This window comes from Nomascus leucogenys, chromosome 4 (assembly GCF_006542625.1).
Source record: "Nomascus leucogenys isolate Asia chromosome 4, Asia_NLE_v1, whole genome shotgun sequence".
In the NCBI taxonomy this organism is placed as follows: domain Eukaryota; kingdom Metazoa; phylum Chordata; class Mammalia; order Primates; family Hylobatidae; genus Nomascus; species Nomascus leucogenys.
The window spans coordinates 9,966,830-10,070,374 of NC_044384.1; the positions used below are offsets into that span (position 1 = coordinate 9,966,830).

The 103,545-nt window shown below is 40.0% G+C and overlaps 1 protein-coding gene across 2 annotated transcripts; it reads left to right on the forward strand.

Moving 5' to 3' along the window:
* Positions 1-6,936: 6,936 nt before the first annotated feature.
* On the forward strand, positions 6,937-99,528 carry CD226 (CD226 molecule). Of its 2 annotated transcripts, XM_003264329.3 has the most exons (7): positions 6,937-7,109; positions 16,373-16,444; positions 16,738-17,073; positions 66,527-66,868; positions 89,302-89,404; positions 94,760-94,814; positions 98,051-99,528. In XM_003264329.3, the coding sequence occupies exons 2-7, from the start codon at positions 16,399-16,401 to the stop codon at positions 98,174-98,176; spliced, it is 1,008 nt and encodes a 335-aa protein (XP_003264377.1). In that variant the 5' UTR covers positions 6,937-7,109; positions 16,373-16,398; the 3' UTR covers positions 98,177-99,528. The 2 variants fall into 2 exon arrangements, with proteins under 2 accessions (XP_003264377.1, XP_012361722.1); XM_012506268.2 differs by lacking the exons at positions 16,373-16,444; positions 16,738-17,073 and having other exon boundaries at positions 6,937-7,105.
* The last annotated feature ends 4,017 nt before the right edge of the window (positions 99,529-103,545 follow it).

Here is a 103,545-nt window from a genome sequence, read left to right on the forward strand (position 1 = left end):
AATTTATCCATTTATTCTAGATTTTCTAGTTTATTTGCGTAGAGATGTTTATAGTATTCTCTGATGGTAGTTTGTATTTCTGTGAGATCAGTGGTGATATCCCCTTTATCATTTTTTATTGCGTCTATTTGATTCTTCTCTCTTTTCTTTTTTATTAGTCTTGCTAGCCATCTATCAATTTTGTTGATCTTTTCAAAAAACCAGCTCCTGGATTCATTGATTTTTTGAAGGGTTTTTTGTGTCTCTGTCTCCTTCAGTTCTCTCCGCTCTTTAAATTCTAAGAACAAAACTGCAAAATAAGAGTTAAGATCATAGCCAGGCAGCAGTTGTTTTGTGAACTCTTACTATATGCTGGGCACTGCTCTTGGCACTGGGGATACAGCTAGGGTGATCAGCTGTCTGGGTTTGCCTGGGGATGTCCCAGAGTCAGCACTTCAAAGTCTTGAGTCCTGGGAAACTATCTGTCACCAGGCAAACACCGACAGTTGGTCGGTTTGCTACAGTGGTTAACAAGGCAGTCTTCACATCAAGGAACATATGTTCAAGTTGGAGGGTCCAGAGATGCACATAAAATACAAACATAAGACAAAGGGCACAACTTTACATGGAGTGTGCCAGCAGGTTAGAAAGAATTTATTTATTTGTATATTGGTTCATCTGTTTATTTTATAAAATGAGCTGTCTTCTTCTCTCTCCAGTGGATGAAAGAGCTGGTTCCCTCAGCACACTGTTTGGTTTTCGGAACTACTGTTGACGGCCTCAAGCAGGTGTCAGTAAGGGTGAATAAATGCCCTTGCCTGGGGTAAGGCTATGGAAGGACCTTTTCTGGCTGATGCAGCCTGCCCTTCCTGAATCCGTGTAGTCTTTGGGGCCAAGGAGGCAACTTTTCAAATAGGCCACATGTCCTAGGAAGAGGAGGGTGAGACTCTGGCCCTGCTCCCTTTCAGAGCCAGAATTGTTAGATGCTTTCTGATGGCTGAGGGCAATCCTTACTGAGGTGTGGGTAGAAGACATACCCCAGCCCCTCAAGTGAGCTGGCCATGAGGGAAGGTGGGCTGGACCCAGGGAGTCCTGGTCCCTGCTATATCAGGGATGACCCACTGTCCTGGATTTCCCGGATCTGAGGGGTTTCCTTCAAACCCACAGCCCCCTTGGTGGCTCTTAGGGTGACCATAGAGTTTGTCACCCAAATCAAGACACTTTGGAGAGTGAAATGCAAGGTTGTTAATAAATACAACAAGGTGTATATTGGACTGGATTCAGGGAGCCTGAGAGATGTGATCTTAACCACATTAGATAACATTGTACCAGATTCAGATTCCAGGGAGGTGCAGCCCAATGTGTGGCTGAGGCTGGAGACCCTCCCTCATTCAGGCACCTTGCTAAAGTGTGAGTTTTGGGGACAGTGACTGTTCTGTAGATGCTAACTAAGCAGTTCAGATAGAAGCTACATTGTCCAATTGCAGACGAAAATGTTCTCAGTAAAAAAATTCTAGAAAGAATATATCTTAATTTAAGCAATATGGGGTTTCTGCCATTTTGGAAAATGAAATTTTCTTTAAATAATCTGAGATACAGCAGTATTGAGAGTTCAGGAGGCAAAACAACCTTTTTGACACTGAGAGTGTCAAAAGACCCTCAGTGGACCCCGACAAGAGTGAAGCCCACTGGGCCACGGGTAACATGAGGTGGAGGCTGCCCTCCTGGACAATCAGCCGTGGCCTAGCTGGGATCTGTGCTGCCATCAATGCCCTGAGGACTGGAGGTCCCACAGCTAGCCAGGCATGGAACAGGATTTGAACCCAAGTCTCTCTGCAAAGCTCACACTCTTTTAATTACAGGATGGCAACTCTCACCCACTTTACTAAGTAGCCATAATGCATGTGCAATGTTATCAAATAGTTGCAGCAGAAAGGGATGTGGAATGCAGAGGAGAAAGGCATGAGCTTTGTCAGGGGACTGGGACTGGGGGAAAGAGATAGTGGGTATCTGCAAGTCCCTGTTCATCCATATAGCTGTGCTGCTGGCTGCTGCTTCCTGGTGTCATTTAGAAAAATTCCCAAAGAAGAACTTAGCACTTACCCGGGCCTGATACTTGAGGTCTGGAGTCCTTAAGACGTGTGTGTAAGTACTTATTTCCTTGAAACCTTGGGACCCTCAAGAGAGGGGGACTAAAAACAGCAGAGGAAGAAAAGAACAGTGGCCAAGGGAGTCGTGGGTGAAGTTTGCTGTGCCCTTGGCAATGCTAAAACCAGGTAAGAACCAGGGTGTGGATTTCTGCTCCAGAGAGCACTTTTCACAGCAGTTCATCCATTGCTTACTTTTATGGGGATATGTGTGTTGCAAGAGGTCTTCAATGATTGATTGTGCAAACATATAACATTTCCACAATATACTAAGTGAAGACCTTTTTGCAGAATGCCATCAATAAGTGCCTCATGAATAGCTGTTCATAGCCTGACCTGATTAATAATGTAAAAGAGTATAAAATTCCAGGTAACTAAAAAAAATATTTTTGATGCATTCTCAAAATTGAGTCTTGCCATAGAGGAGCATAGGACATACCTCCATTTATTCAAGACTTCTTTTATTTCCTTTGATAAATTAGCAAATTTCTTTGTTTAAATCCTACAAATTCTTGAGGTACATTCATATATATTCACACAGGCACACATTTATACCTACATATACATACACATGTGTGAATTTTGCTGTTGTTTTGGATAGGATATACAATAAAGCTACTGAGTCTTATAAAATTATTTTGCTAGGCAGCTTATTAAATTCTTTTCTGTTTTATTTGACCATGTTCTCTAGGTGGATCACCTACAAATCCTACATTTTAAATAATTTTCAAGGTTTACAGCTCCTATTCCTTTTTAAAATCTATTACATTTAGTTAAAACCTCCAGAATATGTTAAATATTGACAGTGATTGTGGCCATCCTTGTCTTATTTCAAAATTGAATTGAGATTTTTCTAGTGTCTCACTATCAAGGTTGCTGTTAGTTTCTCATAAATTTTCTTTATCATGCTGATGAAATTGTAAAATTGCTATGAGTCTTTCCCAGGAAAGGATATTTAAAATTATCAAGTGTCTGGCCAGGCACAGTGGCTCATGCCTGTAATTCCAGCACTTTGGGAGGCTGAGGCAGGCAGATCACCTGAGGTCAGGAATTCAAAACCAGCCTGGCCAACAAGGTGAAACCCTGTTTCTACTAAAATTACAAAAATTAGCCATGCGTGTTGCTGCATGCCTGTAATCCCAGCTACTTGGTAGGCTGAGGCAGGAGAATCACTTGAACCCAGGTAGTGAAGGTTGAAGTGAGCCAAGATTGTGTCACTGCACTCCAGCCTGGGCAACAGAGCAAGACTCCATCTCAACAACAACAAAAAATTGTCAAGTATCTTTTTGGCATTTACTGGTTGTGTTCATCATAATTGCCTTTTGTTGCTGCAGGAAACTGAGATATTTGTTCTGCAGTAGCTCCTGCTTTCTATGTTCAGTTCATTGCTTCCTTGTGGTCTCGTAGCGTCCTTTAACTCAGTCTTTTATTGTCTGTATTTTGTTTGTTTTCTTTTGCTTTTCTTTTCTTTTCTTTTTTTTTTTTTTAAAGATGGAGTCTTGCTCTGTCACCCAGGTTGGAGTGCAGTGGCGCAATCTTGGCTCACTACAACCACTGCCTGCCAGGTTCAAGTGATTCTCATTCCTCAGCCTCCCAAGTAGCTGGGATTACAGATGTGCACCACCACAACCAGCTAATTTTTGTATTTTTAGTAGAGACGGGGTTTCACCATATTTGCCAGGCTGGTCTCGAACTTCAGGTGATCTGCCTGCCTCAGCCTCCCAAAGTGCTGGGATTACAGGTGTGAACCACTGTGCCCAGCCATTGTCTGTATTTTCTGTGCACTGCTGGTTACTTCTAGAGGCTTGGCTGCATTCAGGCTCAGCTACTCGGGGAAGAGGACTTCCTAGGTGGCGCTGCTTTCTTCCTGCTGCATCTTGTCGGGAGCCCCCCCTCATGCCTGGCTGTGCCATATTTAGCGAGATTACAGCTGATCCAAGGGCTCAGGTATTGTCAATCAGCAGCACCTTTCATTATAAGCTTCCCCATTAACCTTCCACCTCATGGTTTTAGCGTCTATTAACAATTGTCTCCATCTATTATTTTAATAGGGGTTGCAAAATGGTGACTTGAAAAATAACTATGATTGTTTTTTCCACTTAGTAGCTGAATTTTTCTATAAAGAGAACCTCGGGTCACCTTGAATTATAATTTGTACAGGAAAGGCAGGGCAAATGCTTGATTCTTTCTTTCCTTACCCTTTGTTAGAACAGCAAGTTAGTGCCTTGGTGACCTTAGAAAAAAAAGAGGAAGGAGGTAGCTGATGCGATGCTGCACCTAGGGATGTGATGACTTTTGCTGTTTCCTGCTTCTGTCAACAACTGGTAAGGTTAAAGAGTATTTTTGCTTTAAATTGCTCAAAAAGCCTTTTGTAAGGGTCATGAAAAAATGTTGGAGAAAGGGCTCTTGTTGGTCTCTGAGTGGTAATCTTCATTCTGTCTCACTACTTTCCCTCTTTACGTCCATTTGTTCTGCTGGTTAGAACATTTAGGACATCTGTTCTCTGGAGATTTAGGGCAATTTAATTTGTCTCAGGTTATTTTTATTGTTTGTTTTGTAATTTATTATCGATCATGTGATATTTCAACATTTCCCCTATTTGCTGAGTAAAATTCTGTAGTTCCATGTTGGGGGAACAATGTTGCATCCTTTGGGCCAAGACCTTGGGATGCCTGTGTCTCTTTGGAAATGATTCAAAGCTAAGTCTTGGGTTCTTTGTATTTATTACAAGATTTCGAGAGCCTCCAAGAAGAAGCTAAATAAACCAGAGACGATAAACCTCTACAGAGAAACAACAAAAGATATCTCCATTGTGCCTCCCTTAAAAATAGCAATAGCTAAATAATAAAAATAAAAAACAAAATAGCAGTAGCTTTATTATGGGTGATAAGAAGGAGAAGGATGTGTGTGTGTGTGTGTGTGTGTGTGTGTGTATATTTGCCTGTGAACACTGAATTAGGGAGTGACAATGAAAAAGTAATTTGAGAAAACCCCCTAGCCTGTATCAATCTGGATTTTGTGAGTCAGGGAGTAAGCAAAAGATATTTTCAAGCCAGGTCCCTGTAGGTATGAGCAGCAGCTACTGTCATGATAGATAGTATTTGCATTCACCCTATTGTGAACCAGGTGGGTAGACGGTGACTGTTTCAGCCGACGTGTGAGGTTCACTTCAGGGCCCACTGAATAATTCTGAGGAGGGAGTTTTGACTCAAAAGAAAACTTGCCTTTGGGTCTGTCCTGCAAAAGTCAGTGGGTGTTTTGGGTCAAGGCTGTTTTTGTCTTTTTCCTTGAGAAAATCGAAAGTTGAGGCAAAAAAGCAGCCCCAACGATGGTGGATTGGTAACAAGATGGAACTGGGATTGTGATTGCAATATGGAAACCTTACAGCTGGAAGTCATTGCATGATTGCATGGCTTTGTCCTCATTCCACAAGTGCTGACTGAGCACTTGGCATGGGCAAGGGTCCTGTGCAAGGATCTGATAGAGCAGGGATGAGACTTTACCTGGGCCTGGAAGTGCCTATCAGGCTCTAGTAAAAAATGCAGCGAGTGAATAGGCATCATAATAGGATGTGGTAAGTTTCAGTGAGGACATACTTGGGGTTCTCAGGAAACTCACAGGACAGATGTGGGCCCCAAGGAGAGTATCTTATATGATACATTTGAGCTGAGACCTGCTGGATGGGAGAGGGATAAGAGAAGGTGAGGAAACTCCACGTGCAAAGGCCCTGCCCCATCAGAGCATTGTCCTCAAATTACACAATGTAAGGTGGATGAGCAATAAAGGCTAGGAGTGAGCAGAAGAATTATAAGACATAACACTGGGAAAATGGCAGCTATCAATGACACAGGCCTTGCAAGTCAGTAAGCCATTTGGATATTCTCTTGAGGACAGTGAGGCATTGAAGGAAATGATGAGAGTCAGGCAGGTGTTTGAGAAGGCTACTCTGGCTACCTCTGGCCCACAATAAGGCTCAGTAAACACTTGTGTCATGAGAGGCAGTATTGCACTTTCTTCTCCCTTGCTTTCCTATATGCAGTGGTCCAGCAGAAGAGACCAGTCCTGTACCTGTGATGCATAATTGAATGTGCAGGGTAGGGCAGCCCCATGAGTGCCTTCTCACCTGTCAAACGCGGTCCTTCCTTCCTAGTCTTTCTATGAATTTTACACACTAAAGCCTCAGCCACAATCCTTCATGGTGGTTTAACCAGCAGGGAACCTCCATAACCTAATAAATCAAAGGAACCAATAAAACTAACTTTGCCATGGCCTGGTGCAGCAAAAAAACCAGTGTTTCTAAGAGACAAAAGCTGCTAAACATGCAGAGTTAGTTCTCAGGAAACACCGACTTGTGTACTTTTTCTGTTGGAGAATGGGAGGCAAAGAAAAAAAAAAGAGTATCTAGAAAGTAAGACGGAAACATACTTAGATATGGGCAGAGATAAGGAAGCGTCTTGACTTAAAGAGACAGCTGAATCTAATGTGCTTTGATTGGCAGGAAAAAAATGGAAGAAAAGGCAAAGAAACAAACTCTGATTTCGGCGGGGAGTGTAGTTTCTATTTAGAGCTAGAACAAAGAAGTGCGTCCTTTTAAATTGTAGATTATTTGGGGGAAAAGAGGGACAGAACTTTATCTGAGTTTGGAATGAGTCTGAGTAGCTGCAATAGTAAAGTTGCTTCCAGAAGCAGGTAAACTTGACTTCAAAAAACCCTGCTTCATGAAATATTAGTGATTCACTTCAGTTGCTATCTGAAGAAGTTCTGGTAGAGAGAAGAGCACTGGCAGAGTCAGCTCCCGAGTGGGCTGAAAGCTCCCCTCAGCTCTTGCAGTGCTAATTAAGGGAGGGAGCAGCAGGGAGCTTGCAGTGACCAAGAGGGGGTTGAGGCTAAGAGGCCGTGATAAACAGGATACGATAAAAGCCCTTAACCAAGACACAGATGGGAAGAAGCGTTAGGGCGAGGAGCACTCACATCTCAAGGTTAGTAACCTTCTCAGAAAAAAGACTGGTTGTGTCTGAGCTCAACTTTTTAAATTAATTGTGTGTGAAAGGGTGGGGGCTGCCAGTGAAACCATGGCAAGTTGATGCAGCAGGAAAACAGAGTTGCCGGAAAAAGCTGGAGTAAGTTAAGTACTCGGTGTTCTGTGAACTGTTAGTTTAATGAGGGGGTGCAGTTTGTAGCAAAAGGGTGCCAGTTAAATACTTTTTCTCAGTCTGTCTCTAGAATTGTATTTATAATAGATCTGATCGTAAAGTTCTTGAGAATAAGAAAACCGAGCTAATTTTACCGGCATCTGGTCTATCAAGCTAAATCTTCTCTCCAGCAAGACTGAACAAGGATGAACTTAAATAATAGATGTCCATGATCCAAAGATTTATTATCCTACTCAAGGGTTGGGAAACTTTTTCTGTAAAGGGCCAGATAGTTAATATTTACAGCTTTGTGGGCCATGTGGTGTCTGTCAGTTGTGACCTAACACCTCTTGTTTCCAGCATTGCAGCACAAAAACAGTGGTGGATGGTATGTAACCAAATGAGCATAGCTGTCTCCAACCAAACTGTTTATGGAAATCAGATAGTGGGCTGCATTCAGTCCTCAGGCCATAGTTTCAGAACCCTGTCTTAGAGGATCCCTGCTGAACCCCAACTGGAGTCTCTGCGTTGACTAGAAGTGGGGTTCTACTGGTCACTCAGCAGTAGCCTCACCCCTGGGGACATGTGTATGACTTGCCGAGGTTCTAAGGGTATCATGGTCTAGAGGAGACCATGTGGCCCACGTTGGAAAGATTCTCTTAATGAGATTATTTGAGGAAGGGAGCAGAAACCCAGACTATTGTGTTCCTGTGGAAATCTTTTTTTTTTTTTTTTGAGACGGAGTCTCGCTCCTTCACCCAGGCTGGAGTGCAGTGGCGTGATCTCGGCTCACTGCAAGCTCCGCCTCCCGGGTTCACGCCACTCTCCTGCCTCAGCCTCCCGAGTAGCTGGGACTACAGGTGCCCGCCACCACACCCGGCTAATTTTTTGTATTTTTAGTAGAGACGGGGTTTCACCGTGTTAGCCAGGATGGTCTTGATCTCCTGACCTCATGATCCGCCCGCCTCGGCCTCCCAAAGTGCTGGGATTACAGGCGTGAGCCACCGCGCCCGGCCTCCTGTGGAAATCTTGCTGGAAGCATGAGCCTCTCAGAAGCTGGGGCATCCCAGCAGAAGGCAGCCAAACCCTTCCATCTGAGAAAGAGCGGAGGGAGCAAACGACCTCACACTATAATCTTCCCAGCCCCAGTCACTTGTTCTGAGTTTAGCTAGATTTTCTGTTTGCAGTCCTCTGCTTTCCAGCATGTGAATAGTTTTCCAAGCAAGTGTCGAGAGACATCAGAGCAGATTCTCCATCACACACATCAGGTGTTTTTGCATAAACCGGGGAAGGTGGGGTCATTGAGTAGACACTAGGAGACTCCTCCCAATGCTCAGAAACCATGGAGACATCCGGGGAAGCAGGACATATTGTAGGTAGCAGAAGCAACGAAACTGAGGTGACAGGGAAGGTTCTGCCTGCGTGGACAGCCTAGGGGAAGAAGAACAGTGTGGCTGAAGAGTGTTCCCCGTCCCCATCCCCCCAGGCCACCTAGGAGTCTGCATTCAGAGGCAAGCTTGTGAGATGAATTCGTGCTCATGTGGTTAGCTGAGACATTTTTAATAGTCGAGAAATCCAGTAATATTTTGATTAATGACTTCCTTGAGGACAAAGCTCTTTTATACAGACAGCTCTATTAGAAAAAAAACCTCAAGCCAAAATCCCTTCATAAATCATGCAAAAAATGGCTGCTGACACAACAAAAATAGCTCAAGCACCGTCTCTATTTGTCTTTGGTTAGATGTTGATAAATAGGGCTCATCTCTAGCAAAGTCGTAACAGCTGGACTTTGTCTTCAGCTGCAAGTCTTTCTGCCCCTTTCATTCCAATCCGTGACCTCTAGGACCCTCGATTCCAGGGTGCAAATACACTTAAGTTCTCTTCATCTCTTGACTAGTTGGCTCTGGATGCCTTGGGAATAAGGAATTCCTACAAGTTATTACCAGTTAGTACCCCTTTTCCAATCCTCCTCCCATGCACCTCATTTCTTCATCCTGGGTGAGGAAGTTCACCTTGGGCCTGATCATAGAAGCCACCGAGAGTGGATGATGCTACGTTTCATCTCATTTCCTTTAGGATTTGAGGCAGCACAGTGTTGCAGATGCCTGCCTGGCCCTCGGCCCTTCTACCTCTCTACCTGCATCTCTACCCCACTTTACCCAACCCTGACCCCTCCCTCAGAAAATATATATGTTTTGGCATTTGTTTAATAAGCACATAATTTTTAAAAATATCTTAAATCATTTATCTGACAACCTCGACTATCATGATCTTTTGCATTATTTATTTCCAGCTGTTATCACAAAATTGTGACACAGAGCATGTCCGTGGACTCTATGCTTAGACTGTACTATGCTAATGTACTGTATTCTTAGAATGTACTTGGCATCTTTGGACTGGGGTGGTTGGGGGATCAACTGAAATCAATTAATATGTGGCCAACAGCAAGATGGGGTGGCCTCATTCATTGGTAAGACCTGGGGTGAATATGGACTCATACTATTCACTAGTAATAATTTTTAAAAATTGAGGTGAAATTCACATAACATTGTTCACCTAAGATTTATTCAACACAAGATTAAACTTTTTTTTTTTTTGGAACGGAATCTTTCTCTGTTGACCTGGCTGGAGTGCAGTGGCACAATCTCAGCTCACTGCAACCTCCACCTGCCAGGTTCAAGCGATTCTCCTGTCAGCCTCCCAAGTAGCTGGGATTACAGTTGCGCACCACCACGCACAGCTAATTTTTGTATTTTTAGTAGAGTTGGGGTTTCACCATGTTGGCCAGGCTGGTTTTGAACTCCTGACCTCAAGCGATCCACCTGCCTTGGCCTTCCAAAGTACTGGGATTACAGGTGTGAGCCACTACACCGGGTCAAGATTAAACATTTTAAAGTATACAGTTCGGTGGTATTTAGTACATCCACAATGTTCTGCGATGACCGCTTTTATCAGATTCCAAAACATTTTCATCATTTTAAAGAAAACCCCATACCTTAAACAGTCACTCCCTATTCCTTCCTTCCAACAGTCAGTCAATTGGCAAATCACCAATCTGTTTTCCATCTCCATGGATTTAACTATCTGGATATTTCATATAAATGGATTTTTACAAAACGTGGCCTTTTGTTTCTGCATTCTTTGACTTAGCATAATATTGTCAAGGCTTGTTCATGCTGTAGCATGCATTAGCCCTTCATTCCTTTTTATGGCTGAGTAATATTCCATTGTATGGATTTGATCACAATTTGTTCATTCATTCATTCACCTGTTGCCAGACGTTTGGATCGTTACCACCTTCTGGCTTTTGTGACTAATGCTGCTATAAACATTGGTCTACAAGGATTGGTTTGAGTATATTCTTCTGAGTATATACCTAGGAGTAAAACTTCTGAGTCATATAGTAATCCTGTTGAACGTTTTGAAGAATCTCTAAACTGTTCTTCACAGCAGCTGCATCATTTTACATTTCTTTACAATGCTTGTGCAACAGTACACAAGGGTTCAAATTTCTCCACATTTTCCCTAACATATTTATTTTTCTCTTTTTGATTATAGCCATCCTAGTAGATATAAAGTGAGTTCTCATTGTGGTTCTTATTTGTGTTTCCTTATTGACTGATAATGTTGAGCATCTTTTGGAGAAAAATGTCTATTCAAGTACTTTGCCCATTTGAAAATTGGGTTGTTTCTTTTATGTTAAAGTGTGAGAGTTCCTTATATATTATGGATATTAGAGCATACTCAGATTATTTGCAAATATTTGCTTGCATTCTGTAGGGTGACTTTTCACTTTCTCAAAAATGTCCTTTGATGCACAAAAGTTTTTAATTTTAGTAAGTCGAATTTATTTTTTTCTTTTGTTGCCCATAGGTTTGATGTCATATCTAAGAATCCGTTGCCAACTTCCAGGTCTTAAAAATTTACCCCTGTGCTTATTCTAAGATTTCTACAGTCTGAGGTCTTATATTTAGGTCAACCCATTTTGAGTTAGTTTTTGTGTTTCACGGGAGGTAGGGATCCAATTTCATGCTTTTGCATGTGGCTAGCCAGTTGTCCCAGGACCATTTTTTGAAGAAGCTATTCTTTCCCCATTCAGCAGGGTTGGCACCTTGTTGAATATCAATTGTTCATAGAGGTATGGGCTTATTTTATTTGTATAAATTCAAGGGGTACAAGGGCAGTTTTGTATAAGGGCAGTTTTATTATGTAGTGGTGAAGTCTGGACTTTTAATATAACCATCACCTGAATAATATATGTTGTACACATTAATTTCTATCCCTCACCCCTTTCTACTCTCCCATTCTTCCAAGTCTCCAGTGTCCATTATTGCACACTATATGTCCATGGGTACACATTATTTTGCTCCCGTTTATAAGTGAGAACGTGGTATTTGAGTTTCTGTGTCTGAATTGTTTCATTTAATATAATGGCTTCCCAGTCTATCTATGTTGCTACAAAAGACATGATTTCATTCTTTTTATGGCTGTGTAGTATTCCATTGTGTATATATACCACAGTTTCTTTATCTAATCCTTCATTGATGGGCACTTAGGTTGATTCCATATCTTGGTTATTGTGAATAGTGCTGCAATAAACGTATAACGGCAGGTATATTTTTAATATAATGATTTCTTTTCCTTTGGGTAGATACCCTGTAGTGAGACTGCTGGATCTAATGGTAATTCTATTTTTAGTTCTTTGGGGAATCGCCATACTATCTTCCATAGATGTTGTACTAATTTACCTTCCCATGAACAGTGTATAAATGTTCTCTTTTCTCCACATCCTATCTAACATCTGTTTTGACCATCATTTCAATTTCCTTGGTCTATTTGTCTATGGATATGCCAATACCTACACTGTTTTGATTACTGTAGCTGTGTACTACAGTTTTGAAATGGGAAATGTTAGTCTTTCAGCTTTTTCTTCTTTTTCAATACCATTTTGGCTATTCAAGACCCCTTGCAATTCTATGTAATATGTTCAGACTCCAGAGTTGGTGGATTCAGTAGCTCAGTAATGCCATCTGAGCCCCACATTCATTCTGTCTCTCTCTACCACCCTGTTTGTCCTCAGGCTGATTTCCTTCAATATGGCTGCCTATGGTAACCAGGACAGCATTCTTGTTCATGCATAATCAGAGGAGATAAAGATAGAAACAGGGATGGAGAGAAGATAAATTGTTCACATCCCGTGCTGTTTTTCTGGCATGGAATGTGAATAACTTCCTTCACTCTGATGGGCCAACTCAGGCCATAGTTGGCTTCTCTGACCCCTCAAATCAATCATAGTTTTCAGGCTGGTCATGGTGGATCACGCCTGTACTCCCAACACTTTAGGAGGCCACCATGTACAAGTGCAGAATTACATGAGTCCAGAAGCTCCAAGCAAGCCTTGGCAAGACCCTGTCTCCACAAAAAATAATTTTAAAAAATTAGCTAAGTGTGGTGGCTCATGCCTATAGTCCCAGCTACCCAGGAGGCTGAAGTGGGAGGGTCACTTGAGACCAGGAGTTTGAGATCAGCCTGGGCAACATAGCAAGTCCCCACCTCTACACACACACACACACACATGCACGCACACACCCACGCACACACACACAAAATCATAGTTTTCAGTAGAATAGCTTCGATTTGTCATAATATCTCTGTGGCGTGTGGAAAGGGGTGGATACTCAAACTCAGGCACAATACTGCTAGGAGTGAGGAAAGTGAAATGGGTGATGGTCAGTTATCTTTCTAATAATTTAAATCTGATCATATTATTCTGGTGCTTAACAATCTCCAATTGCTCTTAGAATTGTACCAGGAAGTATATAAGGCAAATGTACTCCCACCCCACTCATCTCTACGTCTTTCTGTTTCCATCTTTCCTCAATGGATTCAGCTACAATGATTGAAAAACTTCCACAAAGTCTCTGACTTTGTGCACCTGCTCTCCTATTCACCTGGACTGCTCGTCCTCGCACCTGGCCACACCCTGCATGTGGCCATAGCCTCTTGCTTCTGCAGATTCCAGAACACACTTCACTGCCTGAGAGCCTTTCCTGACCACCAACCTGACACAGCCTCTGCTTGGCTGCAGCCCCAGCCATTCTCTCCCATGCCTGTGTGTGTTGCTTCCTTTTCATAACGTGACATGCACTTCATAACTGTGCATTTATTTGTATGTTCGTCTGATGTCTGTCTTTCCAACTAGACTGGGGGAATGAAAAAGTTTTTCTGTGAAAGAGCAGGTGGTATGTTAGACTTTGGCCATACACTGTCTGTTTTGAGATCACGCCAGATGCTGTATATGTGTGTGTGTGTGTGTGAGAGAGATAGAGTGTGTGAGTGTGCAAATCGTGTGAGCATGTGTAAACGCATGCATGTGTGCATTGCGTGTGAGTGTATGCATGTACGAGTGTTTGCGAGTATATGTGCAGATGCATGTGATTATGTGAGATTGTGTGTGCATATGTGAGCATGTGTGAGAACATGTATAAGTGCATGCGTGTGTGAGTGTGTGCATGTGTGTGAGTGCATATATGTGAGTGTGTTTGAGAGTATGTGAGCACCTGCATGTGATTGTGTGTGAGATAGTGAGTGTGTGAGAAAGTGTGAATGTGTGCACATGTGAGTGTGAGAGCATGTGTAAGTGCATGCGCATGTGTGTGGATGTGTGTTTGAGAGTATGCATGCACATGCATGTGATTGTGTGAGATTGTGTGTGAGACAGTGTGCCTATGTGAGTGTGATAACATGTATAAGTGCATGAGTGTGAGTGTGCGTGGATGTATGTGTGCACATGCATGTGATTATGTGTCTGAGACAGTGTGTGATCGTGTGTGTGGGTGCATGTGTATGTGCGTGCATGTTGTGTGTGTGTGTTAGAGCATGTGCGAGTGCATGTGTGTGTGAGTGCATGCATGTTTGGGAGACAGCATGTGTGGGTTCATGCATTTGAGCGTGGGAGTGTGTCAGTGTGTGCATGTATCCATGTGTGTGTTTGTGTGTGAAGGGACACAGGTCTGAGGCAGAAGATATGAGTGCAGGAGGGGTACTCAGGAGGACCCTGTCCTGAGGACCTCAGGAATTCTCTGGACTTGGTTTAGCCCGGGATTTGTAGTTTCATTTTTGCTGGTGCCTGTCAGGAGAAGATCTTGTCATTAGGACATAATAGATGCAATTAATTTTTCCAACTCTGATGGAAGTCTTCCATGTCCTTGCCACTCCAGTTTGTTCTGTGCAGTGACCAAGATTATCTTTCCAAAATGCGAAGTTGTGTGCACCGCTTCCTCCATCAGCGCCTCGGCGGCTCCGTGTTCCTGTCAGGGATGTGTTAACGTCACAGGCGTTACTGAGAGCCCGCTTTGCCTGAGGAATTGTGCTGGGTGCTGGAGTTACAGAAGTTAGCATGACACCACGGTTTCTGATTGCTACGTTTCAGTTCCTTTGTGTGTGTCATTCAGGTCACTTTTCAATCCAGACTCAGTCTCATTTTCGGTCACTTCTCCACCCACTAGACTGTAGTCACACCATTTCCTGAAACACCCGCATTGTCACGTCTCTGTCTTTCTCCCACTTTTTCCTTTGGGAAAAAAAAAAACCTTTTCCACAATCTATTAGAATGATTTGTTCTCTCTCTGGCTTTCATAAAACTTAGCAAATGACTTGTATAGAGATGATCATGTTTTGCTATAATAAATTGCTTTTAAAATTGATATGACCCGCTATATTATGCATAACCTGAGAGCAGAGCTGTGTCCTCTTATGATTGTATTTCCAAGGGACTAAGCAGAGGACCCGGCATAGCTCAGTAAAATTTGGAGGAATTGTTGGATTGACTTATTTACAAAACAGAGGTAACAGATACCTCTTTTGACTACATCACAAAACAACTAGAGGCACAAATAATATCATAGATGTGAAAGCTTTTAGAAAATATAATGCCATATAAACACAAGGTGACACCATGCTTGATTATATGTACACATTACAATTTCGTTCTGATTATCGTTACATTGTTGATTTTATGTTCCCTGAGAAAGTTCCCACATTAGATACTCACGCTGAGTGGTCGACACTTGCTTATACACTTTGAGACTGAGTCACAAAGTTCAGGGTTGGCATTAGATAAAATTGTCTTCAGTGGTTTCTGCTCCTACTTTTCCCAAGTTTTACTCATCTTCTATTTTGACACTCTTACCAGGGTCAAATGCATTTATACAATTCCTCTTTTTATAGGGGTATACTTTTTATAATGACATGCTGATATGTTCCTAACAAGTTCTTAAGAATTGGAACTTGTATTTTATAAGAGAAAGAAGAGAGCAATGATGAACCTGAAAAATGAATCCTGTTTTGATATTGTACTATAATTATGTAAGATATGACCCCTGGCAGAACCTGGGGGCAGGGACCTCTCTGTACTCTCTTTGTGACTTCTTGTGACTCTATAATTATTTCAAAATCTAAAGTTAAATCTCTCATAATGGTAGATCTGCATATGCCCTGGGCCACCATACTTTTGTATCTGATGGGCTTTTGATCTGTTTTTTGGTCCTCACCAAAGCAAATGCCTGAGATCAGCAAGGAGGAGGAGGTGAAAGGAAGGCCACAGGATGGGTTGTCAGCGCTGGGCGTAGGCTCCCTCCACCCACTTCAGCCTCTGCCTCATCTTATGCTCTCAGTGAGGACTTCTCTGCTCCATGCATGCACCACCTTTCACTTATTATTTATATTTTTACATCTTTATTTTAGTTTCTGCCTCCTCCCCATAGAATGTAAGTTCTATCATGACAATATAGATATATATTTTTTGTATTATTGCATCCTCATTGCCTACAGCAGAGTTAGGCACAGAGAATGCATGCAGCACATGTTTGTTGAATGAGTGACTCCTTGTAGAAAATGAAAGCCTGAAAATAAGCCGACTGGTTCCCCGAGAGAGAAGTAACTCCAATCTGCCCATCCTCATACGAGAGCAAACCTGTCTTTTAAGCTAAGGCCTTTTTCCTGTGTTCACACTTTAGAAAAAGAAGACACGACTGATAACATCTGAGAGGAAGGAAACTGCATTGTGCCGGGGATCTGCATGTCACATATAAAAAGCAATTTTTTTTTTAATAGACCAGCCTTTCAAATAGTTTCCAGAGATGGATTATCCTACTTTACTTTTGGCTCTTCTTCATGTTTACAGAGGTAAAGATGATCTTTATATCTTCATTTAAAATTTTTGCTCCTGTTTTTGTTCATACAGTATGGCATATTCAGAATTTACAATGCTCTTTAGTTGGCTAGGATAATTTCTCACTTGTTCAGAAAAACCGAAAGTTACATTTTCCAATTATCAGCAGGACACCTTTTTAGACGAAGGCAGAAACTGTCAGCCTTTACTGTGATCTCGGTGCACTAGGTCTTCAAAAGCTTAAGATATGGATTTGGTGTTTCCGTCATCAAGGCTAACAGAATTAATGTGATGTTGTATATTTCAGCTCTATGTGAAGAGGTGCTTTGGCATACATCAGTTCCCTTTGCCAAGAACATGTCTCTAGAATGTGTGTATCCATCAATGGGCATCTTAACACAGGTGGAGTGGTTCAAGATCGGGACCGAGAAGGATTCCATAGCCATTTTCAGCCCTACTCATGGCATGGTCATAAGGAAGCCCTATGCTGAGAGGGTTTACTTTTTGAATTCAACGATGGCTTCCAACAACATGACTCTTTTCTTTCGGAATGCCTCTGAAGATGATGTTGGCTACTATTCCTGCTCTCTTTACACTTACCCACAGGGAACTTGGCAGAAGGTGATACAGGTGGTTCAGTCAGGTAAGGGCAAGTTTTTTTTTTTTTTAATTCGTTTTTATCCACCTACAACATTTGTTTCTATAAAGCCCAAGTAGAAGCTATAGAATGTCTTCTCATATTTCTGTGGCATTCTCCAATTCCATTTCTAGATGCTTTGTTGCTACTGCTTTGAAGGAGCAATCTTGGGAGTCTGTTTCATTTTTCTGACTGTGCTGTTGTGTCCGAGTAGAAGTGCCTTTCAAATTTGAATGTAGCAGGAGAAAGCACAGGTTTTATGTTGTCTTAATGGTAACCTGAGCCTTGATTAAACTGATGTTGGCAACACATGGGTTCCGGATCCTTTCAGGGCTTTATCACAGTGACACAGCACCGTTCCCTTCTGCTGGACACTCAGCACCCACATCAACCCCTGGGTGTTCAAGGTTCTTCCTACAGTACCAAATCTAAGTTTGTTTCTTTTCTTTTCTTTTCTTTTCTTTTCTTTTCTTTTCTTTTCTTCTTTTCTTTTCTTTTCTTTTCTTTTCTTTTCTTTTTCTTTTTCTTTTTCTTTTTCTTTTTCTTTTCTTTTCTTTCTTTTTTCCTTTTTCTTTCTTTCTTTCTTTTCTTTCTTTTTCTCTCTTTCTTTCCTTTCTTTCTTTTCTTTCTTTCTTTCTCTCTCTCTCTCTCTTTCTTTCTTCCTTCTTTCTTTCTTTCTTTCCCTCCCTCTTTCCCTCCCTCCCTCCCTCCCTCACTCCCTTCCTTCCTTCTTCTTTTTTTTTTTTTTTTTTTGACATAGTCTCACTTTGCCACCCAGGCTGGAGTACAGTAGCATGATCTTGGCTCACTGCAACCTCCAGCTCCTGGGCTCAAGCAATTCTCCTACCTCAGCCCCGCAAGTAGCTGGGACTACAGGTGTGCACCATCACGTGATATGGTTTGGCTGTGTCCCCACCCAAATCTCATCTTGAATTCCCATGTGTTGTGGGAGGAACCTGGTGGGAGGTAATTGAATCATGGGGGCAAGTCTTTCCCATGCTGTCCTCATGATAGTGCATAAGTCTCACAAGATCTGATGGTTTAAAAAAAGAGGAGTTCCCCTGCACAAGCTCTCTCTGTTTGCCTGCTGCCATCCGTGTAAGACATGACTTGCTCTGCTTGCCTTCCACCTTGATTGCGAGGCTTCCCCAGACATGTGGTGCTGTAAGTCCAATTAAACCTCTTTCTTTTGTAAGTTGCCCAGTCTTGGGAATATGTTCATCAGCAGCGTGAAAACGGACTAATACACCATGCCAGGCCAATTGTTGTATTTTTTTGTAGAGATGAGGTTTCAACATGTTGCCCAGGCTGGTCTTGGACCCCTGAGTTCAAGTGATCCAACTGCCTTGGCCTCCCAAAGTGCCAGGATTACTGGCATGAACCACCAAGCTTGGCCCTGGCTCTATCTTTCACCTCATCCAGGTTTAGCTAGAGAGGACACTTTCTTCATAAATTGTGAGCTGTGGTGTCAGAAAGAACCCAATGATCCCTTGGAGTGTTTTTTGCTTTATCTACCAGAGATTGTGGTTTTGTCTTTCTAGTGATGACTACATGAACTGGTTGTAGTATATTGGAAACACTTGGGTTTATAGTCATCGCTTTCCATCAACCTGGTGTTAGTTGCTGGATCCCTCTGAATCTCAGGTTCTTGAAGAAGAAATTGGGTTGGTAGTACCATTCTACTTGTTGAATGGCTGAGGGACGATATATTTAAAGAACTTGGCCCGTGGTAGTCAGAGAATGAGACATCTTATTATTATTTCCTATGCTTGTGATCCAAAAGGACTAATAATGAAATTTTCAGATATTAGTGACAATCTAAAGAAGGGAATATTTTTGGAGATGTGTGTTTCTTGTGTGGTGTCTCTCAAATTATACTCATGGCTGTACAGAGAAGAACATTTTATGACATCTGACATAATAGTGCTTTATTTTTAAGGGATCTATGCTCTAAAAGAACAATTACAGAATTATATGAGGAATATCAAATGGTCAGGAGATAAGAAACATCTTCATATATTTAGTTTTCCCTTTCTCTTTAGGTGTAGCTAGGGTGAAGACTAATTTTGTGTATATAGCTGAGGCTTATAGAGTGTCAAATTGCAATGTTTCTTTAGTTAAATGTTTATTTATTAAAGACTCCATTTCACCATACAAGTCCTCATTTGCTGTTGTATGTAGACACCTGTTAAATCCTGCTTGGAAGTTTTTACTGTGTAGTTCACTTTAAATCAGTCAGGCAGGCGAAGCAGAAGATTGGCAAAGCTTTTAACATAGAGTGAGCCATTGGAAACAAGGCCTGAGCCACCAAAGCTAGAACAGGATGCACTCCCCACTGCTGCCTTGTGTGGTGCGCCTTTAAAGTTTGGGTTCCAAATTAGCTGTTTTGGTTTCTGTCACAGGACAACCAACTGAAAACAGCTTGACCTTTCAGGACAGAGGATGGAGCTAACTTGTAGAGAACTAAATGATGGTTGTTATGCAAAGGTAGGATTTTTAACATCACATATGAACGGTCTTAGGAATACTTCCTGTTGGTTTCATCCAGATTTGTCGTTACTGCTAGTTTTTGAGGTTAGGAAAAGAGAGCTCTCCCCTTCATGGGGCTTAAAAAAATACAATGTGGAGATTTTCAGTCAGTTATCAGTCAGAGGAAGGAATACCAGCTGTCCATCTAGTTTGAATTCTTCATGATGGTATCCTTAGCCATGATCCATTGCTCTTGTTTTGATCATTTATATTTTAAAGATCAGATTGATGCAATGGGCTAGTGAGGGCATTCTACCCTATTTTGAGAGTTTGAGAGCTTCACTTTTTTAAACTAAGAATGATAGTGAGTTTAAAAAAATATTAGTTGTATTTCAAAATTAACCTTAGGTGTGCTTAAAATTTTCTTATGTACTTTAGTAACAACATACTGGGATTGCAAATATTGTACTTTTGTATACTGTAAAGGGGGAGTTGAAAATACATTAAATATTAAAAAAATCAGACTTAGAATCTAGAAATCCTAGTTTGTATAATAGATTGTAAGAACTTCAGGAGGATGAAGGAGTTGGGCCCTATGCTCTGTAAATATGTTGATTTTTGCTATTTATTGATAGCTTATTATTTGCGGAATTTTACATAGTCTGGATCTTCATAGACTTCCTCCTTGAATCTCCTGTGTGCACTTGAACGTTTGTATTGCCTGATTTTACAGGTGATGACATTGAAGTGCAGTGAGGTCTAGTGGTCTTTCCAAGGCCCTAAGTTTCACATATGTCCCAGCAGATAAAGTTGTAAATTGATGTAACTGTCAGCCTGGGGAACATGGGAACCCACCAGGGCCCTTGAAGAAGGAGACCTTGGCCATTGTACCTCCTATCAATGCTCTCCCCCTCCAGCTCTCAGCCTAGAGTTTAAGAGCAAACGAGACGTCTTATTCTGAATAAATGGTACTACTAATACAAAGTTATTTGAAAATATGTGTTATTTCCAGAACAGGCATTTCTTCATTAGCAATTGTTTTAGAGACTCTGATGGTAAGAATAAATGCATTTGTTTTCACCTAGTTTGTGAGAAAATATGCAGAGATGACTTGGGGGACAACATTTTCAAGGTAGCCCCTTCTAGCAGAGTTTATGAGATCATGGAGAAAACTACTGTCACTTACGTGTCTCTGGCTTTATTAGTCAGTTAAAGCAAATATAGTTGCATTTACAGAAATACCCCCAAAATGAGTGACCCACTCAGAATGCTCTGCCACCTAGTGTTTACAGGGTACCTGCTCTGTAGGCCGCAAGTGTCATTTCATTTAATCTTTATGAAGAACCATAGGGAGGTAATGTGTTCCCGTGATACAACAGAAGACACTGAGGTTCAGGGTGGTAGACTCACTTGTCCAAGGTTGTCGAGCTGCCAAGTGACAGCACCAGAGTGACCACAGTTGATTTTTCTGAAGAGCCAGAGACCTTAACTCCAGCAGAATGAACCAGGGAGGGCCATGGTAGAGAAAAGTCGTGCTGGACCTTGAAGAATTGGAAGGAATATTTTAATTACAGAAGCCGGGGTCTGGGGAAGAGAGAAGACAGAGAGGGAATGGTGTCCTGGGGGTATTGATGGCTTAAAGAAGGGCACAGTGGAGGTGTAAAGTTCATACAGGAGGCAGATCTTGGCCCTCTCTGACTAGGGCACTGGGTTTGGATAAGATGTTGTTCTCACCCTGGGCTCTGAGGCCCTCTACACCCACAGAGGTGGCCTGAGAGGCAGCCTCCCAGGAAAGGAAGACACTGTGAGAGTGAGACTCTCTCCCTGCCTGCACCAGCAAAGGGGCTCAGCTTATGATACTTTAGAGTCTCAGGAAAAGCTTTAATATAGTAGATTCTGTGCTTGAAAAAGGAGTTGCAGCTCACCAGGGCAGCAGAATGTCAGAAATAAACCTGAAAAGTTATTGATGTGCCTAATGGAATTTTGACTTCCGTTGTAATGCAGACCAGGGGACATCTCTGAATAGTTTTTAGAGAGAGGCGCAAAATAAAACCAGATTTTTCTTTCACCACCTGAAAGATTACACTAGCTGCAGCCTTGTAGGAGAGTAAGAGTTTGCAGGCAAGGGAAGCAAATAGGCATCTATAGATTGGAACCCTTACATACCGCTAGCAGGAGGATTAATTGGTATCTCTATTATTTTAGTCAGGCTTCTCCAGAGAAAGAGAACCAATGTGTATATACATGGAGATTTATTATAAGAAATTGGCTCACATGATGTATTAGTCTATTCTCACACTGCTATGAAGAAATACTTAAGACTGGGTAATTTATAAGGGAAAGAGGTTTAATTGACTCACAGTTCAGTATGGCTTGGGAGGCCTCAGGAAACGTACAGTCATGGTGAAAAGGGAAGCAAACATGTCCTTCTTCACATGGCAGCAGGAAGGAGAAGTGCAGAGTGACGTGGGGGAAAAGCCCTTTATGAAACCATCAGATTTTGTGAGAATTCACTCACTGTCACCAGAACAGCATGAGGGTAACTGGCCCCATGATTCAACTACCTCCCACCACGTGCCTCTCACAATACCTGGGGATTATGGGAACTACAATTCAAGATGAGATTTGGGTGGGGAAACAGCCAAACTATATCATTTTGCCCCTGGCCCCTCCGAAATCTCACGCCCTCACATTTCAAAATACAACCATACCCTTTCAACAGTCCCCCAAAGTCTTAACTCTTTCCAGCATTAACTGAAAGTCCACAGTCCAAAGTCTCATCTGAGACAAGGCAAGTACCTTCCGCCTATGAGCCTGTAAAATCAAAAGCAAGTTAGTTACTTCCTAGATACAAGGGGGGGTACAGGCATTGGGTAAATACACCAATTCCAAATGAGAGAAATTGGCCAAAACAAAGGGGCTACTAGCCCCATGCAAGTCTGAAATCTTGTAGGGCAATCATTAAAACTTCAAGTTCCAAAATGATCTCCTTTGACTCTGTGTCCCATATCCTGGGCATGCTGATGCAGGAGGGGGGCACACATGGTCTTGGGCAGCTCCACCCCTCTGGCTATGCAGGGTACAGCCTCCCCTCTTGGCTGCTTTCACAGGCTGGTGTTGAGTGTCTGTGGCTTCTCCAGGTGCATGATGCAAGCTGTCTGTGGATCAGATTCAGATTGTGGGGTCTGAAGGATGGTGGCCCTCTTCTCACAGCTCTACTAGGCAGTGTCCCAGTGGGGATTCTGTGTGGGGGCTCCAACCCCACATTTCCTTGCTGCAGTGCCCTAGCAGAGGTCTTCCATGAGGGCTCTGCCCTTGCAGCAACTTCTGAATGAATACCCAGGTGTTTCTGTACATTTTCTGAAATCTAGGCAGAGATTCCCAAACCACAGTTCTTGACTTCTGTGCACCCGCAGGCCCAACACCACGTGTAAGCTGTCGAGGCTTGGGGCTTGCACCCTCTGAAGCAACAGCCTGAGCTGTATGTTGGCCCCTTTTAGCCATGGCTGGGACATAGGGCACCATATGCACTCCTGAGGCTGCATAGAGCAGGGTTTCTTAGGCTTGGCCCAGGAAATCGCTTTTCCCTTCTAGGCCTCTGGGCCTATGATGAAAGGGGCTGCCATGAAGGTCTCTGACATGTCTTGGAGACATTTTCCCCATTGTCTTGGTGATTTACATTTGGCTCCTCATTACTTATGCAAATTTCTGCAGCTGGCTGGAATTTCTTCCCAGAAAATGTTTTTCTTTTCTGTCGCATCATCAGGCTGCAAATTTTCCAAATTTTTTATGCTCTGCTTCCTCTTGAATGCTTTGCCCCTTAGAAGTTTCTTCTGCCAGATACCCTAAATTATCTCTCTCAAGTTCAAAGTTCCACAGATCTCTGGGGCAGAGGCAAAATGCCACCAAATTCTTTGCATAGCAACAGTGACCTTTACTCCAGTTCCCAACAAGTTCCTCATCTCCATCTGAGACCACCTCAGCCTGGACTTCATTGTTTATATCACTATCAGCATTTTGGTCAATGTCATTCAACAAGTTTCTAGGAAGTTCCCGAATTTCCCACATTTTCCTGTCTTCTTCTGAGGCCTCAAAACTGTTCCAACCCTTACCTGTTACCCAGTTCCAAAGTTGCTTTCACACTTGTGGATATCTTTACAGCAACCCTCCACTCTCTGCTGTACTCATTTACTGTATTACTCAATTTTCATGCTGCTAATAAAGACATACCTGAGACAGGGTAATTTATAAAGGAAAGAGGTTTAATTGATTCACAGTTCAGTATGGGTGGGGAGGCCTCAGGAAACTTACAATCATGGTGGAAGGGGAAGCAAATATGTCCTTCACATGGCAGCAGGGAGAAGAAGAATGAGTGCCCAGAGCAGGGGGAAGCCCCTTATAAAACCATCAGATCTCATGAGAACTAACTCACTATCATGAGAACAGGATGGGGAAAACCACCCCCATGATTCAATTATCTCCACCTGGTCTCTCTCAGGACACGTGAGGGTTATGGGAACTACAACTCAAGATGAGATTTGGGTGGGCACATGGCCAAATTATATCATATGATTATGGAGACTGATAAGCTCAAATTTGCAGTGTGGGCTTGCAGGCTGCAGACCCAGGAGAGCTGATGGTACAGATGAAGCCCAGGTCATCTGCTGCAGAATCCCTCTTGCTTGGGGAGGCTGGTCTTTTTGTTGAATTAAGCTCACCTACATTATGGAGGCAAACTGCTTATTCAAAATTCACCAATTTAAATGTTAATCTCATCCCAAAACACCCTTCAAATTGACATGTAAAATTAACCATCATACCCTGTTTTGGAAAATGATATGGCATTAGCTAGTTAAAAACCCCAAATCCTGTGATCCAATAATTCTACTCTGTTTGGTATCCAAGAGTTCTCTCACTATAGGGAAAATTCCTGACTATTTATAGCAACAGTGATTGCAATAGCAAAAAATTGGTAACAACCCAAATACCCATCAACAGTAGAACAGAAAAGCACACTGATCTATTCACACATTAGGATACTCTACATCACTAAAATGAGTGAATTATCACTTTGCTCACCGACATGGATGAAGCTCATGAACTTTGTGTTGAAAGAGCAAGTTACAAAAAAAAAATAGGTAAACTAGGGTTCCTTTTCTTTAAAGGTTTTAGAAATATGCATAATTAAACAATGTTATTTATAGATACAAACGTGATAAAACTATGAAGAAAAGCAAAGTTCAGAAATGTGGTAGGTGGGGGATAGAATAGAATCAGGAAGGGCTGAAAGGGTCTTTAAGGCTCATAGTCGGGGTGTTTTCTTTATACAGGTGTTTTATTTCCCATTTGTCTCAAAATGTTTTAGAAGATTTCTTTCAAATCTACTGATTTCTTTTTCTTTTTTGAGATGGAGTCTCACTCTGTTGGCCAGGCTGGAGTGCAGTGGCATGATCTCGGCTCATTGCAACCTCTGCCTCCTGGGTTCAAGTGGTTCTCCTGCCTCAGCCTCCTGAGTAGCTGGGATTACAGGCCTGCATCACCACACCCAGCAAATTTTTGTATTTTTGTAGAGACGGGGGTTTTGCCATGTTGGCCAGGCTGATCTCAAACTCCTGACCTCAGGTAATCCACCCCACCTCAGCCTCCCAAAGTGCTGGGATTACAGGCATAGGCCACCTCGCCTGGCCAAATCTACTGATTTCTGGTGGTGAAAAGAGATGCAATTGCAATTTTTGAGCAGTTCAGAGGTCTAAGGTAAGGATGAAATCTTCATTCTGATATGGCCTAGGGGTCAGATAGAGGTAAGTTTCAGCAATGGTTTCAAATTTTTATGATCCAAGGACTAAAAAATGATGATTTTAGTGAAAAAGATATGAAATTAAGAGACCAACTTGGCTAGCAAGAGTGGAAATAAGTCTGTTTCAGGTGTATTAAATTGACCTTTGACCAGCTGACAATTGAAATTATGGAACAACAAACCAGGATTGAAAATATCCAATTTGAAGTTATTTGAATGATCATCCTGCACATGTGAACAAGAGGGTTAACTAAGAAAGTACCAGTGGATGGGGGCAGGAGTCTAAGATCATAGCTTGTGGCTTGGAGGATGGTCACATTGTAGTGTGTTAAAGAAGGTGTTCATGTTAAAGAATGTAGAGGGCATAGAGAAAAGAGGGGGAGAGTCATGGGAGGGAGAGGAAAGCGAACAGGCGAATTATTGATGTGAGAGCAGAAGACACATAGAACTCACATTTATAGTAGAGGGTTAGATTTTCTTGCTCCACACATGCAGGTACTTTGTATTGGCTGTATCGTATGTTTGCTGACTCTGTGATCTCCCATATTCCAGTCCATTTATCTCAAACTGGGCACAGAGATGTTCCTCACTGTTTCTCTTTAAGAGTCTCATTCTCTCCCAGGTTGGGTGAGGCTCCTTATATGCCATCCATGCTCATTCTTAGAAGGCTCTTATCTCTACACCCTTCAAGGCCAAGTGTTCTCTGTCCAGGTTCCCAGCAGCTGACATAGCAGCCAAAGTTTTCATTCATTCTTGTGTATATCTGCTGGTTAGTGGCACTAAAGAGATTCCTTTAATATTAAGGGCTCCAGAATTGATGGCAGTTCTGAGGAATCCTATGAAGAAAGGGATTCTAAAGATCATGCTGGCCTATATATTAGTTGAGGCCAGCATGGCCAGCATTTTTCTAATGCTGGGGTATAATCTCAGCCTTTAAATTTGATTTAAAGCTGGGGAGAGGGAAGTGTCTCAAATTTGGCTTTTATAAATGGGTGTGCTGATTTCAGGAGCTGAACCCACTTATCCATTAATTCACTCATCAAGTCTTTCCTGAGAATCTACAATGTGCAATGTAATGTTCAGTGGTGTGGAAGATAGAAAGACATGGATCTTAGCTCTAAATAGGATGCAGAATATTGGGAGAGAGAAAAGTTGTATATCACAAATTATTATTTGAGGCAAAAAAATAAGTCGAATTGTAGTCTAGAGGATATAATTTATTTTACCTAGGAAATTCAGGGCAGAGTCCCTGAAAAAGTGGAATTTGAACTTCACCTTGAAAGAGGCAACTCAGAAAAATCTGGATGTAGAGATTAGTAGGCACTATTCCAGGAGAATTGCTTTAGAAAATTATCTAGAAAATAGACAGCTCTGGCTCCAGTGTAACCTACTTTGGAAGATAATTTTCATTGTTCAAAAAGACTCCAACAACAAAACAACAAAAACCTCTAAAATTGAACCAACACGTAGAATTGATCAACAAATTAATGCAAATTATTCCAGTTTACAATTCTTGGCTTGGTTGACATGTTGAATTGCTGCTTTGAAAGGCAAGGGAAGCCAGATGCACTATGCAATTGTATTTTACAACCCATCTTAAGGTACTTGCACACTTTCATTTCGGCTTTTGTTTTGCCTATCCCAAATTCAGAAGGAAGGAAGAAAACTTATGAAAACGACACTATCTATCTATTAATGGCAGGTGAAAGTGATGGAGGAGGAGACTTGGTCTGAAAGGCTATTGCCTGTCAAAGGAAATTTCAAACAAGGTTAAGAAGGCCACAGAGAAAGAGTCTTTCTTATTCTCCTGTTATAAGGGTCACCAATTCCTGCTAGCTTCTTTAGTCCTTGTGTTGACTTTTTTCAGTTTTGTCTATCGTATGTATCTCTATCACTTTTAATTTTCTTAAGTAAGATGGAGAAATAAGAAAAAAAAGTTGTTTCAAATCAACTGATTAGAGGATGAAGCCATAAGCTCTCTCTTCAGGCCCATTCTGGCGAGCTTAGAAAATAAGTAATAAAGGTTTTAAATATCCATGTGTGTGTGTATGCATGCACACACGCAAGACTAAAAAATGTTACATTTTAGCAGTTTTTCATTTAAAGAAAAAAAATACTAAATGGTACCTATAAGGAATCCACAAGGGATGAAACAGAAACATTTTAAAGGCTTAAAAATCTCACTCTGTAATGAAATAAAATAGTATATAAAGAAGGCAGATGATAAAAAACATTTTAAGACTCACAGAAAGCAAGGTTTTGGTCACTGCACTTCTCAAGGGTGAAGTAAATGGGAAACTGAAAGTGGATGGTTACCAGAACGTGTGCCAAGGTTGTTTATATAGACAGGCTTTCCCTGTGCTAAGCCCAGCAAAGAGCAGGTGCAAGAACACATGTCACTGTGGGAATCAACCCTCAGGCTTTCAGGTAAAGCTCTGTAATCAAAAATCAAAAAAAGAAAGTTTAAAAACTCTCTAAAGCAAGGTAATACTAAATTTATATACACAATTGAATTCAGTAATCGAATGGCTGATACAGTGGAATTCGCGTACAGGCACGGGTACAGGCTTGGGTTTTTGGGGAGTGATATTTTCTGTCTGTCTCGATGCCTGCGTTTCTTTCTACCTCCTTCACCTCCTTTATGCCCCGTGAGATACCCCAGTCTTTGACACTTCAACGCTGTAGCAAAATCCAGAGGAAACTTTTACTTTGGGCTTGTTGTCAAATGCACTCAGGCAAGCCAGAGCAGGGAGTGGAATTGGCTGCCATCTTTGTGTGTAGCCATTTTGTTTATTTATACTACCTATGTAGACTTGAAACTGTACCCTTCTTATTGTAGATATTTATATTTTCAAGATGATTGTAGAGTAGGGGTATGCTTGGCTGAATTGATAGAGAATGGGCTACAGCTGAAGCTTTGGACGGTGATTCTCCTGTGACCCCAGAACATTCTGTGAGTATAGCTGGAAACTACACAGTTCTTGGTTTTTCCTCCTTCAACTCTCAGTGATCAAGACAACTCACACCTTTACCACAATAGCTCTTTACCCAGCACTGAAAGCGGCTGCCAACCACAACGTGAGGAATACATTTCCTCTTCAGAATGGGTGTTGGTGGTGTGTGGGTGCCAGTGCAGCGTGGGGACTGTGGCCTCACACATGAGTAAGAGCTGGTGTCCTAGAGCCTTCAATGCCTGTCAAATAACTGTGGAACATGTTCAGCCCACACACGTTGAGACTCCTCCTCAGACCATCTCGGCTTCTGTGATCTTTTAAAAAATTCCTCACTTCAAAGGTTGAGAGCTACAGATAGTGGGCATTGTTCTCTAGCACTTGCTCTGGGAAACTTCCTTATAGGATTAGCGAGTAGGTGTGAGTGACCTTCAAAAAGGCCTTATGGGAATTTACCCATGAACAGATCATATTATTAACTGAAAGTAAGATTATAAATTGCATTTTATAAAATAAAAAATGTGAGATTTGAGATACTCAAAAGCAAACAAAAAGAAAATAACAACTGAAGAAAGTCCGAAAGCTCCTGGCTGGTAAAGCTCTCAGTTTTTACTGATGCTTGGAGTTCCTCTGTGGCTTTCTCTTTGAGTTAATCCTGTCCTGTGATGGTTTAGGTAGCATCGATAAAAAGATCTGGTTTCTAAGTTATGGTTTTTGTTGCTGGTTTTTGTTTTTGTTTGGTTTTATAGGGAGAGGAGGTTGCAGGCAGAATGGCTTTTTCTTTCCTTGGAGAAAACGGTAGGAGACTATTTCTGAAGACATTTAAGACTTTGAAACTGTTAAGAATTTCAAGACCATCAAGTCAATCCTTCAGGGATCAGTGTGAAATTATTCCCTCAGGCAACATCTCTTCTACTTACTCCTGAGCAGTTTTAATTAAATAACTCAGTTGATGGGGCTTCTGGCACTTCCCTTGAGAGATTATTCACAATCCAATAACTCTCAATGTGAGAAAATTTTTCCTGACTTCAGCTATTTAACCAAATCACACTTTAAAAAAAGTCTTCTTTGTAATCTGCCTCAAGAGAAAGAGCCATGTTTCGTAGAATTCTGATATAAGAAGACTTCCAAGGATGGAGGTGTAATACACAATATTCATACCTACTAGTGTTGTAAATAGCTATGTGCATCATATCTGCACACATTGATGACCGTGGCCAAACAGAATAAAATCTGGGCATTAATTCTGGGAGCATTTACGTGCACCATTTAATGAGCAGAATCCTAAGAAACTTAACATTCTCATTTTAGCAGACAGGCTCTTAAGAACATATTTGTTCCAATTCTTGGCCAGCTACATCAAATTCTGTATGGTACCAATACTGATATTTCCAGAATTGCTTAGGGAAGGGGTGTGTGTGTGTGTGTGTGTGTGTGTATGTATGTGTATCCTGTGTGGACAGGATCATTTCCTTCATGCTATATAAAGAACCCGAGACTATAGCAAATTTTAGGTCATTTACCTAATTCATTTCACTAATAGGATACATTTATTTCTCTTTGCAAACTGGAAGCTCTAGTTGAATGTATACCTTTTTCATCTGAGAAACAGCCAAATAATTCAATTGTTGTATTGGTAATGTTAGTATATGTCCCCAAAAGAGACCCTTTGTAAAGTCCCATTAACTCCTGACATCAGATTTCTCAAAATATCTCTTTATTATCTTTTAAGAAACATAGTTGCTCATTTAAGTGAAATAAAGAATACTTAACATAGGGCTTGTAACTTCTTCCTTTTATTCTCTTTAAATCCTATAAATGTTTCTGGAAAGAACAAACATTTAATAAGATGAAAATATTTTCGACTACTCGCATTGTGTTTCTTTGTGCTGACACAATGTTTGAATTTTCATTCTTAACATGGTCTGATTATTCTGTTTTCAGTGAAAATAGCAGAATTGAACCAAAGGGAAAATGGCTAAACCTTGTTACTCAAATGACACAGAGGTATTTGAATCTGCTTTATTGGATGAAGGATGATAACAGTAATTTAAAAATCCGTGTAAATCTTATCTAAATCTGTTGAATAGATATTATTGCTTGCTGTGAGGAAAAGAAAGAATGTATGCCTATATGCCATGTAAACGTATGGGCCAAGTGACTGTAATGCAAGGTGGAATTTGGAAAGTAGCTTAAAGCAAGGTTTGGGGAGTTGGGAGGTGACAGAGGTTACTTCCGGTTTGGAGAAACCATGGCCTGGAAATCTAGGTGTAATTTGACTGAATGGAGACAAGGGCTGGCAGGAAGAGGGAGGAAGTTCAAACAGGAAAGTGCATCACAAGAAACATCACATACCAGGGAGATGCTCTTTGTGTTTGAGGCACATGAAAAACAAATTTGGCCAGAGGCTTAGGGGAAGGTCGGAGGGTGGAAGGTCCAGATTTTGGACTTCATTTGGTTTTTAGTAAAGTTTTCAAATAGTGAAAGTCTCGTGTTGGCTATGATTGGGAGCCATGACCCTACCAACAGCATGGAGGATGATGTGGAGGTAGGAAGGCAGAAAGATAGGAGGCACGAAAGCAGGCAAGAAAGTGGGAGGCCTGTGGCCCTGCAGTGAGGGAGGATACTGCCCCCACGGTGCAGGCCACCAGAGCAGTCTTTCCAAATTACACACCAGGAAAGCTCCCCTGCTGCAAGTTTCTCCTTCCCAATTCCCCCCTCTTTAATTCTACAAATGTTTATTGAATGTCTGTCATATGCTGGGCCTGTGTGAGATTGGAGGCACACTGGAGAAATGTCTCAGTCCCTCATCTGAAGCTCAAGGCTCTGTGTGACTTGATGCTTGCATTGTTTGGGTGCAGAGGACGGGAATTGGTGGAGGTAGGAGTGGGTCGTGACAGTGTATGTGTGTGCATGTGGGAAGGAGGGTTGTGGAGTGAGGGAAGGGGTCATTCAAGGAGCTTCAGAGATCAGAAGACACTAGAGCTTACTCATGAGGGAAGATAACGGATTGAAGAGTGGTCATGCTGTTAGCTGGATGGCATTCCTGCTGGAGGGAAATCATGCTAATGGCGCAGAAGCAAAATGAGGCTGGTGTGCCTGGGAATTGCAGGATGGATCATAAAGCCTGAGTGAAAGCTAATTGAAGTGGGTAGTGGTGCCAGGTGGTAAACTTGGAGAGGTGGATAGTGGTGATAAAGAAATTTGATGTGTGATCAGCAGGAGCTCCAGATTTTTGCTTAGAAGAGGGGGCATTCAGAACACTTGATTTGGAACTGCATGTTCACAGCAAACCCACGTGCTTACTTAGATGCATTTTCTTTGCAGTGGGCTGGGAGTAGGAGCTTTACTTCCCTCTAATTACATTGTTGTGTCATGTCACAAGTGTACACTATTCTAAGATATTTTGACTTTAGGTTTTAGGCAAGGGATTCCGATTAGTCTGCAGTTAGAAAGAGCACTCAGACAGGGTTTAGAAGAGAGATTGGAAGTAAGAGAGAATAGAGGAAAGACAAGTCAAGAGAATTGTGTCCCCAAGTTTATTTGGTGAAGTCGCAACTGTTAATATCTCAGAAGGTGACTATTTGGAAATGAGGTTTTTAAAGAGGTAATTAAGTTAAAATGAGGTCATTAGGGCGGGATCTAATCCAATATGACTGGTTTCCAAATAAGAAGAGGAGATTAGGACACAGAGGGTCATCTGGAAACCAAGGAGAGAGGCCTCAAAAGGAATCAACCCTGCTGGCACCTGAATTTTGGGTTTCTAGCCTGCAGAATTGCGATAAAATAAGTTTCTGTTGTTTAAGCCATCCAGTCTGTGGTACTTTATTATGGCAGCCCTAGCAAACTAATGCAAAGGTGATGGGAATAAGTCAGACGAGAGATGAAAAAGAATTAAACGAAGGCAGCTTAAGTGGGGATAAAGCAGATGGGGCACATTCAGGATGAATTTTCTTCCGAGTGTGTTCTTCATTATTCTGATTTCTTCCCCTCTTGAAGATTCAGGACTTACATTTTAAAAAACTATTACAACTGCCAGAGCTTTGGCTCAGAAATTGCTGGAACACTGCTCCCCACCTACTTGCTTTGTCGAAGTTTCACTCATGGTTCTGTCTGTCTCTCTACCTTAATTTGTGTTTTGCAGTGCACACACCTCCATCTTTCCCAGAATTGGAACACTTAGTTATTTTGTAATCGATGTCTGATACTGTAATATTAAAGCAGTTCTATCTCTATTGTCTGTTTTTTTTTTCTTCTTTACTCAGTTTTTTTTCCTTCCTGTCATTGCTTTATTTTCTTGTGTTTGTGGTTATGTTTCACTGTGTGCTGCTCACAGTCCTTGATAAAGCCTTCTGGGGATTCTCTGACGTCTAGAATGAAGGGACCTTCGTTCTCAGAGGAGTCGAAACCTGGATTACTTTCAGCCTGAGCTTTACGGAGCACCTGTGCTATGGGAATTTAGGCTCTAAATCCACATGAGGACTGACTCGTGCTTAGAACTACTCCAGGATTTTCTTTCTTTCCCTTACTCACCTGGGGGTGCAGGTGAGGACATGCTTATTTCCAGGTCATTGTTACCATGAGGGAATATCCCTTAGAGGTCTTGACAAGAGGAAGGTCTTCTTTTTAATTCTCACTTCAGGTAGGTCCTGGGTTTTGACATCTATTTCTTTTGTGTTGTATGAGGTTCAAAAATCAGAGTTCACGTTTGCTTAGACTGGCAGGTGTGCTCAGGGCAGAAGTGGCTTCCACGTCCCTATGTCTCTAGTTTTTCACTTCTATCTGGATTTTTCCGGTGGTCCCTGTGTTCTCAGAGATTTGATGCTTTAAGATTTGAAAAATTAATGCTGCATATTTAGTTGTTTTTAATAGGAAGTTTGGTGATAATCATGGAGCTTGATATTTCACGGGAAATAGAAATATTCCTATTTCTAAAACATACATTTGCTCCTTTCACAAATCTGTCCTGCTCCCAGTCTTTCTCATTTGAGTCAATATTCCCACATCTTAAAAACATAGAAGTCATCTTTTATGCTTTGTTTTGCCTCATTTTTCACATCTAAGTGCCTAGACTTGCAAAATAGACACCTCATATCCATTTATCTCAAACTAGATTGCAACAGCCTTCATTCAAAGCACTCATCTTTTACCTCTTTGTATTTTTTAAAACCTATTTGTCATCTAGATGGTTTTACCTGAAAGTCTGATCTGAATAAATGTAGCCCATCATCTTCCCAGAAATGATGTATCAAATACCCCAGTTTTTGGACTCTTCTCCAGTCCCAGTAGGATTTTGTTTCTAGTTGCCTGCGCTCATGGTGCAGAGGAGAGATGCCAGACCTCCTTCATTCTCGATCACCTCCAGAGATAACATGCAGCCTGTGGAATTTCCATATTTCTGGGAATGAGCTCAGACAATAGGCTAGAGAGAGATGGAAAGAGAGAGAAATTGAGAAATGACAGATTTCATAATATATTCGATGTTGGGTGTGAAATAGAAAAGGGATTCAAGAGTGGCACCAGGTTTTACTTGGGATCCTGAGTAGATGGTGCTGTCATTGACTGCATCAGGGAGAAGGAGATGAGAAGCTCTGGAGTGGCGTCGAATGGTTTAGGTTTAGACATCCAAGTGAAGCTCTCTAGTAGGCAGGAGTATTTTTCAATCAGAACCCAAGAGAGCTTGGGTTGGAGATGCAAATGTGGTAAAGTCACGGGTGTGTACGAGTGTGCACAGAGAGCTTTGGCTAGTCTTCCTTCACATTCATAACAATTGAATGTTTATTATGTGGCAGCCCTGGGCAGGGCTCTAAAGTCTTTACATGGATTATTTCATTTAATCCTCACACTGTCGCTATGAGGGAGATAGTATTATTAATACATAATTTAAAAAGCGAAATTAAAAAAGTGAGGATAGACTATGGAGCATATACGGAGAAAAAGGACCTAGCACATGAGAGTGACTTGATAAAATGATGTTACAAGTACATGAAGAAATCAAGATGGAAGGGATGTTACTAGATCCAGGGTGTCCTCACGATCCACACCAGAGTTTGCAAACAAGTGGCCTGTAACACCCATTTCATTTGACCAACACATTTTCGGAAGATCAGAAACACTCATATACACATCTGGATGGACTATTAATACCGCCGTAAGTTTTCTGCTTGGTAGCATTTTCTAGGCTGGGTAGCAGCAACCTTTTTGTAAATAATATATTCCTGAGTCACCCACAATCCCCAGTCTTCCCTATTGTAATACCTTTGGCCCTGGTCATTTCCATGATCTTCCTGGACCCTCTGGGAATTTGTCTTTGCAGCCCTCACCAATGTGGTTAATCTTGATTCTTAAAAGTGCTGTTCAAGGTCTTCTAAGGCTTGGTCCCTGCATACCTTCCAAAGTCACCTTTGCGTGCCTTTTTTTCAGCCAAACATGGTTAAGTGCAAATTCCCTAGGCATCCTCTGCATTTCTGAATTGTGGATGTTTTTGCTTGTGCCTTTTCTTTGCCTTACTCTTTCACTCTGTATACTACAGACTGAATATCCCAAATCCAAAAATCTGAAATCTGAAATGCTCCAAAATCCAAAACTCTTTGAATGCCAGCATGATGCTCAAAGGAAATGCTCATTGGAGCATTTTAAATTTCAGATTTTTGGATTTGGGATGTTCAGCTGGTATGATGTAAATATTCCAAAATCCGAAATAACCCCAAATCTGAATCACTTATGGTCCCAAGTATTTTGGATAAGGGATACTCAACCTGTACTCATCCTTCAGCTAAGGAAACATTGTCCCACCCCTAAAACGGGAATCCATGTTTCCTGCATTCTCCTGGATGTTGTTTGTGGCCACCTTGTTATTGAAGGTATTTTATTTTCCGTGCATTCCATCTAGTGATTACCATTCCCATCTCCCTCACTGCCTTCTGTCCTGAATGAGGGCAGGCCACATCCCATTTCCCTCTTTATTAGCCCAATAATGTTGGGAACAGAGCTTTGCCCTTAGGAGACATGCTCAATAAAACAGCAAAAGAGTTGGGGTGAAGTGGGGGGAGTGATAGGAAATCATCAGCACCAATTGCTGATCTGTACATAGGAAAGGTATCAATTCCATATGTAATAAAGTAGAATAGAACAGCTGCCTATGAGTACTTTCCAGGAAGTGAAAAGTATTCCCCTGGGTGGTAACAAAGGTTTATAGCTCATCATATGTGAAGCATGGTTTGAAGTGTATTTGGATGTGAATTTGTCTTTCTAAATGGTTTGAAACTTATCTACCGCTTTTCTGCATATTTCATAGTTTAATGATATTCTTCAGCAATTCACCCACTAGTTTGTTATTTTACCACTCAGAATGGTTTAGTGTCGTTTGCAAGTTTTTGATAGGGATATTTATTAGCACATTATTTGTAAACATATTATGTGAACTTAATAACAGCATTATTCACAACAGCTAAAAAGAAGCAACCCAAATGTCTACGGAGGAATAAATGGACAAACAAAATGCAGAATATCTACAGTGTATATCTATTATGTACATATGTATATAAAATGTATGCAACATGCAGAATATATACAATGGAATATTCTTCATTCTTGAAAATGAAGAATATTTGAACACATGCTGCAACATGGATGAACCCTGAGGACATTATTCCAAATGAACAAAGCCAGTCACAAGACAACACATACTTTATGATTCCACTTATATCGGGTATACAGAGTAGTCAAATTCATTGATTCAGAAAGTGGAATGGTGGTTGTCGGGGGTGGGGGATGGGAGAACAGGGAGTTGTTTAATGGGTAGTGTTTTGATTCTGCAAGATAAAAAGAGTTCTGAAAATTGGGTTTCCAGCAACGTGAATATACTTAATGCTACTGAACTGTACATTTTAAAAGGGCTAAGATGGTAAATTGTGTGTGTGTGTGTGTGTGTGTGTGTGTGTGTGTGTGTGTGTGTATAGTGTCTTAGTCTGTTCAGGCTGCTGTAACAAAATACCTTAGATGGGTAATTTATAAATAATTGAGTTGTACTTCTCACCATTCTAGAGGCTAGGAAGTCCGAGACCAAAGCACGAGCAAATTTACTGTCTAGTGAGGGGTTGCTCTTTGCTTCCAAGACGGTGCCTTCTTGCTGCATCCTCATGTGGTGGAAGGGGCAAAGCAGCTCCCTTCAACATCTTTCTGAAGGGCACTAATCACATTCATGAAGGCAGAGTTCTCAAGACTTAATGATGTCCCCAAAAGCACTATCTCTTAATACCACCACAATGGGGATTAGGTTTCAATATGAATTTGAGAAACACATTCAGATCATAGCAGTGAGCTTAGTTCCAGGGTTATTTCATGGGAAATTGCATTGTTAACAATTCTTTATTTAGGTAAATTCCTGCTATCTCTTGTTTTGGTTCTTGTCTTCATTACATGAAAACAAAAAACGATTTGTTGACACAGAACTTTGAGTTCTGTCCTTCTCCTAACTCATCCGGTGACATTTGAAAAGTCTCTTTGTTTTTCTGAGCTTCAGTTTATTCATGTATAGAAAGTATCATAATATGTACCTGAGGAGAGGCATGAGAGCTAATGAGATAATATACAAAGATCCTGTATAGTACTTGGCACATGGAAGTTGCTTATCACGTGGTGGTTCCATTGAATTCCCTTTCCATGTTCCCTGAAGAATTAGATATCTTATTGAGTCTGAAACTTCAACTCATTTCAACTAACACATATTTAGCTGTTACCACTTGCTAGGCATTCCATCAGGAACTGGAAATATTAGGATGAATGAGATATTATAGCTCCTGACCTCCTCCCTATCATATGTAAGTAGACATTACATGATGGTATGAAATAATGCTCTCATGGGGATAATGCCATGAAGGGGACTCTCAGAGTCCTTAAGATGACTGTTGTCATTCCTCATTGTTCAACTTGGATGGAAAGCACATCTGACAACTAAAGAAGTAGGAGTTAGCCAAAGAAAGGGCAGGGTGTCCTCTGCAGTAGGAACAGCAAGTGCAAAGGTCCAGAGAATAAAGACAAAGCGGGAGATGTAAGAGGATGGAAAAGCAGCCCGTCATCCTGAAACATAATGTATGAGGTGGGAATGGGATAGATACAAGCAGAGAGGTGGGCAAGGAGCTGATGCCAAGAGGTTCTTTGTTGTTGTTGTTTTGAGATGGAGCCTGGCTCTGTCGCCCAGTCTGGAGTGCAGTGGCGCGATCTTGGCTCACTGTGACCTCCACCTCCCAGGTCCAGTGATTCTCCTTCCTCAGCCTCCCGAGTAGCTGGGATTGCAGTTGTGCGCCCCCACACCTGACTACTTTTTGTATTTTTGGTAGAGATGGGGTATCACCATATTGGCCAGGCTGGTCTCGAACTCCTGACCTCAGGTGGTCTGCCCGCCTCGGCCTCCCAAAGTGCTGGGATTACAGGCAGGATCCACTGTTTCCAGCCTGCTAAGTGATTCTATGTGCTGTGGTGAGAAGTGCATACTCACCACAAGGGGACTGAGAGTTTATTGAAGGGTTTTAATGTCTTGAGAGAGAGATCGGATTGATGGTATCGTGGACAGTCGTTCATATGGGAGCAAGACTGGATTGAAGGAGGCTGGGCAGGAGTCTATTTTAGTAATATAGTAGGGATGGAGCAGAATAGGGCAATTCGGATAGAGAGTGTAGGGTCCATGTTTGAGAGATGTTTAAAAGGTAGAGTTGACAGGATCCAGCGACTGATTGGATGAGTGAGAAAGGGAAGAGGTGTTAAGAAGGATACCCAGTTTCTGAACAGGGGAGAGTAAAAAGGAGCCAGTTTGGAGAGGGGAATATGGTTTTAGAATATCTGTGAATAGAAAGTGGAAAAAAAAAACCTTGAAAATCTAAATGAGTTTTTTCTTTTGTTTCTCCTTTGACATGCGATTTATCTACTCAGGAAATTCTAGCAGGTGAATTTGCATTCTTTTTCTTTGCAGAGATCATTCTGCATTTCTGATCCTAGTTTGTATTTGGTTATGCACCAAGTACTTGTCCCAGCACATTCTCCCAGTTTTCTAGACATAGCAGTGAGACTCTCTGGTTTTAATTTCATGACCTACCTAGAGTTCCCCTTTTGGATGGCACCCATTGAAAACACACTCATTCTGAAGCATGGTGGCCATTTGCAAATATCGGAAGTGCATTTTGTCCAACAGGTTGTCTTGTAGCACCTGCAAAGCAAGCTGAGTGGAGGATTTTTATTCCTGGTGAGAACATTTTGTTCAGTTCATGAGTTAGGTCAAAGGCTTATTTATTTAAAGTAATATATGTTGCCTATCTGTTCTAATGGAAAATTCAGGAATTCTCTAATCACTTTTTCCAAAAAGATGAAACTGAATAATCCCTTTAGTGTCCTTGCTACTCTGTTTTTATTCACTGAAAAACTTTTGTTGTGTATGTTGTTTGCAAATGCCATGCAGTTTCTCTCCCTCTCTTTCTCTTTTTGATGTGCTGAAAAACTTTTCAACATTTACTTTGGAGTCTTCTGTGAGATAGTTTTCAAACACTCTTCCGGCCTCGCTACTTATTTGTACCTCTGGGCTTTGCAATTCTCCCCAGTTCGAATGATTTTTTTTTTGGCAATACCTTCATCCTACTGTTGCCCTTTGACTTTGTCAGTTCAGCCATAAGGGGTTTTATTTGAAGCACTTGGCCCTTTAGATCTGTTGGCATATATTTTCCCTGGACTTTCAAAAACATTTTTTTTTTTGTAAGTCTAGGGGTTTCTTTGGGATTTTTACCTTTTCAACTATACTTTTATTTTTTTAACCAGAATATTTGCATTCTATTGTAGTTTTCATTTGTAATTATGCAAAAATTTCTAATGAACTTTTGACTTTGCCTTTCTAGTCAGAATCACCTTTTGTCATTTGAACATGACAGATGATTCAAAGTGCATATTGTATGTATCTATTTCATTCCACAATGCAATATAAATTTCCATATATTTTTATTCCTATAAATTCAGGAGCCAGTTATGTGCAATACAAATGTAGTGTGTCTATAGCTTTTTCAGAGGTGGAATTCAAGATACGATGCAGATGATGGAAGTAGTCCGTCAGTCCTTCCTAATTTAATTTTTCCATCTGTCTCATTTTGCATAATATTTTCTTCTATGATGTTGGCTCAGTGGTCTATGGTATAATTCAAGAAGCTCGTTTCTCCCTTGTAAAGTTTTGAGGTTTCTGTTGGCAGTTGCTATTTAGATATGAGTTTTGTGGAAGCCATCCTCGATAAATGGTGTTGCATCTGTTTTTATTTTGAAGTCTGAGGGCACAATACTCCATTGATTTTTATTGATTAACCTTTTTCCATCCTAAATCAGATATGTCACTGCTATCGAGGTTGTCACTTTCTTGCAAGTTTCCCATTAATCCTCTTAATTTTTTTAGGCCTCTGGGATTTCTGGAGATAAAGTTATGAATTTCCATTGGTCAGTTCTCAGATAAAGAAGGTGATAGAGGCTTCACTAGAGAACAACAAATGTTTTTAAAAAGGCCCAGAACTGATGGGGTAAGGCAGGGATAAAAAGAGAACATTTTCGCAGCTGGTGTTGAGGAGGGGGCAGGATTCTAATCAGAGAGAACTTCAGCCCTGCATTGATCCCACTCCTGGCCCCCAATTCTTATCTTCCTGCAACGTGACACTTGCCCTCCAACATTATGATGCCATGTTTTGCTATTTTGTTATCAGATTTTCTTTCTTTCTTTCTTCCTTTTTTTGACTTTTTTGAGACAGAGTCTCACTGTTGCCCAGCCTGGAGTGTAGTGGCACAATCTCAGCTCACTACAACCTCTGCCTCTTGGGTTCAAGCCATTCTCCTGCCTCAGCCTCCTGAGTAGCTGGGATTACAGGTGCCCACCACCATGCCTGGATAATTTTTGTAATTTTAGTAGAGATGGGGGTTTCACCATGTTGGCCAGGCTGGTCTCGAACTCCTGACCTTAGGTGATCTGCCTGCCTTGGTCTCCCAAAGTGCTGGGATTATAAGGCATGAGCTGCCAGGCCTGGCCACTTATGAGATTTTCTTTTCAAAACTGCCCTCATGCCAGTGTTTATCAGCTCTCACTACTTGAAAGCTGTATGAGGGTGGAATTGAGTATACTGCGAAGGGCCCCATTCCCAGGGGTTCATTTTCAGCACTGTGCATCATCACAATGGCCTTGTCTGTTTCTTGACTAGATAAGATTTGTGGAGAGATGAGTCCTCATTTCTCAATTGTTCAGCATTTCCATAATTGTTCCATTTACAGAAGTCTGTTTTTAGTGTAAAACATTGTACAAAGCCGGCCACAGTGGCTCACGCCTGTAATCACAGAATTTTGGGAAACTGAGGCAGGAGGATTGCTTGAGCCTAGGAGTTTGAAACCAGCCTGGGTAACATAGTGAGACTGTCTCGATTGAAAATAAAAGATTATCCAGTTGGGGTGGTATGCACCTGTGGTCCCAGCTACTTGGGAGGCTGAGGCAGGAGGACTGCCTGTGCCTAGGTGGTTGAAGCTGCGGTGAGCTATGATCACACCACTGGACTCCAGGCTGGGTATCAGAGAGAGACCCTATCTCAAAAAACAAACAAAAATTATAGACATTCAACAAATACTCAAGGCCTTACTTCTTGACAATGAAATCATTTGCCTTCCTTGTATTAGGCCTATATTAATATTTTTAAAATAATATTTATGCTTTTTAGGTAGAACAAATAAAAACATTTGCAATACATTTGCCACATTTCTGATGCTGTTAGAAAAACCTCCTGCATGTTTATTTTTCCAGCCTTTTGTACACCTTAGTGCTCCATTTAGTAAGTGTAACTAGTCCTTTATCATGGGGATTTCTTATGCTTGATGTGACTGGTAATAACGAGGTCCCTAAAACAGTGAAGATTCTTGGTACTTCCTCAAGTGGAGTTTTCCAAAGACAAAAATGGGAGCTTGTTTTTAATTTCTACCAAAAGAAACAAAGAAAAATTCAAATTAAAAAAAAACCCCTAAAACCCCCAAACAAAGCCCAAACTAAATCAAAACAAAAAACCCGGAGGAAAGAAGTCAGCAGAGTAATAAGACTAAGAATAAAGAATAACATGGAGGCAAATTATGCCAAAGAGCATTGGATAAAACTTGGAGTGTGTAGATTTGCATCTTTCCCTTTGACTTACAGTTACTTAAATTGACTAACAAGGAGACAAGTGATTTAAGGTAATATTCAAAAGATAAGGCCAATCTACGAAGGGCCTCATGAGTCTTCCTACAAGGCAGGTGTGATGTTCTGCCTTGTGGCTCGGCCTGGAGGGAGGACAGCCATCTTATTAAAGAGATTGGGTAGGGAGGTTAAAAGATGTGGTGCCCTCTTATATGACTAAGAAGTCATTCCTTCTGTGGAGATGCTTACAATCCAGTGGCCCAATAAGATGTGTGGTGGCACATGTCCGTTGTCCCAGCTACTTAGGAGACTGAGGTGGGAGGATGGTTTGAACCCGAAAGGTCGGGGCTGCAGTGACCCATGATTTCTCATGGCAATAGAGTGAGACCTTGTCCTTAAAAAAAAAAAAAAAAAGAGAGTGGCAACAAAAGTAGATGAAAGCAAGAGGGTAACTCATATTTCTTATAGTAACTGACTCTTTTTTGAAAGAATTGCATGTAAAAAATCCTCATTTGGTGTTTGGTACTGTTCAGTAAATCACATCTCTTGGTACTAGTATTAACTTCTCGCAGAGATGGCCAGAGTGCAGATATAATAGGATGAAAACTGCACCCTCAAAGCTGATGAAGCTCCTCAGAGGATCCCATGTGAGGAGGCCTTCAGGGTTTGAGGATCTCAGCAGACAGAACAGCCTGCACAAGGGCATGGAGGCGTGGACAAGAGAGGTGAACACATGAGGGCCTGGAGTGGTGGTGATTAATGGTGGTGATTGTGGGGCATGGACAAATGTCATGAGAGGTGAGGGCAGAGAGAAAGAGGCTTAGAGAGAGATTATACTTGCATGAGTCTAAGAATCTCCAAGTATTGAAACTGTGGTTTGCAAGCAGAGAGCTCCATGATCAGATTTACATTTGGGAAGAATTGCCCTCCCAGAGGAAAGATTGGGTATAAGTCTTCATTGCCTCGGCGTGAAAAACTGAGCAATTGCATCCTGTGACGGCAGTGATCTGCAGATGGGAAAAAGACAAACACACAGGGCTGAGTTGTGCTGCATAAGCGAGATGACTTTTTTATATAAAGGACTCCAGAATTAATAGTTCGTAGTTATCAGTTTAGGGACCATGTTGTGCTAGATGATATACATCTACTATTTGGGTACATAATGAGTCTTTAGTTTTGTTCTGTTAAGAAACTCAGTCAAATTTCTATGTTCAAATACTGACTCTCCCTTCGCTAGCCATAACCCTTGTTACAATATCTTTAAGATGAGAGTCATAATAACAGTGCCTCAAATGTAAGGTGAGATTCAATAAACATCCCCTGCAAAGTGTTTATCACACATCATGCCTCATTATAAATACTTAGTATATATTAAATTTATTATTGTGATTAATTGGCCAAAAAAAAACATAAAGAAGAATGAAGCAAAGTTGTTTTTCTTTCAAGGAGTAATTATAAGTACTACTGGGTATAAAGAAAAATACAGAGGAACAAATTTTCATGTAAGTAAAAAGGAGAAGTGTCAAGTTTTCTTATATAAAAATGAAGAAATGAATGCATTGGTGAGGCAATAAGTGATTCTATATTATAAACTCCATGGAGCATTGTTTTTATCTTGTATATAAATGGACATTTCAAGGCAGTAGGGGATGGATTTTCTATGGAAAATTCCTGTTTCATAATGTGAAGAACAAAGTGAACTCTAGTCTTTTTATCAAAGCAAATGGAAGTAGAGAAGTAAATTCATTTGTAATATCTTCCCCAGGAAAGCAAAACAGTTTTAAAAATATCTTCAGTTTTTCCTGTTTCCATTTTTGGGTTTGAGCCTGTGTAGAGAGTGACAACAAGGCCAGGCGTGGTGGCTCACTCCTGTAATCCCAGCACTTTGGGAGGCTGAGGCAGGCGGATCCCTTGATCCTAGAGTTCGAGACCAGCCTGGGCAACTTGGCAAAACCCTGTTGCTACAAAAAAATATAAAAATTAGCTGAGTGTGGTGGCACATGTCTCTTGTCCCAGCTACTTAGGAGGCTGAGGTGGGACGATGGTTTGATCCTGAAAGGTCGGTACTTCAGTGACCTGTGATTGCTCATGGGCAATAGAGTGAGACCTTGTCTTTGAAAAAAAAAAAAAAAAAAAAAAGTGACAACAAAAGTAGATGAAAGTAAGAGGATACCTCATGTTTCTTATAGTAACTGACTCTTTTTTGAAAGAACTTCATTTAAAAAATCCTCATTCGGTGTTTGGTACTGTTCAGTAAATCACATCTCTTGGTACTAGTATTTATGACTCAGTCATGATAAACAGTTTGCCTTGTCAGACTTAATAACCCTGTTCTGCGTTGTTCAGCGAAATAAGATGAAACTCTGCTTTGCCTGGTGCCATTTACTTCACAGACAGATAATATGTTTTTTCTCTTCAGCATTTATTTACTCTTAAAATTTAGGTAATCTCCTTGCCTTCAGTTCTTTCGGAAAGTAGAGTTATTAACTTTCTTTTCATACTAGACATTGTTTGAAGCGTTTTATCTACTTCCTGGATGATCCTTTAAATATTATGGTGAAAATGAAATGGTTTGTCTTATGTGATAATTTCCTTGGTTCAAGACTTCTTTTGACAATATTTTAGATATTTTTTTGTAGCTATGTAAAAGGTCAGTTTTTTCCTCCCTATGTTTGAAAAAAGCTCCCTGACAGCGTTTCTGGAATGTTTAAATTGCCTGGGTTTCTCTGTTATTTTTCTTCAATTTGAGCATAATGGAAAGAGGCCACAACCAGTTCTTGGTTATCCTTGAGAAACGAAGTGGCAAATTAGCTGAGATAATACCCAATACTCATTGGACGCAGTGCTTGAAGCCTCAACTGTCCGAACATTTTCTGTTTAAAGTGTTAACCTTTTTCTCAGTTTGACATTTCTTTCCTTTTGGCTCTTTTTTCTTCATTTGGCTGCCAGGTCCTCTGGCAGTGACATTGTTTCCTAAATACTTCTTCATCTTTCCATTTCTAGGCCTTGGGAGGGCCCATGACCCCCTGCCTCCTCTGATTGCATCCCACATCCGTATCAGTGCAGCAACAATCTCAGCCCTTCCTGAAGTATCACTAGCCTGCCCCACACATTCAGTCCACGAAATTATACAGATGTGTATTGGGCAACAGTCCAGGCCTTCCACTTTCCATCTGTATTTTCCATGACCCCCCTGTTTGCACAGGGGTGTCTGTAAGTGCCCTGGATGCCTGCTGATGGCTGTAGCTCTGCTCCAAGTCAAGACATTGCTATATTGCTCTGGATCTGGCTCCTTTCCTGCTGTGCCCCCGCACAGAGCTCACAGTGCATTTTACATTGTAATCATCTGTTTAGTTTTAGGGCTTCCTTATTAGTTCCTAAGCCCTGTGAGGACCGAGACCATGCCTGAGATATTATCCACTCTATCCCTAATAGCTGCTTTTTAATTAATTTTTTGAGACAGAGTCCCACTCTGTCACCCAAGCTGGAGTGCAATGGCACAATCTCGGCTCACTGCAACCTCCACCTGCCAAGTTCAAGTGATTCTTCTGCCTCAGCCTCCCAAGTAACTGGGATTACAGGTGCCTGCCACCACACCTGGCTGATTTTATTTTTGTATTTTTAGTAGAGATGGGGTTTCACGATGTTGGCCAGGCTGGTCTTGAACTCCTGACCTCAGGTGATCCACCTGCCTCGGCCTCCCAAAATGCTGGGATTACAGGCATGAGCCACTGTGCCTGGCCCTCATAGCTTCTTTATTCCTTCTCGTGTACTAGGCCCTTACCAAATATTTTTGAACTGAATTTGTAATTGAAGTAAGTGACTCTTTTTGTAAGCTCTTTCAGGGATGTGATAGGTCTTGTCCCATCAACATTGCCTCACACATTTCTTACAATAGACCTTTAGGAGTAGATTTGTTTAATTGAGATGAACTCACCTCCATGTTGAAGACTAAATTGGCTGTGCCCTTCTCCTTGCTTGGTGTGGCTGGTGAGGCACAAATTTCATCTAATATGGTCTTGGGTAGGCAGGTTCAGTGGGCAGCTGGCTTGTTTTCAAGGTTTTAGAGCCAGGGGCTCTTGGTAATTATAAAGCTCTTTTGCTCCTCTTTGGAGTGAATTCAAACCACTAATTTTCCTTCACTATAACTTCCCTCTGTGATCTCAAAGCATAATCAACAATGGATTAAGTATTAGACAGGAGACTCAGTCTTTGATCCTTTTCAATGGCTCCCCCCTTGTTCAAGAAGCTGTATGAAGAGTTAAAGATATATTTATACACATAACTCAGGTCATACCTGAAGTTCTCAATGATAGAAGAAAGCACCCATTTGGAAAAGTAAACTCAAACTAACAACACTAACAACGAAACTAAACTAACAGTGCTAACACACTAAAATCAGGTAGGAGAACATATAAATTCCTGTGCTTTATTTTTAAAAAAGTCAACAGCTGCACAAGAGGCGAATCTTAGGAGCAGCACTGTAAATGAAGAGGTGCATATAGGCTAAAATATGAGCATAAAGTGCATGTGTTGGCGGGGGGGCGTGTAACCTACCTTGAGGAGGAGGAGCAACCCAGGAAAGCTCAATGGAAGTGGCAGAAAGCAGGAGAAGGAGGGAAGGAAAGATGGTGCTGGGGGAGAGAGCGGCCCGGTCCAGCGTTCAGACGTGAGATGGAGTGTATGTGGTGAGTTGGAGGATCTGAGAATGAGCTCAGGGGCACGGTGAGTGCTGGACCAGAGCTGACCCTTGGAGAAACCATGACTGCTTCTATTAGGCCTTAGAATATGTGCTGAGAAGTTTGAATTTTATCCTGGAGGCTTTGGGGATACATAGAATTTTAAGCTAGGGACTAACAGGGCCAGATCTGTTTTACAAAGATTACTCTGGCTGTACTATGTAATGTATACAGAGAATTATGACAAGGCCCTTGTCATCACCACCTGGGAAGAGGTGATGATAAGAACCTGTTCAAGTGGGAAAGCAGAGAAGTAGGCAGATGTAAGCCTATTAAGGAGGAGGAAGTGACAGGATTTGGGTGTGAGTGAAATGGGAGGGGTGCACAAAGGAAGGAGTGAAGCTTGGCTTCAAATCTTGATAGCAGGTCATGTGGGGAGATGGTATTAACCAAGATAGAGATTGTCAGAAGGATACCATGTCACAAAGGTTCAGAATTCATATGCAGAAAGTTATGCTGCTCTCTCAACCTCCCTTAAAGCAAACTTGATGAGCATATAATGAGTGCCCATTGGGTGCTCATATTGAGTATAAGAATCTTGTACGTTCCCTTATGTACAAAATATATAAAAAGGACTGTTCATGCCCCTAGTAGGTTGATACTCTAGTGGATGAACCATATATTCAGTATGAAAGATAAAGCTAAGATTTCTAGTCCAATGACTCATTAAAAAATATTGTGTGGTTTGATGCTTGTCTAAACATCAGGAAAACAAATATACTTTTTGTATTACTTTATGAATCAAACACATCATTTTTTCTTGTTGAGATGATAAATGTTTTGAGTCATGGCTTTCTGGAGGATATTTTATTCAGTACAGATTAGTCTGACAGCCTATATTTTACCTTTTATTTTTTAAGATGTATTTCACTTTCAGCATCCGAACTATATTTTGAGAGAGGAAATAGAGGGATGGTTAGATGGTCAATGTCATACTAAATTATTCCTTAGGGCTAGAGCATTCTTAAATTCTATTACTTAAAATTGGTTTTGTCTTGTTACTCTTACATGATTTTATAAGTAACCACACACCAAATTAATCTTTTCCTGAAATACACATTGAAGTTTTTAGTTTTGTTTGTGGTATATTACAGATAAATCACAAATCAGTATCTGTGTGGTTATCTCTGGTTGCTGAAATCATCAGTGATTTATTTATTTGCATCACTTATATGTCTAATTTAAACCTGTGAGTAAATTATTTTTGCTGTAAAATGCAATTGAATCTATTGACAGGCAAAAAATATGCTTTGTTCTCTTAACTGTTATTCTACAGTAATATACCTCCGAAATGAAATAGCATAACTGCAATAGACCTCACATTAGGGTATATCTGTAATCACTACCACTGGCTCTGGCATATCCTGTGATTTGATTCTGATCCCCAAATTTTATGGCTTTTTTGTTTTGTTTTGCTTTTAAAAGACAAACCTATAAATGTGAAAAATGTAATTCCAAGATAATGGAGTTAGGAAGCCATTACTGAAGGCAATTCTAGAGGAAAATTGAGAGTGTAAAAAGATAACTTTAAAATATTTAAAATTATGGAGGTGGAAATTAAATTGCAGACTTTGGAGGAAAGTGTGTACTATGCAGGGGAAATGGAAATCATCCCCAACTTAGAGAAAGAGTGTGTAGTGAGATAAAAGAGCCAAGGAGAATGGCAAACACTAAGCTTAAATATTTCAAAGTAACTATTTCAATTAGTTTCTGCATTTAAAAAACGGCACGTAGCAGTAGGACATATACCAATTCATAGGAGGCATATTTATCTAAGTTCTTTCTGACCTAGCTTCCAGTGGTATATTTGAGAACTAACTGTAATCTGGAAAAGAATTGTTTGTTTTCTCCATTTCATCTTTGCTTCCAGTGTTTACAATTTTAATGGGGCTGTTAGATGAATTCTGGCAAATGGAGAACCATGGCATGATAAAAAGTACCTGGGGACCTTTGGCTAGTTACATTAACATTGAATTCATTTATTAGACTAAAAATACATCATATGGACTCTTTGATCATTTGCTAAAGTGAATATGCATTTCTGTATATTTTTACTTATTCTGCTACTAATAAAGCAAATAGCAATGATTATCAACCCTGTCAGATCCAATATTCTCTTTTGTAATAAATACTTTATAAGTCTCTTCAACCATTTTGAAATCATATTCTTAGATCATGAAAACTACACACATAATTTCACAAGAATAAATATATGCTCTAAATGTAATATAAGGAAGAAATTACATGAAACTAAGTTACAATAAGATAGTATGTATTTAATATATAAAAGTCTAGGTGCTATTGTGTGAGAGGGATAAAATGAAATGGTGAAATGTGTTCACCTCCGTTTAGAATCACCGTGAACTATGACTAGAAGATGTGATTACCCTGAATGGCATTGTCAATCATTAATGATACTGTTTCCAAAATGAACAACTCTGGTAAAGCTCTAATACTTCAAAGTAAAATCTTCCCTCACTTTAAACTGAACAAGAGTAGAATTTCTAGAAAATCAGAGTATGCTAAGATAGTAAAAAAATATTTTTTGGATGTTTTCTTGTGCCAATTTACTTTCAGGCGAGTCAGGCCTGACCTATTGCATTATTAACTTTAATTCCTTTGACTTTCCTTTGCAACTTCCTTTGCAATTTCCTTGAGATTTGGCTCAGAATTTGGGACATTGTCTTAAATATAGTAGGTCCTCAATTGATGGTTATTTGTGTGTTAGTTACTTTAGAGCATGAACATTTCTATTTTATTGGGAGTAACAGAATGACAGCTGAATGCAACTGAAATGGTTGTGGTTGTCATTCTCAATTAGAAGGAGGGCCAAAAGTCTAGTCTATCTTGCCTTTTCTTTTTTTCCAATTTACTTCAGTAGAAATGCTTTTCTAAAGGAGCAATATATAGGACCTGGCACAAATACTGAACTCTGTAGCCCTTCATTGAGAAAATTGGAAACTGGCAGAACTATCACAAGGAATTGCTAACCACAAAACTTGAAAAGAAATATTCTCCTCTTGGTCCATGAACATAATGGGATAATTGATATGTGGTGTTCACTGTGAGTTTCTTTTCTGGTAGTGCTAATCAACTTGTACTAAGCTCCTCTTTGTCTTCCTTGAATTGCCAATGGCACTGATACGAGGTGATTGACTTGAAGCAGTCAAAGAAGATCTCATCAAACTCATCAAAAATGTCAAGGTCATAGAGCAGTTTTGCAGGTGTGATGTGAAATATTATATAGAAAGGTAGAATTTCAGAGCCAGAGATTTTTCACATTCTGACATAATACAAACCAAATTCATAGACGGTGTTATAAATACTGGACATTTTAGATTATTGCTCCAAAATCATGCTATGAAAATATGATCACAGTGAGACAGCTTTCCATATTTTGGAAATCGCTCTAATAGAAGTAGTGCATTTCCCCCAACTCATTTTGTTTCCAGAAACCTCATTAAGATCAATAGAATGATAGAGAAGTCGTGGGATGCTATTTTTTCCCTTCACACTTTAATAAGAAACATCTTCTTTCTTTTTCTCCCTTTCCAGTGAGGTTGTCTATAATTCTCCAATTCTTTTAGCGCATCTGAAGCCTGTCTTTCAGAGGGCTGGTCTCTTGCTCCATAACGTGCAGGCTTAGCATTTCACTAGGACATTTGAGCCCTGCAAAAAGAGTTCTCTACCCACAGTGAACTCCTGCCTGCTCATGAGGTCCATCCTGCAGAGACTTCTCCTGCCTCCTTCCCAACTACTCGAAGCACCAACTTACCCCACGCTTGTAATTTAAATGGTAATTTGCAAAGGTTGTTACTCTAAGAGTATGGCATATGTTTACTGAGTTTGCTCTAAGATGATCTATTTTTTAAAAATAATATTCACACATAATGCATAAACATAGATTAATAAAATTCTAGAGTTGCTTTAGGCAGTTTTTCATTTAGAAAAAAGCACCTTTAGAAAATAAGTTTATTTTGTTTTCTAATTATGATCAGACCTGTCCTCTTCTCACTCTGAGAAATAAAAAGCTTAAATAATCCCATCTTTGATCTGTGGTCTGTGATAATAACAAATCCTTTAGGCACATTTATCTCTTCAATAAAGGACTTTTTTGGTTTTCAGAGCTCTGGCGATCTATTTTCTAAAATGTTTCCACGTTCATTTTTCTTTCTATGATATCCTTGGTATTCTTGTGATGTCTGTCTCTCTTCTCCACTGCTATTGGGAAAGGTGAGGGGGTGGAGACAGGGAAGATGGCTGTGGTTGCTGGGCTGGCAGGTGTGATGGTGCATCCCAGAGCCCGTTTATCCCACCATCTGGTGCTGGTGCTAGAGGAATCTGCCCATCAGAAGTGATCTTTTCTATTGTCCCTATTCATAATAAGCAGAGTGTCATTTAGATCTGGGAGTACCTTATTCTAGTTATAAGAAACCAGTGAGACAAACCGTTTGTCGCAATGAGTTCCCTAAAAGCTCTTTATCTGCTAGCTCCTGGTTGTGCTGTGTTGTTCCTCTCCTAAAGCTGAGGAGAGAGAGAGAAACAGATCCCATTTGTTACAAGTGATTAGATCCAAAGACTGATTCTTCTCTTTACTTCTTTATGCTGAATTTCATCATCTATAAAAGGATACAATAATCCATACTTCACTGAATTGTAAATGTGAAAATGAAATAGTACTGCATATGCAAAAGCATTGAGTATAGTCACAGCAGATAATAAGTCCTCAAACTATAGCTATTATTATTATTATTATTATTATACCTAAAGACTAGATTATTATCGTCTTTCTTAATAAAGATCATGAAATATAGCCAAATCCCTGAGCAAATCAGAGGTGACATTTGTTCTAGCCCTCAGTAGACAGGAATTTTGTGTCCAAAAATTTAAAGAATTTTGTAGTCTAGACATCTCAGTCTCAAAATTTACAGAGCTTTTGTATACCCTTTCTCAGAACTCAGGAAGGAAAAGATATGTGGATATAAGCGAACAAACAAAAACATAGAACGGGCATCATTTTAAAAATAGCCACTCACTTTATGACAACATTGCTGATTTTGGTGTCTCCTGGGTTTTCACAGATTTCTTCCCATAAGAAGGCTCAAGCATTTTATGTTTAAATGAAGAAACACTTTGACTTTCGTTGCCATTGCTTTTGGTGTTTTAGACATGAAGTCCTTGCCCATGCCTACGTCCTGAATGGTATTGCCTAGGTTTTCTTCTAGGGTTTTTATGGTTTTAGGTCTAACATTTAAGTCTTTAATCCATCTTGAATTAATTTTTGTATAAGGTGTAAGGAAAGTTTCAGCTTTATGCATATGGCTAGCCAGTTTTCCCAGCACCATACATATGTAACCTGCACATTGTGCACATGTACCCTAGAACCTAAAATATAATAAAAAAAGAAACACTTTGAATAGATAGAAGAAAATGAAGAATTTACTGTATTCAGTTGAACAAAATGTTAAGTCCACAGCCAAGAAATATGATTAAGAGATATAATTTTGTGGGCAAAGACTCTTAGTTCCGTATACTCATTAGTAATACACACACACATACGCACACACACATACACACACACACACGTAAAGTGAGCATATTCTATTTTATTTTGAGAAAAGAATAAAAATCACAGTTAAAAATGTACACTAAAGTATTTACCTCTTTATTTTAATCAAGTGATTAGAAAATACATGAAAAAGTAATACATGAGGCAGATCAGTGTGGTGAAAAGAGAGTTGCTTTGGATTACAGTTGAGAATTCTGGCCTCATTTTGAGTGAATTGGGTAATTTTCCAAACTTATATGAGTGTTAGTGTTCCCGTGTGTGTGAGGATTGCCGACCTGCAGGGATGGGTGAAGTCGAGTGCCTGGCCACATCAGTTGTGCCCACTCTGTGAACATGGACTTTAAGGTCACTCTTCATATGTGGTTTGTAGCAGTATCTATTTAGGGTTTATTTTCAATTTGTTTTGGTCCCAACTTCCAAAAATGATGAAGGCAGTTCCTAGGGCTTGCTAGGCTAATAGACTTTTAATAGCTCAATATTCTAGTTGGATAAATGTCAGCATTTGGAGAAAGGATGCCGGTGTTCAGTTGCTTTTTGCTAATCCACTCTATTACCCTTCCTCAAGGGAAAGATGGGGCTCTGTGGCAATCTCCAGCACCCCAAACCTGTTCCACTGAAGCCTTCTCTGAATTTTTTGACATTACTCACTTTAAAAAATAAGATTAACTCACATGGGCCAACATGGACCTATCTCAAGGAAGACAGAGAAATTTATACATTTTAGCTAGCAAAATGTTGGACCATTTCAATTAACATTGTTTCTTGTGCACCAGTATGTTGCGCTAACTCACTTCGCCAACACCCAGTTTGCTACTCATGGCCTTGGTTCCACCCATGAGAACTCATTATTATTCCTCTTTCCTAACCGACTGCAGTGTAGTCCCAACACCTCATGGTGTTTACTCAGTTGCCTTGTACCACTGAAGATGGTGTTGCAAAAACATTCCTTCTGCTTACCATCTGTCTTGTCTTTCTTTTCTTTTGTAGACTCCCAAATCTGGCCCTCTTACCCTTCTAATAATCTTTAAATTTTAGAATATTTTTAGATTTACAGAAAAGTGGGAAAACTAGTACAGATAGTTTCCATATACCCCTTATCCAGTCTCCCCCATTGTTAACATCTCACATTATTGTGGTATGTTTTTTAAACCAAAGAAACTGAAACTAGTATAATACCGTTAACTCAGCTCTAGACTTTATTTGGATCCAAAGTGTTTATGTTTTGTCCTCTTTCCTTTCCAGGATCTCCTCCACTAGGCCACCACATTGCATTGAGTTGCCACTTCTCCCCAGTTTCCTCTGATCTGTGACAGTTTCTGTCTCTCTTTGCTTTTCACGACCCTGTGAGGCCTGAGGAATACTAGCCCAGTATCCTTCAGAGCATCTCCCAATTAGGGTTTGTCTGATGTTTCACTCATGATTAGACTGGGAATATGGAATTTTGGAAAGAATATCGTAGTCACGAACCCCTTCTCATCACATCATATCAAGGGGTACCTCATATCCACGCAGCATCACTGAGATGTTGGTCTCCATCATGTGGTTAAGGTGTGTTTGCCACGTTTTTCCACTGTGAAGTGAAGTTCCTATTTTTCCTTTCTGTGTTCTAGTCTTTGGACTCAAGTCTCCAAGGTGTACCCATCCTCACAGGGCTGCCTCCTTCTTTAGAAAACTACTAACACAATGCACCAAGAGTATCAAATCAACATTTACAGGAATTTTAAAATGCATAAAAGTAATAAATGAAAAAAGTTCAGGCTGCTGTTCTTCTGTTTCCTCTTCCCATTTCCTGTTCAACTCTCATTCAGAGCACACACATGTTTTGACTGTTAGCAAAGTGTACATACACGTCATTGATAATTTTCTCTGTACATTATATCATAAGCATTTCCAATACTGATAGACTGGTGTTTACTTTTCATAATTTGCTCCACCTTGTTAAGTTTCTGGACATTTAGATTCTTCCCAATATTCTCTTTTTCAACTAATGCTTGGTAGTCATCTTCACATATATAATGCTTTAAAGAATCATTGTTGCCTAGGACTAATTTGCAGATATTTCCTCTGACGTATAAAGAACACAAATTAAATGCTGAATACATGTGTTATTATCTCCTTTAACTCCCAAATTTCATTGCAAATCCAAAATAAATACCATGGACACTCTTGTTTCCCTCTTGCTGTTAGTTTTTTCTGGGCTACTTGCTTTTCTGAATCGATCCGATGATTACAACTATCCCTGCTAATAGCTGTACTCACACTGGTTTTTTAATATTGTTATATTTTTCATTTTAACTTCATTATGGTTTGAACTAAATAATTTCAGCCTCTTCTACCTCAGGGGGTTGTGAGAAATACTGTTGATCTTTCTGTGGTTTGAAAAGCACCTGGAACTCTTTGGAGAGAAGGTATTAAAACCATCAATTTGCAGTGCTGGCTGATGCTCCGGGGGTGTGTGGCGCCAGGAGGGAAAGCTCCTGTGTGAGTTTCCATTTGGCAAACGTGGGAATGGAGACCCAAACTCATGTAGGGCCTGGACTGGAAAATATTGCTCTGAGTTCCTGGTATCATTCACTAAATTTACAACACATCATCTTTGGAGATGTTTTCTCGTCCATATAGTCCCCCCAAAATTATTGGGCAACTTAATGTGCCTGGCATTTTGCTAAGATTAGACATATTGAAGGTACAATGTCTTTAAGGAGTGGATAGTTTCTTAGGGCAGGAAGTAAACGACAACAAATAAAAAACAACACAATAGAACACAGAGGTAAAACAGAGGAGGGAGTAGTTAGCCCATTTTGAAATGAGCAAGAAAATATTTCCTTAAAGTAGATGATGTCACAGAATAAGTGATATCACAGGATAAGTGGCATAACAGGATAAATTTTGTGGGATAAATAGCAGTTTTCTTGGAATGAAGTGGAATGATTATATGAAGGCATTCCAGGAGAAGAGATAGCTGATGCAAGATCATAAAGGTGAATAATGTTCTTGGGGAAACTGGAGTATATGGCAGATTCTAGTAGGAGATGAGACTGGAGACAAAGGCAAGAATAAAATCATACAGGATTTTGCTAAAGAACATGTGCCTTGTCCTGTAGTAGGAACAGGAAACATCTGAACTTTTTAAAGTACAGCTGTAGCCTGATAAGATTTATATGTTAGTTATATAGTCTTTGATATAATATGAATTGGAGGGAAAAGGGGCACAATTAGAGTGCATTTTGACAACTATTTTAATAGTCCAGTTGAAAAAACATAGGGAAGCCTCTAATAACCATATCTCAAATTTTCATTCTGTTTGTTTAAGAACCCTGTTCATCATCTTTGGGTTAGTAGTCATTCTTGCTGTTGTGCAGATTTCTTTGAGATTGTGCTTAACTCCTACAGATGTAGTAAATGATTTCTCAAGTATTTATTAATCATCCAATATGTACAAGCTATTATATAAGGTTTTTCCTGAGATTAGAAGGAGTACAATTCATCCTACAATTAATTACCTGGCAAGCTTTTGAAACATGGTGGAGTAACAAGAAACAAATAAATATTTTAGAAATTATTTTTGCCTCCAAGGAGCTTGGCATAATTGAGAAAAGCAAGATATAGCCACAGAAATAGAAAACACGACAGTTTATATTTTGCAAGTATTTAGCTGGGCATGGTGGTGCTTGACTGTAATCCCAGCTACTTGGGAGACTGAGGCAGGAAAATTGCCTGAATCCAGGAGGTGCCGAGTCGAGATTGCATCACTGCACTCCAGCCTGGGCAACAGAGAGGGACTCCATCTGAAAAAAAAAAAAATACATTTAGGAATCTGGCTCCAGGCACACTGATGGAAATTTAGATTCTAGGCTCCAAGTGCAGTTTAGTAAAGTTCAACAATTCTGCTTGCCTTAGAGTACATTCACCGGAAGGAGTCCCTGAGAAGAGGATAAATGTGAAAAGGACCCATTAGGAAGTGTTCGCAGGGAAACCCATCAGGGGATCTGGATTGGAAAGGGAAGGAGAGATCCAGCAAGGGCACAGGATCCAGTGAAGTCTAGGGAAGCTGCCTGGTCAGGAAAAGCAAACTCTACCAGGGTCAGTCACTGGATCAGGGTCCGTTGATCAGTGGTGCATTCTCAGGCAGGCTCCAGCCGCCCTCGGCAGTGCTCCAACCTAGAGGGGCAGGTGCTGGCTGTTAGAGGAGAAGAGAGCACAGAAGCTGGGGTGCTTCAAGAAGGCAGAAATGTCCCGGGGGTGTCCGTGGAGCTTGAGAGCATCTGTTCACTGTCTGAGTCAAGCCCGGCTCCTGCTCCACTTTTGTGGAGTTCCCTGCATTGCAGGGTGTTTGGAACTTACTGCTTAGCGAAACCCAAGCAAGGATCTCATCTTTCAGTTCTTCCCATTCGTCATTTGCCATTTTCCCTTACAACGAACATGAATATTGTCTGAAACTCGAAGTCCTCCAAGAAATCCTCACCTATGCCTGCGGCCAGTTACAGCATGAAGTATTTTGCTAGGCAAAATAGGGCTCATATTCACATTTTCGGGAGAAAGCTATAAGGGTGAATTTTTAGCTTGCTTTTCTTTAAGTCCTGGTGCTATTCCTGACTGGAGATTTTTGCAGCGCTGAGCAAGACCAGAGGACCTTGCGTTGCCCTTTCCCTACAGAAAATGGCTTTTATTTCGTAGGTCATGTCTTTTGCCTGCAGAAATTTGCAGAAATTATCTTCCAATTTGCAGAGCAATTTTAATTGGATAGGAATCACACTGTTAGCAATGGTGAACCTCTGATTTTCTGAGCAGTGTGTTTTAAACTTAGTTTTATGATTAACTTAATTTTATTACATCTTTTTTTTTCACATCTAGGCATATATAGTATGTGAGGAGTACATTATGAGGGTGTGCATGTACTGTTTCTTGGTTTCCCATTTCTAACATTATATCAATTGGTTCTTAGTCATTTTTCATATGTCATGCATCTCAAATGCTACTTATTTGTTCTCCACAAAGCCGTCTGGAAATACCAAAGAAATGTAATGAAGTAGATACTAAAATAGTGACATGGTCAGAAAATATGAGAAGAGGAAGGAAATTGAACCTGGAGTAGATGCTCTAAAGGCATCAAGCTTATGCAATCGAACAGCTTAAGTTTGGAGTCCTAAATAGATTTTCTTCTGGCAAATACCCTTGTGTTTGGTGAGAGAATCTTTCACAGACCTTGGTGAGCACAGTCGGGCAATAGCTGCTTCTGAAACTCACAGCTCCGTCTCTTTGGGTCTCTGCAGATGCCATCAAGGCCTCAATGGGGGAATTTCTACAGGCTCTGTTTGTGCTTTCATCACTTTGTTCTTTGGAAGACTTATCGTCTTTTTACGGCAATTATCTGCTTGTGTGTCTCTCCACTAACCCAGTCTGTGTTTTATTTACACCTAGTAATCCTTGTGGATGAAGGAATGAATGTTGAATGAATAAAGGAAGGAAAAACAAAGGAGGTAAAATTTCATCGCCTCTGTTTTGCAGTCCATCTTTCTGCGTGAGTCTCCCACCAATCCCGCACTTCCGCTCACTCTCCTTCTCTGCCCTCTGCCCCACGGTGCACTCACCTTGGCAGGGACAAGGCTAGTTCTGGGCCCTTCTCTCTCTCCTTTGCCACAGCAGGTCTATTGCTGGCCACTCTCCTGTGGGAAACATCTTCCTTGCTTTGTACTTGGAAAACAATCTAATGGACAATTTCACACTAATGTGTTGGTGCCTGCCAGGAATTGAAAATTTTATATGCATTTTAACAAGGACAAGTACAGAAATTGATTTCTAATTATAAGAGTTAAGGCATCAGAAAAGAAGCTATCTAGGAGCAGGGGTGTCCTTGGAGCTGATGTTGCCTCTGAGATTCTGCCCCGCTGCAGGGTAGAAAAGAACACTGGCTGTCACTGGAGTCCCTTCTCAGGGCTGGTTTGAGACTGGCTCCCTAGACACCCGGCCTAGGTGAGAATGTCCTGCCATTCACAGCTGGGTGACTTATCTGTGGGGACTAAATGCGCTAGCTTAGGTAATGCATTTAATGCTGGCACTTTAGTAAGGACTCATTCGAGGCTTATTATTTTACTTTTAAAGTATAGTGAAAATATTTTTAAGTATATGGGACAAAATGCTTAATGTAGTCTCCAGGGACCATCACTAACAATCTATTCTCTAGTAGGGAATCATTAGAGATGGTGTTAATCTCTTGATATCTTTTTCTGTTAAAAACCTGCCATGCAGAAAGTCTACATTAAATTGTCTAACCTGGAGGGCCCATTGGTAACATTTTAGTGGAAAACAGACCAATGCTCTTGGGCATTTTATTTTATTTTTTTTTGGTTTTATGAGACCTCAGAGATGTACTACCTATATTTAAAATTCTCATATCCCGTTAGTCAGTAATTTTTCTGGTTGAGAGAAACTGCAGAATGGCTCAAAAGTTTGACTTTTCCATGTGATTCAGCAAACCTTATGATACTGACTGTAATAAGAAGCATCATTCTTGCTGTACCATAGTGGAGAGATTGAAGTTATTTTTTTAACAATTAGAACCTAAACAAACATTACACCAAGGGGACCCGTGGTTACCTTTCAGGTAGCCAATCTCAAGATTCTGGAGCTCCATGAAGCTGCCCCTGGAGGCAGCCTGGGCTCTGAAGCTGGGGAGGCGGGTGGCCTCAGCAGTTGCTTTGACTCCTGGGTAATTTGAATCACAAAACTGCCAGGGCCTTCATTGCAAGTCCTTTGCTGTTCAGTGCTTAGACAGGGGACTCGCTCTTTGGACATACTGCAAATCATCCGTTAATATGGATTTTCTGGGCTGAATCCTGATTTGCCATGCAGGACATGCAGCCTGAATCTAGTCCCCTCATTTTTTTATTTCAACAAATGGCCTTGCCTGGCTTTCCTTCATGATGGCTTTGTCGGGTTGTGTTTTTCTCTCTTTATTGTAACTCGTTCTTCCCACTTTATCTGTGCCTTTCAGTTAGGCAGTCTTTTAGCTTATTTTTTATCTTGTTTGGTCCTTTACCTTTTATCTGCACTTTAGATGAAAGACAGAAAATGGCAACGCGTGGGAAGCAGTGTTACGAAGACGGCAGATTCCCTCAACAGGGTGGACTTGCTGCTTCTGATGGGTGCTGGCGAGGCCCAGACTGTACCCAAGATGTTGTCCTGATGGTCCTTACTCCCTATTAGTGTCCTAGAGCTGCTGGCCCACGATACCAAAAGCTGGGTGACTTAACAGAAATGTGTTGTCTTGCAGTTTGAAGTCCGAAGTGAAGGTGTCAGCAGGGTTGGTTCCCTCTAGGGGTTGCAAGGAGAGGTCTCGCCTAGCTTCTGGCAGTTTCTGGCAATCTTTGGCCTTCCTTGGCCTGTGGAAGCATCAACCCAATCTCTGCATTCATCTTCACATGGCGTTCTGCTTGTATTCATGCCTATGTCAGAATTTCCCCTTTTTATAAGGACATGGTCATAGTGGATTAGGGGCCACCCTATTCCAGGATGACTTCATGTTAACTAATTGTATCTGCAACAGCCCTATTTCCAAATCAGATCAGGTTGTGAAGTACTGGAGGCTAGCACTTCACCATAGGAATTTTGCGGGACACAATTCCACCTATAACATCCCCAAACTTGGCCATCTGGGAACATTGCAGCTTTTTAGAGAAATGCCATCCAATACTGTCATTGCTGTCTATGTTTGAAATGAATGCACACAGGGAGTCTGCAGTGTAGGCAGGAGCTTGCATTCTCTTTCTGGGAATGCTGATGCGTTCTAGGTAAGAGGCTTCTGTTTCTATTCTGCTTGAAGCTGCCTGACAGCTCAGTTCAGTGTCCACCACGACTGTCTTTTTCACTTTTTGGCTGTCACAGCCAGAACTATGAGGGAGGCAAAGGCATTCTTGGGAAATTCTGCCTTTTGTGTCTGTGTTTCTCCTTCTGTCCTCAGTACGTCCTCCCACACTGCATGCCCTATGAGCTTCAAAAGTGCCATTTTTCCACTTTCTGGACTTTGTTGCTTGCTTGTAACTGGGAATTTGTGTTTCTATTTCTTTTCCTTGCTTATTTTTGAGAGCTTAATCTCAGGCACTTTAGGAGAACTCCTTAGTCATCATGCAGTCAACATTTCATTTTGCATTTATTTGGGTGACTAGTAAGAGTTTGTAGAAAAGTTCTTAATTGAGCATATTCATAGTCTAGGCACAGTTGGGAATACGTGAAGCTACTGGAGCTACTACTATCATCATTTCTAATTAGCTAGTGTAATAGTAGTGCTCCTGCAGATGGCTTAGGCCAATGCTGGGCTGTTTAATTTTTAGTCTATTTGAAGCATCATAAGAACAAGTTACTGTCTCGTGCTTTAGAGACCCTGGGGAGAGGTCTGACTGGGCAGGCACTATTGATTTGCACTTGGTCTGCACCTAAGAGATGGTTGAACAAGGAGAGTAGATAGACTCACTCAGCGATGGTGAGTAGACAGGGAAGGGCAGTGGACTCCTGGGGGCACAACACACATTTTTTTTAAGGACAGGCAGAAGAAGAGAAAGCATGAAGGAGATAGCAGAGGGAGGTCAGAAAGGAGAGAGGAGAGGCAGGCAAGTGCAATGTCACAGAAGCCAAGGGGTGGAGTATTTCCAGGAGGGCCGGACATCCAGCATTCAGGTCAAGAACACTGATGACATTTGCAGTCTTGGTAGAAGGGTAGAAATGGATGCTTGATTGTGTCGAAGCACACATGGGAAAGGATGAGGCTGAGCAGGATGGGAACCCACTCCCGGAATTGTGAATGAATAGGGAAGAAGAAACAAGGACCGGATGGCACCAGAAGGTCCAAAGTGGGTTTTCAGGAGTGGGAGAAAGATCCTGTTTAGAGGTGAGAGAGAAGAGTCCATTTAGAATTGGAGGTTAAAGATACAGGAGAGTTTAGCGTTCGTGGTGTTCTGGCATGAAAAATGTATGAGCTTTAAAACCAAATTAGTTTGTTGTGTTTCTGATTCTGTTCTTTGCCAGCTCAGCTCTTTGGGAAAGCTACTTCAGTATATATATGTTTTCAACTGTGAAACAGGCACATTAATACTGATTGGATGTTATTGTTAGGATTAGAGATTGGGTGTGTGAAGTACCTTTCACAAGCAGGGACTCCAATTTAGGTTCGTTCTCTTGCTTCTCAAATCTTGTACAAACAAATACTTTTTTTCTTTGAGACGGAGTCTTGCTCTGTCGCCCAGGCTGGAGTGCAGTGGCGTGATCTCAGCTCACTGCAAGCTCCGCCTCCCAGGTTCACGCCATTCTCCTGCCTCAGCCTCCCGAGTAGCTGGGACTACAGGCGCCCACCACCACGCCCGGCTAATTTTCTGTATTTTTAGTACAGATGGGGTTTCACCATGTTAGCCAGGATGGTCTCGATCTTCTGACCTTGTGATCCACCCGCCTTGGCCTCCCAAAGTGCTGGGATTACAGGTGTGAGCCACCACGCCCGGCCACAAACAAATACTTTTAAAGCTTTTTTAATGGAAGTTTCAAACATATACAAAAAAAGAAAGAATAGTATAATCAGTTCCCATGTGACCACTACATAGCTTTGACGACTATCAAGTTTGGGTTAGTGTTATTGTTCTCTATTTCTCACACTCTCTCTTTCCCTTGATTAATTTGAAGCAAATTCCAGCTGTTAAGTCATCTCATCTATAAATATTTTAGCCTGAATCTCAAAAGATGAGTTTTCTTTTTAACATAAACATGATACCATCATTACCTTCACCCCTCACAAAAACAGCAATAATTTCTTAAAATTATTAAATGTCTACTTTGCATTTCTCCAGTTCTATGAATTTTTCCTTTTCAAGTTCCACACATTGTTACTGTGTAATACCCCCGTTTAATCTGTAGGTTTATTCCTCTCCACCTTTCATTTTTGTTGTTGTTGTCACCTTGAGTTTTTCATATTCCCATGGGCTGCTTTCCCATGGTGGCATTTAACACGTTTCTCTGCTCTTTGTAGTTCTGTAAATTGGTGGTTAGATTTGTAAATTTGTAAATTTGGAGGCTTGATTAGCATCAGGTTTGATTATTTTGAAAAGGCTATGACTTCCGGGTGGTACTGTGGAAGCATAAATGGCATTTGTGAATTTGCAGACACTGATGATTGTTGCCTAGAACTATCAATTCGTTTAGGCATGACTAATACTATTTTAAATGTATTTCTTAGTGTTAGGTTATTATAGATGTAAATCTCCCCCAAAATCAATAAAAATACATGCACATTGAGTGCAAAGTGAATTGCAAATTAATTTTTTCAAGTGTTTAAAGTCAAAAATACAGTTTTATTTTATTAGAAAATTTTTTTAAAAAACTTTTAGGTTTGTGGGTACATGTGAAGGTTTGTTGCATAGGTAAATACATGTTACAGGGGTTCGTTGTATATATTATTTCATCACCCAGGTATTAAGCTCAGTACCTAATAGTTACCTTTTCTGCTTCTCTCCCTCCTCCCACCCTCCACTCTTAAGTAGACCCCAGTGTCTGTTGTTTCCTTCTTTATGTTTATAAGTTCTTATCATTTAGCTCCATTTAAAAGTGAGAACATGTGGTATTTGGTTTTCAATTCCTGCATTAGTTTGCTGAGGATAATAGCCTCCAGATGCATCCATGTTCCCACAAAAGATATGATCTCATTCTTTTTTTATGGCTGCATAGTATTCCATGATGAATATGTAACACATTTTCTTTATCCCATCTGCCATTGATGGACGTTTAGGTTGATTTGATGTCTTTGCTATTGTGATTAGTGCTGCAGTGAACATTCATGTACATATGTGTCTTTATAGTGGGATGATTTATATTCCTCTGGGTATATGCCCAGGAATGGGATTGCTCAAATGGTAGTTCTGCTTTTATCTCTTTGAGGAATTACCATACTGCTTTCCACAGTGGTGGAACTAATTTACACTCCCACCAACAGTGTATAAGTGTTCCCTTTTCTCTGCCACCTCACCAGCATCTGTAATGTTTTGCCTGTTTAGGAATAGCCATTCTGACTGGTGCGAGATGGTGTCTCATTGTGGTTTTGGTTTGCCTTTCTCTAATGATGAGTGATATTGAGCTTTTGGTCATATGCTTGTTGGCCACCTATATGTCTTTTTTTGAGAAGTATCTGTTCATGTCCTTTACCCACTTTTTAATGGGGTTGTTTTCCTCTTGTAAATTTGTTTAAATTCCTTATAGATGCTGGATATTAGATCTTTGTCAGATGCTTAGTTTGCAAATATTTCCTCCCATTCTTTAGGTTGGCAAATTTTTTATCCAAAAAATATTGATTGACTTCTCTACTTTATGCCAAGCATGGTTCTAGGTGCTAAGCACAGAGTAGTGTAAAATGGTCTAGCTATACAAAGGCTTGGGTTTACGAAGCTGACAGTAAAAAGACTCAGGGTTTTGTGAAGTTGGTGAGGGATTTTGCAGAGCTGCTCAAACTGCATGCAGAGCTGTTGACCAGTGAGGATGGTGAGGAGGACCGGTCAGTAGCCGGGGAGGTGCTGGTGGGCAGAGGCAGTGGCATGATGTGAAGATGTACCCAGCAATGTTTGGGTTACCCAGGGCATGAGCGGTGGTTGGAAAAGTGATGAAGCACTGAAATAATTTCCAAGGATGATTTGTGGTCAAGCCAGAGAAGCCACATACAAAATAGAGAATATTTCATCATGATATCCTGCAATAAAAATCATGGGAAAACAACACAGCGTATTCAGTGTTTATTCTAAGTAGTAATACATAGCTATATATAAGTATAAACTGGTTTTCATTATTTGTATTTGTTTTATTGAAATCAATCTTTTTTCTTCCCAATTAACTACGACATTTTGGTCTCTGTTTCACATGAATCCACTTTCCAGTTCCAAGTTCATCAGGATCCCAGGGTTCTCTTGCTTGTGTGGGCTCTTCCTGGCAGTTCTTTTCAAGGTCATTTTGAGCTGCCTTTCACTGAGTTGTGCAGGAGGAGCCTGTGGTCTGAGAAGCCACAAGCAATATCTGAGGCAAGGCAGGTTTGGCTGACCTCATAATAGGTCTTGATTTTCATCTAACACCAACCAGTTACTCTGTTTGTCAGGAAAAGTGAATCAGGGGCTACTCTGAGCTTCTGAAGCACCTGGCTCTAGGGTTGGGAACCGCTTCTTTCAGCTGTAGGCTGAATCTATTGAGAGGCAGGTCAAGGTCCTCACATGGGGCCTCTGCTGTAACCTCCCTGCACTTTGCTCCCCAAAGACAGCTGCATCCCCTCTAGGATTTTCCCCATTGCTTCCTGCATTGTCCTTTGTGAAAATGCAGACATGGCTATGAGAAGATCCCTGTTTCTACCCAAGTCAGCAGGTTCATGGGGGCCTGAGAGCATGGTTTTGGTTAGAAAGGCAGACAAAGGAAGCTCCTGAGATTGGACGGGGCAGCATCCAGAGAGAAGAAGAAGAAAAACACAAAACAGTTGTGCGTGTGAGCACTGAGGACACGCATCCACACTGCCTCTTACTTCCCAGGGACCGGAAGGGCTCACATGAAAGTCTATTTCTCCTTCTTTCTTTCATTTCTTTTTTCTTTCATTTCTCCACATGGTGTGCTAGCATCTGATTTTATGTTGTCACGCATTTCCTTCTTTTTTCATGTCTTCCTTTCCCTGTTTTAATTTTTATTTTAAATTTCCTTTTGTTTCTTTCAAGCTTTTATTTCCTTTTTTCCCTTTTTAAATGAATTTTCTTCCTTTCCTTTTCTTTCTTCGCCTTTTCTTGTGTTGCTATATTACTTAGAGACGAAATGTTTTCCGGGTGCGTGTTATGTGGGTAAAGTGCTACCTTTGGTAAATAGTCATACAGAGGAGAAAACTGGAGTGCTGTGGTTTTCTTTTTACAACATTTTGACACATGGAACCACATGCTAAAGATGAGAAGCTAGTTTTTGGTGCGGCTGAAACTATCGTAGACATAATATTCTAGTTCAATAGATGGCAACTCTTATTGCACTTTAGACTTGCTTTCATTCTCTCTTTTGAAATGTGACATCTCTTTTTTGTTTCTCTGTCTCCTTTCCTTCTTTTTTCTTCCTCTTTTTTTCTTTTTCTCTCTTCTCTTTTTCTCCTTCCCTCCTTCCTTTCTCTCTTTCTCTATTTCTTTTTTCTTTTGTTTGTATGCCAAGACGATGGCTCCTGGGCCAGCCCTGAGTGAAACTGTCACATAGTTGAAGTGACAGATGACTTCCCACTTTTTGCATTTCTCCCTTAGTGCCAGAGAGTGTTGTGACATCATTACTGCCCAGGCCTCATTCTACTGAAACAGCAGGTCAGGAAATTGTTGGCATTAGTGATGCTATCAGATGAAAGAAGGTGTTCATCACTGATAAATGGATCCACTTGTTACCTTGCTCTGTTATCTTAATTTTGAGAAATAATTACTACAGTTTATTCTTTAGATCAGGTTCCCAAACCTTTTGGTCTCAAGACCCCTTTACGCTCTTTTAAAAATTACTGAAGGCCCTCAGGGTGTGTTTGTTTATGTAGGCTATATCTGTCATGTTTACTGTATTAGAAATTAATATTGAGCAAAATTTAAAACACAGGAATTTTCAAGCACACCCACCGCTAGCTGGCAGAGCCTCTGGAAATATCTACCGTATACCTGTGAGAGAACTGGAGTGAAGAGGGGGAGTTTCATCTTCATATCACTAGGAAACTAGATTTGACCTTGCATATCCCCTAAAGGGACACAGAGATGCCAACGGCCCCCAAACACACTCTAAGGACCACGGACTTAGATATTTGGTGACAATTACTGAGTACTTTACGCTAGGAATTCCAGAAATGGTGTCAGGAAGGTGGGAGAATACTGGTGGACTTTCATGGTATCAAGAATTGATACCACATGTGGGGCCCTACTCTACCCATGTGTAAGACAACCCTGTATATCTGAAGAATGAGATCATGTGTGTCTTCAGTGAGAATGATTTGGGATCTTTTTCATACCTGTCAGGATCTTAGCCAGAATCATTATAACCTGAACATTTGATACTGTAGATCAGTGTCAGAGACACCAGCCCAGCATTATTGCCTAACAGTCTCTTTGTAAAATTCAGCCTCTTGATATGATACCAAGAAAAGCACCAGGGGTTTTGGCTATGTTTCTCACTACATGGTTAACCAAGTAACACTGACGGAACTATGTGTGAACAATCATATCCTCTTTTCTATTTATCTCCTAGACTTAAAACAAAACAAAACCAAACCCTTTCTCTTACAAGAATGTGGCATAAAGAGGTCATTCACGGCTGGGCACGGTGGCTCATGCCTGTAATCCCAGCACTTTGGGAGGCTGAGGTGGGCGGATCACAAGGTCAGGAGATCGAGACCATCCTGGCTAACACGGTGAAACCCCATCTCTACTAAAAATACAAAAAATTAGCCGGGTGTGGTGGTGGGTGCCTGTAGTCCCAGCTACTTGGGAGGCTGAGGCAGGAGAATGGCGTGAACCTGGGAGGTGGAGATTGCATTGAGCTGAGATTGCGCCACTGCAGTCCAGCCTGGGCGACAGAGCAAGACTCCATCTCAAAAAAAAAAAAAAAAAAAAAAAAAAAAAAAAGTAGTATAAAGAGATTATTCACAATGGAAGAACTGTGTTAGGTAACATCACCAATCATTTTTATGATTAGGTATCTTCCACTTGGGTGTCCCAAAATTTGACAACCTGGATCTAATCATTTACTTCTTCTTTTCAGATAGTTTTGAGGCAGCTGTGCCATCAAATAGCCACATTGTCTCGGAACCTGGAAAGAATATCACCCTCGCCTGTCAGCCTCAGATGACGTGGCCTGTGCAGGAAGTGAGGTGGGAAAAGATCCAGCCCCATCAGATCGACCTCTTAACTTACTGCAACTTGGTCCATGGCAGAAATTTCACCTCCAAGTTCCCAAGACAAATAGTGAGCAACTGCAGCCACGGGAGGTGGAGCGTCATCGTCATCCCCAATGTCACAGCCTCAGACTCGGGGCTTTACCGCTGCCACTTGCAGGCCAGCGCAGGAGAAAACGAAACCGTGATGAGACTGACCATAGCCGAGGGTGAGTGAGCACCAGACATCTTCCGGTGTCAAACATGGAAAAAGCCAGCCCCGTGGGCTGGTCTCTGTTTTTGTTTATGGTAAACATGTTCATTTAATGTGCATATTCAGCATTTTTTTAAATGGCTGAATTTAGGTGAGTTGGCCATTATTCTAGTATTTAGGGTTTCTTTATCTTGTGAATCCATCAATCACAGATACCACGATAAAAATCTTTCCAATTTTCTTATCTGCCACCATCCTGAAACTTAAAAAGAAATCGGTAAAGGGCTGAAAAACATATGGTATTACCAGCCTTCAGGTTTCAGCTGTAGAACTCCTATCTTCCCAATTACGTGAACAGTTTTGATGGTGGTGATAAGGTGTTAGAATCCCCATGTACCCCAGCAATACAAGACAGTGCTAGGTTGATATGTCTGAATCAGGGCTGCGTTGAGTGCAATTCAGCAGGTGTTTTGAGAATGCGGTTGCCAGTTTGCCAGACAGGAGCCTTTTTTCTCTCAGTCTTTTTAAGATGTGGATGCAGAAACAGACTGATGTTGTGTCTTAATATTACTAGGAAAATAGGTTTGACCTTGCAGATCCCCAAAAGGGACACAGGGATCCTCAGGGCCCCCCAAACACACTATAAGAACCACTGACTTAGATATTTGGTGACAATTACTGAGTATAATCTTTGTGCTGGTGAAATTGGCCTTTGGGGCTTCCACCTGAGCAGGCCTCCTCCAAGGCACTACACTGTTTGTGTATTAGGCATTTGTCTTTTTTTGTCACAGTGAAGCCTTTCATTGTGTTTCAGGACCTGCAAAACCTAGATCCACTTTGCATAAGTATGAGAAAAAGTAATTTCTTTCACTTACAGAAGTGCTAATATAGAGAGGCCCATACAGAGGTCTGTGTAGAGGCCTGTATTACAGTTGAGAGGGGGGAAGGCCAGCCCAGGCTCTCCCAGCTCTGCCTCTGGGCCAGCTTCCTCACTGTCAGGACATGGAAGAGAAAATAATTTATTTTTACCTTTCACTTTGTTCTCCCTTCTTCCTTTCCTTCCTCCCTCCCCTCCCCTCTTCCCCTCCCCTTCCTTCCCCTCCCCTCCCCTCCCCCTCCTATCCCCTCCTATCCCCTCCCATCCCCTCCCCTCCCTCCCCTCCCCTTCCCCCCTCCCTCCCTCCCTTCCTTCCTTTCTTCCACCTGAGCAAGCCCCTTCCAAAGCACTGCACTATTTGTGTATTAGGCAGTTGTCTCTTTTGTCACAATCTTACACTAAATTGTGTAAGATTCCAGCCCCCACAAAACCTAGATCCACTTTGTATGATTGTGAGAAAAAGTGATTTTTTTTTCACTTACAGAAGTACAAATATAGAGGTCCATATAGAATTCCGTGTAGAGGCCTGTATTACAGTTCTCTCCCTCCCTCCCTTTCTCCCTCACTCCCTTCCATCTTTCCTTCCTTCTTTCACTCCGTTCCCTTCCCTTTTCTTTTCTTCCTTCCCTCCTCCCTTCCACATGCTTTCAGCCAGCGAATTTACCTTTGATGTTAGACTTGTAGAGCCAACGCTTGCTAGGCTTCGGCTGTCTCTTTATAGACTCTGCTCATATTGCAAACTGATATTTCTTCCTGTGTTGAAAATGAAGAAGAAAAGGTTTTGTATAGACAGAAGCCTCCACTATAGCTCTGTGTATAATAAGGAGAGCATTTTCAGGGGATAGCGTCTTTTCATACACAATCACCTTAGACCACATCACGCCTCCCTTGTTCCTCTAGGAACTGTGGTGAGACATACATTGGACTTAGAATTTAATGGAAATGATGAGTGGTTGGTGAAATATTTGGGGGAAGAAAAATTAGCAGAGACTTCTCATTTTAAATGTTGACTCTGTTCCTTCAGACACAGACAAAAAGTATTTCTTACCTAAAAATCCCTTGCATTATGGAAGTATTTTTTGAAACTGGTCAGGAAAAAGAAACAGTGAAAACAGATTAGAGACCAAGGGCAAGAAAAAAATGTTCTATTCAGAAAAGTGTCATAAAGAGTCATTTTCAAACACATGTAAGATTTTGACCATTATATGCTGAAAAAGTAATTGTAAACATCTTAAATTATAGAGAAAATGAAGGTAACAGATTTTTAGGAGATATGGTTATTTAACTCTTACTAATTAATAAAAAGTCATTCATCTGTCCAAAGATGACTAAGTTTCTTGTACAAAACTATTTCTTTGTATGTAAATTATAAACAGTGTCAAAATCTGCCAATGAAATGAAGATGACCAAATGTAATGGTCGGTATTGTTAGTGTCCATGTGTTTTGAACAGTTGCAAATGGCTTTTTGACATTCAGTTGACAGATTGAAAGAATGTCAAGTGGACCTTGTATCCATTAGTAAAAAGTTATCATTGACAGAAGATGACAGCCATTGACTCCATGTTTCTGTTTAATTCCTTTTTTCAATTTTTATAAGTGAAAGATTGAATATAAAAACGTAGATGCAAAGCAAAACAGATCATTTGTGTTTTCTCTGGTGCAATTTGATTATTTCACGTCTTGAGGCTCTTTGGCCAAAAATCAATGTGGAGATTAAAGCAGAGAGACAGATATAAGATGTGGGACAGATTTAATTTATTTCAACTGTCAAGGGAAAGGTGATTGTGGCAGATTTTATAAATTACGGTACATACTTTTGTTAGTTCTCAACGACTTCTTTTATAGCACATAGTATTGGATCTAAAAGAGAGATTTTTAGGACTCTCATATCCATACACGCACACACACACGCGCACACGCAGACACTCACGGACACACATACAGAGAGGGGCTCTTCCCCTGACTCCTACCTGCCTACATTCATCTTCGGACAAGTACCAGGTCACTCAACAGAGGACCCCTGCCAACCAGCAGGTCAAGTATCCAGGCCTTGATTGGTTTCGAACAGAGGAGAAAATGGCAGAAGCAAGAACTGAACTCAAATTTACCATTGACTTTCTTTGCTGAATGAAAATAAGTGTTTCTCTTGTCCTTTGCACTTATGACCTGAAATGTAGAATGAAATAGTTCCAGACTGACTTTTCTGAATTTGAAACTTGCCCGGACCGAAGAGCAAGGAAAGTGGGGACGTGGGGAGCACAGGGGAATGTGTGTTTATTGACAGTGACTACAGTTATTTTTGGCCCTGAGTATCCTCTGGATTTTCATTTGTCATAAGAAGTATTTTAGGTGCCACTAAAATAATTTGTCAAATATTTTAATATTAGCTAAATGATGTGCAGACTACTATTGTTTAAACTGACCTTATTGGCTATAAAAAGAATGAAGACAAAAGAAATAAAATCAGCTCTTGCAGAAAGTTTCTGGAGGAGGCTAATATTGAAAAAACTTCTGTTTGCCATTGATAAGTATAATTACTCATGTCCTTGTATAATCATCTTCCGCCAATGAGACCACTCAGGTGGGACCATCAAGGTTCAAATGAGGCATTGATGATTAGAGCTAAGGAATGAGGTGAAACAGGTTACGAAGAGTAACCCCAAATATGCAGGAGGAATGGGGAGATGGTGCATGGGAGACTGTAGTCAAATGACTAGGTTGGTATGGAGAGTCTAAGTTATGTATTAATATGGGACGAGGTAGGTTAAATTAAGTGATGACAGTGAAAACCTGCATCTCATATAATTGTCAAGCAAAGCCACCATTCATTCTTGAGCAAAGATGGCAAAACAATAATCAAGAAAGAATAAGTTGCTTTATAATTTTCAGTGTGCAAGTCTTTAACATTTTTGGTTAAGTTTATTCTCAAGTACTTTATTTCTTTTTATTGTTATTGGGGATGAGATTTTGTTTTAATTCCTTTTTTGGATAGTTTGCTGTTTGTGTACAGAAACCTGACTGATATTTTGTATGTTGATTTTTGTATCCTGCCTCTTAACTGAATTCATTTATTAGTTTGAACAGGTTTTTTGCATCACTTTTAGGGTTTTATACATATATGATCATGTCATCTGCAAATAGAGATAATATTACTTCTTTCTTTCTGATTTGAATGCCTTTTGTTTTCTTTTTCTTGTTTAATGGCTCTGATTAAGACTTCTTGTACTATGTTGAGCAGAGGTGTTGAAAGTGGCCACCTTTGTCTTTTTCCTGATCTTAGAGCAAAAGTTCTCAGTTTTACATGACTCAGTATGATCTTAGCTGTGGGCTTTTCATAGATGGCCTTTATTGTGTTGGGGTAAATTCCTTCTGTACCTAATTTGTTGAGAGTTTTTTTTTTTTAATCACACAAGGTTGTTGAATTTGTCAAATGCTTTTTATGCTCTATTGTGATGATCATGTGGCCTTTTTATATCACTTTGTTAATGTGGTGTATTACATTGATTGATTTACGTATGTTGAACCATCTTTGCATGCCAGGGATAAATCAGAATTGATTAGAATGTACAATCCATTTAATGTGATGGTGAATTTAGTTTGCTAGTATTTTGTTGAGGATTTTTTCATCTGTGTTCATTAGGGATGTCAGCCTGTAGTTTTTTTTTTTTTTTTTTTTTTTTTTTTTTTGTGGTGTCTTTGGCTTTGGTATCAGGGTGATGCTGGTCTCATAAACTGAGTTTAGAACTGTTTCTTTTTTTTTTTTTAAAAGAATTAAATCATTTATTGATTACACATGATAATGTAGAACTGTTTCTAAACTCAGGATTGGCATTAATTCCTAGAATGTTTGATAGAATTCATCTGTGAAGCCACCTGGTCCTGGGATCAGTGATGGGTCACAGGCCCCTGATCCACCTAGGCTGGGCACAAAGGTGTCCTACACAGGGGAGAGAGATACTGTCAGCATGATTTGAATCTCAGTTTGTGCTTTCCACTGCCTCAAAACACTCACACTTTCCTACTTTCTCCTTTTTCTAACTGACTGAGTTTCCACCACATTTGCTTTCTTTCCTATAGAGTTTCAGCCAGGTCTCAATGTCTGTGTTTTTTCCACATCAGACCAAACTGCTTCCCCGTCATTGAAATATTAAGCATCTTGGATTTCTCAAACTTTTATAGTCTGAAAATTGCTACCCTCGAGTGACTTAATAACTTCCATCTATTTGTATTTATTTATTTATTTTTTGAGACCAGGTTATGAGACTGGCTAATTTTTGTATTTTTGGTAGAGATGGGGTTTCAAGGATGGTCCTGGGCTCAAGCAATCCCCCTGCCTCAGCCTCCTAAAGTGCTGGGATTGGTAATGTGAACCACCACACCTGGCCTGCATCTATTTGTAATGTTCCAAACTCTTATTACCAGAAATTAATTGAGATTAAGGATTATGGCATCTGCTTAAAGTTGTCAAAGCATCTTTTCAGAATATGCCCAGTAAGAGTTCTTGACCAATTATGTTAATGTTTCTATTCATTCTAATAGGGGCTGTGTCCATTTTAATTTTGCTTTCTACCTCTTTTCTTTCCAGATTTTTTTCTTCAATGTTTAACCTTTGAGGTTTACTGATTGTTGATCAAAGAAACTGAACTTTCAATAGATCAACTGCAATGTTTGGAGAAAAAACTTTCATGAATTCTTGTTTACATATATAACTTTCAGATAGGGCTATTTACTTTTTTAACTTTCATTTTCTAATTTTGAATTTTTAATATAAGTGGCACATAATTGCTGGTCATCCGAATAGAAGGATGAGATTAGTAAATTAAGATTACAAAAGTATTCACTAGGAAATCATAGTGCCACAGCTAAGAGAATCTTCCCAGATATTTCTTCTGGGACGATGTGAGGTATAGGATTGACAAGGAGGAAGGACAGGGGAATAGAGTGCTGTAAGTTATAAATACATCCCTATATAGATGATACATCTTATTTACACAGATTATAAATCTTGCCTGTAGATGGCTTGGGGGAGGTTACTGACTTTGAGACTCTGTGCTCCTGAGTTGGATTATAAAATTATTGAAGAAAGAAAATAAATTTTGCTTATTTCCTTGGCCTTTTATTTCTGTCAAAAACCAACCAGTTTGCTCCCAGTCCATTTGGATTCCAGAAGAGTTTGAGGTTGTAGACAGGACAGTTTTTTTTTTTTAAGGATTCCATTAATCCAGAACCTTCTGTCCCACGCCTATGAATTTAGAATAGATATAAAGTTTGTAGACATCAGAACTGTCTGAGCTGGTGTGCACTGGGCTGACAGATATGTCCCTTTCCATGACATTGTGTGGTGAACCTCAGCCTTTTATTATCTTTACCTACATGGAAAGTAAAATGTCCGTGACAGTTAATTTATATGATGGAGCAACACGACCAGAATCCCAGAGCACCGTGTCACTGCTCACAAGCTAAAATAGCCTCTACTCAAACAGATCAACCACAATTTTCAGCCCAATTTAGTTTTCTTGGTGAAACTGGGTATCCAGATGAAACATAGTTTCCAGCATCACAAGTGAGTTGATTACTCAATAATGGCTATTATGTCGTTGCATCTTTACTGTTGCCTCTGCCCAGATCATTTTTTAATGATCTATTGCATTCAAAAAAATGCAACCGGTCAGTTAATTTGTTTTGTAAGCCCTACTATGGATCTATTCATTTTTTGAACACACAAAAACCTAGAATGTTTGCCTGCAGTCATTTTTTATACATACTATTATTGTATAGATAAGTAAGATATTGAATAATAGTGATAAGTTATTGTCAGAGGGAATGAAACTCTAAAAGTTTACATGCTGAATTTATTTGATGACACTCTTATATTGAAGGACACTGTTGACTGTATATTGCTACCTCATGTACATAAGGCAAGTTCTAACAGAACACCACTATAAACAATGCAAGTTTGTAGAATCAGAAAGCAGTTGATCCTAGGAACTGCTGTTCTACAGGTGGACCTTTATCCTCCGACTGAATTTTCAACTCTTTTCATAAAGTTTTTCTCTCCCTGGGAACTTAGACTGCAAGTCGGGATTCAAATTCAGACAAATGTACTGATTTTCTTCCTACTTAAAATTCACACGTGGTGCTTTGGGAGGCTGAGGCGGTAGGATTCCTTGAGCCCAAGAATTAGTGCCTGCAGTGAACTATCACTGCACCATTGCACTGCAGCCTGGACAACAGAGCCAGACCTGTCTCAAAAAAAAAATAAAAAAAAAAATAAAATAAAAAAAAAGAAAAAGAAAGGAAAAAATAGTCAATGCATGGTTGCATAGCTACATTTATTTGAGACCTTTCAAATGACTCTGACTGCGAAATAACCATTTATACTTTATTGTCATATATGGAATTTACATTCTAAAAGCACCTGGGAATTGTTAACAGCTTGAGGTTGTCTCTTAGAGCCTTATTAAAAACTGAACATAAGTGATTGTGCAAAGATTTCTCCAAAGGCAAGTAGAAAATTACTTAAAATGTAAAAAAAATTATTCTTACAAGATTAATAGATTTCATTCTTAATAGAAATTCTAATTTAAGTATTACAACTCAATCAGTCGATTACTTTGAACTTCATCTGAAGTATTTCAAACATTATTGACATGGCTCCTGATAAATATTCAAAGGCGATGTACTGGGTTTGTGGAGGACTATGTTGTTTAAGATAAGAGGACGGAAAATGAAGAATAAACAGATCTGTCATAAGTAGAGGTATATCTTTAAACCCCAATTTGTATCTTTAAGCTATTATTTATACTAAAATGATTCAGGGATTTTAAAAATACATTTATTCAACAGAGGAATATAAGTTTTTTTGGTACAACTTTTATAAAATAAATATTTTACAATCTTCATTGAGCACTCTAAAATTCATTTCCAGGATTAATTCAATGTTTTTAACTTTGGTAGAACTCAAAGGTAGGCCATGGTGTTCACAATCCTTTAGATATGAATGGCATTTTAATTAATTAACTCACAGGGAGAAATTCTTTCACAAGTATCAAGTTGAAATGTTAATATTCTCAGTTGGATTGGTGGAAAGTGAAAATGGCTTTAGCTATGTTGGACAGTGAGTGAAACAATGAAAAAAAACCTTTTTGTGATGATGATGGACACGGGTAAAATAAAAAGTAGATGTTGAGTTGAGAAGATATCATTAACAAAGGGTGGGATATTTTCAGTGGGATGCAATGTGTAAATGAACCCATGGGAGTTTACACATGTATGTTTATACATTAAAATGTTATGTATGTTATGTATGTATGTATGTTATGTATGTTTATACATAAAAATACAGGCTCACCAAGTATAGTTATCCTGCTGTCACTGTGTCTTCAGTTTTTCACATCTTATGTGGAGGATTAGGATTGATTATTCACTCTTTTAATTTGTGTGTGTGTGTGTGTGTGTAGGTGTATGAACTGAGATATCTATGAATATTTGTTAGGAGGAGTAACAAGTTTATTTTTCAACCTGCCATATGGTAAACACTCAACAAATACACACGATTGTGTGGGCAATTTTATAACCACACTTACCATATGCACACCTGCCAAATCCCAAATATTTTAATCCAAACAAGTCATTTTGCTTTTATATTGACTATTTTCTCTTCCTGATCCAGCAAATAAAGGTACCAGTTTTGAAATCTAATCATATAATTCATTTTTAAATTCTTGGCTCTTTTTAAAAAAGATGAGATGGGTAAAAACTCTAGAGCATAAAGCGGCAGATTTTGAAATTATTCCTAGAGTTATTATTTCTTATAGCCAGGCATCGGCTTTCATGTTTTGTAGAGCACTTAGGGAATTTTCTTCATAAAATGGTTTAAAATTGGATAGACTACTTGGAGGTCAATATTCAGCCTAAGGCTTGCTGAATTTCATATTCTGAAAAGATCTCTACAACATTTATAGCACCTTTAGATATAGATCTTTGTATATACTATATAGTTTGCATTTTCAAGTTTCCTTTTTTTAAAAAATTATTTTTACTTTTTTTTTTTTTTTTTTTTTGAGACGGTCTCACTCTGCTGCTCAGGCTGGAGTGCAATGGCACGATCTCAGCTCACTGCAAGCTCCGCCTCCTGGGTTCAAGAGATTCTTCTGCCTCAGCCTCCCGAGCAGCTGGGATCACAGGCACCTGCCACCATGCCCAGCTAATTTTTGTATTTTTAGTAGAGACGGGGTTTCACCACGTTGGTCAGGCTGGTCTCGAAGTCCTGACCTCAGGTGATCTGCCCACCTTGGCCTTCCAAAGTGTGGGATTGCAGACGTGAGCCACCACACCCGGTCACGATTTTGAAGTTTTCTAAGGACCCAAGGAAAAAGTTATAAGTAGCTGTTCTAAGAATTACGTGTCACAGGGCTTTGTCTTGGTTGCTATATGATAAACACACATACCATGTTTCTATGTGTGCCAGTGGCTGTTCTGAGAATTTACTCGTACTTACTGATTTACTTGTCACAGCAGCCTGACTGCCCACGTTTGACGTCTGTGGAGTGTGAGGTATGGAGAGTTGACGGGACTTATCTCAGGCTTGGTAGCTAATAAATAGAGGGGCAGGGATTCAGATCCAGGCTGACTGGCTTCAGAGTTCCTATTCTTGGCCCCAGCACTACTTTTCTGCTCAAAGTGGAAGAGAAAAACTACTCTCATCAGGAGACTCATCACAACAGAAGCTGGTGATGGTGGAGCTACAGAGCGTCCTTCTTCAAGAGGTTTATACAAGTGATGGGTTTCAGGCTGAACCAACGTCTAGAGCAAGTTTAGGCAAAGGAGTGGGGGAGTGGGGGTGGTGCGTGGTCTCCCGCTATTTTATTTCAGCTCGGGTCCTTCGCTGACACCAGTGCTGTGGGGGGACCTTCTCCTCTTCCTTCCTGTCTTCCTTCTAGGGGCTTGCGCACATCATGGAGTCACGTGAGGCAGGCTGTCCACACAGTGCCATGAGGGACAGGCACAATCAGGTAGCAGGCATGAAGGCCTGGAGGGGAGGTGCTGGTTGCTGGTGAAGTCACATCCACACCAGGAACAGATTAGGGGAACTTTAGGAGTAGCCTCTGGGCAAAGGAGACCTGGTGGTGGCTCAGGTCTCATAGGCACAGCTTCTGGCCACTACAAAGCACCTGTTCTCATGGCCTCACCAGATCCACCCACTGGACGCTTCCTGTGTGGGAAAGCCCACTCCCTTGAACAACTTCCCGGGAATCTGCTAAAAGTTCCCAAGCACGCCCTTCCTTCCTCCTCCTGAGGCTTCTCCCTTCTTCTCTTCCTATCAAATCCTGCTCTCTTGCTCTTGTACCCAGACTGTAGTGGCTTCTTGAAACCAGAGCTGGAGTAATCAGAATACTAGTCCCTCCTTCCTTAGGGACAGTGAGGGCTTCATCTCTAAAATCTTCCCTCCAAAAGCAAAAGTTTATTTTCCATATTAAAACATTCTGAACACATATATTCTCTCATGTTTATGTAGTTTATATTGTACAGCTAAATACATAATATATTTAAATGGTATGGTATGCCTATTGTGTGTCTTGTTGCAACCTGCAGACACCAGGTTGTTTGTCTTGATTTCACTACAGCGTTTGGAAAATTTCCTATTTCCTGAGGATAGGCATGATGGTAACACTGTAATGTAGAGTTATACCTGATTAAACAACAGTAGTAATAAAAATGTACTGGAGAAATAGAAGCAAAATCTCCTCCCTACCCAGAAAACTGCTCCACAAAGGTAGAAAACAAAATAATTTTGTTATTGAATAAGCACTAAATCAGAATATAATGCATGTCACAGGCACCCCCCTAAGAGACTGCAAAGACAAAGAAATCTCACTCTCTCATACAGCCAAGTAGATACAACCCATTACATACATGGTCTAAAGATGAATGATAACTAGTCTTCAAGTAAGAGGGCTTGTCAGACATTTGTCACACATGCTTCATCCTAGATTCAACTGGTAACTGGGGGTGACTGTGTGTTAGCTAGTAATTGGCTTTATCCAAAGGAAAAACAAACTTCTCACATCTTTATGACAGGAGGTACTTTTGCACCTTGAGTGAGGTGCTTGTGGTACTTTTCTACCCTCTCAGAGACCGGGAAGGTAAGGGTGCTGTCTTCCTTGATGGTTACATCTCAAAGGGCTGGCTCCCAGGTCCTTGAGAAAGACATTTCTCCATCAAAAGCTGACAAGAGACTTATCTGGCTGTTAAAAAGATGTGCATGTCTTTCAAAGAGACAGAGACAGAACTGCCAATTACAAGTTTTCTAAAGTCAATACCCTAAGAAAGGAGGGAGGAGAAATCCACGGGCAGGCTGGGGCTCAGCAGCTGGAGCTCCCCTGGAAGGTGCTTTCTGGAGTAGAGCAGTGTTTCTCAATGCCATTCTGTGGAACACCAACATCAGGATCATCTGGTGTGCTTGCTGAAAGACATGGATTCCTGGGACTTGTTCCCAGGCCTAGGAATCAGGGTGATATTCCACAAGGCTCCATGTGGTCATTTGTATTGTTTTTAGAGACAGGGTCTTGCTCTGTCATCCAGGCCTGGGACTACAGTCCTTAGGACGGCCTGCCTGCAAGGTTGGCTGTCTGTGGGCATGTGGGAACTTGGATTTTTGGAGGCTTTCGACCATTCTGTAACTGATGGGGTGGCTTATTCTGTCTAAACTGTTTATACAACCCATGTGGTTTATGCTAAACCCCTGCTTTTCTTCGGGGATATCAGCCAGTCCTTCTGACTTTGGCCAGGCAGCTTATCCCTTTGCTGATTTGCTTTGGATCCTTCTGCTGTCATAAACCTGAGCTGTGAGCGTGGCTACAGGCTGAGTGCTGTGTGTCCTTCCAGCAAATCCCAGATCCTGGGGAGGGGGGTACCCTGAACACAACTGTGAAATAGTGTGTTGGTTGCCTTTTAATACTGATGGCTCATTTTAAGATGATATTTCTATTATATTGTTATAAGAACATATACATTCTCATACTTGTTTTATTTGAAACACAGTTTACATATACAATAGGCCTTATTTCTGTAGGCAATAAGTAACAAGATGTCTTATATACATGCATCTTCTAAGTTTAGTAAAGCTTATTCCTTTTATAAACCAAGTTTTTAAATTATCATTTTTAGATGGAAAGAGTTCGAAGCTGGATAGCATGATTCTTTGCCTTACTAAACAGAGGGTAATAGATATAACCATCTTGTGGCTGTGCTGGTGTCCTCTGAGCACCGAGTCTTGCACTTTGCTCTATGTGGTGGGCTGTAACTAGAAGCAAGATGGTTAATCCCTGCTTTAAATTACCTTGTGCCATTATACTCCTGTATGTTTGTTTGTTTGAATTTGGTCCCCTCGCTCACTACAGAACATCACCTACCTCATTTGTTTCCCTCAATATTCCATAGTCTATTTTTTGCCATTTTTGGCTAGTTTTTTTGTTATAAAAAACTGTTATAAAGTTAAAGTTAAAAAATAACTTCTATTATAACAGGAAGCCAGATTCCCAAGAGATACTTTATGAATCAAAGGTGACAATATCTACATGACAGTCTCACTGCTATGCTTATCCAAGCAGAGAACTTGTTGCATCTACTACATTTTCTTTTTTATGGACTTGGTGTTTAATTTCTAATTCCTGATTTCAATCAAGACATGTCCACAAACATGAACACAAGAGCACTAGAAATAAAACTAAACAGAAACAGTCTTGGCTAGGCTTTGACTCAGAGTCAAGCGTCCATAATAATCACTCAGAGCCAGGCGTGGTGGCTCCTGCCTGTAATCCCAATGGTTTGGGAGGCCAAGGCAGGAGGATTGCTTGAGGTCTAGAGTTCAACACCAGCCTGAGCAACATAGCGAGATCTTGCCTCTACAAAAAATTTAAAAAAATATTAGCTGGGCATGGTGGCATGTGCCTGTGGTCCCAGCTACTTGGGAGGCTGAGGCAGGAGGATCACTCGGAATCCAAGCCTGCTACACGAACTCTTTTCTGCACACTAATTCACTAAGACAGTGAGAAAGGTATGTGCAGCTCTTGACATTCTGACTTTTGAAGCGTCTACGTAGTCTCTTTAAATAATATGTTCATAAAAATTGAGGTAAATGTGCAAGAAGTATAAGACTCAGAAATATTTGGGTAAAAATATGAGATATGTAATACAAAGGAGTCAGCCATAACATTTTTCTCAATAAATGTGTCAATTTGAAGATGTTCCCATCTCTTTGTCCTCATGTGCTGACTTAAATACCCTTGCCATACACCAATCAGTGTAGAGAACTTATGGCCCACAGTACTGAATGATGCTACATTATCACACCAGAAAAAGTAGCTAATGCAGTCATTCTATATTGTGTAGTTAAAATGTACACACAAGCTATCTTAGGGTATATGTTTCTCAACTGACATAAACCTTTAAAGTGTTTAAACTATTTGGGACAAGTATTTTCAATATAAATAAAATTTCCCACCTGATATACAAATTTTGCTATAATTTGCCATCAAGAGAAGCAAATTGTAGCAAAACTTGTACATCAGGTAGGAAGCTTGCTTCCCTCATTGGTTTGCTCTATAATGACAGGAAAATTATTTAGATTCTCTGGGCCTTATGTTTCTTAGTTAAAACCTGATAATACTTTTATTTTCAGGAAGAGTAGTTGCTATTTACTCAGAAGAAGGATTAGAGGTTGAAGTCATGGCCCTTTAATTCTCTGAAAATAATTTACACTCTAGGACCTTCTAGCTTTAAAACACGGAAAGGTTTCTGAAATACAGAGTATAAAACTGATTTATCTGGACAAAGAAAGTTGACCTTTGAAAACTTGGAATAATATTACCATACCAATATCCACGTGATGCATATTACAGACATGCAGGAAAGTTCAACACACTTTGTGCTACTATTATTTCCGGTGGTCTGCCAAGGCAGCAGTTATTGTATAGATGTTTATCAACAGTACCTGTGCCTTTCCCCAGGAAGGTGAGTCTAGCTGCAGGAACAAGCATGCCCTGCTGTAAACGACTACTTCAATGTGACATCTCAACATGAAAAAAATAGAAACAAGTTATCTGATTAACCCTCATTTGGAATGTGTCTACATAAAATATAAGTGCATATTAAATATGCATGATTAATAACTTAAATTGTTTGGTGCTTAAAATGTTGAAAGCACCTCTACATGCTTGATTTAAATCTCATAGCTACCCTTGTGGTTAATTTTATCATCATTATGCAGTTGCCAAAAAAAACTGTTTAAAACATTAAGTGTCCTATGTGAAGTCTTCCAGGGGAAAGAATTAGAAGACAGGACTAGGCCCCAAGGCTTTTCTCCGCAATCTCTGTTCTCAATAAACCAATGTCTAAAGTGGGACAAAGGTTGAATATTTGTCTGCATTATATAGAAAGTCAAAACTTGGAATGAACTGATAATGCAGAATCTTCAGCTCACCCACGTCTGCTCTGTGTGGACTCACTCACTGTGGTCCATCTGTACACAAAACAAGGTCTAATATTTCAGTTTATTTTTTTTTAAATCAAAAAAAGTTAAATCAATTTTATTTCTAGTTGACAAATAATATTTGTGTATATTTTGGGGGTAAATCGTGATATTTTGATATATGTATATAATGTAGAATGATTAAATCAAGCCAATTAACATATCCACCACCTCATTTACCTGTGATTTCTACAGTGAGACATTTGAAATTTACTCAGTTATTTTGAAGTATACATTATTATTGACTACAGAGACTCTGCTGTATGATAAATCTCAAAACTTGGCCAGGCGCTGTGGTTCATGCCTGTAATTCCAGCACTTTAGGAGACTGAGGCGGGTGGATCCTTTGAGGTCAGGAGTTCGAGACCAGACTGGCCAACATGGTGAAACCCCATCTCTACTAAAATACAAAAATTAGCTGGGCGTCGTGGCGGGCGCCTGTAGTCCCAGCTACGTGGGGGGCTGAGGCAGGAGAATCGCTTGAACCCAGGAGGTGGAGCTTGCAGTGAGCCGAGATTGTGCCACTGCACTCCAGCCTGGGTGACAGAACAAGACTCTCTCAAAAAAAAAAAAAAAAAAAAAAAAAAAAAAAAAAAAAGACTTATTCCCCTTGTGTATCTGAAATTTTGTACTCTTTGACCAACCACTCCCATTATCTCCCTCCCCGTTCTCTTGTACAGCCTCTGGTAACCATCATTCTACTTTCTACTTCTAAGACATTAATTTTTTTAGGTTCCATATTTAAGTGAGATTATGTGGTATTTGTCTTTCAACAGTGTGCGAGGGTTCTCTTTTCTCCATACCCTTGCCAGCTCGCTCGCCCTTTCTTTCTTTCTTTCTTTCTTTCTTTCTTTCTTTCTTTCTTTCTTTCTTTCTTTCTTTCTTTCTTTCTTTCTTTTTCTTTCTTTCTTTCTTTCTCTCTCTCTCTCTTTCTTTTCTTTCTTTCTCTCTTTCTTTCTTTCTTTCTTTCTTTCCTTCTTCTCTTTCTTTTTCCTTCCTTCCTTCCTTCCTTCCCTTTCTTTCTGCCTTCCTTACTTCCTTTCTCTTTCTTTCCCCTCCCTCCCTCCCTTCCTTCCTCCCCCGCTTTCCTTTCCTTCCCTTCCCTTCCTTTCCTCTCTCTCACTTTCCTTTCTTTCTTTTTCTTTCTTTCGTTTCTTTCTTTTTCTGAAACAAAAGTTCTCACTATTTATTACTGAACCTACCTGCTAGTGCAGAGCATATAAATAAAGAGAAAAAACATATTCCCAATAAAACATATTAGACTGTCCAGATAGTGGTGACATTCACAGATCGATATAGTGACATGATCATGACCTCGACACAGCGTAAACCTGTGTGCCATCTCACGTGAAATTCTGTATAAACCCAGCTTGGTGGTTCTTCAATGGCTCCGTTTTGGAGCTGTACCTGGTTTTATTATCAACTTTTATCTGAATCCACTGGGAAATGGTGCTGTGGGAAGTTGGGGAACCTGAATGGAGGGACTGGCTGAAGCCATGGCAGAAGAACATAAATTGTGAAGATTTCATGGACATTTATCACTTCCCCAATCAATACTCTTGTGATTTCCTATGCCTGTCTTTACTTTAATCTCTTAATCCCATCATGTTCATAAGCTGAGGATGTATGTCACCTCAGGACCCTGTGATGATTGCGTTAACTGCACAAATTGTAAAGCATGTGTGTTTGAACAATATGAAATCTGGGCACCTTAAGAACAGGATAACTGTGATTTTCAGGGAACAAGGGAGATAACCTTAAAGTCTGGCTGCCTGTAGGCCGGGCAGGACAGAGCCATATTTCTCTTATTACCGAAAACAGGTAAGAGAAACATCGTTGAATTCCTTCCCCAGTAAGGAATGTTAATTCACAGCTCTGGGAAAAGAATGCATTCCCGGGGGTGGGGGGGGGGCTCTAAAATGGCTGCTCAGGGTGTGTCTGCCTTATGCTGTTGTAGATAAGGAATGAAACATGCCCTGGCCTCCTGCAGCACCCCCAGGCTTGCTAGGATTAGGAAATTCCAGCCTGACGAATTCTAGTCAGACTGGTTCTCTGCTCTTGGACCCTGTTAAGATGTTTATCAGTGACAACGTGTGCCTGAAACTTCATTAGCAAGTTTAATTTCACCCCGTCCTGTGATCTTGCTCTGCCTCCATTTGCCTTGTGATCTTTTGTTGCCCTTGAAGCATGTGATCTCTGTGACCCACACCCTATTCGTACACTCCCTCCCCTTTGAAAATTGCTAATAAAAACTTGCTGGTTTTACAGCTCAGGAGGCATCAGGGAACCTGCCGACATGTGATGTCTCCCCCGGACACCCAGCTTTAAAATTTCTGTCTTTTGTACTCTTTCCCTTTATTTCTCAGACCAGCCAACACTTAGGGAAAATAGAAAAGAACCTACATTGAATTATCAGGGGCAGGTTCCCCCGATAAAATGAGATGATTTTGCTTTTGTTTCTTGGCCAGGAATTGCTTGACCCTGAAAGTCTTGAGAGAAGACATGGTTAGGAATGGAGTCAACCACACACACTATGATAGCGGAGAAAACCACGTGTTTTCTTTCATCTTTTTGAGAAAAACCATTCAAACAGGTGTGAGGTGGTCTCTCATTGTGGTTTTAATTTGCAGTTTCCAGCCTCACGCTTGATGTTAGAGAGTCAGGATCTGTGGGTTTTCCCTGGCATGTTCTTTGGCCCAGTTATTTAGGTTCTAAGTGACTTGGTTTCTTCACTCCCTAACTCCACCCCCACCCTAATAGAGGATAAACTATAGACATTAATGGCCGCTCTTGCCTGCCAAACTCTGAGGGAAGGGACTGGCAATATTTCTATCATGAGCCTTTTCTAAGAGTTTATAACTCAGCCATAAATACTTGTCATTGCCAGAAACTTAGCCTAGAGGGTCACAATCCTGGAGTAAATTATTCATTTATATATTTCACTGACTTGCTTTAAATTGTTTTAACTGTATTTATCTTCTGTGATGGAAGGAAAAGTAATGGTGTTACGGTTCAAGACGCTTCTCCTCCTATGAATCAGCACAGCATTGGGATATAAGTGAAAAAAGTTAGTAAAAAAATGGCTTCTGGAAACAATTCTTCTTTTTTAAAGAAAAGGACTTCAGGGCTGACATTACTCAATCTGAGATCTATTAGCAAAACTTAAAAAACTAAATGTTATGAACTATTGATACCCATTTGCTTTTCCTTTTTATTTTCCCCAGCCATACAGGGCCCAGCAAGGTGCAAGTTTACCCCAACCTTGTTCTAAGCCAGTGGTCATTCATGTGGAAGCTGCAGGCAAGGCAGAGAATGGACTGAGAAGCCATGTCGGCTACAGGCTGGGCCACTCTAGATTGAAATGTCTCTGGATTGAATCTCTACCTGACTCCGTGCTTTATTTCACCTTTATTTCTTAAGAAAAAATCCTTTTTCCCTAACTATTTTTAAATCGTCTAGGACTTTTCAAAACAATATATGTTCTACTAAATCAGGTATTGTGGTATTAGGATATGCAGATCTATAGGTTTTCATCCATGGGTCCTGGCTCAAAATTCACATGGCCCTTGTTATAATGTTAGGGCACTTTAGGCCTCAGGAAACAGAAGTTCTCTCTGACCTTCTCCTGTCCTTTCTCCTGACCAAGGTAAGACTCTAATCTGAATATGGGTCAAAAGACCCTCATTCCAGAGAGGATCCCACCCCATACCTAAAGTCTGGACAGGTCTTGCTGGGTTTAGATGATATGCTTCTTGCCCAATCCCATTTCTACAGGGTTGTCAGTCATACCTATGTAATGAAGCCTCCATAATAACCCAAGAGGATGGGGTTTGGAGAGTTTCTGGACAGCTGAAGATGTGGACCCTCCTGGAGGGTGGTGTGGACAGGGAGGGCATGGGAACTCTGTGCCCCTTTACACATGCCTCACCCTACCAATCTCTTCATCTGTATCCCTTGCAATATCCTTAATATTAAACTGAAAAATGTGTTTTCTTGAGCTCTATAACTGTCTCCACCAGATTAACCGAACCTGAAAAAGGGGTCTTGGGAGCCCCAGCTTGAGGCCCATTGGTCAGAAGTTCTAGAGGCCTGGAGCTGGGTGCAGTGGCTCACGCCTGCAATCCCAGCACTTTGGGAGGCCGAGGAGGGCGGATCACCTTAGGTGAGGAGTTCGAGACCAGCCTGACTAACATGGTGAAACCCTGTCTCTGCTAAAAATACAAAAATTAGCTGGACGTAGTGGCGAGTGCCTGTAATCCCAGCTACTTGGGAGGCTGAGGCAGGAGAATCACTTGAACCTGGGAGGCGGAGATTGCAGTGAGTCGAGATCCTGCCATTGTACTCCAGCCTGGGCGACACAGCGAGACTCCGTCTCAAAAAAAAAAAAAAAGTTCTAGAAGCCTGGACTTGCAATTGGTGTCTGAAGGGGTAGGGTTGGCAATGGAGGAGGGGGCTCGATGTCTTTGGGACTGAGCCCCCAACCTGTGGGATCTGATACTATCCTCAGGTAGATCGTGTCAGAATAGAATTGGCAGACACTCATTTGGTGCCTGTTACTTGGTGTGTGGGGAAAACCACCCACACCTTTGGTCACAGAAGTCTGTCGATGATTGCTGTGGTAGTGTGAGAGCAGAGGAAAAACAATTTGAGAGAGTTTTTTTCTACACAAGTGTCAAATTTGTTTTTACCTACCACTTTGTCTGTAGTACCAGGCATACAGTACACCTTGAAATACTTTGTGTTTAAAGACTGAGTGAATAAATGGATCTGATCCAAGAGGCCAAACACTACTAAAAAGAGGTTACAAATAGGTAACTTATTTCCTATGAAACAGTGCATCTGACATTTGGATTTATAATTGAACAGCGTGTCACAAGTGGTCATACTTTCAAGTGGATGATACTATTAAATTCATATAAATTAGACCTTCATAAAGAAAGCCATCCTAATTGTTAAGGATTCTGAGTCTGTTTCTAAAAAAAAGATTTCTACATCCTGTACTTTAACCACTAAGATTTGATAAAATATTCTTTTTTAGCCTGCAGATCTTTTTTTTTTGTACTGTATTTGCCTGATCACAAAATGAACACATCATCTAGAAAATTTGGAAAATATAAAAAAGCCCAAAGAAAACAATTGCTTTAAATTTTTTTTTAAAACTAATTAACTGTCAAATAAAGATTGAATATATTCAGGGCATACAATGTGATTATTTGATGTATATAAACATGGTGCAATAATTACCACAATTAATTAACTCATGTATCACCATCCATACTGTATAGTAGGTCCCCATTATAACCAAAAGTTGGTACCCTTTAGCCAACGTCTCCCCATTTTCTGCACCCCCACCTCCTGGCAACCACTGTTTTATTCCCTGCTTCTGTAAGTTTGACTTTTTTAGATTCCACGTACAGGTGAGATTATACAATATTTGTCTTTCTATATCTGGCTTATTTCACTTAGGATAATGTCCTCCAAATTCATCCATGCTGTCGCAAATGGCAGGATTTCATAGCAAAAGAACAACCCAATTAAAAAGTGAGCAAAAATAGACGTTTTTCCAAAGAAATGACATAACACTGGCCAATAGGTATATGGAAAGCTGCTCATCATTACTAGTCATCAGGGAAATGCAAATCAAAACCCCAGTGAGCCCTCACCTCACACCTATTAGAATGGCTGTTATCAAAAAGACAAGAGATAGCAAGTGTTGGTGAGGATGTGGAGAAAAGGCAACCCTTGTACGCTGTTGGCGGGAATGTAAGTGGGTACACTCATTATTGGTACGGGTTGGAGGTTCCTCAAGAAATTAAAAATAGGCTGGGTGCGGTGGCTCATGCCTGTAATCCCAGCACTTTGGGAGGCCGAGGCAGGTGGATCACCTGAGGTCAGGAGTTTGAGACCAGCCTGGCCAACAGGGCAAAACCCCATCTCTACTAAAAATACAAAAATTAGCTGGGTGTGGTGGCAGGTGCCTGTAATCCCAGCTACTTGGGGGTTGAGGCAGGAGAATTGCTTGAACCTGGGAGGTGGAGCATGCACTGAGCTGAGATTGTGCCACTGCACTCCAGCCTGGGTGACAAGAGCGAAACTCCGTCTCAAAAATGAAATAAAATAAAATAAATAAAACTGTCATATGAACCAGCAATCTGGTGGGTATTATATACAAAGGAAATGAAGTCAGTATCTTGAAGAAATACCTGCACCATGTATGTATTGCATCATTGTTTACAATAGTCAAGATGTGGATGCAACCTAGGTGTCTATCAATGGATGAATAGATAAAGAAAATGTGGTACATAGACAAAATGTAGTATTATTAACCTTTTAAAAAAGAAGGAAATCCTGTCATGTGTGACAAGGTGGATAAACCTTGAGGACATTATGCTAAGTGAAATAAGCCAGACACAAAAAGAAAAAATTCTGCATGACTTCACTTATTTGTGGAATCTAGGTCTATAAAGTTTAAAAATAAAATGTTTGCTTATTTGTCTTAGTTTCTCTTTGCAGTAAAGTTTGTAAAAGAATAAGTGGGTCTGTACTTTGAGTTCTTATGAAAAAAATGCAGCTACATAGTGGATAAAGTGAGAAGAAATTATCTGAGGGAAAGATAGGGAAGAATTGGTGGAAAGGCATGGTTTTCGGGCTGCAATAGGATTCCAGACAGCCGGGGTGTCACAGTACAAACATTCAAGCTTTGATTTCAGGAGGAAGGGAAATTGTGCTGCCCTCTCAGAGCCTGGCCCCATCCTAATGGTGGGGTGATTGACAGGTTCGCTTTCCCGAAGAGAGACAGCAACGAAGACCACTGGGTTTCAATTCAATCCCATTCCCAGCAGCAGATGTTGATGGGATTCTTCTCTGTGGGAGGCACTCACAACATGCTCTGTAGGTTGGGGGGTGAGAGGTGTGTTGTGGGCAGGAGGATGTAACAAAAAGATAAAATGTTCTCTGACCTCACTGGGCTCACACTCCAGACGGGACATTTCTCTAATCGCAGTTGATTGTTCTTGTGAGTATTGACTCATGAGAGTCTCATCACAATTCTGTGATGTAATTAGGGCTGCTGCCATTGCCATCAGTTGACAAATGAAGAGACACATACACAGTAAGGAATTTGCTGGAGTCGGTCAGTGGAATTGTAAAAGATTTAGGATGAGAATTTCAGATTACTGGTAGTTTACCATGTAAATTACTGGTAATTAATTTACCATGGTAAATTTTCAGACATTGAGTTGGAGTAACATTTTTTTTTCTGATTTTTTGTATCATTACCAAATTGAATGGAAAATATCTATTTTTCTTAAATTATACTTATAAACATCAAAGTTATATTCTGTTGTATGTTGAATGTACTTAATATATCGGGCATAAAAGATAATCTTTGTTTATTTACTATTTTATTTATTTTTACATAGAGTCTCTCTCTGTTGCCCAGGCTGGAGTACAGTGGCATGATCTGGGCTCACTGCAAGCTCCGCCTCCGGGGTTCAAATGAGTCTCGTGCCTCAGCCTACTGAGTAGCTGGGATTATAGGCATGCACCACCACACTGGGATAACTTTTTGTGTTTTTAGTAGAGACGGGGTTTCACCATGTTGCCCATGCTGGTCTTGAACTCCTGGCCTCAAGTGATCCACTCTCCCAAACCTCCGCGATTACAGGCCTGAGCCACTACGCCTGGCCTATTTACTATTTTAATAGTTTTTTTTTTCTACAAAAGATTTCGTGTATATGATTGGCAGCTTATTTGAATGAGATCTTTGGCAAATGCATGCTCTTTATATTTTTGTTCTTCTTAAGGTGTAAAACTCAGCTTAATCAAAAAACAAATAAAAATCTATTAGGAGTTAGAAATATTTAGGAGACTCTTAAAAGAAAAATTCTCTTTTTCCTGTAGCTCATTCTATTTTTTTTGTTGTTGGATTCTTTGTTTTTGTTACTCAATAATTAATGTATCTTTTCTTTATTTTCCTGCCTTACTTTTTACTGCCTTTGGCTGAATTCCTAATTCCTACAATATTTTTTTTTCTCCTAGGTAAAACCGATAACCAATATACCCTCTTTGTGGCTGGAGGGACTGTTTTATTGTTGTTGTTTGTTATCTCAATTACCACCATCATTGTCATTTTCCTTAACAGGTGAGTAGTGCAACTTATCCTGAATCTTATTCAGCATGTTAGAGGTTCTCTATTAATAACCCAGTAATTTGTCAAGCTGTCTCAGCATTCACATATATATTTTTGTGAGTACTGTTCTAACACAAAGGAGGAGAAGTAGCTGTGGTAATGTTACAGGGAGAGCTGGAATAATTCATTTAAGAATTGGTAGAAGCTGGTGGTCTGCCCCTTTTATATTCTGCCTGATGCCTCTGCTCTTTATCCTGCCCTGTCTTCCTCCTCCTCCAAGGAAAAAGCTGTCAGTGAGGGGGTGGTGTGTGTGTGTGCATGTATGACACAGCGTGAGATGGATGCAGATTCTGAGAAGGGGAAGAACAAGGTTTAACAGTGATAAAGCCTTCATTTATTCATTCATCAAATATTTATTGCGCACAGCAGTGAACAAGACATAATGAAGCTCACATCCCAATAAGCAAACAGCATAATTTCAAATAGTTATATATTCTCAGAACCAAGAAATCTAGGTGCTTAAAATTACTGAGAACAAAGAATTGGAGGGTGCTGCCTTAGAGAGAGCAGGGAGCCATTTGGCCTATACTAAATTTTTTAATCTTTTATTGGCTGGTCACAGTGATATGTGCCTGAAGTTCCAGCTACTCAGGAGGCTGAGGCTGGAAGATTGCTTGAGCCCAAGAGTTCAAGTCCAGCCTGGGCAACATAGCAAGACCCTGTCAATAACAAAAATTAAAAATTAAAAAAAAAAAAAAAAACCTTTTACTGTATTGTAGCACAGTTGGGAATTTTCTAGGATATTCTTGGCTGAGTTTTTCTTCCCCTTCAAGCTCTCCTGTGCTTTTCAACTCACTTGTGTAGGTATTCGTTGCATATCTTTGCTGTAATCATAGCAGGTTGAAATTATTCCTTATAATGTGTTACAGCTAAAGTGTTATCTTCTTAAGGGAGGAAGGGACCACACTTTTGATGTCTATATTTTGCATGTTTGGCATATCATAGACACTTAATATATGTTTGCTGGGTAAGTGAATATGTCCATCTGCACTCCTCTCCTTCAGTAATGTTACCAAATGCACTACACACACACACACACACACCCCTTTTTAATAGGGTTTCCAATAGGTCTCTCCATCTTGTCTCTTCGTCCTTGACCTCTGGCTCTTTAGCAACTGTCATCACTGCTCCCTGATTTTGGTAACGTCTCCAACCTGCTCTCAGCTACAGCCTCTTTCTCTAACCCATCCAGTTTCCCTCGGTCTTCTTCTGAAAGCTGGGTTGGCATGTCATCTTCCTGTTCAATATCTTGATTATCTTCCCACTCCTACCAGAATAATGCTAGAACTCATTAACCCTGTCATTGAAGTTGCCCTACATTCTGACTGAAGCCTAATTTTTATTCATACTTTCTACTTTATTTACTCTCCCTGTTGTTGATAAATTTTGTGAAAACTGAAGCACACCCATCGCTCTCCCCATCTGGTTTGCTACCAAAATGCTGTTTCCCTGTATTTGGCTGCATTCCATGTATCATTCAAGGTGTGAAACACCTGTCCCCTCTGTGAGCTCTGCACTGTTCTCCGTCCCTGCAAATAGACATGATGTCACCATCTGGAATCATCGTGTATGTCTCTGCTACTCCTCACATCCTGCTTTGTATTTTAATCACTTTCATGCTTGCCATCCCTTCTATTCATAATGGCAGAGTTTGTGTTTTATTCATTTTTTAGCGTCGGATAGCATTTAGCACTAATCTGTCCAAATAATGAATGCTCAATAAACATTTGTCTAATTAAACTGAAACAGGAGGTCAGGTCATTTTACCCTTTTCCCCATCACGGACTGCCCTTAAGTCTTTCCCTGAACAGAAATTAGCAAATTGAAGTAAGGAACCGAGGTGTTGGTAGCACCACGGACTCCTCTACTGTTTCACCTTGGCAATGGGAAACATCCTGGGGGCAGAGATGGCAGAGGGAGCACACAGGGACCGGGCAATGTGACTAAGAGACAGCGAGTGGTGACAAACCTCCACAGGGTCACAGATGTTGGACATGGTAGATTTTGCTTCATGAAAAATTTTGCTTCATGAAAATACATTTTGCATTACTTTTACATGAATAGCTAAATTGAACGGTAGAATATATTGTCCCACTTGATTAAATGTGATAAAAGGAGATTAGTGGACTTGAATTTGTAATCATGGATGCACACCACAAGGGAAAAGCACTTGTTCCTTCTACCTTGTCACTAGTATCAGTTTGTGGTTGTTACTTCCAATAGAAATGCTTTGAAAGATGACCCAAGGGCTCCAACAATGACCTTCTGAACTCTGTTTTACTGACTGTTTAAAATAATCCTGCAGCTTCAGATGTATTGACTTGGATAGAAGCCAACATAAATCAGACAGTGTCCCTGAACAAAACTGAGTTCTTCACACTCAGCGCCTGGTAGCCTGTGTGTCAGAGGGATTGGCAGCAGCTTCTCTGCTCCTGGTTTGTGCTGTTTTCATGCAGAGATAGCAACAGTAACACGACTAAGTGACCATGGCTAGGGAAAGGGCCTCGCATTGGCAAGTGTGAAAGGAGCCAAAATATGGCCAGATGCGGTGGCTCACGCCTGTAATCCCAGCACTTTCGGAGGATGAGGTGGGTGGATCATTTGAGGTCAGGAGTTCGAGACCAGCCTGGCCAACATGGTGAAACCCCATCTCTACTAAAACTACAAAAATTAGCTGGGCATGGTGGTGGGCGCCTGTAGTCTCAGCTATTCAGGAGGCTGAGACAGGAGAATCACTTGAACCCGGGAGGAGGTTGCAGTGAACCAAGATTGCACCACTGTACTCCAGCCTGGGTAACAGAGTAAGACTGTCTCAAAAAAAAAAAAAAAAAAAACCGAAATATGTTCTATAGATGTGCACCTGAGTGTAGGAAGAGATTTAATATTTAAGGAGAAAAATGTTAGATATTCATTTTTACATTCCTCGTGAACACTGGCATTAACAGATGGGGAGGCTTGGTTTTCGGGGCTCTCTGGGTTTTGGCATTGAAAATCTCTCATCCTGGGAAACTCCTTAGTTCCAGGCAAACCAGAATGGCTGGTCAACATAAATCCAACTGTGATATGTTTACTCTCTTTATTTTTTTATTTTCATTTTTATTTTCTTAACATTTATCTTAAGTTCAGGGATACATGTGCAGGATGTGCAGGTTTGTTACATAGGCAAACGTGTCATGGGGTTTGTTGTATAGATTATTTTATCACTCAGGTATTAAGCCTCATACCCAATAGTTATTTTTCTTGGTCCTCTCCCTCCTCCCACCCTCCGTCCTCCAGTAGGCTCCAGTGTGTGTTGTTCCCCTTTATGTGTCCACGTGTTCTCATCATTTAGCTCCCACTTACAGGTGAGAACATGTGGTATTTGGTTTTCTGTTCCTGCCCTAGTTTGCTAAGGATAATGGCCTCCAGCTCTACCCGTGTCCCTGCAAAGGACATGATCTCATTTCTTTTTATGGCTGTATAATGTTCTATGGTATATGTATACTACATTTTCTTTATCCAGTCTATCACTGATGGGTATTGAGGTTGATTCCATGTCTTTGCTATCATGAACAGTGCTGCAGTGAACATACGCATGCATGTGTCTCATAGTAGAATGATTTATATTCCTTTGGGCATATACCTAGTAATGGGACTGCTGAGTCGAATGGTATTTCTGTCTGTAAATTTTTGAGGAATCACCACACTGTCTTCCACAATGATTGAACTAATTTACATTCCTGCCAACAGCGTAAAAGTGTTCTTTTTCCTCCACAACCTTGCCAGCATCTAATATTTTTTGACTTTTTAATAATACAGATGAGAGGATTGCAGAGTGCAAGTTAAACACAGATCATTTGACTCTAAGTTCCATGTTCTCTTTTGTTTCATCACATTGTATACTCCAGGCTTATTTGTGTGTGTGTGTGTGTGTGTGTGTGCGCGCGTGTGCGTGTGTGTGTGCATTTGGACCTGGTTGGGAACGTTAACTGCATATTGTGAGATAGCAAGCCTTGTGAACCACAATTTAACAAAAGGTCAAAGATCATAGATCTTTTCTTCATCTTTAAAATGAGGATAATAATAGCGTCTATATCATAGATTTAAGGAGGAGTAATCATAGATTTGAGGAGTAAATGACCTAATTTATAATGTAAAACACCTAGCCATATGCCTTGTGTATAGTAAATTTACACATAGAATAAATAAATTAATAATTGGTCAAAATAATAATAAATAAGAAAATAAATAAATGCACATAGAATAAGGTAAGATTATATTGACATGATAGAAGGATTTCAGAGCAACTAGAAGAGGCAATTAGAGTCAATATCCATTTCCTGCATAACCTTTCCCTGGAGAAAGACCATCTTGTTTTCAAGATATTCACAAAGGAATTATAACCTCACCTTAAAGAGAACTCCCAAAACATTACATTTCTGTATTTAACCTATCTCCTCTGTTGTTCAATAAGAATCTTCTTTAGGGAGATAAAAAGAGTCACTATCTCCCCGTAATAGCTATTGTATATACTTGGATACAGTTGTATCAGCTCTTGCATTGAGTTACAGTAGCCTCTTTTCTTCTTCTCTGGTATTTGCTCTTCTATGATTCCTCGGGTTGGGTTTTTATGGGTTTCATTGGAACTGTGGAGCGTTTATTGAATACTCCGGTTGCAGATGGTCCTTTGAGCCACGGCGAAGTGATTCCAGAAGTTGTAGAGCTTAATAGTCGAGAGGGAGGGCGATGGATTTAAATTCCAGCACTACCACTCACTGATCATGTGATTTGGTGCAAGTTACTCTGCCTCTTCACACCTTAGTTTCTAAACCTGTTTATATGAAATCTTAAATAATCTACGTATATGATTTAATAAAATAATCCATATGAGTGGTTTAGAATAACACCCAAAAGATTTTATAAAGCTTCATTATATTGTCATCCAAGAAGTTACACTGCTGGCATTTAAAAGAAAGATTTTAATTGTGGAAAATGTCTTAAATGTGAGGTTATCTGGAGAAGGCTATAAGTCATTTATATAATAAGTAACTATAAATCATTCTTTAGTAAAGTCACTGAGATTAATTACTAATGCACAGTGGTTAGATATCCATTTAGTTGCCCTCACCATCTGGGAGCAATTTGGAGAAGACAGGGAAAATGAAAAAAACTGTAGGGTAACAGAATTTTGGATAAATGTGCATAAAGCTACTTCAACATATTAGAAAGTGCATGTGGGCTACGGGTACAGTGAGGTATAGAGTCTTTGAAATAATATTAGTGCTGGAATATCATATCTTTATATCCTTTATTGAATATGCATTCCAGAAGGAGAAGGAGAGAGAGAAGAGATCTATTTACAGAGTCCTGGGATACACAGAAGGTAAGTTTATATGGAACTGTCATTTTTTTCTTTTGTAATTTACAAATGCAAAGTCAGTCTCTTTTGCAGTTAGCAATCTTATATTTTATTGTCCTTTCAGTAACCTGACCATGCAGTTGCCTGTAATTTAAATATCAGCTATTTGGAGAAAGTTATTTTCTGAACTATTCTATTTTTAATACCCTTTGAAACTAAGTTTTTTATATGAATGTAAATAAAGGAGCAATTACCCTGGCGTAATAACAATCAACACTATGCCTTCCCTAAATCTTTGTTCCTTTTCTAGGGCTGCTGTGACAAATTACCAAAACAGGGTGGCTTAACAATAGGAATCTATTCTTCCATAATTCTGGAGGGTTGAAGTACAAAAAACAGTGTTAGAAGGATTGGTTTCTTCGTGGGATGAGAATCCATCCCATGCTTCTGTCCAGCTTCTAGTGGAGCTGTCGATCCTTGGCTGGTAGACACATGGCTCCAATCTCTGCCCCTCTCATCGCCGTTCCCAGCTGTGTGTATGTGTCTGCCTTCCTTCTTTTCTTATGAAGACCCCAGTCATCTTGGACTTAAAGGCCCACCCTTCTCCAGCACAGCGTTGCATGAGCTTAGCTAATTACAAGGATCCTATTTTCAAATGAGGTCACATTATGAGGTTCTGAGGAGGACATGATTTTGTGGGGGACAGTATCCAGCCCAGGAGAGGACATAATATTTTTATGTCATAAGGTTATTGTTATGGTTAAACTGCATAAAAGAACCAGAAACGTAGCAAGCACATAGAAGAACGTAATGATATTCATTATTATTATTATCTTTGGAGTTATTAATTAGTGTATACTTATGTTATACAGCCAAAGAACTTTTTTATTTCCTTATGGGCTGCAGGAGTTTGATGAGCTGTAAAAGTTTCTTCCTTATTCTGCCTTGCTCCTGCCCCTTAGCAGGAGTTTAACTAAAAGACTAGAAACTTCCTTCTGGGTTTGCAGATAAGAGGGATATGCATTTTCTTTTTTTTTTTTTTTTTGAGATGGAGTCTCGCTCTGTCGCCCAGGCTGGAGTGCAGTGGCGCAATCTCGGCTCACTGCAAGCTCCGCCTCCCGGGTTCACGCCATTCTCCTGCCTCAGCCTCTCCAAGTAGCTGGGACCACAGGCGCCCGCCACCATGCTCGGCTAATTTTTTGTATTTTTTAGCAGAGACGGGGTTTCACCGTGGTCTCGATCTCCTGACCTCGTGATCCGCCCGCCTCGGCCTCCCAAAGTGCTGGGATTACAAGCGTGAGCCACCGCGCCTGGCCAGGATATGTATTTTTATGCTCATTATCCCCACTATACTTCACATCTCTTTCTTTAACGCATAGCATCCTGTTTATGAAATTTCACAAAAAAAGTTGCTATGGATTGAACATTTATGTCTTCCCAAAATTCATATATTGAAATCCTAACCCCTAATGCGATGATATTAGGAGGTGGAGACTTTGGGATGTAATTAGATCATAAGGGTGGAATCTTCGTGAATGGGATTAGTGCCTTTTTAAGGACAGAAGAGCTTCCTTCCTCTTTCTGCTCTTTGCAATGTGAAGATACTGAGAAGACAGTTGTCTGCAAACCAAGAACCAGGCCCTCAGGCCCTCACCAGACTCTCTTTTTTTTCTCTCAATTTAGGAAGATATTTTCTTACTCATGGACTTCCCAGCCTCCAGAACTGTGAGGAATAAGTGTTTGTGGTTTAAGCAACCCAATCTACAGTATTTTGTTACAGCAGCCCAAACTAAGACAAAAAATTCCCCAATTCCTAGCCAAAAGTATATAAATTTCTTTTCATTTTAACTATTTGCAATTGAATTCTACATGGCCAAAAGCCAAGTACTAAAAAGGTTCTGACAATCCAACATGTGTTCATCAGACACCTTCATGATTTATCAGTTTAACTTTTTGTTTATTAAGTAGTAACTTTTGCAAAAATATTTTTTTGTTTGTTGGCAAAAAAACATGGATTGCTTCTTGATGCCAACTGTAGAATCAAGAAACCTTGCTTTATTTCATCAGCCACTTCAGCAGGCAATAAATTGATGCTCTGTCATATACAATTTTGGGATTCCCTTCTTCATCCTTAGCCTTTGTCTACTCATACCAATCCAGTCACGTTTATTGTTGTGAATTTGGGGAATGAAAGGGAGCTTTGCAACTGTCTATATTAGGTATCCAACTTTTTCAGGCTTTTGTAGAATAATATTTTGAAGGATTATTAAAGAGTTAATAGGTTGGACTGTCAAAAAAAAGACATTAGAACTACTTCATTCTCTTTTTTAAAAGATAGCCTGTATAAGTAACCATGGCACTTGAATTTTCATTTTGCTGCCTTCTTAAAAACACTAACGTCTGGCTGGTCATGGTGGCTCATGCTTGTAATCCCAACACTTTGGGAGGCTGGGGTGGGCAGATCGTCTGAGGTCAGGAGTTTGAGATCAGCCTGGCCAACATGGTGAAACTCCATCTCTACTAAAAATACAAAAATTAGCCGGGCATGATGGTGCATGCCTGTAATCTCAGCTACTCGTGAGGCTGAGGCAGAATTGCTTGAACCTGGGAGGTGGGGGTTGCACTGAGCTGGGATTGCACCACTGCACTCCAGCTTGGGCAACAGAGCAAGACTCTGACTCAAAAAAAACAACAACACTAAGGTCAACCTAAATTTTTAAATTACTCATCAAAAGACTTTTCTCTAGTTTCTTTTGTCTCTCAATTTGTCTTTCTTTTTTCACACCTGCATATTTTCTGTTACATACATACATATGTGGTCAAAGTGACTTGATTAAGGTAGAGAAGATTAATGATTATACAATATCATCTTGATGTCAGTTTTGTTTTGTTAACTTTTTATATGTTAAGTTGCTTATTTTTTAAAGTTCAGACACTGTGTTAGAATTTCTATATAAAAATGATAATAATTGTTCTTATCAAAATAGCTTAACATTGGGAGAGGGAGTTCTACATTGAAACAGGTAATTCATAGCACAATACAGCAAGTATTAATCTAGACTAGATTTCTGTTGCATCTCAGTCAAGAATGTGATTTCTAACAGAAGTTCAATACAATGAGAAGAATGTTTTATCAAATTAATTATAATGGAAACTTGTCCCATATCATGCCTGCATTTATGAGAGGTATGTTTTGTACGTCTTCATTAGTTGTTGAAATGCAGTGAATTATTGACACGCTCTGCTGTTTGTTTTTCTAGGCACCCAACAACTATAGAAGTCCCATCTCTACCAGTCAACCTACCAATCAATCCATGGATGATACAAGAGAGGATATTTATGTCAACTATCCAACCTTCTCTCGCAGACCAAAGACTAGAGTTTAAGCTTATTCTTGACATGAGTGCATTAGTAATGACTCTTATGTACTCATGCATGGATCTTTATGCAATTTTTTTCCACTACCCAAGATCTACCTTAGATACTAGTTGTCTGAATTGAGTTCATTTGGTAGGAAAAATACTTCATTACCTAAAATCATTTTTCATAGAACTGTTTCAGAAAACCTGACTCTAACTTGTTTATATACAAAAGAAAACTTACTGAATCATATAACAGAATGATCCAGGGGAGATTAAGCTTTGGGCAAGGGCTATTTACCAGGGCTTAAATGTTGTGTCTAGAATTAAGTGTGGGCATAAACTGGCTTCTGAATCCCTTTCCTCAGTGTTGGATCCATTTCCCTGGTCTTGGCCTCACTCTCATGCAGGCTTTCCTCTTGTATTGGCAAGATGGCTGCCAACTCTTGGCAATTCATACATCCTTGTTTCTGTCTGGTAGAGAGTTTGCTTCTCAAATGGAGCAAACAAATTTGATTATTTTTTCATTGTTAAATAGGCATCATGACCAGAAAGGATGGAATGGCTTAAGTAAACTAAGGGTCCACTTCTAGAGCTGAGAGCAGGTTCAAAGCACAATACTGGGCAATTCAGAGCATGGTTAGAAGAGGGAAGGCGAGTCTCAAAGCTGGAGAGTTTGCCAACAAATATTGACTGCAGTGATCAAGACATTCTTGGTTAACTAAAAAGTGAAATATGGGATGGATTCTAGAAATGGGGTATCTCTGTCCATACTTCTAGAATCCACTCTATCAGCATAGTCCAGAAGAGTATCTGGCAATGGAAGAAATGAAAAATCAAGAGGAAGATAAATGCGAGAGGGCAATCCCTTACTATTCTCATATCTATTTATCTCTCATTCTGTATAGAATTCTTGCTGCCATCCCGGGTCTAGCCTCAGGAGCAAATGTAGTAGATAGTCCAATAACAAATAACTTAATGTTTTGGACTTTTTTTCTACTTTTTAGAATTATTTTTAATATGTAAATTCTCTCAAAAGGGTCAGGCATCTCTTTATTATTTTTTAATGATTATGTGAAACTTGCATATAATATACCACTAAAAGTGACAGTTGGAAGTGGTGGCATAGGATGGTAGCGTAGAAATTTGGGAGGGGAAAAAGAAATTGGGAGGGTACAGGGAACAGGAGAAAGGAATCAAACCACAGAAAAATACAAAGGGAAACTTCTGCTTCACTATTTGGACAAAGACAGCCCTAATGACATCACCAACAGTCAAAGCAATTAGAGACCATACCTGATACTGTTTAAATACTAGATGTAGGCAAACAATGAAAAGCATTTGCCAAACTGAATAAAACTCTCATGGTTACCTTGAAAGGACAATGGCTATTATTAAATATAGTGATCATTCATGTCTAAAAGATTCATTATTTGTTTGTAAGATTTCTAAAGACCACCATCTAGAAAAGATTCAGTATGAAGACTGTATTTAAATATCAAAGTTGTGGACTTCATGATAATCTTAAATGAAGCAAATCTAAATTCTCCTGTTGCCTAGACAGATTCTAAGATGTAATTTACACTTTTAAGCTAATTAGTGAGTATTTTATGATTTTAGCCTTAAACACCATGTATGCCAAATAATGCACTTGTTTTATGAATTACAGAAATGGTAAGTGCCCACATTTCTGTGAATTATAAAATTTGTGAGTTTTTTTAACCCTTTTCAGGAGTGAAAAAATAAAAATGATCATTTCCTAGTTGTACTTAAGTATATGCAAGAAGAGTAAACTCTCATTTTTATCATGTTTGCTTAAAGATCTTTTTATACCTGGATTTATGAAATGTTTCCACAAATATATCTGTGTAACAAACTTGAAAGGCAGTTTAGAAGAAAACACTCTACTATCAGATCAATCAAAGATTCCATGAGTGATTTTATTGGTTTGCATGGTGAAGCAAGCTTAGCATCAATTAAAAGGTAATAATTTCTTTTCTGAGTGGTAAAGACAATCAAAATATTACTTTCTGGAAAACTCCAATAACCAAATTCTCAATGATTAGAGTATGTGAGCAGGAAAACATTTTTACAGTTGTAGTATGGGGAAATATAAATCCAATTTTAAGAGAGAAAATAATGACTGGGTGTGGAAAGGACAGTACAGTCAGATACCATTGTCATGGTGAGTTTTACTGGGAACTTCATGAAAGACTTTTGTAGCAAACCACTGACGTATTGCAAAGCCTCCAGAACATTTGGAACTTGTCTCTTTTTCCTTGCGTGTGTTTGTGTTTTTGGTCTCTAATTCAAAATATTGATGATAACTTTTTACTCTGTCCTTTCTTCCCTGTGTATTCTTCCTCTACAGAGTGTAGGATTTTTTTCAGGAATTTGGAGCCATCCTAAGTCCTCCCGAAAATTCTCTGACCTCTTCTGATGCTCCTGTTATACCCTCAGGGGTAATGCTTGTGTAATTCCATTCATTCATTTTCTTTCTCTGGACATCTTTACTTACCAAAGCACTTTCATTGTAATCTTTTTAACATCATCCCTAATTCGCGATAGTTTTGGAACTCTCCCTAGTATATGTTTCTCCCCCCTACTCTTTTCTACCTATGATTCTGATTGTTACCAAGAAAGCAGATTAAAAACAGATCCACAGAATAAAAGATCAGAATTCCAGTGAATTATATTTTAAATGTAGGTATTTTTTACAAGTCGCTGCTTTGGAAGCAAAATGCTTCTTAAGTTATATATATATATATATATATATACTTCTTAAGTTATAAATATACTTATATTTATGAATATATATATATCTATATTTATAAATATATATAAATACTTCTTAAGTTATATATATATATACATACCCATATACATACACACACAGATAGTTTATATTGATGGATAATACATTAAGAATCTATGCTTCCTTTGAATGCCATTAATATTTATGTTAAAGTAACCAATTAAAGGAAATTACTTTGTGATAATAAGGTAGGTAGACTTGTTAAACATCATCGTGGAGTACAGTTTTGTCAGGGAAAGAACACATCTTATTGAACTATGATGACTATGCATTGACTATATTATTATCAGAGATACCTTCAAACTTTATTTAAAGAACTTTAGGTATACTATGTTGAGAAAATAAAATAGAAATTTCATTTACTTGTAATCATGCTTAAAATGGGAGGCAGGTAGGTGAGGATATAATTTTTAGTAACAACTCCAATTTATGTTTTAAGTAATTCAGTTTATTACTAGAATACTATATATAAAAACTTAAAATACATGGGTTATCAATTTAAAAGACAAAGTAAGTAAAAATACTTTTAGTAGGCATTCTTTTATTGTGAACATCCAAGTTATATTGGTTTCTATAGAACAGCATTAAGTAAAAATTACAGCTGCATAACAGTAATTTTCTAAATTGGGAGAGTCCACATAGTGATTAGAGATCGCTGTGACCAAAATGCTTCTCCTTCATTTATAATGATGTACTGTATTTCGTACTGCTTATATGAAATTTCCGCAAGATTGATGATATTAGAAAGATGCTTATAAAGTGTAAGTGGAGATGCTAAATTGTGAGTACAAAGTTTCTTTTCACAACAGTGATAAGAAAATATCTTTAAAAAATATAAGACAATATAAACATGTCATCATTAGCTACTATTAAAAGGTAACATCTAGAAAGTGTTGACCTCCACCTTCAGACTTCTGTATAAGTATATTTTTTCACTGATCTGTTTATTAGAATTCTTCCAGCCAAGACTCTGGGCTCTTAAAACATGTATCTGAAAACTAAAAACAAGCTTATTTTTTAAAAAGCTTCTCTATTTCTAGTGATTCAATAGGTAGAAAAATAGCTTTTAGAATTAACTGCAGTGCTTTCTAAGGAAGTTTTATAAATCCTCAAGGTCGGTTTACATATATTTTTCCAGGTTCAAAGCACTAACTATGTTGTAAGATGTAAGAAAAGGTCTGTTTGGAAGTATGGGTCATAAATGTCTGGGATAATTCTGGTTTATTTCCTATTATCCTTGTTAGAATAAGTTATATGGTCAACCTGTCCAGAACACTTTTTCTAGTGTTAGTGTGTACTTTTGGATTTTTGGTTCTTGTAGGGTATAGAAATATTTTCCTTGATGTCTTGTATTCTGTTGTTTTGAATGAATAAAACACAATGTTTCATGATCACTAGTTTCATTTGCCATCGAGAAATAGCAGGGAAAAATTTCTACAGAATAAAATTAACGTGATGAATTACATGCAGAAAAAATTCAAATCAATGATACGTTGTAACTTTTATCTAAATGCAATGTTCTTTGTATTTTATTTTATTATTATTATTTTTTTGAGATGGAGTTTCGCTATCGTTGCCCGGGCTGGAGTGCAATGGCACAATCTTGGCTCACCACAACCTCTGCCTCCTGGATTCAAGTGATTCTCCTGCCTCAGTCTCTTGAATAGCTGGGATTACAGGCATGTGCCACCATGCCTGGCTAATTTTGTATTTTTAGTAGATACGGGGTTTCTCCATGTTGGTCAGGCTTGTCTCGAACTCCGGACCTCAGGTGATCCACCTGCCTCAGCCTTCCAAATTGCTGGGATTACAGGCATGAGCCACCACTCCCGGCCTTGTTCTTTGTATTTTATAAGTGCATAGTGCAAAGGGTCAAAGGGCTTTACAGTTTTTTTTTTTTTTCAAAACATAGTAGTCCCTTGCCCTTCCTTATTTTTGTTACCTTGAGACAACAAATTTTACTACTTCTGACTCATTATTTTATTTATGTTCACTTTTCTGAATAGCATGCTTATGACACTAATACTTTTTTTCAGTTTTAGACATTCATTATTCATTTAGATGTCTTTCTCTCCCCAAACTTGCCACATAAAATACTCATGTCTCTTTCAGAAATATTTGTATTAAAATACAATTATATCAATATTTGGCGTTTATTTCTTATGACCTTGCCACCACTCTTAGTTAAACCACATGGTAAAAATGATTTTGCTTTCCCTCCTACATAACTTTTTTTCCACCTAGAGCTAATAATTGTCATTTTGGGGACTTACTTTTTCTGTATTTACCATAAATTGACCTGAAACTCCTCTGTGATGCAGCAGGAATTCTAGCAATGTCAACTTCCTCAGAAAGACTCAATTAGAAGCTTGACTTGTGGCTATAAGGAGAGGCACACAACTGCCATCCTGGTGTCTCCCTTCGTCCAGAAAAAGAAGGGGGAGGAATATATGAAACCTAGAATCCCCTCTAAAACATTTTCCAGAACAAAAGGACATGCGTTTCCATGCGGTAAATGTTTAACAAGTGCCCATAACAAGGAATAATAAGTCTGTTATGTTTGCTTTTGTGTCTGTAAAAG

Bases quoted from the DNA above. Each gene is read 5' to 3' on its own strand.
- CD226 (XM_003264329.3), top strand. From the start codon at position 16,399: ATGGATTATCCTACTTTACTTTTGGCTCTTCTTCATGTTTACAGAG. The intron at 16,445-16,737 runs GTAAAGATGATC...TGTATATTTCAG, and splicing joins TCTTCTTCATGTTTACAGAG to CTCTATGTGAAGAGGTGCTT. The intron at 94,815-98,050 runs GTAAGTTTATAT...TTGTTTTTCTAG, and splicing joins AGTCCTGGGATACACAGAAG to GCACCCAACAACTATAGAAG.